Below are 119,891 nucleotides of genomic sequence, written 5' to 3'. Positions count from 1 at the left end.
TACGAATAATGTTACAAATAATGTCAAATAATGTCACTAATAATGTAACAAATAATGTTACAAATAATGTCACAAATAATGTTACAAATATGTCACAAATAATGTTACAAATATGTCACAAATAATGTCACAAATAATGTTACAAATAATGTCACAAATAATGTTACAAATATGTCACAAATAATGTTACAAATATGTCACAAATAATGTTACAAATATGTCACAAATAATGTTACAAATATGTCACAAATAATGTTACAAATAAGTTTACGAATAATGTTACAAATAATGTTACAAATATGTTTCAAATAATGTGCCATGTTTCATGTGTTCTGCTATGTGCAGGAAACAATGCTTCCTATCAATGAAAAGCGTCACAAGTGTAATAATGATAATTAAATGTTCACTTTATATGCCAAATCGTCTCTTAGTCTCCGTTGCAGTTCACACAAACGTTCATACGAACCACATGTGTAACATCTTGAGTAATTTCAGCCACTTGAACTGATATATCTATTTACATGAGTTCATATTTCTTAAAGATTTATTCATAGACTTCAGATTGGTTGGGGCACGGGTGGCCCAGTCGTATAAGGCGCCGCGATTCGCTGTGCAGAGTTGCGTCCCTTGGGCACGCCAGAAACCTCAGATTTTCGGTTCGAACCCCGGTTCGCCCCGATTATGTTTCTAGGTTTGTCAGCACCATATCCGTGCTCGTGGGTTTCACCGAAGTGGTAAACGTCTGAGACCTGCATCACTTGTGTCTCCCACATTAAGCTGACACGCCGTGATACAACTGGAATAACGTTTAAAGCGGCTTTTAACCCAACTCCCTCACTCACTCAGATTGGTTGGTGTTTATTTCACTTGTAATTGTTCGAGGATATCATCAGCTTCTGAAATATATAACGTCCATTTCAGAAAATGATCAGTCTCGTTCAACTGCCGAAATACATGTACATTCCATTGGGCGGGTAAAACAAAACAGTGATGAAAATCATATGAAGAATCACTGAAAACCAATGACACCAGGTATTCGCGAAAAGGGTAAGCATGTCCTGTTGTAACGGTAGCACCCGGCAATCACACATGTTTTACGTTATGCTGGCCGAATGCGTTTTTAACTCAGGGTTGATTGATTTCATCCTTTTGTGCTGTCATCTCACAGGACATTGATTTCATTGTTTCGGTTGGGTTGATACTCTACCCCCGAGGCGATGACAAACATCACACTAGTGTGATCACAATATGGGTGTGTGGTAATTACGGGTATTTGTGACATGAGGAGAAATTGACATGGTCCTGAAAAGTTCATCAGATGAAGAGAAGTGTCTATGAAACTGTAAAGATGAGTTGAAACTGAGCATGTACTTTATATAAGATTTGTATTTCATTTCACCGACAGTAATTGTTCATCAAACCCATAAGTATTTCCGAATTTTCACAAAATCAAACACTCTGAATGATTTTGCCGCATAACAAACAACGTTCCCTATAGTTTTGTCGGTAGACTCTCACACTATTAATGTAGTTGATACACACTGACACCCGTACATGATGTTAATACGCTGCTGCGACGGTTTGGTAGGTATAGGGTATAAGGTATGAGGCAGGCCACCACACTGACAAATATAGGCTGGTTTAGTGTTTTAGTTTAGTGTTTTGATGTATGTCAGCTGTTCTTCCTCAAGCAAATCTTTCAACTGATTTTGTGGTAGTAGGATATTTCCAAATTTGACGCAATATGACAAATATGATTTCCGATGTCATTCCCTATTTTGACTTGTACCATATGTTTCGGTGTTTTTTAGGTGAACAATTGACTTGCCTTGCGTGTGTTTGTAACGGGTGAGACCGGTGGGACAAGGTTCTCTCACCCTTTCGTTAACACCTGGTATCATCGCTATTTGATAGTGATTCATGAACACATGCGAATGATATAGTCGGAATCGTAATTGACTGTGTTTTTGGCAACGATTCCATTTGAATATGGAAAGGGTTTTCTCGTTTTTATGTACAACGGGATCTATGTCGACCGAGCAGTTTCTCATGAGTATCAGTATTCATTCTGAAATTACATAATGTGTGTTTGTTGGTAGCATGTAACTCACGCATGTGGTTTTATAATGTGAACAGTACACAATGACTACTCAGATGCTCATAAAAACCCTTTTGTTTAACAGACATTTCTTATGAATATGGAAAGGAGTTTGTCGCTTGTATTGTATATATCTGAAGAACATTACCCGTTGTGTGTCCATGACCTGATGAAGGGACATGGGGAACCGTCGACAGTTTGTGTAAAGAGAACTGTCAATCTATACATTGTTTGTCTCTGAGAACATCCAGCGTCTAAAAGCCAATGAAATACCTTTTAATTCATAATCATGCCTAATCTAGGATTCGAACTCACGGTCTTTGGGCAATAGTATTCGGGCGATACACCTCTTCACAGGGAATTGGTGGCCAATATGCATTACGAGATTTCTGACGTACAGAACGTGGAAGAAGAACGTCATTCATATGAACCGTTATGTGTTGGTTAGCTGTACTTGGCGTGGGAACAAACGAAGCCTTGTCTTTTACCCATTAGTGTACATGGTAGCCCAATAGAGATCGTTACTATTGACATATCATTAATCAAGACAGATGTTGATTTGCACCACGTTCCTTAAGGGTGATCCTTTGATTGACAGCTGTGCTTCAACACTTCCGCGTTTGTCTATTGATAATTATGTACATACGCTGTATAAATGATGGTATTATGGTTTAAATCGCTTCATGGTTGTAACATCTATTTTCCTTCCAAATAGCAGTGGCATCTGTTGAAATACGTCTCGGCATTTAAAAAGCGAGATTAATAGTTTATCACGAGTGTTAAATTTTGTAAGAATGATTTTATTATCAACATAAATAACACAATTGTGCCGAACATACACAAACCTATATGTGATGAAAGCGATATCACGTTGTGTAACTTGACATTAACATTAAAACCGTGAATATATGAAGCATCAGACAGCGTCAGTGGTCTGGTGGTAGAGCGTTCGCCCGGAGAGCGGAATGTCGGAGGTTCGATACCCGGCCGCGTCATACAAAAGGCGGTAGAAGATGGTATTTGTTGCTACCCTGCTTGGCGCTCGGCATTAATCGACTAAAACAAGGACTGGTCGGCTGTGTTTGAGTTGGGTATTCATGTTAAACTGCGGCATGGTATCTCAGTGGGCTAGTGCGATAAAGTCGGCATTAGTCGGGACTAGTACTAGCAGCCACACACACGAGTCAGTAACTTGTTCAAAGAGAGGATTGTACGAACACTTCACGAGTTCATTCTTCATTCAGTCAAAGTTCTTGTGGCAGTTGGTTCCATAGCTTTACGGAACAAAACTTGTAAGTTCTCTGACCAAATGATTTCAATCTGGTTGCAGAGATTTTAAGCAGAGGTTTATTGTCAGAACGGAGAGATCTGGAATGTGTATTTGCATTGGATTTAGAACATTCATTTGTCTCCAGTTGTTCATTTATATTTTGATTCGTGTTTGCTGTTTAGAGCCAGCAATTCCCAGCTATATGATGGCGGTCTGGACATAATCGAGTCTGTACCAGACAATCCGGTGATTGATATCATGAGCGTCGATCCAGGCAATCGGGATAAGATGACATGCATCAACTAAGTCAGCGAACCTGACCACCCGACCCCGTTAGTCGTCTATTACGACAAACATGGGTTGCTGAAGACCACTGACCATGTATTAGGTTTTCGACTAAAGTCTTAGTACGCCGCAATACTACTTTCAAACCATATCATTCAATATGGAAAAAGAATGCTTGGGTTTCATAGGCGATATGTCGCTAGATGGAGGCTTTCCAGGAAGACGCACGGATGCACTCACTCACATACACACACCTGACAACAGTCTGCTGTTCTAGCAACGAACTCACAAGTGGAGATCACATTCCTTGGAGGTTGAGCACATTTTCTGAGAAGCACAGACTGTGATGAAAATGTTCAGAAAGTGTGTTATTGCGTGAAATGAAATTGCAAATTGATGTTGTCTGCAATGATCCCACTGTAAATCGTAGGACATTCGCAGACATTATATTGTGAGTGGTTGAGAGATTGAGTGACATAACGAATGAGTATATTGTTTATTTGGTAAATAGGCCACAGGCCCTTGTACATTTCATACATAAACAGTTCTATATTTCTGAGAGGCATTACTAATGCTTACAACAAAGTAAGTCGTATAGTCAAAGATTCCTTGACATATGTTGCTAAATTCATAAGGATATGACGAGAATTGCTATCTACTAGTTTCTTATGGGAGTAGATTGTTGGATTTTCATAGCAGTTTTTAACTGTAGTATTTTATCAGAAACATTCTGGATATTACACTCACGCAAACGTTTCTTGAATACTCCCAAAAAGAGATGTATATCACCACTGTTTCTTGGATAGCCATACATCACCAAAACCGAAACTGAAGAGCAAATTATCAAAGACAGTTTCCCCATGTTTTCACACCGGCTTCATCCAACTTTTTCATTAAAAGATATACTATCTAGGATATTTACTATCACCCATACACAAAAGTTTACATCAATATTTAATACATTTAAATTGATAATCTACATACAGTTGTCTTCTTCCACATTCTGCTAAAATACCATAGTTTGAAACATATTTACTTACTCCCAACACATATTTACAGAGATTAGCACAAAACGATTCTAATACTGGGTATTGCTGAAAACACCACACCTCTACACCATACAATATAACAGGCTATATTTTAGTGTCAAGCAGTTCAAATAAAATATTTACAGGCATCAGTGGGAATTTATATCATAACATTGATATGAAACAAAGTTGATTATCAATGTGTCTATACACTTTGACCAGGACAGTCAATTAGAATGCAGAACAACTGGGTAATTGCTGTAAGTACATGTCACTGTTTTTGGAACGTCACTCATAAACTATTTTATATTTCCTTAGTGTACCCCCAGTTCTGAATACCATTACTTTTGTTTTTATCCAAATTAACCTGTAGTCCCCATTTTTCACAAAAGCTGTCAGGAATGTTAACTTTTCTTGGTAGCCCCAAAACACTATCATCAATCAAGCATAAATAAAGTACAATCGAGCATGCTCCTTCCGACAAGATTTCGGGATGCGACACTTGTACAGAAGTTGTTTGATCACGGTTACAACATTCAAGTCCTCAGTAAAGTTTTCAAAACGTTATATGGTAGATATTTGGATAACATCAGCATCAGTGACAACAAGAAATCACCGTTATCAATATCCGCTGCCATGTGGCACATGTTTGTTCATGTAGAAGTGAATATAAACTTAAAAAAAGAGTCCTATAAAGCCTTAAGAAGAGCTTTGCACGTGCACTAGGGTCACTTCATGAAAAAATAATTAAACGTGAAATTAATACATACAAAATAACTTATAGCCCAAATTCTCGAACTCCGTAACTGTTCATGCTCAAAATCTAAAAACATGTAGGAAGGGAAGTAACTCTGGCCAAATATCATTTGCGGGACCAATTTTCTTGACAAGTATCTCTCACATAAGTATAGAAACTTATATTCGTGTAACTTAAGGAGTTTCTGAGAAAACTTGTACCCATTTCACGCAGTTTGCACTTGGTTGAAAAGCATGGAGCAAGGGCTTTAACTTCCAATTTGCGAACTCATTAAAGATCAGTGCGTAAAATTTTATTTCTCTAACTTAAATAGTCTAGAAGAGAATTTGTCCCCTTTGTGAAGCGGACGGAAGGACGGAAATACAGAGGGACGAACGGACGAACTCCGTTTCTGTATCCCCGTCCCACTTCGTGGCGGGGGATAAAAATGATGTCCGATGCAATTCCCTATTTAGATTTCTACCATTTGTTCCCGCGTTATTCAGTTGAAAAATTGACCTTTGTTCGTTCTTGTGACGGATGCCACCGATGGAGCAGGATACGTTCACCTGTTCGCGAGCAATTGGTATCATCCCAATATAACGGTGATTCATGGAAGCATACTCATAATATAGTCAGAATCGAACAATATTAATCGACTCTACTTTTGACAGAAATTTCTTATGAATATGGAAAGGGGTTTGTCACATTTTATTATTAGGCATAAGAATGTGCATCTTTTTACAATGAACTATTATTCTCACTGCACATTTACCATTTATTCCCTATCACCCACACACGCCATCCAGAGACGAAAGAACTAAATCTGACAAACCCTTCCATCGATATTCACTCCCATGCTATGTAAGAATAAATGTTTTGATTTCCCTTCCACAAGTAACAAGAACTGAGTCATGTTTGTTAATGCAGAGACTCAATGGCTGGCTCATACCATCCTGTGATGTGATGACATCGCTGACATATTCCCCTGTCTCGCTTAGTAGTATAATAGCCTCGGCCAGCTGGTCTATAAACATGATATCTCCAGTGTTGGTTGTAAAGATACCAGAAGGCTGATGGAGTGCCATATCTCCGGTAGGGGCGTATCTCCACACGACGTCCCCCTCTGACGTCAAACATGTCACAGACTTCTTCTTCCAATCAGACACGAGTATGTTGCCCTTGGTGTTGACACTCATGTAGGACGGTAAGGTAAACAGTGTCTCCTTGTTGTGTGTAGTGACTGACCTCAGCACGTGTCCCCCCATGTCCAGGATATCAACACCGCCCCAACCACCTGCTGCTAGAGAAGAAGGACTCAGAACAGTGAGACTGTAGTACCCCTTGCTTGTTGTGATGGTTGAGAGCAGCACAAGGTCAGGGGTCACTTCTACTGTTACAATATGACGGGATGCGGGGACAGCAACCATCACATGCTTCTCCTTCAACTGTGTTACACCCCTCGAGAGTCATCCAGGGTGAGTCTACTTTGACATGCTTGATTGTTTCTCGTGAAGAAAGATTTCACACACGTGTTGGTGTAGTCTGTAACAACAATTGTCTGTATGCCATCTACATTAAGTTCTGTGACGCCAGGCATACCAGGTATCCCCTCGTCATCCTCTGAGGTCGCATCAAGTGTGTGGAACAACACTGGTGAACACTTCAGACCAGGTCCATCTCCATATCTGAGGTCAATCTTTCCCAACTGTAGGTCATCTAGGATGTGCTGGACGTTGTCAGTGTCAGGTGTAAACCTGATGTCATCTATTCGCCGTGTGTCTGCTGTGTCTGTGTCCCTGACATCCACCAACTCTACAGCTCCCGACTCCCAGGCCTGATACGCGTCATACAGGTCCATCTGACAGTCCGATATCAAGACCTGGTCAATGAACTCACAATGTTGTTTGTACATCTGCATCTCAATCTCTTGAAGCTTTACATCAGCATGAGTCTGAATGATGTGTTTTTCTGTTATTTCATCTAATTCATCTAACAACTTCTTTTCCTTCTGTCGGATGTACTCTATGGCCTTATTAGCTATAAGATTAACCTGCTCTCTTACTGTCACTTTGTCGTCTTTAATTTTATCTATTTTGAATTTCTTTCTTTCTATTCTATTGCGTTTGCCGTCACATTTTGTCCGTAAGATGTCACTTCGCAAAGCTAACTCCGATTTCATTCTTGCCACTTGTGAATTGATTGTGACGACAGACTCACATTTCCTGTGGTAGACCACACAGCAGGACTGACACAGTGTCTTGTTGCAGTCTTTACAGAGATATTTTACTTGCTCAGCCTTGTGTTCTTGACACATGACCTTTCGTCTCTTCATCACCTTGATATCTCCAGACAGGTCACACGGTTCGTGGTCACGAGATGAGGGACTAGCACGATGCATTTTGACACACCTTTCACAGAGAGTAACTTCACAGTCTGGACACCAGGAGATCGCTTGAGTTGTCTCCCCTAGCTGGTCACATAATGTGCAACATTTAGCACCTGTGTCTGTGAAGGAAAAATCTATTGTACACCTATTTCAATGTAAATACAAACATCTACCATTGCACCTGAAAACGTACATGACACCACATATAATCAGGCCCAATCTGTAATTCGAACTCACTATCATGGGAGTTGGGTGATACAACAAAAGCAGGGAATTGTACGAGTTGGCTAATGTACCCCAACATGCATGACGTACAGAGCGCAGACGTACGTCATTCATATGAACTGATGTATGTTGGTTGGCTGTACTTGTTGTGGGGAACAAACGAAGCCTTTGAGAGGTAGCCATCGTTTTAGAAGGGAGTCCAATAGACATCGTTACTTGGCGTGGGAATAAATTGAGCCTTGTGTAGTAAGTAGTGAGTAAGTACGACAATGACACGATTTATGACATACATCTAACATAGTGACTGTAATTTCATTCGCCAACAAATACATCCATATAACATATGTACACAGAAGCTTAGACACATACGTTGTGGTGGCACTATGAAGTTCCTATCCTTAAAACTGGTCTGAGGTTGTGGGTGTGTCTTACCTTCAGTAGTAGCTCCAGCTTGTGTGTCAATCAGCCCCTGTATAATGATGCTGGGTTTGATCTGCCCCGCCCATTCCTCCACTGGCCGGCTGGGGTCGGGGACCTTGGTATCTTGTCGACAGAAGGCACAGGGGATCGTCTTGGACTGTACAGCATCTGGTATGGTTTGGATGTATTCAGTGACACATTTCCTGCAAAATGTGTGATCACACCTCAGTGTACAGGGGTCTGTGTACAGTTCCTGGCAGATCACACAGGTGAGGAATTCCATCACTTTCTCGGCTGTGACGTCGCCATCTGTAAAACGAAAAAAGGAGGATTGTATGAGATATGGCCCAATCACTTTTTACACTTTCAGGATATCCTTTAGTTGCTATTTAAGCTTGAAATATGAGTATGACAGTGAAAACCTAATACATGTTTACATACATAACTACAGATTGATATTTTGCATAATAGTAAAAAATATGGTGTGAGAGTTTCCAGTAGAAAACCATGAAGGAAGATACACTGTTGCACATAGCTGCTAAGGTAACATTTACATACTGGCACTGTGTATTTAAAATTGATAACCAGTACCTGTACAAGGTAGGTGTACCAACAAGGTATACCTAAATAGTGAAATTAACAGCAGTGTATATTGAGGTATCCCGGTAGAGACGTGTAACGCTGCAGGTTTATACTGTATAATGCTAGTTGACGAATATAATCTGTAACAGCTGTAAAACTAACTCAAAACAGTAAGACAGTTAAACAGTAAGACATAAAGTGTATCAACATACTTTGCGAAATAACCAACTCCCGCCGAGGCACACACCTGCGTCTACCTGCCTCTTCCGCATAACATACAAGGGAGGTAACTGCGAAACCTCAACTTGCGGTGACTGATAAAGTATCAGTGCTGACGACAACGTAGGTCTTTGGATCGAATGAAGGGTGATTGCCATAGGTGGGTGAGATATCGACACATTGCAATATTTAAGAAATAAACGACGAGGGGGAGTTATTTATCGTACAATAAAACACTACAGGGAGAAAAATAAACCACGAGGGACAGCATAGTTTATTCGTGGTTTATTCTCTCTGCACTGTTTCAAGCTCGCTTTTGTCATCAAATGACTTTTATTACTTCAGACCCAGGGCCCTTTGCATACATGTATGTTTGTGTTTGAACGTTTTATAATCATGTAATGTGATTATGGTTGAGGGACGAACACACATATTAATAGTAATCTCGTTAGTCAACTGATAAGATTTGATTAATAATGTTTAGTACGCTTAATCATGCTACCTATTGCAAAAACGTTGTGTGAAAGGACGGGTCTGGATATGTATTTCAATGGTGAAGTATAGGTTAAGTAATTTTCTTATTAAAACAGTTCACCACAATCACTATTGCGGAAAGGAATAGGGTTAAAACACTGTTGAGTGTCTTCAGATTCACTGTCAATAATTCTATATACATCTTGCATCTTATATGATTGGAAGGCGAGCTCGGTATGTTATAAGCTGTCAATTCACTGAAGCATCATCAAGAGATGCACCAGAAACATCAATATTTCACAAAAACAAATACTCGTGCTCGTGAGTTGCACCAAAGTAGTAAATGTGCTAGACCTGCACCCAGCTGAATATATACGTGTATAAGGATATAAGCATCTTTTAAAGTTATGGTATACAAGCTGTATATGTGCATTGTGACTCAGAGTAGAATGATTTCCTTCTTTTGTGTTTGGTGGATGATCTTCACCAAAAGCGATGACATAAATTACACCACTGCGAATTAAGATGGATCTATTATATTTACAGGCATTAGGACATGAGGTGAAATTGACAAGGCCGGTAAAGTTCCCACATCTGCCTGTATCCATGAAGGTATATAGATGAAACCATGAGCTGAACATGTATTTATACCAGATTGGTCCTGCTGTCATTATCGTCGCATTCACGGAAAATTAATGTTCATCAAAGCCAAAGTATTTCCAAATTTCTCGAAAACTAATGGCTGTCCATGTTGTTTCGGTTTTGCCAAACTAATGCTCCCTCAACGTAATAATGGACGTCAATTTACATAACTTATCACTGAAAGAAGTCTTGTTGATTTGGTGTTCATCGGCATTTCAGGGGATCTTCTGTCACGAAAAAAATAAAATTATATTCCTCTCCATCCTGTACCTAGAGACATTGGGTTTAGAAGCACATTAGATTGTACATAATGCATCGTTAAACAAAGTCAAAGTGTGTTTTAGAAAAAAACTTCGTTACTCAGTAGCCTATATTCATCAAGTGAACGAGTGGGTGAGGTGGATTTGACAGCGCTCTAAACACTATTGCAGTTATATCATGATGTGTCAGCTTGATAGTGAAGCAGGTCTTAGACGTTTACCATGGATGAGGTATGGTGTTGACAAACCAAGTTAGATGATCGGAGAGATACATGATGTAAGGACTTCAACTTGTTATTAGTCTACTCTGTTCTCCCTTAACGGTGAGATGAGATGAAATGGGGTTTATCGTCACGTCCAAGATTATTGCACAACATGCACGTATGTGTGTGTGTGTGGCTGCTTGTACTGGTCTGGACTAATGTCGATTTCATAGTGCAATCTCACTGCTGCAGTTTAACATGAACACCCAACTCCAACACTCCCCACTCCACCACAGTCTACTTTCTGAAAGTCGAGCGCCAGGCAGGGTAACAACAAGTACAGTCTTTTCCCATCTTTTGGATCAAACCCCGGACCTTCCGCTCTCTTAACAGTCGCTCTACCACTAGACCATGGAGGCGGTTCTCCCTATTTGACCTCAGCTACCTACTTGTGTATGCCTGTAGAACAGTTCTCGTTGTGTCCATCTGATGAAGTGGTAAATCGATTGGGGGCAGAAAGCGTAGATTGGTATTCGTTTCCTATTAACTGGATTACAGCAGAAGCCCAACACAGCCATTGTGGACACCTTCAACTGTGCCGTAAATACATGTATCCTGTATCGCGGGAACAAATTGACAAAACGTGTAGCCATCCTAACACAGCACTGCAACAGCAATTGATGTACACCAACTATCACATACAAGTGGTTAAGTGATTTCCATGATTCAGAGGGGCGGTAGGATAGCCTAGTGATTAAAGCTTTCTCTCGTCACGCCGAAGACCCGGGTTCGATTGCCGACATGGGTACAATGCGTGAAGCCAATTTCTGGCGTCCCCCGCCATGATATTGCTGGAATATTGCTAAAAGCGGCGTAAAACAATACTCACTAACTTTCTCACTCACTCACTCCATGATTCAGACACATGTACAAGTGGATCTGGTGTTCATTTGAAATCTTTGTGCTATTATCTGTCTACAAGAAAATGAATATATGTATATATATATGAATCAAAACTGACAAACACAACAGCAAATTATTGATAGAAATGTAAACATTTAATACTCATCATATATTTAAAATATGATCTCAACTCTTACATGTAAACATGACCTTCGCATAACAGAAATCCTCTCACAGTATTGATTTAAGCTTCGAAAATGAATTGATAATTGCAAAACATTTTATTGTTACAAGTGATTTTGGCCTTATGCCCAGGAGAAGCTGTTTCCTGGCTCGGAGAAGGAACGCAACTCTTCAAAGTACACAGGAATGCCTCCTACCACTGGGTCAACCGTGTCTACGCTCATTTGTATGTCGTTCAAGTTCCATATGGGGTCACACAGGCCGCCCATATGCAGCTGAGACATAACAATGTGCATCTTAATACATGTTGTCCTTCCCGTCATCCCCTCCCTTTCATCCTTACACATCATCCCGAGATGTGATAACTCAATCCGACAATGCCCTTCATCAATATACATTCACATTCTATGTGAAAATAAATGTCTTGATTTCCCCGCCACCAGTTACAAGAACTGAATCATGTTTGTCAATGCAGAGACTCAATGCCTGGTTGATGCCATCCTGTGATGTGAGGACATCGCTGACATATTCCCCTGTCTCGGTTAGCTGTATAACAGTCCCGGTGAACTGGTCTATAAATATGATATCTCCTGTGCTGGTTGTTAGGATACCAGTAGGCTTTCTGAGTGCCCTATCTCCGGTAGGGGCGTATCTCCACACGACATCCCCATCTGACGTCACACATGTCACGGACTTCTTCCCCCAGTCAGACACGAGTATGTTGCCCTTGGAGTTGACACACATGTACCAGGGGAAGGTAAACAGTGTCTTATTGTTGTGTGTAGTGACTGACCTCAGCACGTGTCCCGCCATGTCCATGATATCAACACAGGTTATACTACCTGCTGCCAGGGATGAAGGACTCAGAACAGAGAGACTGGAGTACTTCTTTCTTGTTCTTATGGTCGAGAGCAGCACCAGGTAAGGGGTCACTTCTACTGTTACAATATGGCGGGATCCAGGGACAGCAACCATCACCTGCTTCTCCTTCAACTGTGTTAGACCACGTGGAGAGTCATCCAGGAGAAGTCTACTTTGACATGCTTGTTTGTTTCTCGTGAATAAAGATTTCACACACGTGTTGGTGTAGTCTGTAACAACAACTGTCTGCATCCCATCTACATAAAGTGCTGTGACACAAAGCATTTTAGGTATCCCCTTGTCATTCACTGAGGTCGCATCAAGTGTGTGGAACAACACTGGTGAACACTTCAGTCCATCTCCATATGTGAAGTCAATTTCTCCCAGCTGTAGGTCATCTAGGATGTGCTGGACGTTGTCAGTGTCAGGTGTAAACCTGATGTCATCTATTCGCCGTGTGTCTGCTGTGTCTGTGTCCCTGACATCCACCAACTCTACAGCTCCCGACTCCCAGGCCTGATAGGAGTCATACAGGTCCATCTCACAGTCCGATACCAAGGCCTGGTCAATGAACTCACAATGTTGTCTGTACATTTGCATCTCAATCTCGTCAAGCTTTACATCAGCATGAGTCTGAATGATGTGTTTTTCTGTTATTTCATCTAATTCATCTAACAGCTTCTTTTCCTTCTGTCGGATGTACTCTTTGGCCTTATGAGCTATCAGATTAACCTGCTCTTTTACTGCCACTTTGTCGTCTTTCATTTTATCTATTTGGAATTGATGTCTCTCTATTTTATTGCGTTTGCCGTCACATTTTGTCCGTAAGATGTCACTTCGCAAAGCTAACTCCGATTTCATTCTTGCCACTTGTGAATTGATTGTGACGACAGACTCACATTTCCTGTGGTAGACCACACAGCAGGACTGACACAGTGACCTGTTGCAGTCTTTACAGATATATTTGACTTGCTCATCCTTGTGTTCTTGACACATGACCTTTCGTCTCTTCATCACCTTGATATCCCCAGACAGGTCACACAGTTCGTGGTCACGAGATGAGGGACTAACCCGATGCATTTTGACACACCTTTCACAGAGAGTAACTCCACAGTCTGGACACCAGGAGATCGCTGGAGTTCTCTCCCCTAGCTGGCCACATAATGTGCAACATTTAGCACCTGTGTCTGTAAAAGAAACAATTGGGCATAATTTGTATGTGAATGTAAATACATGAACATATGAATGTAAATACAAACACCATCATTGCATGTTATTCGTACATGATACTACATACAATCTGGAATTCGAACTCACTTTCACAGAGCTTATCACATCATTCATATAAAATGTAATGTATTGGTTATCACTGTTAGCCATTATTGGTAGTCCAATAGATATCGTTACTTGGCGTAGGGACCCGTGAAGATCCATGGTAGGATAATAGGTCTTCAGGTTCTACTACACCAAATCAGTACCAGTTTGGACAGTGCGGTTTTCAGTGCAGATCGAGAGATATCTGCAGGCTGTGATTGGAGGATATTCTGTAAGATTTTTATGTCTTTCAAATGTACATCCATCCAGTTAGTAAAACTGACCATGTTTTTCTATATTCAGTACTGTCTTTTTCAACATGATGACTTATGCTGAATGTGACCACAGCTATTTTCAAGTAGGTGACATTTGGTGCGAAACTGGGGATGTTGTGTTTAGCTTCCGGTACTCGGAAAAGGAGCTGACTAAGCTAGTCATTTTTTATTTTTTATTGCTGCTCTAAGGCCAAACTGTGCACACACGTACAGGTAATATCTGTTGAATGCTTAGTTATTTAAAAAATAAATATAACGTTACTATAGAAGTCTATGGGAAAACATTTGGTTGTGTGTAACCTTCAGCAACCCATGCTTGTCGTAAGAGGCGACTAAGGGGATCTGGTGGTCATCCCAATTGCGTGGATTGGTGCTCATGATATCACTCACTGGATTATGTGGTACAGACTCGATTAATTACATACCGTCGTCATACAGCTGGAATATTGATGAGTGTGGCGTTAAACAGCAAAAGCAAACCCCAAATTGGGCGTGGGAAAACATGAAGACTTCCATACGCAGTTAGTGATAACAATACCAATAACATGTATCTAACATAGTAACTGTAATTTCATTCTTTAACAAATACATCCATATAACACATGTACACAAAAGCTAAAACAAGTATGATGTTGTTGCATTGTGGAGTTAGCATCCTTAAAACGTATGTTAAATTGCGGGTGTGTCTAACCTTCAAAAATATTTTCTGCTTGTGTGTCAATCAGCCCCTGTATAATGATGATGGGTTTGACCTGCCCCGCCCACTCCTCCCTGGCCTGCTGGGGTCGGGGACCTTGGTATCTTGTCGACAGAAGGCACAGGGGATTGTCTTGGACCGAACAGCATGTGGTCTGGTTTGGATGTAAGCAGTGTATGCCTTTGCATGTGTTTGTGTCGGGTGCCACCAGTGCGGCTCACCTTTTCGCAAACACCTGGTATCATCACTATGTAATGGTGATTCATAAACTCATGCTCATGATATAGTCGGAATCGTACAATCGACTCTGTTTTCGGCAGAGATTCCTTATGTATATGGAAAGGGTTTGGTCGCTTGTATTTACCTTCAGTAGAAGGTCGAGCTTGTGTGTCAATCAGCCCCTGTATAATGATGCTCGGTTTGATCTGCCCCGCCCACTCCTCCACTGGCCGGCTGGGGTGGGGGACCTTGGTATCTTGTCGACAGCAGGGACAGGGGATCGTCTTGGACTGTACAGCATCTGGTCTGGTTTGGATGTATCCTGTGACACATTTCCTGCAGAATGTGTGATCACACCTCAGTGTACAGGGGTCTGTGTACAGTTCCTGGCAGATCACACAGGTGAGGAATTCCGTCACTTTCTCAGCTCGTGACGTCGCCATCTGTAAAACAAAACATGATAATATGAGATCTGGCTGAATCACTTTTTATATTTTCAGGATATCCTTTAGTTGCTCAGCTCGAAATATAACAATGACAATTAAAAGCTAATACGATTTTAGCATTTAACTCTCGATTTATTTGGACACATTTATTTACAGATTAATATTTTGCACCTAAAATAACAGTATAAAACTACTGGAAGTATGGTGTGAGAGTTTCCAATAGAAAACCATGAAGGGAGATACACTGTACACGTATGTACATAGCTGCTGCTGAAACATTTACATACTGGCACTGTGTGTTTAAAATTGATAACCAGTACCTATGCAAGATATGTCAATGCTGGGCAAGGTGGAGAAAATGAAGCTTTTCTTTCTGGGACGACTCTGTAGAGCAGCAGGCACAACCATTATGAAGCCGATTTTCTATCTCAGACTATCCCAGTATGTCACCGCGATCTCACACAGTGCCAGATCCATAACACATGATCTACTGAATGTGGCTAAAATGTATGGATTCTCAGGCGTCTTAGATAAACTAATCAACTCTGGGGAATTTCCATCTAAGAGTGTATGGAAGAGCATGGTACAACGAGCTATTAGTGAGTCTGAAAATATGAATTGGAGAAATACTTTGCAACAACGTCCAGACATGCATAGGTTTAGTGCTATCCACACCCGCCTTGCCCCACATCGTCTCTGGTCTCTGTGTGTATGGTATGATATTGCTTCCCCCCCTGTATATGCTCTTGTAAAGCTCGGCATACTACCTGTAACGTCTGGACTGTGTCTTATCTGTAACTGTGAATGTGATGACATTGTTAAGCACCAATTGCTTTACTGTGATGGCCTAATGAAACAAAGAAATGTGCTTAGTGAGTCTCTATTTGACAATGTTAGCCTTGAAACATATCTCAGACTTGAGGACACGTCTAGTGATGCCGTCAAGATTCTGACATACCTGGGTGCTATTACAGTTGTGGTCCAAGACATGACACTTGACAGCTAGGCAACATTCATGAGTATCGTGGCTAAACATGTCAGCTCATGGAACTTAACATCCATATTGTATTTGTGAAGCTATGTCACACATCATGTAAATATAGTTTCACGCATCACTTCATTACTGCTTACCCAGCTCAATCTGTTGTACTTACATGTATTTTGTCATTGCCGTTGTCAAATAATGTAATGTAATTGTATGTACTACTCTCCAAATCATTGGGGGAAATAAAGAGTATTCATGAAAAGAGAAATTGATAGCAGTGTATATTGTTGTAGAGACTGTAGAGACGGTGTTGCGCTGCTTATATCACATCCAGCCATTATTCCAATTAGAGGAGGCGCCGAAATGGCCATCCAGGTAGTGTATGTATGGACTACATTGTTTCAACAGAACTTCCAATTATTGTTAAAAGCTACATTTTAAATCTTGCCAACACAGTCCAATGTCCCTGAGTAACAGACAATGCTCGCACTGTCACGATACAAGGGAGGTAACTGTGAAGGTTAGTGTCTGGGGCAAAGATACATGCTTTTATTGCGGCAGTATTTCATGAAGGACGAACCACTTCGTTCACCTGAAATAATAAACTAAAATATGTTAGACAGCTGTAAAACTAACTCAAAACAGTAAGACAGTTAAACAGTAAGACATAAAGTGTATCAACATACTTTGCGTCTCAGAATACGAAACAGAATCTCGCTCTACAAGTCCTAAATTCGGTTTTTCTTAGTTTAAAGGGACATGAATAGGCTTGTTCAAAAGACAAAATCAGTATTTTAGAAACACAAACCTTATACCAGCTGATACTATATGCTGCTAGTTGACGTTTAATGCTCCTTTATCATGTGCACTGTCAGCTTCACCTACTATCCTGGGGGTCCTGAAATAACCAACTCCCGCCGAGGCACACACCTGGGTCTACCTGCCTCTTCCGCATAACATACAAGGGAGGTAACTGCGAAACCTCGACTGCGAAACCTTGTCGGTTTCTCTAAGTATAAAGGGTCATGAATGGGCTTTTTCACAAGACAAAATAAGTATTTAAGACACAAACCGTATACAAGTTGATACTGTATATTGCTAGTTGACGAATTTAATAATCCTTTATCATGTACACTGTCAGCTTCAATTTGTTTCCTTGAAGTCTTGAAATAACCAACTCCCGCCGAGGCACACACCTGGGTACTTCCTGCCGCTTCCGCATAACATACAAGGGAGGTAACTACAAAACCTAGACTTGCGGTGATTGATAAAGTATCAGTGCAGACAACAGCGTAGGTCCTTGGATCGAATCAAGAGTGATTGCCATAGGCGGGTGAGATATCAACACACTGCAATATTTAAGAAATAAACGACGAGAGGGAGTTGTTTGTCTACAATAAAACATTACAGGGAGGAAAAAAAATACGAGAAACAGCATAGTTTATTCGTGGTTTATTCTCTCTGCACTGTTTCAAGCTTGCTTTTGTCATCAAATGGCTTTTATTACTTCAGACCCAGGGCCCTTAGCATACATGTATGTTTGTGTTAGAACTTTTTAATAATCATGTAGTGTGATTATGGTTGAGGGACGAACACACAGTTTATAGTAATTCCGTTGGTCAACTGCTAAGAATTGATTAATAATTTTTAGTACGCTTAATCATGCTACCTATTGCAAAAACGTTGTGTGAAAGGACGGGTCTTGATATGTATTTCAACGGTGAAGTACAGGTTAAGTAATTTTCTTATTAAAACAGTTCACAACATTCACTATATCGGAAAGGAATAGGGTTAAAACACTGTTGAGTTTCTTCAGTGTCACTGTCCATATTTCTATATACATCTTGCATGATATATTTTTGGAAGACGAGCTCGGTATGTTATAAGCTGTTTTCAATTCACTGAAGCATAAGCAAGAGATGCACCAGAAATATCAATATTTCACAAAAACAAATACTTGTGCTCGTGAGTTGCACCAAAGTAGTAAATGTGCTAGACCTGCATCCAGCTGAACAGATACGTTTATAGAGATATAAGCATATCCTAATGTTACGGTAGATAAGCTGTATATACGCATTGTGACATAGGGTAGAATGATTTTATTCTTTTGTGTTGGGTGGATGATCTACACCAAAAGCTATGACATAAATTACACCACTGCGAATTAACATGGATCTATTATATTTACAGGCATATAGGACATGAGGTGAAATTGCCAAGGCCGGTGAAGTTCCCACATCTACCTGTATCCATGAAGTCCCGACGTCTACCTGTATCCATCAAGTTCCATTATCTACCTGTATCCATGAAGTTCCATCATCTACCTGTATCCATGAAGTACCCACTTCTACCTGTACCCATGAAGTTCCCACTTCTACCTGTATCCATGAAGTTCCCACATCTACCTGTATCCATGAAGTTCCCACATCTACCTGTATCAATGAAGTTCCATCATCTACCTGTATCCATGAAGTTCCCACATCTACCTGTATCCATGAAGTTCCCACATCTACCTGTATCCATGAAGCTCCATCATCTACCTGTATTCATGAAGTACCCACATCTACCTGTATCAATGAAGTTCCCACATCTACCTGTATCCATGAAGTTCCCACATCTACCTGTATCAATGAAGTTCCATCATCTACCTGTATCCATGAAGTTCCCACATCTACCTGTATCCATGAAGTTCCCACATCTACCTGTATCCATGAAGTTCCCACATCTACCTGTATCCATGAAGTTCCCACATCTACCTGTATCCATGAAGTTCCCACATCTACCTGTATCAATGAAGTTCCCACATCTACCTGTATCCATGAAGCTCCATCATCTACCTGTATCCATGAAGTTCCTACATCTACCTGTATCCATGAAGTTCCCATATCTACCTGTATCCATGAAGTTCCCACATCTACCTGTATCAATGAAGTTCCCACATCTACCTGTATCCATGAAGTTCCCACATCTACCTGTATCAATGAAGTTCCCACATCTACCTGTATCCATGAAGCTCCATCATCTACCTGTATCCATGAAGTACCAACATCTACCTGTATCAATGAAGTTCCCACATCTACCTGTATCCATGAAGTTCCCACATCTACCTGTATAAATGAAGTTCCCACATCTGCCTGTATCCATGAAGTTCCATCATCTACCTGTATCCATGAGGTTCCCACATCTACCTGTATCCATGAAGTACCCACATCTGCCTGTATCCATGAAGTTCCTACATCTACCTGTATCCATGAAGTACCCACATCTACCTGTATCCATGAAGTACCCACATCTACCTGAATCCATGAAGTTCCCACGTCTACCTGTATCAATGAAGTTCCATCATCTACCTGTATCCATGAAGTTCCCACATCTACCTGTATTCATGAAGTACCCACACCTACCTGTATTCATGAAGTTCCATCATCTACCCGTATCCATGAAGTTCCATCATCTACCTGTATCAATGAAGTTCCATCATCTACCTATTCATGAAGTACCCACATCTACCTGTATCCATGAGGTTCCCACATCTACCTGCATCCATGAAATTCCCACATCTACCTGTATCCATGAAGTTCCCACATCTACCTGTATCCATGAAGTACCCACATCTACCTGTATCAATGAAGTTCCAACATCTACCTGTATCCATGAAGTTCCATCATCTACTTGTATCCATGAAGTACCCACATCTACCTGTATCCATGAAGTTCCCACATCTACCTGTATCCATGAAGTACCCACATCCACCTGTATCCATGAATTTCCCACATCTACCTGTATCCATGAAGTTCCCACATCTACCTGTATCAATGAAGTTCCCACATCTACCTGTATCCTTGAAGGTATATAGATGAAACCATTAGTTGAACATGTATTTATACAAGATTGATCCTGCTGTCATTATCGTAGCATTCACGGAAAATTAATATTCATCAAAGCCAAAGTATTTCCAAATTTCTCGAAAACGAATGGCTGTCCATGTTGTTTCGGTTTTGCCGAACTAATGCTCCCTCAACGTAATAATGGACGCCAATATACACGGCTTATCACTGAAAGAAATCTTGTTGGTTTGGCGTTCATTGGCATTTCAGGGGATCTTCTGTCATGAAGAAAATTAAAATTATATTCCTCTCAATCCTGTACGTTGAGTTCGCTCGTCACGCCGAAGACCCGGGTTCGATTCCCGACATGGGTACAATGTGTGAAGCCAATTTCTGGTGTCCCCCGCCGTGATATTGCTGGAATATTGCTCAAAGCGGCGTTAAACCATACTCACTCACTCACTGTACCCAGAGACATTGGGTTCAGAAGCACATCAGATCGTACATTATTCATCGTTAAACAAAGTCAAAGTGTGTTTTAGAACAAACTCCGTTAATCAGTCCCCAATATGCATCAAGTGAACGAGTGGGGGAGGTGGATTTTACAGCGCTCTAAACCCTGTAGCAGTTATATCATGATGTGTCAGCTTGATGTGGGGTGACAACACAAAGTGAAGCAGGTCTTAGACGTTTACCATGGTGCTGACAAACCAAGTTAGATGATTTGAGAGGTGAGGACTTCAACATGTTATTATTCCATTCTGTTCTCCCTAAATGGTGAGATGAGATGAAATGGGGTTTAACGTCGCGTCCAAGATTATTGCACTACACAGCGAAGTGTGTGTGTGAGTGTGTGGCTGCTTGTACTAGTCTGGACTAATGCCGATTTCATAGTGCTATCTCACTGAGGTACCATGCTGCAGTTTAACATGAACACCCCACTCCAACACAGTCTACTGACTCCGAGCCAACTGTCATATCTATAGCCCCTAAAAGTCGAGCGCCAGGCAGGGTAACATCAAGTACCATCTTTTCACGTCTTTTGGTATGACTCGGCCGGGGATCAAACCCTGGACCTTCCGCTCTCTTAACAGTCGCTCTACCACTAGACCACGGAGGCGGTTCTCCCTATTTGACCTCAGCTCCCTACTTTTATATGTCTGAAGAACAGTTCTCGTTTTGTATCCATCTGATGAAGTGGTAAAATCGGTTTGGGGCAGATATCGTAGATTGGTATTCGTTTCCTATTAACTGGATTATAGCAGAAGTCTAACACCGCCATTGTGGACACCTTCAACTGTGCCGTAAATACATGTATCCTGTATCGCGGGAACAAATTGACAAAACGTGTAGCCATCCTAACACAGCACTGCAACAACAAAGGATGTACACCAACTTTCACATACAAGTGGTTAAGTGATTTCCATGATTCAGAGGGGCGGCAGGGTAGCCTAGTGGTTAAAGCCTTCTCTCGTCACGCCGAAGACCCGGGTTCGATTGCCGACATGGGTACAGTGTATGAATTTCTTGTGTCCCCCGCCTTGATATTGCTGGAATATTACTAAAAACGGCGTAAAACCATACTCACGCACTCACTCACTCAATCCATGATTCAGATGCATGTACAAGTGGATCTGTTGTTCATTTGGCAATCACTGTGCTTTTATCTATCTACAAGAACATCTCTCAATATATATGAATCAAAACTGACAAACACAACAGCAAATTATTGATAGAAATGTAAACATTTAATACCTATCATGTATTTAATATATTATCTCAACTCTTACATGTAAACATGACCTTCGATTAACAGAAACCCTCTCACAGTAATGATTTAAGCTTCGAAAATGAATTGATAATTGCAAAACATTAGTGATTAGGGCCTAATGCCCATGAGAAACTGTTTCCTGGCTCGGAGAAGGGACGCAACTCTTCACAGCAAACAGTAATGCCTTCTACCACTTGGTCACCCGTGTCTACTCTTATTCGTATGTCGTTCAAGTTCCATATGGTGTCACGCAGGCCGCCCATATGCAGCTGAGACATAACAATGTGCATCTTAATACATGTTGTCCTTCCCCGTTATCCCCTCCCTTTCATCCTCACACATCATCCCGAGATGTGATAACTCACTCCGACAAAGCCCTTCATCAATATACATTCACATACTATGTGAAAATAAATGTCTTGATATCCCCTCCACCAGTTACAAGAACAGAGTCATGTTTGTCAATGCACAGACTAATTGGCTGATTGATGCCATCCTGTGATGTGAGGACATCGCTGACATATTCCCCTGTCTCGGTTAGCTGTATAATAGTCACGGCGATCTTGTCTACAAACATGATATCTCCTGTGTTGGTTGTTAAGATACCAGTAGGCTTACGGAGAGCCCTATCTCCGGTAGGTGCGTATCTCCACACAACATCCCCATCTGACGTCAAACATGTCACAGACTTCTTGCAGCAGTCAGACACGAGTATGTTGCCCTTGTTGTTGACACACATATAGGCGGGGTAGGCAAACAGTGTCTCGTTGTTGTGTGTAGTGACTGACCTTAGCACGTGTCCTGTCATGTCCAGGATATCAAGACAGTCCCAAGTACCTGCTGCCAGAGATGAAGGACCCAGAACAGCGAGACTGGCGTAACCCTTGCTTGTTGTGATGGTTGAGTTCAGTACCAGGTCCGGGGACACCTTTACTGTTAGAATCTTCCGTGAGCCAGGGACAGCAACTATCACCTCTTTCTCCGTCAAACGTGTTAGGCCAAATGGAGAGTCATCCAGGGGAAGTTTACTTTGAGATGGTTGATCGTTTCTGTTGTAGAAAGATTTCACACACTTGTTGGTGTAGTCCGTAACAACAATTGTCTGTATGCCTTCTACATAAAGTGCTGTGACACCAGGCATTCTAGGTATCCCTTCGTCATCCTCTGAGGTCGCATCAAGTGTGTGGAACAACACTGGTGAACACTTCAGTCCATCTCCATATGTGACGTCAATCTTCCCAAGTTGTAGGTCATCTAGGATGTGCTGGACGTTGTCAGTATCAGGTGTGAACCTGGTGTCATCTATTCTCCGTGTGTCTGCAGTGTCTGTGTCCCTGACATCCCCCAACTCTACAGCCCCCGATTCCCAGGCCTGATACGCGTCATACAGGTCCATCTCACAGTCCGATACCAAGGCCTGGTCAATGAACTCACAATGTTGTTTGTACATCTGCATCTCAATCTCTTCAAGCTTTACATCAACATGAGTCTGAATGACTTGTTTGTCTGTTATTTCATCCAGTTCATCTAACAGCTTTTGTTCCTTCAGCCTGATGTGCTGTAACATTTTATTGGCGTTTAGATTGATTTGTTCTTTAGTGGCCAATTTCTTTTCTTTTATTTGATCTAATCTCAACGTATGTCTCTCTATCCTTTTACCTTTGCCATGATATTTAGTCTGCAAGATATTTCTTTTCAGAGTCAACTCTGACTTCATTCTTTCTACTTGTGAATTGATTGTGACGACAGAGTCACATTTCCTGTGGTAGACCACGCAGCATGACTGACACAGTGACTTGTTACAGTCTTTACAGATATATTTGACTTTCTTGTGCTTGTGCATACATACATTTAACTCATTGATAATATCTTTACATTTAACTCATTGATAATATCTTTGTAAAATTTGGCAGTAACACATTTCAGCAAGAGGTAGGCATGCCCATGGAACCAATTGTTTGCTCAGAAGTTGATCAAGGTTACAACATTCAAGGCCTCAATAAAGCTTTCAAAAGGTGTTGAAAAAGATATGTGGAGGACATTTCGAAATTTGATTTGACTTATGTTGCCATGTTTTTTCATTTGAACAATTAACTTGCCTTTGCATGTGTTTGTGTCTGGTGCCACCTGTGCGGCTCACCTTTTCGCGAACACCTGGTATCATCACTATGTAATTGTGATTCATAAACACATGCTGATGATATAGACGGAATCGTACAATCGACTCTGCTTTTGGCAGAGATTCCTAATGAATATGGAAAGGGTTTTGTCGCTTGTATTTACCTTCAGTAGAAGGTCCAGCTTGTGTGTCAATCAGCCCCTGTATAATGATGCTGGGTTTGATCTGCCCCGCCCACTCCTCCACAGGCCTGCTAGGGTCGGGGACCTTGGTATCTTGTCGACAGCAGGGACAGGGGATCGTCTTGGACTGTACAGCATCTGGTCTCGTTTGGATGTATCCTGTGACACATTTCCTGCAGAATGTGTGATCACACCTCAGTGTACAAGGGTCTGCGTACAGTTCCTGGCAGATCACACAGGTGAGGAATTCCATCACTTTTTCAGCCCGCGACGTCGCCATCTGTAAAACAGGACATGATAGTATGAGATCACTGTCACAATCAAGATCACTCTTCAGGACATCTTTCAGTTAGATGAATAAGTGATGCTTTGTTTTTCGCATTTAATTTTTAAATTTAAGCATGTGAAAGAAAGTTTTTAACGTTATTTCGTATTTAACTGATGATTATATTGGGACACTTTTACTTAATGATTGATATGTTGTACTTAAAATACATTTAGAAACTACTGAATGCTGTGAGAATTTTCAAAATCATACCTTGAAGAAAAATAACTGCAGGTGAAGCATATATCTTACATACTGGCACTGTTGATTTAAAATTGATTACCAATTACGTATGCAACATGAACACAAAGGTAAGGGTACACAAAACAGAGAATTGACATAGGGAATATCACTGTAGTTACCGCAGTAGAGGGCACTTGACAAGGTCAGGCTGGGACTGTATGTAAAGACTTATGTAGGTTTGGCAGTGTCGGCATTGCTTCAAATTATTTCTAACGGCTATATTTTAAAACATACCCACATCGTCCTGTATAAGGGATTATTGATCCATCTCTATGTGCCTGGTTTATATACACGCCCCCTCACTGTCACAGTACAAGGAAGGAAATTGTGTAGGTCAGTGTGTCGGGGTCAAAGTTTAATGTTTTTTTATTTTTTTCAGTATTCATATCGACGAAGGACTTGGTTTACCTGAATTGATACACACAGACTTTTGTAACTAACGTATAACAGCAGAAGTAAGATAAATGTAAGATACAAGGCGTTTCAGGATAGAAAACGCGATCTTTCTCTACAAGTCATACTTTCAGTTTCTCTGACATTAGTTTTAAGTTCCCTGACTGTGTGTGTTCACAACACAAACTCAATATTTACGAAATACAAACCGTATACAAGTTGATTGTGTCTGATGCTAGTAGATGAATAGATACTTCTTCATCATATGGATCCTGTCGGCTTTACTTAGTATCCCGGAAACCTTGAAATAACACCTCCCATCGAGGTACGCAGTTGTGTCTATCTGAATCTTCCGTATGACATACAAGGGAGGCAACTACGAAACCTCGACAAGTGGTGACTGGGCAGAGCTGACGACAGCGTAGTTTCCCGGATCCAATCTAGTATGACGGACATAGCCTGGCGAGATGTCCACACACCTCAAGGTACATACTTATTGTACTTATTATATATAGTGTAGTTGTAAAGTCCTATCGTGTCAAAAACATTTGTTTTAGCACAAGGACATGTGCCGATGTTTTGTCCTATCTTTAAGTATAGAAAGCAAAGTGACTTGTTGGTGAGTGAGCGTTTTGGCCACATGAAGAGCAAATTAAAAAAGAGATGTATATCACCACTGTTCTGGGATAGCCATACATCACCAAAACCGGTACTGAAGAGTAAATTATCAAAGACAGTTTCCCCATGTTTTCACACCGGCTTCATCCAACTTTTTCATTAAAAGATAATACTATCTAGGATATTTACTAAAATCAATACACAAAAGCTAAAATCAATGTTTAACACATTTAAAATGATAATCTACATACAGTTGTCTTCTACTACATTTTGGTAAAATAGCACTTCTAGAAACATATTTACTTACCCCCAACACATATTTACAGAGATTAGCACAAAACGATTCTAATACTGGGTATTGCTGAAAACACCACACCTCTACCCCATACAATATAACAGGCTATATTTTTATGTCAAGTAGTTCAAATAAAATATTTATGGGCATCAGTGGGAATTTATATCATAACATTGATATGAAACAAAGTTGATAATCAATGTGTCTATGCACTTTGACCAGGACAATCGATTAGAATGCAGAACACCTGGGTAATTGCTGTAAGTACATGTCACTGTTTTTGGAACGTCACTCATAAACTATTTTTATAATGCCTTAGTGTACCCCCAGGTCTGAATACGATTACTTCTGTTTTATGCAAATTAACCTGTAGTCCCCATTTTTCACAAAAGCTGTCAGGAATGTTAACTCTTTTTGGTAGCCCCAAAACACTATCATCAATCAAGCATAAATAAAGTACAATCGAGCATGCTCCTTCCGACAAGATTTCGGGATGCGACACTTGAAAAGTTGTTTGATCACGGTTACTACATTCAAGTCTTCAGTAAAGCTTTCAAAACGTTATATGCATAGATATTTGGATAACATCAGCATCAGTGACAACCAGAAATCAACGTTATCAATATCCACTGCCATGTGGCACATGTTTGTTCATGTAGAAGTGAATATAAACTAAAAAAAGAGTCCTATAAAGCCTTAAGAAGAGTTTTGCACGTGCACTAGGGTCACTTTATGAAAAAATAATTAAACGTGAAATTAATACATACAAAATAATTTATAGCACAAATTCTCGAACAAAATCTAAAAACATGTAGCAAGGGAAGTAACTCTGGCCAAATATCATTTACGGGACCACTTTTCTTGACAAGTATCTCTCACATAAGTATGGAAACTTTCACTCGTGTAACTTAAGGAGCTTCTGAGAAAACCCATTTCACGCAGTTTGCACTAGGTTGAAAAGCATGGAGCAAGGGGTTTAACTCATTAAAGATCAGTGCATAAAATTTTATTTCTCTAACTTAAATCGATTAAGAGAGAATTTGTCCCCTTTGTGAAGCGGACGGAAGGACGGAAATACGGAGGAACGGACGGAAGGACGCAAGAACTCCGTTTCCTTATCCCCGTCCTAATTCGTGGCGGGGGATAAAGATAATGTCCGATGCAATGCCCTATTTAGATTTCTACCAGTTCCCGCGTTTTTCAGTTGAAACATTTGACATTTGCTCGTGCTTGTGACGGCTGCCACCGATGTGACACGATTCGCTTATCTGTTCGCGAGCAATTGGTATCATCCCAATAGTAACGGTGATAGATGGAAGCATACTCATGATATAGTCGTAATCGTACACTATTAATCGACTCTACTTTTGACAGAGATTTCTTATGAATATGGAAAGGGGTTTGTCACATTTTATCATTAGACATAAAAATGTGCATCCTTTTACAATGAACTATTATTCTCACTGCACATTTTCACCCTCACACGCCACCCAGAGACGAAAGAACTAAATCTGACGAACCCTCCCATCGATATTCACTCCCATACTATGTAAGGATAAATGTCTTGATTTCCCTTCCACAAGTAACAAGAACTGAGTCATGTTTGTTAATGCAGAGACTCAATGGCTGGCTGATGCCATCCTGTGATGTGATGACATCGCTGACATATTCCCCTGTCTTGCTTAGTAGTATAATAGCCTCGGCCAGCTGGTCTATAAGCATGATATCTCCAGTGTTGGTTGTAAAGATACCAGAAGGTTGATGGTGTGCCCTATCTCCGGTAGACGGGTATCTCCACACGGCGTCCCCATCTGACGTAAAACATGTCACAGACTTCTTCTTCCAATCAGACACGAGTATGTTGCCCTTGGTGTTGACACTCATGTAGGACGGGAAGGCAAACGGTGTCTCCTTGTTGTGTGTAGTGACTGACCTCAGCACGTGTCCCGCCATGTCCATGATATCAACACATGTTATACTACCTGCTGCCAGGGATATGGGACTCAGAACAGAGAGACTGGAGTACTTCTTTCTTGTTGTTATGGTCGAGAGCAACACCAGGTCAGGGGTCACTTTTACTGTTACAATCTGACTGGAGCCAGGGACAGCAACCATCACCTGCTTCTCCTTTAACTGTGTTAGACCACGTGGAGAGTTATCCAGGAGAAGTCTACTTTGACATGCTTGATTGTTTCTCGTAAAGAAAGATTTCACACACTTGTTGGTGTTGTCTGTAACAACAATTGTCTGCATCCCATCTACATTAAGTTCTGTGACGCCAGTGATAAAAGGTATCTCCTTGTCATTCAATGAGGTCGCATCAAGTGTGTGGAACAACACCGGTGAACACTTCAGGCCATTTCCATATGTGACGTCAATCTTCCCCAACTGTAGATCATCTAGGATGTTCCGGACGTTGTCAGTGTCAGGTGTAAACCTGATTTCATCCATTCTCCGTGTGTCTGCTGTGTTTGTGTCCCTGACATCCTCCAACTCTACAGCCCCCGACTCCCAGGCCTGATACGCGTCATACAGGTCCATCTCACAGTTCGATACCAAGGCCTGGTCAATGAACTCACAATGTTGTCTGTACATCTGCATCTCAATCTCGTCAAGCTTTACATCAGCATCGGTCTGAATGATGTGTTTTTCTGTTATTTCATCTAATTCATCTAGCAGCTTCTTTTCCTTCTGTCGGATGTACACTATGGCCTTATGAGCTATCAGATTAACCTGCTCTTTTACTGCCACTTTGTCGTCTTTCATTTTATCTATTTTGAATTGATGTCTCTCTATTCTATTGCGTTTGCCGTCACATTTTGTCCGTAAGATGTCACTTCGCAAAGCTAACTCCGATTTTATTCTTGCCACTTGTGAATTGATTGTGACGACAGACTCACATTTCCTGTGGTAGACCACACAGCAGGACTGACACAGTGGCCTGTTGCAGTCTTTACAGATATATTTGACTTGCTCATCCTTGTGTTCTTGACACATGACCTTTCGTCTCTTCATCACCTTGATATCTCCAGACAGGTCACACAGTACATGATCACGAGATGAGGGACTAGCACGATGCATCTTGACACACCTTTCACAGAGAGTAACTTCACAGTCTGGACACCAGGAGATCGCTGGAGTTGTCTCCCATAGCTGGCCACATAATGTGCAGCATTTAGCACCCGTGTCTGTAAAAGAAACAATTGGGCATAATTTGTACACATATATGAATGTAAATAGAAACACCTTCATCTGGAATTCGAACTCACTATCACAGAGCTTAGAAGTACACCAACCATATAAAATGTAATGTATTGGTTGGGTGTACCTAGCGTGAGGGAACAAACGACGCTTATCAGTGTTAGCCATTATTGGTAGTCCAATAGATATCGTTACTTGGCGTGGGGACCCGTGAAGATCCAGGGTAGCATAATAGGTCTTCAGCAACCCAGGCTTGTCGTAAGAGGTGACTAAGGGGATCTGGTGGTCAGACTTGCTGATTAGCTTGATGCATGTCATTGCATCCCAATTGCGTGGATTGATGCTCATGATATCACTCACTGGATTGTGTGGTACAGACTCGATTTATTACAGACCGACGTCATACAGCTGGAATATTGCTGAGTGTGGCGTTAAACAGCAAAAACAAACCCCCAATTGGGCGTGGGAAAACATGAAGACTTGCGTAGGCAGTTAGTGATGACAATACCAATAACATGTATCTAACATAGTAACTGTATTTTCATTCTTTAACAAATACATCCATATAACACATGTACACAAAAGCTAAAACAAGTATGATGTTGTTGCATTGTGGAGTTCGCAGCCTTAAAACTTATGTTAAATTGCGGGTGTGTCTAACCTTCAAAAATATTTTCTGCTTGTGTGTCAATAAGCCCCTGTATAATGATGCTGGGTTTGACCTGCCCCGCCCACTCCTCCCTGGCCTGCTGGGGTCGGGCACCTTGGTATCTTGTCGACAGAAGACGCAGGGGATTGTCTTGGACCGAACAGCATGTGGTCTGGTTTGGATGTAAGCAGTGTATGCCTTTGCATGTGTTTGTGTCGGGTGCCACCAGTGCGGCTCACCTTTTCGCGAACACCTGGTATCATCACTATGTAATGGTGATTCATAAACTCATGCTCACGATATAGTCAGAATCGTACAATCGACTCTGCTTTTGGCAGAGATTCCTTATGAATATGGAAAGGATTTTGTCGCTTGCATTTACCTTCAGTAGAAGGTCCAGCTTGTGTGTCAATCAGCCCCTGTATAATGATGCTGGGTTTAATCTGCCCCGCCCATTCCTCCACTGGCCGGCTGGGGTCGGGGACCTTGGTATCTTGTCGACAGCAGGGACAGGGGATCGTCTTAGACTGTACAGCATCTCGTCTGATTTGGATGTATCCTGTGACACATTTCCTGCAGAATGTGTGATCACACCTTAGTGTACAGGGGTCTGTGTACAGTTCCTGGCAGATCACACAGGTGAGAAATTCCGTCACTTTCTCAGCTCGTGACGTCGCCATCTGTAAAACAAAACATGACAATATGAGATCTAGCTGAATCACTTTTTACATTTTCAGGAGATCCTTTAGTTGCTCAGCTCGAATTATAACAATGACAATTAAAAGCTAATACGATTTTAGCATTTAACTCTCGATTTATTTGGACACATTTATTTACAGATTAATATTGTACACCTAAAATAACAGTATAAAACTACTGGAAGTATGGTGTGAGAGTTTCCAATAGAAAACCATGAAGGGAGATACAATGTACATGTATGCACATAGCTGCTGCTGAAACATTAACATACTGGCACTGTGTGTTTAAAATTGATAACCAGTACCTATGCAAGATAGGTGTACACACAAAGTGTACCTAAATAGAGAAATTGATAGCAGTGTATATTGTTGTAGAGACGGTAGAGACGGTGTTACACTGCTTATATCACATCCAGCCCATATTCCAATTAGAGGAGGCGCCGAAATGGCCATCCAGGTAGTGTATGTATGGACTACATTGTTTCAACAGAACGTCCAATTATTGTTAAAAGCTACATTTTAAATCTTGCCAACACAGTCCAATGTCCCTGAGTAACAGACAATGCTCGCACTGTCATGATACAAGGGAGGTAACCGTGAAGGTTAGTGTCGTGGGCAAAGATACATGCTTTTATTGCGGCAATATTTCATGAAGGACGAACAACTTCGTTCACCTGAAATAATAAACTATAATGTGTTAGACAGCTGTAAAACTAACTCAAAACAGTAAGACAGTTAAACAGAAAGACATAAAGTGTATGAACATACTTTGTGTCTCAGAATACGAAACAGAATCTCGCTCTACAAGTCCTTTTGTCGGTTTCTCTAAGTATAAAGGGTCATGAATGGGCTTTTTCACAAGACAAAATAAGTATTTAAGACACAAACCGTATACAAGTTGATACTGTATATTGCTAGTTGACGAATTTAATAATCCTTTATCATGTACACTGTCAGCTTCAATTTGTTTCCTTGAAGTCTTGAAATAACCAACTCCCGCCGAGGCACACACCTGGGTACTTCCTGCCTCTTCCGCATAACATACAAGGGAGGTAACTACAAAACCTAGACTTGCGGTGATTGATGAAGTATCAGTGCTGACGACCACGTAGGTCCTTGGATCGAATCAGGGCCGATTGCCATAGGCGGTAGCGATATCGACACATTGCAATATTTAAGAAATAAACGACGAGTCGGTGTTGTTTGTCATACAATAAACACTGCAAGGAGAAAAAATAAACGAGGGATTATGTCGTTTATTCCTGGTTTATTCTCTCTGCACTGTTTCATGCTGGAGATTGTCACCAAATGACTTTTTTCACTTCAGGCCCAGGGCCCTTTGCATACATGTATGTTTGTGTTAGAACGCTTTATAATCCTGTAGTGTGATTAGGGTTGAGGGACGAACACACATATTTATAGTAATTATGTTTGTCAACTGATTAGAATTGATTAATAATTTTAATTCGTTTAATCATGCTCCCTATTGCAAAAAACGTTGTGTGAAAGGACGGGTCTGGATATGTATTTCAACGGTGAAGTACAGGTTAAGTAATTTTCTTATTAAAACAGTTGACCACATTCACTATATCGGAAAGGAATAGTTAAAACACTGTTCGGTTTCTTCAGATTTACTGTCCATATTTCTATATACATCTTGCATCTTATATTATTGGTAGTGGCGCTCGGTATGTTGTGTAAGCAGTTTTCAAATCACTGAAGCATAAACAAGGGCTGCACCTTGTACAGTAAACCTCCTGCATTCAATAATATAATCGGAGGTCTATATATTAATGTGTTTTCTTCCCAAGTTATAGGTCATCTAGGATTTTACAGCGCTCTAATCCCTATTGCAGTTATATCATGATGACTCAGCTTGACGTGGAGTGTAAACACAAAGTGAAACAGGACTTAGACGTTTACCGTGGTGCTGCCAAACAAAGTTAGATGATCTGAAAGGTGAGGACTTCAACATGTTATTAGTCCATTCTGTTCTCCCTAGGGGGCACGGGTGACCCAGTCGTCTAAGGCGCCGCGATTCGCTGTGCAGAGTTGTGTCCCTTGGGCACGCCAGAAACCTATGATTGTGGGTTCGAATCCCGGTTCGCCCCGATTATGTTTCTAGGTTTGTCAGTACCATACCCGTGCTCGTGGGTAAACGTCTGAGACCCGCATCACTTGGGGCTTTCCTCCCACATTAAGCTGACACGCCGTGATATAAATGGAATACTGTTAAAAGCGGCGTTAAACCCAACTCACTCACTCACTCACTGTGCTCCCTAAATGGTGAAATGAGATGAAATGGGGTTAACAGTCGCGTCCACGATCATTGCACTACATAGCGAAGTGCGTGCACGTATGTGTGTGTGTGGCTGCTTGAATGTACTAGTCTGGACTAATGCCGATTTCATAGTGCTATCTCACTGAGGTACCATGCTGCATTTTAACATGAACGCCCCACTCCAACACAGTTTACTGACTCCGAGCTAACTGTCATATCTTTAGCCCCTAAAAGTCGAGCGCCAGGCAGGGTAACATCAAGTATCATCTTTTCACGTCTTTTGGAATGGCTCGGCCGGGGATCAAACCCCGGACCTTCCGCTCTCTTAGCAGTCGCTCTACCACTAGACCACGGAGGCGGTTCTCCCTAATTTTGGCCTCAGCTACCTACTGGTGTATGTCTGAAGAACAGTTCTCGTTTTGTATCCATCTGATGAAGTGGTAAATCGATTTGGGGCAGATGTCGTAGATTAGTATTCGTTTCCTATTACCTGTATTACAGCAGAAGTCCAACACTGCCATTGTGGACACCTTCAACTGTGCCGTAAAAACATGAATCCTGTATCGCGGGAACAAATTGACAATACGTGTAGCCATCCTAACACAGCACTGCAACAACAAAGGATGTACACCAACTTTCACATACAAGTGGTTAAGTGATTTCCATGATTCAGAGGGGCGGTAGGGTAGCCAAGTGGTTAAAGCGTTCTCTCGTTCTCATTCGATTGCCGACATGGGTACAATGTGTGAAGCCAATTTCTGGTGTCCCCCGCCATGATATTGCTGGAATATTGCTAAAAGCAGCGTAAAACCATAGTCACTGACTCACTCACTCACTCCATGATTCAGATGTATGTACAAGAGGATCTGTTGTTCATTTGGCAATCATTGTGCTTTTATCTGTCTACAAGAACATCTCTAAATATATATGAATCAAAACTGACAAACACAACAGCAAATTATTGATAGGAAATGTAAACATTTAATACTCATCATATATTTAATATATTATCTCAACTCTTACATGTAAACATGACCTTCGAATAACAGAACCCCTCTCACAGTAATGATTTACGCTTCGAAAATGAATTAATAATTGCAAAACATTTTATTGTTACAAGTGATTTGGGCCTAATGCACATGAGAAGCTGGGAGAAGGGACGCAACTCTTCACAGCAAATAGTAATGCCACTTGGTCACCCGTGTCTACTCTTATTCGTATGTCGTTCAAGTTCCATATGGGGTCACACAGGCCGCCCATATGCAGCTGAGACTTAACAATGTGCATCTTAATACATGTGTTCCTTCCCCGTCATCCCCTCCCTTTCATCCTCACACATCATCCCGAGATGTGAGAACTCAATCCGACAAAGCCCTTCATCAATATACATTCACATTCTATGTGAAAATAAATGTCTTGATATCCCCTCCACCAGTTACAAGAACAGAGTCATGTTTGTCAATGCACAGACTAATTGGCTGATTGATGCCATCCTGTGATGTGAGGACATCGCTGACACATTCCCCTGTCTCGGTTAGCTGTATAATAGTCACGGCGATCTTGTCTACAAACATGATATCTCCTGTGTTGGTTGTTAAGATACCAGTAGGCTTACGGAGAGCCCTATCTCCGTAAGGGGCGTATCTCCACACGGCATCCCCATCTGACGTCAAACATGTCACAGACTTCTTGCAGCAGTCAGACACGAGTATGTTGCCCTTGTTGTTGACACACATATAGGCGGGGTAGGCAAACAGTGTCTCGTTGTTGTGTGTAGTGATTGACCTCAGCACTTGTCCTGTCATGTCCAGGATATCAAGACAGTCCCAAGTACTTGCTGCCAGAAATGAAGGACCCAGAACAGCGAGACTGGCGTAACCCTTGCTTGTTGTGATGGTTGAGTTCAGTACCAGGTCCGGGGACACCTCTACTGTTAGAATCTTCCGTGAGCCAGGGACAGCAACTATCACCTCTTTCTCCGTCAACCGTGTTAGACCAAATGGAGAGTCATCCAGGGGAAGTCTACTTTGACATGGTTGATCGTTTCTGTTGTAGAAAGATTTCACACACTTGTTGGTGTAGTCTGTAACAACAATTGTCTGTATGCCATCTACATAAAGCTCTGTGACGCCAGGCATACTAGGTATCCCCTCGTCATCCTCTGAGGTCGCATCAAGTGTGTGGAACAACACTGGTGAACACTTCAGTCCATCTCCATATGTGACGTCAATCTTCCCAAGTTGTAGGTCATCTAGGATGTGCTGGACGTTGTCAGTATCAGGTGTAAACCTGATGTCATCTATTCGCCGTGTGTCTGCAGTGTCTGTGTGCCTGACGTCCCCAAACTCAACAGCCCCCGACTCCCAGGCCTGATACGCTTCATACAGGTCCATCTCACAGTCCGATACCAAGGCCTGGTCAATGAACTCACAATGTTGTTTGTACATCTGCATCTCAATCTCTTCAAGCTTTATATCAGCATGAGTCTGAATGACTTGTTTGTCTGTTATTTCATCCAGTTCATCCGACAGCTTTTGTTCCTTCAGCCTGATGTGCTGTATCATTTTATTGGTGTTAAGATGGATTTGTTCTTTATTGGCCAATTTATTGTCTTTAATTTGATCTAATGTCAACGTATGTCTCTCTATCCTTTTACCTTTGCCATTATATTTAGTCTGCAATATATTTCTTTTCAGAGTCACCTCTGACTTCATTTTTTCTACTTGTGAATTGATTGTGACGACAGAGTCACATTTCCTGTGGTAGACCACGCAGCATGACTGACACAGTGACTTGTTACAGTCTTTACAGATATATTTTACTTTCTTGTGTTTGTGCTCTTGACACATGATCTTGCGTCTCTGTTTAACCTTTACCTCTCCAGACAGGTCGCATAGTTCATGGTCACGAGATAAGGGACAAGCACGATGAATCTTGACACATCTTCCACAGAGGTTAACTTCACAGTCCGGACACCAGGAGGTCCCTTGAGTTGTCTCCCCTGGCTGCCCACATAACGTGCAGCACCTGGTAGTAGTGCCTGAGAATGAAAATAAGATCTTTTTGACAACGTGTCCATAAACCTATACATAAAAACATATTGCACAATGACTTTTATATACAATTATATTTTTAAATGCATACATACATTTTCTGGCGCTGCACGTAACTCATTGATAATATCTTTGTAAAATCTGGCGGTTAGACATATCAGCAAGAGGTAGGCATGCCTATGGTACCAATTGTTTGCTCAGAAGTTGATCAAGGTTACAACATTCAAGGCCTCAATAAAGCTTTCAAAAGGTGTTGAAGTAGATATGTGGAGGACATTTCCCAATTTGATTTGACTTATGTTGCCATTTTTTTTTCATTTGAACAATTAACTTGCCTTTGCATGTGTTTGTGTCTGGTGCCATCGGTGCGGCTCACCTTTTCCCGAACACCTGGTATCATCACTATGTAATGGTGATTCATAAACACACGCTGATGATATAGACGGAATCGTAAATCGACTCTGCTTTTGGCAGAGATTCCTTATGAATATGGAAAGGATTTTGTCGCTTGTATTTACCTTCAGTAGAAGGTCCAGCTTGTGTGTCAATCAGCCCCTGTATAATGATGCTGGGTTTGACCTGCTCCGCCCACTCCTCCACTGGTCGGCTGGGATGGGGGACTTTGGTATCTTGTCGACAGCAGGGACAGGGGATCGTCTTGGACTGTACAGCATCTGGTCTCGTTTGGATGTATCCTGTGACACATTTCCTGCAGAATGTGTGATCACACCTCAGTGTACAAGGGTCTGTGTACAGTTCCTGGCAGATCACACAGGTGAGGAATTCCATCACTTTTTCAGCCCACGACGTCGCCATCTGTAAAACAGGACATGATAGTATGAGATCACTGTCACAATCAAGATCACTCTTCCGGACATCTTTCAGTTAGATGAATAAGTGATGCTTTGTTTCTTATTTAATTTTTAAATTTAAGCAGGTAATAGAAAATTTAAAACGTTATTTCGCATTTAACTGATGATTATATTGGGACACTTTGACTTAATGATTGATATGTTGTACTTAAAATACTATTTAGAAACTACTGAATGCTGTGAGAATTTTATATGTTGTACTTAAAATACTATTTAGAAACTACTGAATGCTGTGAGAATATAGAAAGCAGAGTGACTTGTTGGTGAGTGAGCGTTTGGGCCGGATGTGTATGCATCTGATGTATGGTGATCTAAATAATATAAACATGTTATTTAGATATGCATTATAAGCAATGTCAACTATTGGTGATACGGATCATATATGTATTGAACTATTTGTGATCACCTACTTACAGTTTATAAATTGAATAAACGAGTGGACGGACTTGGATTTGTTTGATTGATCACTGATTGATTTCATTCGGTGATTTGTTCAAGTAAGTGAGTTAGAGAGTTGGGTATAACGCTGTCTGCAACAGTATGTAAGTGATGTCATGCCGTTTCAGCCGGACATCTGTTTCAACCTAATTATATCTGTTTTCAAACTTCTACCTTCGTCTTCAAATCATCTGTAATCAGGAGAAAATCCAACACGATACCGTTACTATCGTCATCATTATCTAGTTCAGGAATATAACAAAATAGATCGCCTCAAGGTAATGCTATATTCGTCAACTTTACAGCTCATGAATAATGCATATCTCAAAATGTTTTATCATGCCGAATAATGCATATCTTAAAATATATGACCAATTCATGATTAACCTTTCTGGTCAATTCCCATCAAACAGATAATGTTTAATGCTTCTCCTTTCGATGTCGAATAAACAATAATATGTGCCTTATGTTAACCAAACAATATCCGTATTTCAGTAAAAGCCACTGAATCTCACTATAGGAATGACTATCATGGATATGGGTAAGCCCAGCTCTGGTTCGCGTCAGCTGAACGTCGTTGGCTTTGAGCCTTAATTTGAGGTAATAACTTATTCAATATACACACAAAGTATATAATTGATAATGTGCCGTTTAATACAATGTATGGATCAACAATGTGGGAGTGAGGTGAGTGTTTAGCCGCTTAGAGAAGAGCGAGAGAGTAAAAACGACAGTAAATGAAAGTGTTATATGGGAATAAAACAGCTACCTGGCTCTTGAACACGCCGAACAACAATTGGAGGTACACGGCAAAGCTGTATATCTACAGCATGAACACACCTGATAGAGCCATATTCATGAAGTATCGTCACGGTATGGCTGAAATATTGCCGATGTGACGTAAAGCATAAACTTACTCACTCACCCATGAACAAGTGAAATGGCCATACGAGAAACGTGTTGTCTGATATTGACGTTTCCATTTTTGTTTACCATTATTAAAGAGACAGAAACAAACATTGGCGCGAACGTACATTGTACATTCAGCTGCGCCTGATTTCTAATGTTACCCTTGTATGATATGGGTGTAGCCATGACAGCGAGGTTGTTCAGTCCTGGCAATGGGGATCGCCAGGAGTCGTAAAGGCCTCAATTAGCTAAGCAGGTTTGCACTTATTAACAAGGTATTATCTTTTTGAGAAACCCTATACGGACATTCATCTGGTAGCATTAATTCATACGTATAGTTACGAAAAGGTCTAGCGGTTTCAGGCTCCGTACACTGCCGTGCAGTATTAACTCCCCTTATCGTTTCGGGATTTTGGAGATTATTGTCATCCAGATATCGCGTACAAGTTACATGTAATGTGTGCATATACTCAGGAACGAAAACATTAACCACCGAACAGTATTACATTCCCTTGCCGTGTCAGGATTTGGAGATTGTTTGATCGAGTCCTAATGTGTGATAAACGAAAGATGTTTTTAACATAAACCTGACAGGACAAAAGTTAAGTTCATTTACTATTATGATGTAAATATACCTGAATATGGCGTATGTTCCCAAAACGGAGATTTATAATCAAACAGAATCCGGATCAGGAGATCAGAATGGGGATCGGTGTATCAGTCTCCAGTGTACAATGATTGTGCTAAAATACAGCCAGATGTCAGAATGACTATTAAAGGTTGATGGTTGTGCTGAAACGTCTATGTGTCATCCATGTCAGATTACATTCATGGGTCATCAGATGCTTGTACATGACACCGGTAGTAAGTGATGGCCAGAGGTACAAATTGACAGAAGCCCCTATATACAGATCGACAGCCAAGTATGTAAACGAAACGACAATTCATAAGTGGAAAGTTCAGACAACAAACCTTCTTACATCGTACACTTTTCTCACTGGACAACATTTAATATCAAAACTCTCGCGAGACAATGATGTATATCAATCAACGAAATCAAACGATGACTTATAATCTATTCCGTACTGAACAATCGATCCACATTCATGGTTGTTTCGAATATTGACGAAACACGTGAATACCTTTGTTCACTCGAACACCTCCACTGCTTGTCGTCATGTTAAAAATGCAGCAACAAGAACATTCAAGTGATAACAAGGTTCGCAGGGACTCTCAAGTTGTAGTGAAGTTGATGCATTCGACGACATTGTGAATTGCATATACGTTTTTTTAATACAGTCCATCAACTCCAAACAACTCGCACAGGAAAATCACATGCTGGACATGACATGCACAGACAGGTCATAATGAGAGTACTTGTTTGATGTTCAGACATTCACCCTGTGGTGCTTCCTGTCATACAAAGACTACAAACGTTTCAGTTTACACTATTGTTGAGAAGTGTTTATGCCGTGGCCAGGACAAAATGCCTTGTATCATCAAATCGTCTTTTAGTTACCGTTGCAGTTTATATAAACTTTCATACATTTAACATATTGAGTAATATCATCTCCTATCTATTTACATGTATTTATATTTCTTAAACAATTATGGACAGACTGATATGTGGCTCCAGGTGTTCATGTCACTTGTGCATGTTTGTGACATCAACACGTTCTTAAATATATAACGTCCACGTCAGAGAATAATCAGTCTCGATTATCTGCGGATACTTCCATTGGGTGTAAAAAGCAAAATAGTAACGCCAATTATATGAATGGACCACTGGAAATCAAAAGAATAACTTGGACTTACATATAAAGTGTAGTTCCCAAATTAAATGAGTGAGTAAGTGAATGTGTTTTTATGTGCCACTTTTAGCAGTATGTTAGCCACATTACGGAAGTAGCCACCAGAAAAAAGCCTATGACATTGTTTCGCAGGAATAGACTCAAACCCGGGTCTACGGCGTGGTGAATCAAAGCTTAATCCAGGCTACACCTTATTTGCAGTAGATTTAGAACAATCCTTTGTCTCCATTTGATGGTTTATAGTTTGATTTTGGTATCCTGTTTAGCGCTGCACTCAGCAACATTCCAGCTATATGACGGCGGTCTGTAAATAATCGAGTCTGGACCAGACAATCCAGTGATTGATATCATGAGCAATTGGGATCGATGACATGCATCAACCAAGTCAGCGAGCCTGACCACCCGATCCCGTTAGTCGCCTCTTACGACGAGCATGGAGTGCTGAAGATTATGTTCGACTTAAGTTTTAGTTAGACGCAATTCTATTTTCAAGCCATGTCATTCAATATAAAAAAACAGTGGTTTTCAGAGGCGATGTGCAGCTAGATTGAAGAATACTTTGACGACGCGGGCATGCACGCACATACACGTAGTCATAACTCAACATCAGTCTGTTATTCTAAGAACGAATTTTCTGAGTAGCACAGATCGTGATGAAAATGTTCAGAAAGGGTGTTAGAGTGCGAAATGTAATTACAAATTAAAGTTGTCTGCAATGATTGCTGTAACTCGTAGCACATTCGCAGTTAGAATATTGTGAGTGGTTGAAAGTGAGTGACAGAGAGCGTAAGTGAATGGATGACATTGAGGCCTCTTTTATTGATATTACAGTCATAATATGGAGTGGTACCCTAGGAATACGCTTCACACATTGCACCAATGTTGGGTACGACAAGCATGGTCTCCTTTTACGGCAAGCGTGGGTTGCTGAAGACCTATTCTAGTCCGGATCTTCACGGGTCGATACACATAAGGAAGAGCATCTATAGATGTCAACTTCTTTATTATGAGGAACACAAAGTTTCGGAGTATATGCTGACTCCTTCATCAGGTTACACTGTCAGCCTATTTGTGTAGTTGAAATACACTGGCACCCGTACATGATGTTAATACACCATCGCGATGGTTTGATAGTTAAAATGAAAAATTATGTTTGGTGGATGAGGCTCGCCAATTGTTACCACATACAAATATAGGCTGGTTTAGTGTCATTCCCTATTTTGACCTGTACCATATGCATCCGTGTCGTTTCAGGTGAACAATTGACTTGCCTTGCATGTGTTTGTAACGGGTATATCCCGTGGAACAGGGTACGCTCACCCTTTCGCGAACACCTGGTATCATCGCTACTTGATAGTGATTCATGAACACATGCGAATGATATAGTCGGAATCGTAATTGACTCAGTTTTTGGCAACGATTCCTTTTGAATATGGAAAGGGTTTTCTCGTTTTTTGTGTACAACGGAAGATATATCGACCGAGCAGTTTCTTAAGAGTATCAGTATTCATTCTGAAATGAGATAATGCGTGATTGTTGGTAGCATGCTACTCACGCATGTGGTTATATAATGTGAACAGTACACAATGACTACTCAGATGCTCATAAAACCCTTTTGTTTAACAGACATTTCTTATAAATATGGAAAGGGGTTTGTCGCTGTTATTGTATATATCTGAACATTACCCGTTGTGTGTTCATGCCCTGATGAAGGGACATGGGGAACCGTCGAAAGTTTGTGTAAAGAGAACTGTCAATCCATACATTGCGTGTCTCTGAGAACACCCAGCGTCTAAAAGCCAATGAAATACCTTTTAATTAATAATCAGGTTTAATCGAGGATTCGAACTCACGGTCTTTGGGCTATGGGATGTGGTCGATACACCTCTTCACAGCGAATTGGTGGCCAATATGCATTACGAGATTGCTGACGTACAGAACGTAGAAGAGGTACGTCATTCATATGAACCGTTATGTGTTGGTTAGCTGTACTTGGCATGGGAACAAACGAAGCCTTGTCTTTTACCCATTAGTGTACATGGTAGCCCAATAGAGATCGTTGCTATTGACATCTCATTAACCAAGACAGACGTTGATTTGCACCCCGTTCCTCAAGGGTGATCCTTTGATTGACAGCTGTGCTTCAACACTTCCGCATTTGTCTATTGATAATTATATACATACGCTGTATAAATGATGGTATCCTGGTTTAAATCGCTTCATGGTTGTAACATCTTTTTTCGTTCCAAATACCAGTGGCATATGTATAAATAAGTCTCGGCATTTAAAAGGGAGATTAATAATTTATCACGAGTGATAATTCGTGTAAGAATGAGTTCTATATCCACTAAATAACACAATTTTGCCGAACATACACAAACCTATATGTGATGAAACTCTGTATGTGAATATTATAGAAGCAAATATAGGTATGATGTGTATAGGATCCGTACTTCAAAATGATGTCACGTTGTAACTTCCGTGGTCTAGCTGAAGAGCGTTCGCCCGGAGATCGGAAGGTCCGGGGTTCGATCCCCGGCCGCGTCATACAAAAGGAGTTAGAAGATGGTGCTTGTTGCTACCCTGCCTGGCGCTCGACTGAAACAAGGACGGGTCGGCTCGGAGTCAGTATACTGTGTTTGAGAGGGGTATTAAAACTGCGGCATGGTATCTCAGTGGGCTAGAGCAATAAAGTCGGCATTAGTCGGGACTTGTACAAGCAGCCACACACACGAGTCAGTAACTGGTTCAAGGAGAGGATTGTACGAGCACTTCACGAGATCATTCTTGTGCATGAAAAAAAAAAAACTGGCGACAAAATAATAAAAATAAGAATTAGTACATTTGTATTGCGCCAAATTCTATCCACACGTGGATGCCCATACCGCTACAATAGAGTTAATAAAAAAGTGTGGGAATTGAAAAAGAACAGAGTTGATGTCACCGTTGTATTTATGGAACAGATGTGTTGATGGGATGGGAGACAGTCGAAGTTCTTGTGGCAGTTGGTTCCATAGCGTTACGGAACAAAACTTGTAAGTTCTCTGACCAAATGATTTCAATCTGGTTGCAGGGATTTTAAGCAGACGTTTATTGTCAGAACGGAGAGGTCTGGAAAGTGTATTTGCAATGGGTTTAGAACATTCATTTGTGTTCAGTTGACTATTTATATTTGATTCGTGTTTGCTGTTTAGCAATATTCCAGCTATATAGGCGATATGTCGCTAGATGGAGGCTTTCCAGGACGACGCACGGATGCACTCACATACACACACCTGACAACAGTCTGCTATTCTACCAACGAACTCACAAGTGGAGATCACATTCCTTGGAGGTTGAGCACATTTTCTGAGTAGCAGAGACTGTGATGAAAATGTTCAGAAAGTGTGTTATTACGCGAAATGAAATTGCAAATTGATGCTGTCTGCAATGATCCCGCTGTAAATCGTAGGACATTCGCAGACATTATATTGTGAGTGGTTGAGAGAGTGAGTGACAGAACGAATGAGTATATTGTTTTTATCGGTAACTAGGCCATAGACCCTTGTACATTTCATACATAAACAGTTCCATATTCCTGAGAGGCATTACTAATGCTTACAACAAAGTAAGACCGTATAGTCAAAGATTCCTTGACATATGTTGCTAAATTCATAAGGATATGACGAGAATTGCTATCTACAAGTTTCTTATGGGAGTAGAATGTTGGATTTCCATAGCAGTTTCTTACTGTAGTGTTTTATCAGAAACATTCTGGATATTACACTCACGCAAACGTTTCTTGAATACTCCTAAAAAGAGATGTATATCACCACTGTTCTGGGATAGCCATACATCACCAAAACCGAAACTGAAGAGGAAATATCACAAACAGTTTGCCAATGTTTTCACACCAGCTTCATCCAACTTTTTCATTAAAAGATATACTATCTAGGATATTTACTATCATCAATACACAAACGTTTAAATCAATATTTAATACATTTAAATTGATAATCTACATACAGTTGTCTTCTTCCACATTCTGCTAAAATACCATAACTGGAAACATATTTACTAACTCCAAACACATATTTACAGAGATTAGCACAAAACGATTCTAATACTGGGTATTGCTGAAAACACCACACCTCTACCCCATACAATATAACAGGCTATATTTTAGTGTCAAGCAGTTCAAATAAAATATTTACAGGCATCAGTGGGAATTTATATCATAACATTGATATGAAACAAAGCTGATAATCAATGTGTCTATACACTTTGACCAGGACAGTCGATTAGAAGGCAGAACACCTGGGTAATTGCTGCAAGTACATGTCACTGTTTTTGGAACGTCACTCATAAATCATTTTTATAATGCCTTAGTGTACACCCAGTTCTGAATACCATTACTTCTGTTTTATCCAAATTAACCTGTAGACCCCACTTTTCACAAAAGCTAACTTTGCTTGGTAGCCCCAACACTATCATCAATCAAGCATAAATAAGGTACAAACGAGCATGCTCCTTCCTCAGTAACGTTTTCAAAACGTTATATGGTAGATATTTGGATAACATCAACATCAGTGGCAACAAGAAATCAACGTTATCAATATCCACCGCCATGTGGCACATTAGAATTTGCTTGTAGAAGTGAATATAAACTATAAAAATGAGTCCTATAAAGCCTTAAGAAGAGCTTGGCACGTGCACTAGGGTCACTTTATGAAAAAATAATTAAACGTGAAATAAATACATAAAAAATAACTGTTCATGCTCAAAATCTAAAAACATGTAGCAAGGGAAGTAACTCTGGCCAAATATAATTTACGGGACCACTTTTCTTGACAAGTATCTCTCACATAAGTATAGAAACTTATATTCGTGTAACTTAAGGAGTTTCTGAGAAAACCTGTACCCATTTCACGCAGTTAGCACTAGGTTGAAACACATGGAGCAAGGGCTTTAACTTCCAATTTGCGAACTCGTTAAAGGTCAGTGCGTAAAATTTTATTTCTCTAACTTAAATAGTTTAGGAGAGAATTTGTACCCTTTGTGAAGCGGACGGAAGGACGGAAATACGGAGGAACGGAGGAACGGACGGAAGGACGGATGAACTCCGTTTCTGTATCCCCGTCCTACTTCGTGGCGGGGGATAAAAATGTTGTACGATGCAATTCCCTATTTTGAATTCTACCATATGCTGCCGCGTTTTTCAGTTAAAAAATTATCTTTTCACGTGCTTGTAATGGATGCCACCGATGGGGCAGAATACGCTCACCTTTTCGCGACCACCTGGTATCATCCCAATTTAACGGTGATTCATGGAAGCATACTCATACTATAGTCGGAATCGTACACTATTAATCGACTCTACTTTTGACAGAGATTTCTTATGAATATGGAAAGGGTTTCTTATCATTAGACATAAGAATGTGCATCTCTCTACAATGAACTACTATTCTCATTGCACATTTTCCACTTATTCCCTATCACCCTCACACGCCATCCAGAGACGAAAGAACTAAATCTTACAAACACTTCCATCGATATTCACTCCCAGACTATGTAAGTATAAATGTCTTGATTTCCCATCCACAAGTAACAAGAACTGATTCATGTTTGTTAATGCAGAGACTCAATGGCTTGCAGATGCCATCCTGTGATGTGATGACATCGCTGACATATTCCCCTGTCTCGCTTAGTAGTATAATAGCCTTGGCCAGCCGGTCTATAAGCATGATATCTCCAGTGTTGGCTGTAACGATACCATGAGGTTGATGGAGTGCCCTATCTCCGGTAGGGGCGTATCTCCACACGACATCCCCATCTGACGTCACACATGTCACGGACTTCTTCCCCGAGTCAGACACGAGTATGTTGCCCTTGGATATGACACACATGTACCAGGGGAAGGCAAACAGTGTCACGTTGTTGTGTGTAGTGACTGACCTCAGCACGTGTCCCGCCATGTCCAGGATATCAACACAGGCTAGACCACCTGCTGCAAGAGATGAAGGACTCAGAACAGCGAGACTGTAGTACCCCTTGCTTGTTGTGATGGTCGAGAGCAGCACCAGGTCAGGGGTCACCTCTACTGTTACAATATGGCGGGATACAGGGAGAGCAACCATCACCTGCTTCTCCTTCAACTGTGTTAGACCCAATGGAGAGACATCCAGGGGGAGTCTACTTTGACATGCTTGATTGTTTCTAGTGTAGAAGGATTTCACACACTTGTTGGTGTTGTCTGTAACAACAATTGTCTGCATCCCATCTACATTAAGTTCTGTGACGCCAGTTATAAAAGGTATCTCCTCGTCATTCACTGAGGTCGCATCAAGTGTGTGGAACAACACTGGTGAACACTTCAGGCCATTTCCATATGTGACGTCAATCTTCCCCAACTGTAGATCATCTAGGATGTGCTGGACGTTGTCAGTGTCAGGTGTAAACCTTATGTCATCTATTCGCCGTGTGTCTGCTGTGTCTGTGTCCCTGACATCACCCAACTCTACAGCCCCCGACTCCCAGGCCTGATACGCGTCATACAGGTCCATCTCACAGTCCGATACCAAGGCCTGGTCAATGAACTCACAATGTTGTCTGTACATCTGCATCTCAATCTCCTCAAGCTTTACATCAGCATGAGTCTGAATGATGTGTCTTTCTGTTATTTCATCCAATTCATCTAACAGCTTCTTTTCCTTCTGTCGGATGTACTCTATAACCTTATTAGCTATCAGATTAACCTGCTCTTTTACTGCCAATTTGTAGTCTGTAAATTTATCTATTTTGAATTTATGTCTCTCTATTCTATTGCGTTTGCCATGACATTTTGTCCGTAGGATGTCACTTCGCAAAGCTAACTCCGATTTCATTCTTGCCACTTGTGAATTGATTGTGACGACAGACTCACATTTCCTGTGGTAGACCACACAGCAGGACTGACACAGTGACTTGTTGCAGTCTTTACAGAGATATTCCACTTTCTTATCCTTGTGTTCATGACACATGACCTTTCGTCTTTTCTTCACCTTGATATCTCCAGACAGGTCACATAGTACATGGTCACGAGATGAGGGACTAGCACGATGCATCTTGACACACCTTTCACAGAGAGTAACTTCACAGTCTGGACACCAGGATATCGCTGGAGTTGTCTCCCCTAGCTGGCCACATAATGTGCAACATTTGGCACCTGTGTCTGTGAAAGAAACAATTGAGCATCTATTGTACACCTGTATGAATGTAAATACAAACATCTACCATTGCACTTGAAAACTTACATGACACCACATATAATCAGGCACAATCTGGAATTCGAACTCACTATCATGGGAGTTGGGTGATACAACAATAACAGGGAATTGGAGGAGTCTGCTAATGTGCCTCAACATGCACGACGTACAGAGCGCAAACGTACGTCATTCATATGAACTGAAGTATATTGGTAGGCTGTACTTGGCCTGGGGAACAAACGAATCCTATGAGTGGTAGCCATCGTTCTAGAAGGTAGTCCAATAGACATCGTCACTTGGCGTGGGAAAAAATGGAGCCTTGTGTAGTAAGTAGTGAGTAAGTAAGACAATGACACGATTTATGACATACATCTAACATAGTAGCTGTAATTTCATTCGCCAACAAATACATCCATATAACACATGTACACAGAAGCTTAGACACATGCGTTGTTGTGGCACTATGGAGTTCCTATCCTTAAAACTTGTCTTAGATTGTGGGTGTGTCTTACCTTCAGTAGTATCTCCAGCCTGTGTGTCAATCAGCCCCTGTATAATGATGCTGGGTTTGATCTGCCCCGCCCACTCCTCCACTGGCCGGCTGGGGTGGGGGACCTTGGTATCTTGTCGACAGAAGGCACAGGGGATCGTCTTGGACTGTACAGCATCTTGTCTGGTTTGGATGTATCCCGTGACACATTTCCTGCAGAATGTGTGATCACACCTCAGTGTACAGGGGTCTGTGTACAGTTCCTGGCAGATCACACAGGTGAGGAATTCCGTCACTTTCTCAGCCCGCGACGTCGCCATCTGTAAAAGAAAAATGAGAGTATGAGATTTGGCACAATCACTCTTTACATTTTCAGGAGATCCTTTAGTTGCTTTTTAAGCTTGAAATATAAGTGTGACAGTGAAAAGTTAATACATTTTTAGGATTTAACTTTTTGTTTTATTAGGACACTGTTAAGTACAGAATGACATTTTGCACTAAACATATAACAAATCTACTGAAATATTGTGTGAGAGTTTTCAGTAGAAAACCATGATGGAAGATACACTGTACACGTATGTACATAGCTGCTGATATTTAAAATTGATAACTATTACCTGTTCAAGGTTGGTGTACCCACAAAGTGTACCCAAATAGAGAAATTTACAGCAGTGTATATTGTTGTATCCCGGTAGAGACGTGTTACGCTTGTTATGTTTATGCTTATGCTTATGTCACATTCCAGCCATTATTACCACGGGAGGAGGCGTCAGAAATGGTCATCCTGGTAGTGTATGTATGGATTACTGTAGGAGTGGCAGTGTCGGCATTGCTTCAACAGAACGTCTAATTATTATTAAAGGCTACATTTTAAAACATACCAACACAGTCCTGTTTGAGGGATTATTGATCCACCTCAATGTCACTGAGTAAAGACAATGTTCTCGCTGTCACGGTACAAGGGAGGTAACTGTGAAGATTAGTGTCGGGGTCAAAAACACATGTTTTTATTGCGTCAGTATTTCATGAAGGACGAAGAACTTCGTTTACCTGAATTAATAAACTTAAACATGTCAGGCAGCTGTAAAACTAACTCATTACATTAAAATGTAAGATATAGTGTATCAACATACTTTGCGTCTCAGAATACAAAACGGAATCTTGCTCTACAAGTCCTACTTTCGGTTTCTCTTAGTTTGAAGGGTCATCAATGGGCGTGTTCACAAGACAAAATCAGTATTAAAGAAACAAAAAACCTTATACAAGCTTATACTGTATACCGCTAGTTGACGAATATATAATCCTTTATCGTGTGCACTGTCAGCTCCACTTACTGTCCTGGAAGTCTGTAAATAACCAACTCCCGCCATGGCACACACCTGCGTCTACCTGCCTCTTCCGCATAACATACAAGGGAGATAACTGCGATACCTCGACTTGCGGTGATTGATAAAGTATCAGTGTTGACGACCACGTAGGTCCTTGGATCGAATCAGGGGTGATTGCCATAGGCGGGTGAGATATCAACACATTGCAATATTTAAGAAATAAACGACGAGGGGGAGTTGTTTGTGGTACAATAAACACTGCAGGGAGAAAAACAAACGAGGGATTATGTCGTTTATTCCTGGTTTATTCTATCTGCATTGTTTCATGCTGGAGATTGTCACCAAATGACTTCTTTCACTTCAGGCCCAGGGCCCTTTGCATACATGTATGTTTGTGTTTGAACGTTTTATAATCCTGAAGTGTGATTAGGGTTGAGGGACGAACACATATATTAATAGTAATTCTGTTAGTCAACTGATTAGAATTGATTAATAATTTTAATACGTTTAATCATGCTCCCTATTGCAAAAACGTTGTGTGAAAGGTGGGTCTGGATACGTATTTCAACGGTGAAGTACAGGTTAAGTAATTGCCTTATTAAAACAGTTCACCACAATCACTATTCCGGAAAGGAATAGGGTTAAAACACTGTTGAGTGTCCTCAGATTCACTGTCCTTATTTCTATATACATCTTGCATCTTATATTATTGGTAGTGGAGCTCGCTATGTTATAAGCAGTTTTCAAATCACTGAAGCATAAACAAGGGCTGCACCTTGTATAGTAAACCCCCTGCATTCAATAATATAGTCTGATGTCTATATATTAATGTGTAAGCGTTATTGATCCTTGACCTTCTGCCATGGATGACTAGAAAAGAGATGTTGAAGGTCATGATAAAGGTAATCTTATTGATTAAAACCCGTTTCATGAAACGATCCGAAATGGACTTACCATCACATATGTTACTAAATGCTTCAACACGCCGATAAGTTATGATCGTGCCATTAGATACAATATATACGTATTGTTTATACCATGTTTCATGGCGATCGAGATATGTTTTGTCATATTTTCTTTGCCAGAAATCTTTCGAGTCTCCTTTTTTATTACACTTGCATAAAGTGTCATGGTCAAATGCGGTAGAATAGGTCTTCAGCAACCCATGCTTGCCGTAAAAGGTGACTAAGCTTGCCGTAAGAGGCGACTAACAGGATCGGGTGGTCAGGCTCGCTGACTTGGTTTAAGCATGACATCGATTCAAAGTGCATGGATCGATGCTGATGATATCAGTCACTGGATTGTGTGGTCCAGTCTCGATTATTTACAGACCCCCGTCTGATATATTGCTGAGTGCGGCGTTAAACAACAAACCAACCAGCCAAACAAATCATAGAAATCCTTAAGAATTAATAAAATAACTTAATTATGAAATCATGCACACATGTACGTGTAAAGGGATATAAGTATCTCCCAAAGTTACGGTATACAGGATGTATATGCGCATTGTGACTCAGGGTAGATCGATTTCATTCTTTTGTGTTGGGTGGATGATCCACACCAAAAGCGATGACATACATTACACTACTGCGAATCAACATGGGTCTGTGATAATGACAGGTATACATGACCTGGGGTGAAATTATGAAGGCCGGTGAAGTTCACACATCTACCTGTTTCCATGAAGGTATATAGATGAAACCATGAGCTGAACATGTATTTATACAAGACTGGTCCTTCTGTCTTTATCGTAGCAATCAGGGAAAATTAATATTCATCAGAGCCAAAGTATTTCCAAATTTCTCGAAAACGAATGGCTGTCCATGTTGTTTCGGTTTTGCCAAACTAATGCTCCCTCAAAGTAATAATGGACGTCAATTTACACAGCGTATCACTGAAAGAAGTCTTGTTGGTTTAGTGTTCATCGGCATTTCAGGGGATTTTCTGTCATGAACAAAATTAAAATTATATTCCTCTCCATCCTGTGCCTAGAAACATTGGATTAAGAAGCACATCAGATCGTACATCATGCATCGTTAAACAAAGTCAAAGTGTGTTTTAGAACAAAACTCCGTCCACTATATGCATCAAGTGAACGAGTTGGTGAGGTGGATGGGTGAGGTGGGTGAGGTGGCTCTAAACAATCTCATGATGTGTCAGCTTGATGTGGGGTGTAAACACAAAGTGAAGCAGGTCTAAGACGTTTATAACGTTAGATGATCTGAGAGGTGATGTGAGGACTTCAACTTGTTATTAGTCCATTCTGTTCTCCCTAAATGGTGAGATGAGATGAAATGGGGTTTAACGTCGCGTCACGATTATTGCACTACATAGCGAAGTGTGTGTGTTTGGCTGCTTGTACTAGTCTGGACTTATGTCGATTGATAGTGCTATCTCACTGAGGTACCATGCTGCAGTTTAACATGAACACCCCACTCCAACACAGTTTATTGACTCCGAGTCAACTGTCATATCTTTAGCCCCTTAAAGTCGAGCGCCAGGCAGGATAACATCAAGTACCATCTTTTCACGTCTTTTGGTATGACTCGGCCGGGGATCAAACCCCGGACCTTCCGCTCTCTTAGCAGTCGCTCTACCGCTAGACCACGGAGGCGGATCTTCCTATTTGACCTCAGCTACCTACTTGGGTATGTCTGTAGAACAGTTCTCGTTTTGTATCCATCTGATGAAGTGGTAAATCATTATGGGGCAGATATCGTAGATTGGTATTCGTTTCCTATTGTGGACACCTTCAACTGTGCCGTAAATACATGTATCCTGTATCGCGGGAACAAATTGACAAATCGTGTAGCCATCCTAACACAGCACTGCAACAACAATGGATGTACACCAACTATCACATACAAGTGGTTAAGTGATTTCCATGATTCAGAGGGGCGGTAGGGTAGCCTAGTGGTTAAAGCGTTCTCTCGTCACGCCGCAGACCCGGGTTCGATTGCCGACATGGGTACAATGTGTGAAGCCAATTTCTGGTGTCCCCCGCCTTGATATTGCTGGAATATTGCTAAAAGCGGCGTAAAACCATACTCACTCATTCATTCACTCACTCACTCCATGATTCAGATACATGTACAAGTGGATTTGGTGTACATTTGACAATCTGTATGCTATTATCTGTCTACAAGAACATCTCTAAATATATATGAATCAAAACTAACAAACGCAAATTATTGATAGGAAATGTAAACATTTAATTTTCATCAGATATTTAATATATTATCTCAACTCTTACATGTAAACATGACCTTCGAATAACAGAAACCCTCTCACAGTAATGATTTACGCTTCGAAAATGAATTGATAATTGCAAAACATTAGTGATTAGGGCCTAATGCCCATGGGAAACTGTTTTCTGGCTCGGAGAAGGGACGCAACTCTTCACAGCAAACAGTAATGCCTCCTACCGTTTGGTCACCCGTGTCTACTCTTATTCGTATGTCGTTCAAGTTCCATATGGTGTCACGCAGGCCGCCCATATGCAGCTGAGACATAACAATGTGCATCTTAATACATGTTGTCCTTCCCCGTTATCCCCTCCCTTTCATCCTCACACATCATCCCGAGATGTGAGAACTCAATCCGACAAAGCCCTTCATCGATTTACATTCACATACTATGTGAAGACAAATGTCTTGATTTCCCCTCCACCAGTTACAAGAACAGAGTCATGTTTGTCAATGCACAGACTAATTGGCTGATTGATGCCATCCTTTGATGTGAGGACATCGCTGACATATTCCCCTGTCTCGGTTAGCTGTATAATAGTCGCGGCGATCTTGTCTACAAACATGATATCTCCTGTGTTGGTTGTTAAGATACCAGTAGGCTTACGGAGAGCCCTATCTCCGGTAGGGGCATATCTCCACACAACATCCCCATCTGACGTCAAACATGTGACAGACTTCTTGCAGCAGTCAGACACGAGTATGTTGCCCTTGTTGTTGACACACATATAGGCGGGGTAGGCAAACAGTGTCTCGTTGTTGTGTGTAGTGATTGACCTCAGCACTTGTCCTGTCATGTCCAGGATATCAAGACAGTCCCAAGTACCTGCTGCCAGAGATGAAGGGCCCAGAACAGCGAGACTGGCGTAGCCCTTGCTTGTTGTGATGGTTGAGTTCAGTACCAGGTCCGGGGACACCTCTACTGTTAGGATCTTCCGTGAGCCAGGGACAGCAACTATCACCTCTTTCTCCGTCAACCGTGTTAGGCCAAATGGAGAGTCATCCAGGGGAAGTCTACTTTGAGATGGTTGATCGTTTCTGTTGTAGAAAGATTTCACACACTTGTTGGTGTAGTCTGTAACAACAATTGTCTGTATGCCATCTACATAAAGTGATGTGACACCAGGCATACTAGGTATCCCGTCGTCATCCTCTGAGGTCGCATCAAGTGTGTGGAACAACACTGGTGAACACTTCAGTCCATCTCCATATGTGACGTCAATCTTCCCAAGTTGTAGGTCATCTAGGATGTGTTGGACGTTGTCAGTGTCAGGTGTAAACCTGATTTCATCTATTCTCCGTGTGTCTGTAGTGTCTGTGTCCCTGACGTCCCCCAACTCTACAGCCCCCGACTCCCAGGCCTGATACGCTTCATACAGGTCCATCTCACAGTCCGATACCAAGGCCTGGTCAATGAACTCACAATGTTGTCTGTACATCTGCATCTCAATCTCTTCAAGCTTTACATCAGCATGAGTCTGAATGACTTGTTTGTCTGTTATTTCATCCACTTCATCCAACAGCTTTTGTTCCTTCAGCCTGATGTGCTGTATCATTTTATTGGCGTAAAGATGGATTTGGTCTTTAGTGGCCAATTTATTGTCTTTTATTTGATCTAATTTCAACGTATGTCTCTCTATCCTTTTACCTTTGCCATGATATTTAGTCTGCAAGATATTTCTTTTCAGAGTCAACTCTGACTTCATTTGTTCTACTTGTGAATTGATTGTGACGACAGAGTCACATTTCCTGTGGTAGACCACGCAGCATGACTGACACAGTGACTTGTTACAGTCTTTACAGATATATTTGACTTTCTTGTGCTTGTGCTCTTGACACATGATCTTGCGTCTCTGCTTAACCTTTACCTCCCCAGACAGGTCACATAGTTCATGGTCACGAAATAAGGGACTAGCACGATGAATCTTGACACATCTTCCACAGAGGTTAACTTCACAGTCCGGACACCAGGAGGTCCCTTGAGTTGTCTCCCCTGGCTGCCCACATAACGTGCAGCACCTGGTAGTAGTGTCTGAGAATAAAAATGAAAATGAATGAAAATCTTTTTGACAACGTGAACATACATAAACCTATACATAAAAAAACATATTGCACAATGACTTGTATATATAATTATATTTTTAAATGCATACATACATTTTCTGGCGCTGAACGTAACTCATTGATAATATCTTTGTAAAATTTGGCGGTAAGACATTTCAGCAAGAGGTAGGCATCCCCATGGTACCAATTGTTTGCTCAGAAGTTGTTTGATCAAGGTTACGACATTCAAGGCCTCAATAAAGCTTTCAAAAAGTGTTGCAGTAGATTTGTGGAGGACATTTCCCAATTTGATTTGACTTATGTTGCCATGTTTCATCATTTGAACAATTAACTTGCCTTTGCATGTGTTTGTGTCGAGTGCCACCGGTGCGGCTCACCTTTTCGCGAACACCTGGTATCATCACAATGTAATGGTGATTCAGAAACACATGCTGATGATATGATCGGAATCGTACAATCGACTCTGTTTTTTGCAGAGATTCCTTATGAATATGGAAAGGGTTTTGTCGCTTGTATTTACCTTCAGTAGAAGGTCCAGCTTGTGTGTCAATCAGCCCCTGTATAATGATGCTGGGTTTAATCTGCCCCGCCCACTCCTCCACTGGCCGGCTGGGGTCGGGGACCTTGGTATCTTGTCGACAGCAGGGACAGGGGATCGTCTTAGACTGTACAGCATCTGGCCTGGTTTGGATGTATCCTGTGACACATTTCCTGCAGAATGTGTGATCACACCTCAGTGTACATGGGTCTGTGTACAGTTCCTGGCAGATCACACAGGTAAGGAATTCTATCACTTTTTCAGCCGGCGACGTCGCCATCTGTAAAACAGGACATGATAGTATGAGATCACTGTCACAATCAAGATCACTCTACAGGAAATGTTTCAGTTAGATGAATAAGTGATGTTTGGTTTCTTTATTTAATTTTTAAATTTAAGCATGTGAAAGAAAGTTTAAAACGTTATTTCGCATTCAAGTTATGATTGTATTGGGACACTGTGACTTAATGATTGATATGTTGTACTTAAAATACTATTTAGAAACTACTGAATGCCGTGAGAGTTTCCAAAATCTTACCATTAAGAAAGAAAACTGCAGATGGAGAATATATCTTACATACTGGCACTGTTGATGTAAAATTGATTACCAATTACGTATGCAACATGAACACAAAGGTAAGGGTACACAAAATAGAGAATTGACATCAGGGAATATTACTGTAGTTACCGCAGTAGAGGGCACTTGACATGGTCAGGCTGGGAGTGTATGTAAAGACTTATGTAGGTTTGGCAGTGTCGGCATTGCTTCAACAGAGTATCACATTTTTTCTCAAAGCTACATTTTAAAACATACCCACATCGTCCTGTATGAGGGATTATTGATCCATCTCTACGTGCCTGGTTTATATACACGCCCCCTCACTGTCACAGTACAAGGAAGGAAACTGGGAAGGTCAGTGTGTCGGGGTCAAAGATTAATGTTTTTATTTTTTTCAGTATTCATATCGACGAAGGACTTCGTTTACCTGAATTGATACACACAGACAGTTGTAACGAACGTATAACAGTAGAAGTAAGATAAATGTAAGATACAAGGTGTTTCAGGATACGAAACACGATCTTTCTCTACAAGTCATACTTTCAGTTTCTCTGACATTAGTTATAAGTTCCCTGAATGTGTGTGTTCACCACACAAACTCAATATTTACGAAATACAAACCGTATACAAGTTGATTGTGTCTGATGCTAGTAGATGAATAGATACTTCTTCATCATATGGATCCTGTCGGCTTTACTTAGTATCCCGGAAACCTTGAAATAACACCTCCCATCGAGGTACGCAGTTGTGTCTTTCTGAATCTTCCGTATGACATACAAGGGAGGCAACTACGAAACCTCGACAAGTGGTGATTGGGCAGAGCTGACGACAAAGTTGGTTCCCGGATCCAATCTAGTATGACGGACATAGCCAGGCGAGATGTCCACACACCTCAAGATATAAACTTATTGTACTCATTATATTTAGTGTAGTTGTAAAATCCTATCGTGTCACAAGCATTTGTTTTAGCACAAGGACATATGCCGATGTTTACATGAATTGTCCTTTCTTTGAGTATAGAAAGCAAAGTGACTTGTTGGTTAGGGAGCGTTTGGGCCACATGTGTATGCATCTGATGTATGGTGATCTAAATACTACAAGAAAACATTAATGCAAAGCATCAAAGTTCCCCGCGATATGTGAAGCCTCACAAACGCATAATTATGATGTTACTGAAAGGCATGATGGAGCATAATTATATTAACACAAATAACACAACGCTGTTATGGAACAAAATATTATTTATTTTGAGTATTGGGCAATACAGTTGATACATTTGCGTAGGGTAGGTCTATTTAAAAATAGTGTCTTGTTTAACGCAACACTCTGCAGTATTCCAGCCATATTACGGCGGTCTGTAAATAAAGGCGACTAACGGGATCGGGTGGTCAGGCTCGCTGACTTGTTTGATACATTTCATCGATCCCCATTGCATAGATCGATGCTCATGATGTCAATCACTGGATTGTTTGGTCCAGACCTGATTTTTTTACAGACCGCCGTCATATAGCCGCAATATTGCTGAGTGCGGCGTTAAACAACAAACAAACAAACAAACAAAGATAAGGCCTTTTTGCCACAGCCACAAATGCACATACTCAAAATATTTCACGTAGTACCGGGACTAATCAATAATGGAGATTCCTCGTCTCTTGTTTTACGTTTTTTGGTCAGTTTCTTTTTTGTATTTCTTTCTTTCAAAGAATAGTATTTGTGATCATGATGAGTTGAGTTACTTGATCTTTTTCTGTGTACTGTTTTTTTTATCCAGTGTCAGTAATTGTTGTGGAATGTGGTTTACTTGTAACAATGACTGGTTTGAGTTCATATGATGATAATTGGTTGGTTTGTCGTTTAACGCCGCACTCAGCAATATTCCAGCTATATGGCGGCGTTCTGTAAATAATCGAGTCTGGACAAGACAATCCAGTGCTTAATATCATGAGCATCGATCCGCGCAATGGGGGTCGATGCCACGCATCAACCAAAGCCTGACCACCCGATCCCGTTTGTCGCCACCTACGACGAGCATAGTCGCCTGATATACTGTTAAGATGTAACATAACAATTCAGCCATACTACTAAACAGAAGTAAAACCGCTTGTCCATTCGGATCAATCTGACCCAAACCAATCCGTTGATGAGAGTCAAATAATGCATACGAATCAAAATCCGTAAAAATTGCATTGAAAGTTACTAAAAGTGACGAGGATATCAATATTGGCGGGGGCACGGGTGGCCCAGTCGTCTAAGGCGCCGCGATTCGCTGTGCAGTGTTGCGTCCCTTGAACACCCCAGAAATCTATGATTATAGGTTTGTATCCCAGGTTCGCTCCGATTATGTTTCTAGGTTTGTCAGCACCATACCCGTGCTCGTGGGTTTCACAGAAGCGGTAAACGTCAGATACCTGCATCACTTCGGGCTTTCCTCCCACATTAAGCTGACACGCCGCGATATAACTGGAATGCTGTTAAAAGCGGCGTTAAACCAACTCACTCACTCACTCAATATTGGTTGTTGAAATTATTCTATGAAATTTGTTTTCCCTGCTTCAATATTTTGAGCACCTGTGACGGAGCCATAAAACTGATCTGTTATGTAGACAATATCGCTTGAGGTTGAGGCATTGGCTGCTGGGAGCTGATTATGACCTAAATACCCCTCATAGCCATCGGTGTTAACTATGTGACTGAAGAGATCTGTGCCTTCATCCAACAGATTATCGAGGTCAGTGGAACACGGTACAGACGCAAATAGATTTGAGCCATGGGAAACGAAATATATGAGTGGCCAAAGCTACGGCTGTACATTGAATTCCATTAAATGGTTGAAAAATACTACAGCCTTGATGCAAATTCACCGACACACTACTCCGATTTTGCTTTGACTTTGCGACCAAACGTTTCACATGTGGCTGTGTGCGGTGCACTGATTAACGGGGGAGTGGGTTATTCAAAATACGAAATATAACTATTCAAAATATTTCCAGTGAACATGAGCATCCAAACAATCAAAAGTGTTGTATGTCGAATGAGGAATGGTTTAATAATGTCAGCTAATGACCAGAAACGGTCAGATGCATCAATTAACTACATAAAGACGATTTTGAAGTATCTCTTATTGCTGGAAAAGAAAAGCATCAACATTCAACGCACATGATTTGTATGTTTTGTTTCCGTAAATGCGTGGCTTGAAATTTCAATTAAACCAACATGTCGACATACATGCTACAAAATTAACGTTTCCCGTATACTTCCCCGCCTTTAGGGCAGGGGAGAATAAACATGTTATTTAGATATGCATTATAAGCAATGTTAACTATTGGTGATACGGATCATATATGTATTGAACTATTTGTAATAACCTACTACAGTTTATAATTGAATAAACGTGTGGACGGACTTGGATTTGTTTCCACAGATTGATTTGATTCGGTGATTTGTTCAAGTAAGTGAGTTAGAGAGTTGGGTATAACGCTGTCTGCAACAGTATGTAAGTTATGTCATGCCGTTTCAGCCGGACATCTGTTTCAACCTAATTTTATCTGTTTTCAAACCTCTACCTTCGTCTTCCAATAAACTGTAATCAGTAGAAAATCCAACACGATGCTCTGCTTCATCGATTTTTATTTCATAAACCAAGAATCTGCCTTGAAATGACAACTAATACCTGTCTCTACCGTTACTATCGTCATCATTATCTAGTTCAGGAATATGACAAAATAAATCGCCTCAAGGTAATATATACGTCAACTTTACAGCTCATGAATAATGCATATCTCAAAATGTTTTATCATGCCGAATAATGCATATCTTAAAATATATGACCAATTCATGATTAACCTTTGTGGTCAATTCCAATCAAACAGATAATGTTTAATGGTTCTCCTGTTCGATGTCGAATAAACAATAATATGTGCCTTTATGTTAACCAAACAATATCCGTATTTCAGTAAAAGCCACTGAATCTCACTATAGGAATGCATTGTCACAATAATACCAGCTGTAAAACTATCATGGATATGGGTAAGCCCAGCTCTGGTTCGCGTCAACTCAACGTCACTGGCTTTGAGCCTTAATTTGAGGTAAGAACTTATTCAATATACACACACAGTATATAATTGATAATGTGCCGTTTAGTACAACGTAGGGATCAACAATGTGGGAGTGAGGTGAGTGTTTAGCCGCTTAGAGAAGAGCGAGAGAGTAAAAACGACAGTGAATGAAAATGTTATACGGGAACAATAACAATAATTGAATTTACACGTCAAAACTGTATGATGTATGAACACACATGATAGATCCGTATTCATGAACAAATGAAATGACCATACGAGAAACATCTTGCTTGATATTGGCATTTTCATTTTTGTTTTTCATAATAAAATAGACAGAAACAAACATTGACGCGAACGTACATTGTACATTCAGCTGCGCCTGATTTCTAATGTTACCCTTGTATGATATGGGTACAGCCATGACAGCAAGGTTGATCAATCCACATTAACCACAGAAACGGTATTACAGCCCCTTGCCATTTCAGAAATTTGGGATAGTTACATCAAGACTGATGTTTAAACAAAAACCTGGAAGGACACAAGTTCTATTCATTTACTATTAACCTGAATATGGCATATGTTCCCCAAAACTGAGATTAATAATCAAACAGAATCCGGATCAGGAGATCAGAATGGGGATCGGTGTATCAGTCTCCAGTGTCTATTGATTGTGCTAAAGTACAGCCAGATGTCAGCAAGACTAAAAGTTGAGGGTTGTGCTGACACGTCCATGTGTCATCCATGCCAGATTACATTCATGGGTCATTAGTTGCATGAATAGATGCTTGTACATTACACCTGTAGTCAGTGACGGCCAGAGGTACAAATTGATAGACTCCCTATGTACAGATCCATAAGGGTGGCAGATAGGATTTAGATTTACATCCTACACTTTCCTCCCTGGACAATATTTAATATCAAAACTTTCGCGAGGCTGTGGTGTTTATGAATCAACGAAACAATCGATCCACCTTCGTGGTTGTTTCGAAAACTGACGAAACACGTGTATACCTTTGGTCACAATGTAAGGATGAATGTCTTGATTCCCCCTCCACAGGTAACAAGAAATGGGCCATGTTTGTCAGTGCACAGACCAATGTTGACACACATGATGGCGGGAAAGTGAAACAGTGTTTCATTGTGTGAAGTGACTGATATATTCCTATTCTCCCATGATATAGGCAAATACTTTCTATGCAGATAATACAAGTGACGGGTGTTCATGGAGTACTGCATCCTGCTTACAATTTTCGCGAACACCTGGTGTCGTCATTGATTTTCAGTGTCCCTTCAATTTCCACCATTAGTTTGCCTTTTCCGTCTGATGGTCAGATAATCGAGACCTATATTATCTGGCGTTTAAGTCTTAAATTGATAACGTAGTGGAGATTGTCATGTCTTCTATTACGTCAGGGCCCTTGAATTCATAACGTGTTTGGGATTATCAGTAGGTGTCTTCTATTACTTCAGGGTCCTTGAATAAATAACGTGTTGGAGATTGTCATAAGATGCCTTCTATTACTTCAGGGTCCTTGAATTACTAACGTGTTGGAGATTGTCATAAGATGTCTACTATTACTTAAGGACCCTTGAATTAATAACGTGTTGGAGATTTCATAAGATGTCTTCTATTACTTCAGGGTCCTTGAATTACTAACGTGTTGGAGATTGTCATAAGATACCTTCTATTACTTCAGGGCCCTTGAATAAATAACGAGTTGGAGATTTCATAAGATGTCTTCTATTACTTCAGGGCCCTTGAATTACTAACGTGTTGGAGATTGTCATAAGATGTCTTCTATTACTTAAGGACCCTTGAATTAATAACGTGTTGGAGATTTCATAAGATGTCTTCTATTACTTCAGGGTCCTTGAATTACTAACGTGTTGGAGATTGTCATAAGATACCTTCTATTACTTCAGGGCCCTTGAATAAATAACGTGTTGGAGATTGTCATAAGATGTCTTCTATTACTTAAGGACCCTTGAATTAATAACTTGTTGGAGATTTCATAAGATGTCTTCTATTACTTCAGGGTCCTTGAATTACTAACGTGTTGGAGATTGTCATAAGATACCTTCTATTACTTGAGGGCCCTTGAATAAATAACGTGTTGGAGATTTCATAAGATGTCTTCTATTACTTCAGGGCCCTTGAATCAAATGATTTTTTTTACTTCAGGGTCTTTGAATTAATAACTTGTTGGAGGTTGTCATCAAATGACTTCTATTAATTTCACTGTTCATCATTTATGTACATGGTGAATATTACATTCATTCTCGTTAAATAATATTTTTCTACGAAATGAGTGGAATTCACGACTTTCGTAAAATGGTTATTTAACGGTATATGAGTGTGATATTTTATCCATTACCCACGTGAAATTTGTTTTAATTGTAATACATAACAACTTTCGATTCTTAACACACAAGACTGAAACCCGTTGCAAATCTGGTTGCGCGTGAATATTGTATGCCCAAATATAGGCATTGTTGACATTTCTATGTATACGCATTAACAACATGTTCCTGCTGTTGTGTATGCAAACATGACAGCACCAACGCTCAAGATGTTTTTGTAAAATATGTCTTCAACTTATAGTTATTCAAGCGCATTGTTGTTAGTACGCAGGACAACTGTAAGAAAACCTAAATAGTCAATTAGCGCCGCGCTTCAAATCTCGGACGAACACTGGGTCATTCGTACCGACGGGGTCCCGGCTGTGCTATCAAAATGGTTCAGTTTCCCCGATCAGCTGAATTTATATCCTGTCCGTAACATTTTGGAAGAGAGAAATCAGAGTGTTTGCCAAAGACATTTATGTTTACTGTACCAACCTATGCTGAAGACGTGAAAAGCATCTAGTAGCACTACTGTATGCATAACTATTATATAATGCAAAGCGAAACTGATGCGTGTGACTATCTTCTTTCGTTTAATAAATTGTTTGTTAATGTCTCTCACTTTCGTGGGATTCCTTCAGTTCTGCCTTGTAGTGAATGACGTCTCGCGATTGTTGTTATGAATGAAAAGCAGAAGCAGCAATATGAGACAAAACAAATATAACCAACGACAGGTCAAATAAAACACAACAGCAAACTTCAACCTGCTTGGAATTACATTTATTTAATACCACTTGCAAAATATTACAGTCTGGACTTTTGAAAAGCTAGATTTATACTTGTTATTTGTTTATTACATAGTGTTGAATCATGTTGGAATATCAACTAAATAACACTACAGTCATTGAATACAAGTATATATTTGTGATTTAATATTGATGGGAATACAATAAGAGTTGATGATGCTTACTGAAAGGTGGTATCATGTTGTAACTGTGACATTCACATTACAAACGTCAACATATTTAACAGGTGAAGTATTCTTCATGTCAGTTCCACATTGGAATCCTCGGATCGGGACGAGAATCCTACAAGTGCTACATGAGTTATGAGCTATATGAGTGCTTCTCGTGAGTGCAAAGGATAGACGTACATAGTCTCACTTCGGGAAATAGAATGATGTACGTATTAGAAAGAATATAAACACGTTATACAATCAGGGTTAATGAGGAACGGTAACATGTCTGCGGACACCTTTGGCTAAATACATGTGCAAAACATGAAAAAAGCAATATATTCTCAGGAAATCAAACCTTGAAATGCACTTCTCCTATTCGTATAGAAACTGTATCCCCAATTGGAAAAGAATCCATGAAGTAGTTTTCAAGTTATATGTCGCACAAACGATGAAACAAAAAGCAATTCACAACATGAAAAACATCATATTTACAAAAATACACATATCAACATCAAGATTTTCCACTGCACCTTTTCTCTTAATAGAGAAACCGTTCCCTCATTTTAAAGAGAAACAATGCAATAGTGTTCAAATATAGGTCGCACAAATGTGGAAAAAATAAAAAGCTGTATTTTGTTTCAGAAAATTCAAATATCGAAATCAAACTTCGCATTGTACCTCTATTATAGTCATGAAAAGTGTTTATCAAGTTTGAAAAGAATCTATTTAGTAGATTTCAAGTTATAGATCGCCTCAAAAGGACGGACAGACGCAGGGAAAGACGGCTGGACAGAAGAAGGATGGAATTCCTTGGTATAACTATGTACATAAATACGTATAAAACATACAAATGCGAACTTTTTCCATATTCAAAACTAATCTCGTCTATGAGCAGAATCGATTTACAATTCCGAATATATCAGAAGCATGTGTTTTTGATCCACTGTCGAATACCGATGACACCAGGTGTTCTCAAGAAGGTGAATGTTCCCTGATCCACACTTCCCTGTTTCGTCCGAATATATTGAACAAACAAATAGCCTTGATGAAACACATTTATATGCTGGACGCAGTTATATATGTACATTGTACACAGTCTGGTCATTGATATGAGGCCTATGGAACAGTGAACTCTATAAGTAAGGTTGTCTACAACCAAGATATCTCCTTTTTCGGTGTAGACACCATCCTAAGTTCAGGAGACAAGACAAGGACAGTATACTGTTCACAGATGAGTCGATGGTTCATCAGAACAGCCAAGGCCAACAAACTTTTAGGAAAACGTTTTAGCGTCACAACTCATAGGAGATAACACGTCATTGTTGAAGGCAATTTCAATGGCGTACGTTACCCGGACGACATCGTTCGGGATCATCGAGAATCATGAGGAATCATACCATTGCTGTACTGTCATGGCCGGCTGTTTCTCAAGACCTCTTCCCCATAGAACATGCTTTAGATGAGATAGAACGTACGCCCCTGACAGGACCAGAACCAGCCTGTAATGCTAGCTCCATGGGGGCAATATTTGGTTGACATTTGGAACAATATACCGCAGACTTGATATTTTCAATAAGGTAACATTTAAACCACTTTATATGAACCACAATTACTTTTTACTCCTCGAGGATATGTAAATATGAATTTTGTATTTCAGAAAGTTTCTCACGGTAATGATATAAACTTGCAAAAAGAATTGGTTAGTGCAAGACACCAGTTTATTAATAATGAGTTGAGCGTAATGCCCACGAGAGGCTGTTCAGGATTCGGAAAAGGGACACAACTCTTCACAGCTGACGGAGATGCCTTGGACCAATGGGCCATCCGTGTCTCTTATTTGGATGTCCTTTAAGTTTCATTCTATGTCACGCAGGCCGCCGGTATGCACCTCAGACATAACAATGTGCATCTTATTGCACTTTAGTTATTATTCTCTTTTATTACATTTCCTATTTCCTCCCAATCATCCATACACGCAATCGTGTGATGTGAGAACTAAATCCCATAAACCGCTACATCAATATTCACTCCCATACTATGTTAGGATAAATGTCTTGATTTCCCTTCCACAAGTGACAAGAACTGAGTCATGTTTGTCAATGCAGAGACTCAATGGCTGATTAATACCGTCCTGTGATGTGATGACATCGCTGACATATTCCCCTGTCTCCTTCAGTTGTATCATCGTCTCGGCGTCCTTGTCTACAACCATGATATCTCCTTTTTTGGTGGTAGAGATACCAGCAGGAATACTGAGAGCTTTGCCTCCGGTAGGGGCGTATCTCCACACAACATCCCCCTCTGACGTCACACATGTCACAGACGTCTTCCCCCAGTCAGACACGAGTATGTTGCCCTTGTTGTTGACACACATATAGGCCGGGTAGGTAAACAGTGTCTCACTGTTGTGTGTAGTGACTGACCTGAGCACGTCTCCTGTCATGTCCAGGATATCAACACAGGCGCTACCACCTGCTGCTAGAGATGAAGGACTCAGAACAGCGAGACTGAAGTACCCCTTGCTTGTTGTGATGGTTGAAAGCAACAACAGGTAAGGGGCCACTTCTACTGTTACAATCTGATAGGAGTGAGGAAGAGTAACCATCACTTGGATCTCTGTCAACTTTGTTATACCCCAGGGAGGGGCGTCCAGGGGAAGTCTACTGTGATGTCGATGGTTGTTTCTGGTCCAGAAGGATTTCACACACGTGTTTTCCCAGTCAGTGACTACAACAATTTGTATACCATCTACATAAAGTGTTGTGGTGTCAAACATACCATGGGTCACTTGGTCATCCTCTGTGGCCGCATCAGTTGTGTGGAACAACACTGGTGACCACTGCAGTCCATCTCGATATGTGACATCAATCTCCCACAGCTGTAGGTCATCCAGGATACTGTCAGTGTCAGGTGTAAACCTGACGTCGTCTATTCTCCGTGTGTCTGCTGTGTCTGTGTCCCTGACCCCCAATTCTACAGGCCCCGACTCCCAGGCCTGATACGCGTCATATAGGTCCATCTCACAGTCCGATATCAAGGCCTGGTCAATGAACTCACAATGTTGTCTGTACATTTGCATCTCAATCTCTTCAAGCTTTACATCTGCATGGGTCTGAATGATGTGTCTTTCTGTTATTTCATCCAATTCATCTAACAGCTTCTTTTCTTTCAGCCTGATGTACTCCATGACTTTATTGGCGTTAAGATGAATCTGTTCTTCTAATGCCACTTTATCGTCTTTTATTTGATGTATTTTCAACTTATGTCTCTCTATTCTTTTGCTTTTGCCATGACATTTTGTCCGTAATATATTCCTTCTCATAGCTAACTCCGATTTCATTCTTTCTTCTTGTGAATTGATTGTGACGACAGAGTCACATTTCCTGTGGTAGACCACACAGCATGACTGACACAGTGACTTGTTGCAATCTTTACAGAGATATTCCACTTTCTTATCCTTGTGTTCATGACAAAAGACCTTGTGTCTCTTCTTCACCTTGACCTCTTCAGACAGGTCACACAGTTCATGGTCACAAGATAAGGGACTCGCACGATGCATCTTGACACATCTTTCACACAGAGTAACTTCACAGTCCGGACACCAGGAGGTCCCTGGAGTTGTCTCCCCTAGCTGCCCGCATAACGTGCAGCATTTGGCGTTTGTGTCTGAATATAAAAGACTGTTGTGTGAATATATCATATATGCTTGCATGTACGTAAACAATCTTATTAAGATCTTATAACAAATTTTTTACTCTGTTTTAAGATAGGAGGTCGTGTCGGAAGAATTTTCTATTCAGCTAACTGAAATCAGCATCGAGGCTTCTTAATCTTGTTCTGTTAAATCCCCATTTCCAACTAATATCAAATTGAGATCAGTTTGTGTATTTTCGACTCTACTACTTATGTTCTAAGTACCATGTCCCTTTCGTCCTTTAACAAGTCACATTAAAAAAAAAAGTTATCTGCATTTTCACATTTACCACCATACAAACATTCTGCAGTGTCTTAAATTCCAAGTCTACATAAATCATAATGTAAGTGACTAACTTTATGTCTAAGCTCAGTGTGTATTTTGTTTTTTTTATCAATTATGTCCAAAAGAAAAGTACATGTTTGTATGTTTGGGTTTGGAGATAATTTTGATTTACACAGTAAGTGTTTTAAGATGTCGTGTTGATTTACACATTATTTCATTTAACGCATGCCACAACTTGACAATAGATGGGACAAAGTATAATGTGAAGGTTAAAATCATGGTTGTTGTTATATTTTCCGAATTTCTAAGGGTGTTTGTTATTTGTTAAGCAAACTAACTTAACTAAAATACCTTTAAATAAAGATGGGTCTGTGTTGTGATATGTTTTTAATACAAGAGTTTTCACTTCCGTCCACTTTACCAATTCCGAAATACAATGATGCCCACGATGTATATTTTGGTAGCCCAGAAATTATTTTTGCTGCTGCCAATTGCAGTCCGATTTCTGTATCTCTGAACGAATATAACCGAGGAACTCTATTTATTGTTGTGGATTTTTACACACCCTGCCGTGTTTGAGTGACATCCCATCCAGATCCAAAAGTATAGCTTTGGATAGTAGATCCGTTCTGTGACGGTTTTCTTTGACTGAGGTTAAAAAAATTAGAATGGTAGTTAAGAAATATTTTTGAAAGCTGACGTCTGATTGGCTCAAGGACCTTGCATCCTTCCTTTTGATTGGGTGCTCTGGGTTCACCCGACTCTCTTTTATAGGATGTGTCTTCAGGTATCATATCAGAGTAAAAGATCTGATATTCATGAGTTTCAGAGCTCCATATAAGCCGCGTATTTGTGTGTAATACGCAAAAAATACCATTTTCCCAATAAATCATTGCGTTTCTTATGCATGAACAATTAACATAAAATAATGTATATTTTTCAACCTGCGTACATGTATTTCTCCACAAATGTTTACGTAATGATCGAATGCAAGACACAAGTCTTACTGCAGTGAATAATGCATTGTTTGTTTGTAGTTTAACGCTGCACTCAGCATTATTACAGCTACATGACAGCGGTCTGTAAACAGGCGTGTATGGACGAGACAATCTAGTGATTGACATCAAGATCAACGATCAACGCACTTTGAATACAATGACATGCATTAACCGAGTTACCTGATCCCGTTTGTCGCCTCATACGACAAGCATGGGTGTCTGCAGGTCTACGTCTCGAATTGTTGTTGACCAGACATGTATACCAGTTATACCACATGTATACCACATGTTACACACATTGCGCAGCACACGAACAGGAACAAAGTGGAATCATCAGATATATTTTGCTATATTATAAAAGTATTTATAAACTATTAGGAATATCTAAAACAATCTGTGGCAATAAGATTTCCAAACTTTTAACTGTTTTATATATGCAGAACACTGTTCCAAACTTGTGATATGTCTGCTCGATTACTTTGTTTGTAAATAATTACGTGGATGTTTTTGGAAACTTCTGATTAATGAATTAATGAATTAAATTCATTCATTCATTCATTCTTTCTATTTTCTTTCTTTCATTCATTCATTCTTTCATTCTCAGGAGGTCCTGTGTACATTTCACACTTTCATGACTACACAAGAAAGTAATAAAAACAAAACAAACTGGAATTCTGGAATTATCTTCCTTAAAATGTGGGCGTGTCTTACCGTCAGTAGTATCGCCAGCTTGTGTGTCAATCAGACCCTGTATAATGATGCTGGGTTTGATCTGCCCCGCCCACTCCTTCACTGGCCTGCTTGGGTCGGGGACCTTGGTATCTTGTCGACAGAAAGAACAGGGGATCGTCTTGGACTTTACAGCATCTGGTCTGGTTTGGATGTATGCAGTGACACATTTCCTGCAGAATGTGTGATCACACTTCAGTGTACAGGGGTCTGTGTACAGTTCCTGGCAGATCACACAGGTGAGGAACTCCGTCACTTTCTCATTCCACGACGTCGCCATCTGTAAAACAGGTCATGACGTCGCACAAATAACCTTGTTTGAACAGCTGTTCGTGTCGTTGTATATGTGGTTACGAATTTCTTTGTTGAGACAATCTACAATGATGTCAATGAGTAAACCATATAGCTTGTTTTTCAACGTCGAGAATGAGGTGCATCTGCCCGGAGAGGGACGGCCGTGGGTTCAATCCCTCGCCTCGTCATTACAAAAGATGTTAACAGACGGAACTTGTTGTTACCCTGCCTGGCGCTCGGCATAAATTGGACAAAACAAGTCCGAGTCAGTGTACCGTGCCTGAGTGGGGTATTCGTGTTAAACTGTTGCATGGTATCTCAGAGGGCTAACACCATAAAATCGGCATTAGTCTGGACTTGTACAAGCAGCCTCACAGATACACAGCACGTGTGCACACACACGAGCATGCACATCGCTATATAAATGCAACATTCTTGAATAATTGAATATATATTGACCCTACCATAGTCCTACAGGAATACATTATGCTGCATATCTTGATATCATGTTAAACAAGACGTCTTAGAAACGTGTGTAGATTATACTATTTTGGGGACAACACCTTTTTTTCATTACACCACTGGGGGCACGATTGGCCCAGTTGTCTAAGGCGCCGTGATTCGCTATGCAAAATTGCATCCCTTGGACACGCCAGAAACCTATGATTGTGGGTTCGAGTCCCGGTTCGCCCCGATTATGTTTCTAGGTTTGTCAGCACCATACCCGTGCTCGTTGGTTTCACCGAAGTTGAAGTCTGAGACCTGCATCACTTCAGGCTTTCCTCCCACATTAAGCTGACACGCCGTGATATAACTGGAATACTGTTAAAAGCGGCGTTAAACCCAACTCACTCACTCACTCACTCATTACATCGCTCTTTATAATTAACTCGGGTAACTTCTTGAGGTAAGTGCGGTAATGTAGTCCTGTTATAAATACGCACGTGCTTAGTATTAACAGCTTTGGAATAATTCAAATACAGTTTGGTACAAAATGACTTTATCGACCCCGTCAGCGCAATGGTCAAACCCATAGCCTCTGTCAATATACAAGGGAGGTAACTGTAAACGATTGTATTCGGGACCAAGTCAACATATCTGTATTGCGTGATTTAACATGTATGCCAGACACTTGCAGAACTCATAACAATACAAGAAAGTTATAATGTCAATTCTTTCGCATTTCATTATTGCCCTGGTCCGTACAGCTCCTTATCAGCATAATACTCTCTTCGTGTGACGTATCGATCAGAAATACCTTTGTGTTTACAAAACTAAATCAGTGTTTGAGAAACACATACCTGTAACAGTCGATGCTATCGATGTTCTGGCCATACACTAGTTCATCGTGTGCACTGTGTGCGGTTTACTGTGTGTCTTGGAGGTGTTGAAATAAAGGTATCTCGCCGAGACACACAGCGGTGTCTGTCAGGTCTGCATAATATACAAGGGAGCTAACTGCGACATCTCGACGAGTGGTGATTCATACGCGATCAACGCTCAGGAAAACGAAGGTTCCGGGATCGAAACAAGGATGATTGCTATATCCGCGTGAGATTACAATGAAGAATGTCATCACTTGGATGTTTTGTCGTCATAGTTTTGCATCACAATGAGCGATAGGACGTCATAACACTGCGGTGTAGAACTGACATATGCGAGGCTTGGTAATTTTTTTTAAGGGGTGTCCACTTCATGTTGGCTAGAGAAACAGTTATGTTTGATATCCAAATAAGTATATGATTTGTAAAATAATACAGTGAGTATATGCAGTACTAAAATTTGTTCAAAGGCTATTTTAGTTTCCTTAATTCAGATCGATAATCCACTCAAAATGTTGAACTCAGTCCATGCCACCAAACAGTTCGGTTATTTGTTGTCATAGCAGAATGCAGATAAAAGTACAACTTGCCGCCTTGAAATAAAAAATCAACAAATGAATATAAAAATGCACTGTCAGTACGTACATGTAACTGGTGAGCGTACAAAGTTGCACTCAATGCCCCGGAAGCGAACCCTGACTTGTATATCCTATATATAGTTACCGTTATTGAAAAAAAAACACTTGATACAAAACAACGCCTTCCTCGAAAATAATGCGTGGTCAAAGCCCTTCGAAATATATATCAGCATAGAGCTTATTGGAGGTTTTAATTCCGTAAAACATGGAGTACTGGCAAACAATATCAACTGAAAATAAACAGTCAATCGCTATAAACTTATGTGTAGTTTGAGTACAATGAGTTTGAAATGATGCCAAAGGGCCAACGAGCATGAATCCTCACAAGAAACTTTATGCTACTACCGCTGTTAGAAGCCCATCAATTTGTTATTCAGTAACAGTATTTTGTTTTATTTTGTTCTTAACTCATGTATTGTCAGTTTTCAGTCAGGCTCCTAGCCAATGATCATAGCCTTGTGGTCAGAGCGTTCGCCTGTCACGCCCAACATGGGGACAATGCGAGAAGCTCATTTCTGGTGTCAACCGCCGTGATATCGCTGGAATATTGCTAAAAGCGGCGTTAAATCATACATAGTCATAATATCATTGCAATACATCAGTGAGTGAGTGAGTGAGTTTGGTTTAATGCCGCTTTTAACAGTATTCCAGTCATATCACGGCAGGTTTCAGACGTTTACCGCTTCGGTGAAACCCACGAGCAGGGGTATGGTGCTGACAAACCGAGAAACATAATTGGGGCGATTCGAACCGGGATTCGAACCCACAATCATAGGTTTCTAGCGTGCCTAAGGGACGCAACTCTGCACAGCGAATCGCGGCGCCTTAGACGACTGGGCCACCCGTGCCCCCGCAATACATCAGTGACAAATTAGAACATTGATACTTTACTTTGCCTCCGTCCTACGGACACAATGAACTAGTACTGAATATCATTCATCTTAATGTTCTATAAAAGACAACATCTATTTTATGACAAGTGTAATATTGGGACATAATGAGCTACACTGCTCCTAATCTGCTACGGCGGCAATAGGCAACACAATCACTCGTGTAGAGTTCTCTCCTTTGCCTCTAGATCCGTTGGTCGTCGGTTCGAATCCCTGAGTCTTTCTGATTGTGATCCCGCGTGCTTGTAAGCGCCATTTGACTGTCGCTTGTTTCACCAAAGTATGCAAAGTGCTGTTACCAGTGAGTGTATGCCACAGTGAGATCAAACAGTCAATCTTTATTGTAGTGCTGAAGGGGCCACAGGCCTACGGTACATAGATATTATTTCAGAGCAATAGCTGATACAGACTGGCTTCCTTTACACATTGTCAAGATAAATAAACAACTGTTGAAAGGTTACACTGCTAGCTAGAGAATTGTAAAAGTGATTCTAATTTAAAGATATTGGGATGGACAAAGCGATATTCTGAAATACACACACACACACACACAACACACACACACACACACACACACACACACACACACACACACACACACACACACACACACACACACACACACACACACACACACACACGCGCGCGCACACACACACACACACATATATATATATATATATATATATATACATATATATATATATATATATATATATATATTACTTAATGAGGCTTATGCTGGAGACACGGTAAGAGAATGATATATATATATTCACCCACTACTGCATTCAAATTACATAAGAGACACATTCGTTCTCCTAATACATTCACCCCAGGTCATCTAATTATGTGTCAACACAATTCCCCGGGGCTATATATGAGATATAGTTTCTGACATCTGTCGCAAGCGCTGGCTATTATGACGGCAGTGAACATATATGTTTTATGATGCCATAAGCTAATATATTCGCCTTTAAACAGTTTGTTCAATTGATTTTTTGAAAGTTCATTACAGTTTTTCTAGTCCTATACATGGGAGTTCCCGGTGCTATGTTAAGACATTGTTTCAAACGTTGGACGTTGGTGCACTGACGCGAGGTCACGGTGAATCTCCTTGGACGTCAGAGTTCGGGGTCGTGAGTTTGCAATTATTGTAACATACGGGTCTTTGCTTCTGTTGGATTTATATTATTGTGTGCGTGAGAGCGTGTTGAGATGTGGTGTATATTGGAGGGTAGCCCGAACCAGAAATTATTTAGTCCCTAGTAGATCGTAGCGACATAATGCGTCACATTGTATTTACTCAATCCCTATGTCATGATAAATTCCTTGATGTTTTCATAATCGCTCACAAATATGGAGCCATGATTGTCCGACCAGAGACCCTATGGAGAGCTCAAACCATCCTGTAACGTGAGAACATCCCTGACATACTCCCCCGACTCTGTCAGTTGTATCACCTTGTTGGTGTCCCTGTCTGCAAACAGGATGCCTCCTGTGCCTGTAGTTGAGATACCGTAAGGTCTGAGTGCTCTGTCTCCGGTAGGGGCGTATCTCCACACAACATCCCCCTCTGACGTCACACATGTCACAGACTGCTCCCCCCAGTCAGACACGAGTATGTTCCCCTTGTTGTTGACACACATGTAGTCGGGGTAGGCAAACAGTGTCTCATTGTTGTGTGTAGTGACTGATATCACCACGTGTCCCGCCATGTCCAGGATATCGACACACTCCAAATTACCTGCTGCTAGAGATGAAGGACTCAGAACAGCGAGACTGTAGTACCCCTTGCTTGTTGTGATGGTTGAGAGCAGCACCAGGTCGGGGATCACTTCTACTGTTACAATCTGACTGGAGTCAGGGACAGCAACCATCACCTGGTTCTCCTTCAACTGTGTTACTCCCGATGGAGAGTCATCCAGGGGGAGTCTACTATGACATGGTTGATTGTTTGTAGTGTAGAAAGATTTCACAAACTTGTTTTTGGCGTCAGTGACAACACATGTCTGTATACCATTTACAAGCAGGACTGTGACGTCATGTAGATCAGGTTCCTCCACATCTTCCTCCATCCAGCCGTCAGTCGTGTCAACCATTACCGGATAAGATTTCCGACAGGTTCCAGTCTGGTATGTGACGCCAATCTTCCCAAGTTGTAGGTCATCTAGGATGTGTTGGACGTTGTCAGTGTCAGGTGTAAACCTGATGGCATCTATTCTCCGTGTATCTGCTGTGTTTGTGTCCCTGACATCCCCCAACTCTACAGCCCCCGACTCCCAGGCCTGATACGCGTCGTACAGGTCCATCTCACAATCCGATACCAAGGCCTGGTCAATGAACTCACAATGTTGTCTGTACATCTGCATCTCAATCTCTTCAAGCTTTATAGCTGCGCAAACCTGAGAGATATGAGTATCTGTTTTTGTATCCAATTCATCTAACAGCTTCTTTTCCTTGTGCTTGATGTGTTCGACGAGTCTGTTTGTAGTTGATCTGATGTGTTTTTTTACGGACGCTTTATTGTCTTTTATTTCACTTACTCTTGATTTTTGTTTTTCTATCTTTTTGCTTTTACCAAATAGCTTTTTCTTAAGACCATTGACTTTACGAGATAACCCAAGCTTTATCCTCGTCATCTGAGAGCTGATTGTGACGACAGAGTCACATTTCCTGTGGTAGACCACACAGCATGACTGACACAGTGACTTGATGCAGTCCAGACAAAGATATTCCACTTTCTTATCCTTGTGTTCCTGACACATGACCTTGCGTGTCTTCTTCACCTTGACATCTCCAGGCAGGTCACATAATTCATGGTCACCAGTTGCAGAACTTTCGTGGTGTATTTTGGAACATCTGCCACAGAGGGACTCTTCACAATCAGAACACCAGGCGGTCCCAGGAGTTGTCTCCCCTAGCTTGTCACACAGGCAGCAGTTGTTGTAGGAATCATCACCTGTGGAGGAATATCATTATTAGGTGTGAGTGGGTTATGTATAATTTAACACATACACATATCCATTTACATGTTCAAGTTACAGATTTCAAGGCATGATTGGAAACAGACATAAACTATTTCGATGAAAATGGAATTAGAAACAAAAAAGATGGGTCTGTGGCGGATGTGTTTCACTGTAAGTGTTCATGCTGTCATATGTCATTCAATTGCTGGATAATCTGTTAATGTATAAAAATCACACCTGTCGTTCGTCTCGCAGATTCCTGTGTGTCAATCAGCCCCTGTATAATGATGCTGGGTTTGATCTGCCCCGCCCACTCCTCCACTGGCCGGCTTGGGTCGGGGACCTTGGTATCTTGTCGACAGAAGGCACAGGGGATCGTCTTGGACTGTACAGCATCTGGTCTGGTTTGGATGTATCCTGTGACACATTTCCTGCAGAATGTGTGATCACACCTCAGTGTACAGGGGTCTGTGTACAGTTCCTGGCAGATCACACAGGTGAGGAATTCCATCACTTTCTCGGCCCGTGACGTCGCCATCTGTAAAACTGGAAAAGTTGATAGAAAACCAATGAGAAAAGTATTTTCCGTAAAGTGAACTGTAATTAAAACATGTATGCATACTTGTGATATAAGACCGGTTTGGTTTAGAAATTAATGCGGTTCTAGTTATGTCAAAGTTGTAAAATTGGTCATTTTTTCCTCAATATTTATAAAATAGGTAACTGTGGTAATAGTCTTTATGGTGTAATATTAAGTTGAATGTAAGGTGCTGTGTTCAGTCGGTCTCACATGTGAAGGTCGCAGCTATCTAGACAATTACATAACATTCTTGGAGCATGGTCAGCATCATCTATCTGTACGTGTCTCAGCCTCCATTTCGGTGACCGCTTGCCGCTGATACGTCAACATCATATCAATATTTTCGGACAACTTCATCAATTATTATTCAACTTATGTGGACATCACTTGCTCAAACTTCTTAGAAAAGCCTTAATCCCTATTCTCGGCGCACGAACTCAAATTTTCTTATCAAGCTGATAATTGAACATGCAGTAAATTCGTGACCATTCAAGGTGTCTAGAGTATATATACTGGCTAGCCCCGGGGATACCTCACTGTCGAGAAATCCCCAATAAAGGAGCTGGCCATAGACACTTTGTTTGGTCTCTTTGAAGGTAAGTCATGTTCACTTTACTATTTCTCTAAATTTATAAATTAAATTGTTTTAAAATTTGTATCGTATATGGAGCAATATTATCAGCTGTAAAGGTATTTAATCTTATGTAATGGACCACGTATAAGGGCAAATATATTAAGTGGGTTGTATCTATTAAACGGACTCATCTGTCCAATGTATGTGCGTTAGGTTTAGACAAAACTATCGTTTACGTATTTACTCCACGGTATAGCATATATTGAATATCAAACATGTTCCGAGTCGCAAATAAGGTGTTAAGACTCGGGTGTCGTGGTAGCAAGCTGTGTATTTTATCTGGCTGTTGTTATTTTAGTGTCATTTAGTTAATTTGTATATATGTGAAAACGTCGTGTAAATGAAGACGAACTACCTCACTTTGATGAGACTTTTTATATCATACGAAGTATGTATATTATCTTTTAATGTAAGGATTCTATGATAAACAATACATTGCATGTACGTGTATTACTTGTTCATAAACAGAATCCAGACTGCTTTAAATAATTTAAATAAGATAAGAGTTATTTGATGGAACTAGCCTGGCAGAAAACGTTAATTTCTTTTAGCTAATATATGATGTATTTACATCACACATATTTATGCTAATAGCACAACTAAGCCAGAGCTAAAATCAGTAATAATATCTATGTAATCATTTAGTTAATCTGTTAACGATGTACCAATAAGGTAGGTAACTCTCTTGTACTTACATAGGTATGAGCATAATGCATTTGTAACACAGCTTCAGCAAACATGTCTACATTACGACCAATGCCTAAAAGGTACATGTACCCATATATTATACCATTCAGTAATGTGAATGGACATTTGTTAATGGGCCCGTTAACTCAGTGTATGTGGATGCTATCAGATATAGTTTGTTTGCTGCGGTAGTTTAGATCAATTATAGATATGGCCTTCAAGTATAACATATACCAGCATAGAAAATGATATATGCTCAGAAGTTACAGCCATTACATGTTGTTATTTATATTTTATCTGCGTACATTTGATACCGACACTGGGTGTAACTAGGTTTGTACGTAAATAAGACATACCTTATGGCAGTCCCAGTTAGCAAGGCGTAATCATAATTAGGAGTGGCTGAAAATAAGTGTCACATAAGATTATGTAAGTCTTGTTCATAGGTATTTTTGTAGACTGACTTTAATATTGTTATTTGTAATTGGTTGTTTTATCACGTAGCTTACGCTACGTTTATGTATCATGAAATTTACACTCTTATGTGTAATCCTTGTTTATTGTCACACACTATTGTGATAAATGCTTCTTTTGTGAAAACTGTAAATGTCTACATGACTTGGTACTTAATATCTAAAAATATTTCTTATTTTAAATGTAAACAGACTGTCGAGAAATCCCCAATAAAGGAGCTGGCCATAGACACTTTGTTTGGTTTCTTTGAAGTGGTGCCCGAACCCGAGCTAATTCCCCAAGGCTAATTCTAGATATTGTGACGGTTTGAATACGAAAGTGTCAAACCATCATAGTTATGTATATGCGTCATGGAAAAGTTGTCACCAGCCTTCTAGAAAACAACACAACGCTGATATTAATCAGTTTCAGAAATACAATAAACAAAGAATTATATTTTGTCAACGCTCGACAGTTTACTTTGCTAAGCTAAAAAAAATAATTTGCTGTTGTCACGACTGGTGATAACTTGACGATATGTCATGCATCCATCTGTTTCTATTCCCAGTAGAGTATCATTGATCATGTATTTCTTTCACGGTAAATAGTAAGCGTATTGTACCCTAGTGATATTAAAAGACTTCTTTTCTGCCATGTAAGCACAACTCACAGAACAAAGAGGCAGGGTGAGATGAAGATTATTGCACTTGTATAGCGACGTGCATGCGCGTGCGTGCGTGCGTGCGTGTGTGTGTGGCCTATTGCCGATTTATAGTGCTAGCTCACTGAGATACTATGCCCGCAGTTTAACATGAATACCCCACACAGACACAGTATCCTGACTCCGAGCCGAACAGTCCTTGTTTTAGTCCCTGAAGTACCATCCTTTAACGTCTTTTGGTATGACGCGGCCGAGGATGGAACCCCCGTCCTTCCGCTCTCAGATCGGGCGCTCTACCGCTAGACCAAGGAGGCGGTCAACATGCATTGAGAGGGTGGTGAACATTTGCATGTGGTTGAAGATGGTAACAATCTTCGAAGTCGCCTGTTTGATGTATGTAAAAGAAATCTGTATATTTTACAAATACCAGGTCACTGTTAGCATGTACATTTATACCTTTGTGACATCAACACTGAACATGTCATGGTGTTATCAGAACTTACTCTGCTAAGTATTTCTATTTTCGGTTTCACTTATCCGTGTAGGCTAACATCTAAACAGAACATGACACACATAAGTACATTGAGCGGAACACGTACCCTAAAACATCGGTGTGGTGTTGAATACTCCTTCCTCTGATATTCTATGCCACGACTTGACGACTTGAAGTCCAAGGCGAGAATCCCACCTGCGACAGTTCTCTGTGTAGACATACAACGCCCCCTTACACACAAGGGAGGTAACTCCGCAGCCACTCATGATACGGTCAGTTTGGCAAGCATTTCTGATACATACAGACTGAATCAACAAATACACATTTAAATTCCATATTATATTTTGTTGTTATGCCACGCACATATTGTAGATATCGAACTGACGACTTCATGCTTATGTTCTTTGTTCTATTTTCATTTTTTTTTATTGCGAACGCATAATCTACCCGATGGCCTTAATCCTCAAAGATTAATATTATGTTATGACGCAAAAATGGATTTCTACATCCTGTGGAGTAAGTATGCACTAGTTTTAGGAGACGGAGTTTTTTGTTTTTTTTTAAATTTTTATTCAGTCATATACACAGGATACATAAGCACTCGGAAAGCAATACAGCTTTATGAATACAGGTACTTCTCAAAAGGATATGGTACAGAGGAGGCCTAAGGCATAATCCACATCATGGTACAGATAAAGGCATAGTCCACATCATGGTACAGATGAAGGCATATTTATGTATACAATTAAGAAGATGCGGTATTTATGGTACATCAAATTATGTTGCAAACATCAAGTGAATAAGTTATTTTGCAGTTTGAGTAAACAAAGCCCATTTTCTATTAAAGGCAGAGAAGTCGTTATTTCTACGTGCAATATGATATTCAACATCATAGATAATTCTTATTGTGTTCTCAAAAGCAACAAAGTGAACATTTTCATTCTTAATACACTGAACAAAGATAAATCTTTTAGCAGCTACAATCAAATGGTTAATTAATACATCAGAGGTACCAATGAGGAGCTCGTTGTCAGTTATAAGGATTTTTCTATGCAAGATATGAGTCAAGTAAATACAGAAATCTGACATGACATTCGATATAAACATGAAAAATATTTTCTTTGTGAGTATGACACATAGAACACTCATCGTTAGGAGACGGAGTTTGTTGAAGAAAATAATAAAAAATATCTTCGTGTATAAAATAAACAATTTATCTTTACATTTTGAGGAATTGTGACACGAATTCCACATGTATCTGAAATAAGTGCTGTTCATCTGTTCATCTTGCAACGTCCAATAATACTGTGCATGTCTAGTGTATTGTGTCAAGCGGAAAACCTATTTTATTGTTTCTGTGATTTATACACTGATGGCCAGCCCTTGTCTGTTACCATGACGACATATGCATACATAGCTGCAACATAAAGTAGCAATGAAATGCATGTGGGTGACATCAAGATATCAACAATCTCAAAACTGAAGACCCACAGAGAACATATAAAGACAAACCGAAGCTGCCGTTTCTTCTGCTAGTTATCTGATAACTGCGACATGTTAAGTTTCGCCATGGTACCGGTATATTGGTCCAATGATAGTAAGCTCGTCCATGTATCCACAAGGTGTATATTAACATAAGCAAGTAGCTGTCATACTAAGCGGATGCCACAACCAAACTACTCAACGTTTGAGAAGGATAAGATCCTTCATACTGGTACGAAACTTTATCGCATGTTTGAATGGAGCAGAAAATGCATCAGTCCCGTCGTGATATCGAATTATATTTGTATGAAGCATATAAAAGTATTTAGTCACACTCAGTCTCCACCTGAGTTGAATGAGGGAGTGAGTATAGTTTTACGCCGCTTTTTAGCAATATTCCAGCAATATCACGGCGGGGGACGCCAGAAATTGGCTTCACACATTGTACCCATGTCGGGAATCGAACTTCGGAGTGACGAGCGAATGCTTTAACCACAAGGCTACCCGGCCGCCCACCACCTGAGTTGAGGAATATACATCCTGTATTTCTGTATTGCTATTTGTTTGAAGCTAGCTTTAGCTGTATTACCATGCATAACTTCAGGCTCCCTGTACCAATTCCGAAGGAATCACCGTTTTCTATAACCATAAACAAATTTGGCGCAGAGAATCAGTGAGGATGTAGGGGCAGTGTGTCCATGCAGTCCCACGTATCTCATGCTAATCGTAAGAGACGACCACCTGACCTGGCTGACTTTACGTTATCGTGCCTTGGCTCGTGGGTCATCACTGACTCCGTTGTCCATGAAACTCCCTATTTGAACTTGTACCGTATGGCCACGTTATATATGGAGAGGACAGGAGTAAGAGTATGTTTGTTTGTTTGTTGTTTAACGCCGCACGCAGCAATTTTGCAGCTATATGACGGCGGTCTGTATATAACCGAGTCTGGACCAGACAATCAAGTGATTCATATCATGAGCATCGATCCACGCAATTGGGGTACGATGACACGCATCAACCAAGTCAGAGTTCCTGACCACCCGATCCCGTTAGTCGCCTCCAGCATGAGTTGCTGAAGACCTATATATTCTACCCCGAATCTTCACGGGGCGTAAGAGTATGTAAACGATGAAATGTTTAAAACGTTGATCGTAGTGTACAACACTATTCTGTATACCTCATGTTATGTGTCCCACCAGGAGACAAATCTTAAACAGGAAAGGTGGATGCTACGATATTTCATCCAGCCTTTCATTACATGAGGGGCGGTCGGGTAGCCTAGTGGTTTAAGCGTTCGTTCGTAACGTCGATGATCCGGGTTCGATTCCCGACATGGGTACAATGTGGGGGGCCCATTGCAGGTGTCCCCCGCTGTGATATTGCTGGAGTATGGCTTAAAACCATACTCACTCACTCACTCACTCACTAATTTACATGAAGAAAGTGGTGGTTCGTACTGTTTGGTTCCTGCATAGCTTCTCTTTCACATACAGGAGGGGCCACGGGTGGCCCAGTCGTCTAAGGCGCCGCGAATCGCTGTGCAGAGTTGCATCCCGTGGCACGCCAGAAACCTATGATTGTGGGTTCGAATCCCGGTTCGCCCCGATTATGTTTCTAGGTTTGACAACACCATACCCGTGCTCGTGGGTTTCACCGAAGTGGTAAACGTCTGAGACCTGCATCACTTCGGGCTTTCCTCCCACATTAAGCTGACACGCCGCGATATAACTGGAATACTGTTAAAAGCGGCGTTAAACCCAACTCACTCACTCCCTCACATACAGGAGGACCACAGATCAAGTTGCACACTTTGCCAACATTGATATGCACTTAGAACGGGATGATCTCACAGAGAAATGCTTTGCTCGTTATTTGTCAGTTGACATACCACTTTGCTCCATGTACAGGAAATGACATTTATTTGCTCACACACCTACACGTGCATGTCTTCGAAATACTTAAGACACAAGAGAACAGATACAAATACAATTTGTCACGGATTTTTAGATACAGGATAGGGTACCATAATAACGTTTCCGCCAAGTGTTACAGTTTCATAACGTCAGAAGAAAGCGTTGGATGCCGTCTTTATTACACAAACTTTAAGAGCCATGTCTGTCCAGAAAGAGCCCCAGTGTTGACTTGATATCATCCTGTCTTGGATACAGGATAATATAGGCCAAATGTACGTTCTATTCACATGTAACAGTTTCATAACGTTGCTTTGTCTTCGGTAGGGGCGTATGTCCACATAACGTCACCCTCTGACGTTAGGCATTTTGCTACTCCTTTCCAACAGTCAGACACAAGTATGTTGCCCTTGCTGCTCACGCTGATGTAGTATGGCTAGGTCAGAGGTAACTCATCTCCAGGTCCGCTGACACATCTCAGAGCCTTCCCCTCCATATCTAAGATGTCCACACAGTTAATGGCACCGGCTACCAAAGACGCGGGATTCAGAACAGCAACACTGTAATACGCCTTGCTTGTAACGATCGTTGAAAGCAGATCTAAGTCAGGGGTCACTCCGATTGTCACAATCTGATGAGATCTTGGGATCGTAACGATAACGTGGTTTTCCTTCAAATGTGCCACTCCAAATGGAGAGTTTTTGAGGGATAGTTTGCTGTGGCATGAATTATCCTTCCTGGTGTAGAAGGATTTCACGCTTTTTTCATTCCAGTCAGTCACTACGACTGTTTCAATGTCGTTTACAACAAGAACAGTATTATCACGCAGGTACGGTTCCCGTTCATCAACATCTGTCCGTCCGTCCATCGTCTCATATAACAAACAATAAGAAGGTGGTTTCTGCACATCCTCATATTTGACGTCAATCGTTCCCAGTAGTAGGTCATCTAGGAGTTGCTGGACGTTGTCAGTGTCTGGTGTAAACCTGATGTCATCTATTCTCCGTGTGTCTGCTGTGTCTGTGTCCCTGACATCCCCCAGCTCTACAGCCCCCGACTCCCAGGCCTGATAGGCGTCATACAGGTCCATCTAACAGTCTGATAACAAGGCCTGGTCAATGAACTCATCTGCATCTCGATCTCTTCGTGTTTCAAAACAGCCTGTATGTCATCGGTGATGGTCCTCGTTATGGTATCAAGTTCATCTAACAATTGTTGTTCCTTGAGTTTTATGTTTTTAACAATTGTTTCTGTAATTGCCTGAATGTTTGCATGTATTAACTGATGCGTCTCTGACAGGGATGTTACTTTTAATTCGTGCTTTGATTTCTTTAGTCCTTTTGCTCTGAAGAGCGTTGTGCATGATCTTTCTTTTCAAAGATAATCCAGACTTAAGCAGCGGCAGCTGTGATTTAATCGTGACGACAGATTCACATTTTCTATGGTAAAGAACACTGCACGACTGACAGGACAATCTGCTACAATCCATGAAAAGAAATTTGACTTGTTCATCTGTGTGGTCAGTACACGTTAATTTCCGGTTCCGTTTCATTCTGTGCCTCCAAGAAAGATCGGAAAGCTTATGCTCACGAGAGTCAGGGGATGCACGATGTGTCCGAACGCATCTGTCACATAGCGGAACTTCACAGTCAGGGCACCATAAAGCTGCACGAGTTGTCTCCCCTAGTTCCCAACAAACATAGCAGTGTTGGGAATCCGCAATATCTACAAATAAACATTTTTAATGAATAATAGTCATTATTGCATTCATAATTGGACAAGAGTTGGACAACTTTAATTTTATGTCTAACAAATATTAAACCTTAAAGATAGAGGATAAAGAAAATCTCTGATTCGTGAAATGCTTTTTAAACAATATGGCAACAGTTAAACTGCATAACAGATGAAAATATTATTTCACTTGTTTAGCGTGACATTGTCTTCAGTTCTTTTATCTATTGAACTGAGGAGCTTAAGACCAGTAGGCAGTGTCATACGAACAAATTAACGTATTTCGCCTTCATAATTTGTTTAGGCAAACCACTTTTCATAATCATAAATATATTTTTTAAATATATTTAATACCTGATCTTGTATGCTCAGGTTCATGAATGTCAATCAGCCGCTGTATAATGATGCTGGGTTTGATCTGCCCCGCCCATTCCTCCACAGGCCTGCTAGGGTGGGGGACCTTGGTATCTTGTCGACAGAAAGAACAGGGGATCGTCTTGGACTGTACAGCATCTGGTCTGGTTTGGATATATCCGGTGACACATTTCCTGCAGAATGTGTGATCACACCTCAGTGTACATGGGTCTGCGTACACATTATTGCACATTCCACATGTCAGCAAGTCACTCGGTTTCTCAGCCACAGATCCCGACATCTGGAACACAATAACAGCAATACAGGAGCCCTGAAACACAGTATGATATCAGTGTTTACGACTTAGTATATATCCGTGATAATAACATTACATGTACCCGTGAGTGAGTGAGTGAGTGAGTGAGTGAGTGAGTGAGTGAGCATTTCACGTTGGAGGAAAACCCGAATTAATGTACCCAGTGAGTGAGTGAGTGAGTGAGTGAGTGAGTGAGTGAGCATTTCACGTTAGAGGAAAACCCGAATTAATGTACCCAGTGAGTGAGTGAATAAGTGAGCATTTCTTGTTGGAGGAAAATCCGAATTAATGTACCTAGTGAGTGAGTGAGTGAGTGAGTGAGCATTTCATGTTGGAGGAAACCCCGAATTAATGTAGGCGTCAAACGTTTACCACTTTTCAGCAAGGGTATGATGCTGGCAAAAACTCTTAATCAGGGCGAATGTAGGATTCGAACCCAGTGTCAAAGGATACTCTGAAGAGCGTACTACGGCGCTTTAGACGCCCGGGCCCAAACCACACTCCTGGAGCGTGAGACGTTGATACATATGATGTATAACAACAGATAACACACACAGACACACACGCGCACAGACACACATACGCACAGTCACACACACACACACACACACACACACACACACACACACACACACACACACTCACAAACACTCACAAACACACACACACTCACAAACACACACGTACATACACACACGTACATACATACATACATTGGTGATTCTCAAGATTGGTCACTTTCATGGTCAGTTGAGCAATTCTCACAAAATGACGATTGAGGGGGATTCGAAACACTGTGTGATTACTAAATACATTGATGTATATAAGTTTTCAAGGTTGATTCACGTTTTACGTATTTTAATCATATAAAGAAATGTTCAGTTAATTCCAGATACAGTAAATTGTCTTGTCAGTGGACTGTGACATCAATTTGAGCTTGCATTTTTTCCCGAAGCGTATTGATCAATTTCATAATTCATATTGCACATTTATTATGTTTTAATTTTATCTCGAGCATCAACTAGTGTTACAGTCTAGTCAAGGCATACATATACAAAATTATATGCTTGTAAAAAACCCAGTGGTGTAACAAATCGTATATGGCTGAATTAAAAGAAAATTGAGAAGAAAGTGAATCATCCCTTCTGATCACCTCCTGTGCATGAGGCCAAGTAGACGACATGAAAAGCAGGCAGCAAATTAGTTGAAAAGGATATGTAAGCTTGACTTGCACCATCATTTTGTCTGTTGTCATTGGGGTAACATCTGTCACATGTGCACTGATTCTGATATGTCTGTTTGATTACTTTGTTTGTAAATAATTACGTGGATGTTTTGGGAATCTTCTGATCAATAAATTAATTAATTAAATTCACTCATGCATTCATTCTTTATATTTTCTTTCTTTCATTCTCAAGAGTCCTGTGTACATTTCACTCTTACAAGACTACACAAGAAAGTAATAAAAACAGAACAAATTGCTGTGGAATTCTAGAATTATCATCCTTAAAATGTGGGCGTGTCTTACCTTCAGTAGTATCTCCAGCTTGTGTGTCAATCAGCCCCTGTATTATGATGCTGGGTTTGATTTGCCCCGCCCACTCCTTCACTGGCCTGCTTTGGTCGGGGACCTTGGTATCTTGTCGACAGAAAGAACAGGGGATCGTCTTGGACTGTACAGCATCTGGTCTGGTTTGGATGTATGCAGTGACACATTTCCTGCAGAATGTGTAATCACATCTCAGTGTACAGGGGTCTGTGTACAGTTCCTGGCAGATCACACAGGTGAGGAACTCCGTCACTTTCTCATTCCACGACGTCGCCATCTGTAAAACAGGTCATGACGTCGCACAAATAACCTTGTTTGAACGTTGTATATGTGGTTACGAATGTCTTGGTTGAGACAATCTACAATGATGTCAATGAGTAAACCATATAGCTTGTTTTTCAACGTCGAGAATGACGTGCATCTGCCCGGAGAGTGACGGCCGTGGGTTCAAGCCCTGGCCTTGTCATCACAAAAGATGTTAACAGACGGTACTTGTTGTTACCCTGCCTGGCGCTCGGCATTATGGGACAAAACAAGATAGAGTCAGTATACTGTGTCTGTCTTGGGTATTCCTGTTAAAATGCGGCATGGTACATATATCTCAGAGGGCTAACACCATAAAATCGGCATTAGTCTCGACTAGTACAAGCAGCCTCAAAGATACACAGCACGTGTGCCCACACACAAGAGCATGCACATCGCTATATAAGTGCAACATTCTTGAATAATTGAATATAGATTGACCCTACCATAGTCCTACAGGAATACATTATGCTTCATATCTTGATATCATGTTAAACAAGACGTCTTAGAAATGTGTGTAGATTATACTATTTTGGGGACAACGCCTTTTTTCATTACATTACTAGGGGCACGATTGGCCCAGTCGTCTAAGGCGCCGTGATTCGCAGTGCAGAATTGTATTCCTTGGGCACGCCAGAAACCTATGATTGTGGGTTCGAGTCCCGGTTCGCCCCGATTATGTTTCTAGGTTTGTCAGCACCATACCCGTGCTCGTTGGTTTCACCGAAGTTGAAGTCTGAGACCTGCAACACTTCAGGCTTTCCTCCCACATTAAGTTGACACGCCGTGATATTAAAGCGGCGTTAAACCCAACTCACTCACTAACTCATTACATCACTCTTTATGATTAACTCATGTAACTTCTTGAGGTAAGTGCGGTTGATGTATTCCTGTTATAAATACGATTGTGTTTAGCATTAACAGCTTTGGAATAATTCAGATACAGTGTTGTCCAAAAATGACTTTTATCGACCCATGTCAGCACCATGGTGAAACCCATAGCCTCTGTCAATATACAAGGGAGGTAACTGTAAACGATTGTATTCGGGACCAAGTCAACATATCTGTATTGCGTGATTTAACATGTATGCCAGACACTTGCAGAACTCATAACAATACAAGAAAGTTATAATGTCAATACTTTCGCATTTCATTATTGCCCTGGTTCGTACAGCTCCTTCTTATCAGCATAATACTTTCTTCGTGTGAACTATCGATCAGAAATTCATGTGTGTTTACAAAACTAAATCAGTGTTTGAGAAACACATACCTGTAACAGTCGATGCTATCGATGTTCTGGCCATACACTAGTTCATCGTGTGCACTGTGTGCGGTTTACTGTGTGTCTTGGAGGTGTTGAAATAAAGGTATCCCGCCGAGACACACAGGGTGTCTGCCAGGTCTGCATAATATACAAGGGAGCTAACTGCGACATCTCGACGAGTGGTGATTCATACCTTTCGAAATATAAATCAGCATAGAGCTTATTGGAGGTTTTAATTCCGTAAAACATGGAGTACTTGCAAACAATATCAACTGAAAATAAACAGTTAATCGCTATAAACTTATGTATAGTTTAAGTACAAAGAATTTTAAATGATGCCAAAAAGGCCAACGAGCCAGAATCCTCACAAGAATCTTTATGCTACTACCGCTGTTAGAAGCCCATCAATTTGTTATTCAGTAACAGTATTTTGTTTTATTTTGTTCTTAACTCATGTATTGTCAGTTTTCAGTCAGGCTCCTAGCCAATGACCATAGCCTTGTGGTCAAAGCGTTCGCCTGTCACGCCAAACATGCAGACAATGCGAGAAGCTCATTTCTGGTGTCAACCGCCGTGATATTGCTGGAATATTGCTAAAAGCGGCGTAAAATCATACATAATCATAATATGATTGCAATACATCAGTGACAAATTACAACATTGATACTTTGCTTTGCTTTGCCTCCGTCCTACGGACACAATGAACTAGTACTGAATATCATTCATCTTAGTGTTCTATAAAAGGCAACACCTGTTTTATGACAAATGTAGTATTGGGACATAATGAGCTACACTGCTCCTAATCTACTTCGGCGGCAATGGGCAACACAATCACTCGTGTAGAGTTCTCTCCCTTGCCTCTAGATCCGTTAGTCGTCGGTTCGAATCCGTGAGTCTTTCTGATTGTGATCCCGCGTGCTTGTAAGCGCCATTTCACTGTCTCTTGTTTCACCAAAGTATGCTAATAGCTATTACCAGTAAGTGTATGCCACAGTAGATCAAACAGTCAATCTTTATTGTAGTGCTGAAGGGGCCACAGGCCTACGGTACATAGATATTATTTCAGAGCAATAGCTGATACAGAGTGGCTTCCTATACACATTATGTGTCTCTCTCTCTCACACACACACACACACACACACACACACACACACACACACACACACACACACACACACACACACACACACACACACACACACACACACACACACACACACACACACTCTCTACATTAACCCCAGGTCATCTAATTATATGTCAATAGGACAATTCCCCGGGGCTATATATGAGGTATAGTTTCTGACATCTGTCGCAAGCGCTGGCCATTATGACGGCAGTGAACATATATGCAATATGATGCCATACGCTAATATATTCGCCTTTAAACAGTTTGTTCAATTGATGTTTTGAAAGTTGATTACAGTTTTCCTAGTCCTATACATGGGAGTTCCCGATGTTATGTTTAGACATTGTTTCAAACGTTGGACGTTGGTGCACTGACGCGAGGTCACGGTGTATCTCCTTGGACGTCAGAGTTCGGGGTCGTGAGTTTGCAGTTATTGTAACATACGGGTCTTTGTTTCTGTTGGATTTATATTATTGTGTGCGTCAGAGATGTGGTGTATATTGGAGGGTAACCCGAACCAGAAATTGTTTAGGCCCTAGTAGATCGTAGCGACATAATGCGTCACATTGTATTTACTCAATCCCTATGTCATGATAAATTCCTTGATGTTTTCATAATCGCTCACAAATATGGAGCCATGTTTGTCCGACCAGAGACCTTGTGGAGAGCACACACCATCCTGTGACGTGAGAACATCTCTGACATACTCCCCCGACTCTGTCAGGTGTATCACCTTGTGGGTGTCTACAAGCAGGAAGCCTCCTGTGCCGGTAGTTGTGGTACCACAAGGGAAGCTGAGTGCTCTGTCTCCGGTAGGGGCGTATCTCCACACAACATCCCCCTCTGACGTCAGACATGTCACAGACTTCTTTTCCCAGTCAGACACGAGCATGTTGCCCTTGTTGTTGACACACATGTAGTCGGGGTAGGTAAACAGTGTCTCATTGTTGTGTGTAGTGACTGACGTCAGCACGTGTCCCGCCATGTCCAGGATATCAACACAGTGAATTGCACCTGCTGCTAGAGATGAAGGACTTAGAACAGCGAGACTGTAGTACCCTTTGCTTGTTGTGATGGTTGAGAGCAGCACCAGGCCAGGGGTCACTTCTACTGTTACAATCTGACTGGAGTCAGGGACAGCAACCATCACCTGCTTCTCCTTCAACTGTGTTACTCCCGATGGAGAGTCATCCAGGGGGAGTCTACTATGACATGGTTGATTGTTTGTAGTGTAGAAAGATTTCACACACTTGTTTTTGGCGTCAGTGACAACACATGTCTGTATACCATTTACAAGCAGGACTGTGACGTCATGTAGATCAGGTTCCTCCACATCTCCCTCCACCCTGCCGTCAGTCGTGTCAACCATTACCGGAGAAGATTTCCGACATGATCCAGTCTGGTATGTGACGTCAATCTCCCCCAGCTGTAGGTCATCTAGGATGTGTTGGACGTTGTCAGTGTCAGGTGTGAACCTGATGTCATCTATTCTTCGTGTGTCTGCTGTGTCTGTGTCCATGACATCGCCCAACTCTACAGCCCCCGACTCCCAGGCCTGATACGCGTCATACAGGTTCATCTCACAGTCCGATACCAAGGCCTGGTCAATGAACTCACAATGTTGTCTGTACATCTGCATCTCAATCTCTTCAAGCTTTATAGCTGCGCGAACATGAGAGATATGAGTATCTGTTTTTGCATCCAATTCATCCAACAGCTTCTTTTCCTTGTGCTTGATGTGTTCGACGAGTCTGTTTGTAGTTGATCTGATGTGTTTTTTTACGGACGCTTTATTGTCTTTTATTTCACTTACTCTTGATTTTTGTTTTTCTATCTTTTTGCTTTTACCAAAAAGCTTTTTCTTAAGACCATTGACTTTACGAGATAACCCAAGCTTTATCCCCGTCATCTGAGAGCTGATTGTGACGACAGAGTCACATTTCCTGTGGTAGACCACACAGCATGACTGACACAGTGACTTGTTGCAGTCCAGACAGAGATATTCTACTTTCTTATCCTTGTGTTCCTGACACATGACCTTGCGTGTCTTCTTCACCTTGACCTCTCCAGACAGGTCACATAATTCATGGTCACGAGTTGCAGAACTTTCGTGGTGTATTTTGGAACATCTGCCACAGAGGGACTCTTCACAATCAGAACACCAGGCGGTCCCAGGAGTTGTCTCCCCTAGCTTGTCACACAGGCAGCAGTTGTTGTAGGAATCATCACCTGTGAAGGAATATCATTATTAGGTGTGAGTGGGTTATGTATAATTTAACACATACATATATCCATTTACATGTTCAAGTTACAGATTTGAAGGCATGATTGGAAACAGACATAAACTATTTCGATGAAAATGGAATTAGAAACAAAAAAGATGGGTCTGTGGCGGATGTGTTTCACTGTAAGTGTTCATGCTGTCATATGTCATTCAATTGCTGGATAACCTGTTAATGTATAAAAATCACACCTGTCGTTCGTCTCGCAGTTTCCTGTGTGTCAATCAGCCCCTGTATAATGATGCTGGGTTTGATCTGCCCCGCCCATTCCTCCACTGGCCGGCTGGGGTGGGGGACCTTGGTATCTTGTCGACAGAAGGCACAAGGGATCGTCTTGGACTGTACAGCATCTGGTCTGGTTTGGATGTATCCTGTGACACATTTCCTGCAGAATGTGTGATCACACCTCAGTGTACAGGGGTCTGTGTACAGTTCCTGGCAGATCACACAGGTGAGGAATTCCATCACTTTCTCGGCCCGTGACGTCGCCATCTGTAAAACTGGAAAATTTGATAGAAAACAAATGAGAAAAGTATTTTCCGTAAAGTGAACTGTAATTACAACATGTATGCATACTGGTGATATAAGGCCGGTTTGGTTTAGAAATTAATGCAGTTCTAGTTATGTCAAAGTTGTAAAATTGGTCATTTTTTCCTCAATATTTATAAAATAGGTAACTGTGGTAATAGTCTTTATGGTGTTATATTAAATTGAATGTAAGGTGCTGTATTCAGTCAGTCTCACATGTGAAGGTCGCAGCTATCTAGACAATTACATAACATCCTTGGAGCATGGTCAGCATCATCTATCTGTACGTGTCTCAGCCTCCATTTCGGTGACCGCTTGCCGCTGATACGTCAACATCATATCAATATTTTCGGACAACTTCATCAATTATTATTCAACTTATGTGGACATCACTTGGTCAAACTTCTTAGAAAAGCCCCGGGGGTACCTCACTGTCGAGAAATCCCCAATAAAGGAGCTGGTCATAGACACTTTGTTTGGTCTCTTTGAAGGTAAGTCATGTTCACTTTACTATTTCTCTAAATTTATAAATTAAATTGTTTTATAATTTGTATCGTATATGGAGCAATATTATCAGCTGTAAAGGTATTTAATCTTATGTAATGGACCACGTATAAGGGCAAATATATTAAGTGGGTTGTATCTATTAAACGGACTCATCTGTCCAATGTATGTGCGTTAGGTTTAGACAAAACTATCGTTTACGTATTTACTCCACGGTATAGCATATATTGAATATCAAACATGTTCCGAGTCGCAAATAAGGTGTTAAGACTCGGGTGTCGTGGTAGCAAGCTGTGTATTTTATCTGGGTGTTGTTATTTTAGTGTGATTCAGTTAATTTGTATATATGTGAAAACGTCGTGTAAATGAAACGAACTACCTCACTTTGATGAGACTTTTTATATCACACGAAGTATGTACATGTAAGGATTCTATGATGAACAATACATTGCATGTACGTGTATTACTTGTTCATAAACAGAATCCAGACTGCTTTAAATAACTTAAATAATATAAGAGTTATTTGATTGAACTAGCCTGGCAGAAAACGTTAATTTCTTTTAGCTAATATATGATGTATTTACATCACACAAATTTATGCTAATAGCACAACTAAGCCAGAGCTAAAATCAGTAATAATATCCATGTAATCATTTAGTTAATCTGTTAGCGATGTACAAATATGATAGGTAACTCTCTTGTACTTACATAGGTATGAGCATAATGCATTTGTAACACAGCTTCAGCAAACATGTCTACATTACGAGCAATGTCTAAAATATCCATATATCCATATATTATACCATTCAGTAATGTGAATGGACATTTGTTAATGGGCCCGTTAACTCAGTGTATGTGGATGAATGCTATCAGATATAGTTTGTTTGCTGCGGTAGTTTAGATCAATTATAGATATGGCCTTCAAGTATAACATATACCAGCATAAAAAATGAATGATATATGCTCAGAAGTTACAGCCATTACACGTTGTTATTTATATTAAATCTGCGTACATTTGATACCGACACTGGGTTTAACTAGAATTGTACGTAAATAAGACATACCTTATGGCAGTCCCAGTTAGCAAGGCGTAATCATAATTAGGAGTGGCTGAAAATAAGTGTCACATAAGATTATGTAAGTCTTGTTCGTAGGTATCTTTGTAGACTGACTTTAATATTGTTATTTGTAACTGGTTGTGTTATCACTTAGCTTACCGTACGTTTATGTATCATGAAATTTACACTCTTATGTGTAATCATTGTTTAATGTCACACACTATTGTGATAACTGCTTCTTTTGTGAAAACTGTAAATGTCTACATGACTTTGTACTATATATGTAAAAATATTTCTTATTTTAAATGTAAACAGACTGTCGAGAAATCCCCAATAAAGGAGCTGGCCATAGACACTTTGTTTGGTTTCTTTGATTGGTGCCCGATCCCGAGCTAATTCCCCAAGGCTAATTCTAGATATTGTGACGGTTTGAATACGAAAGTGTCAAACCATCATAGTTATGTATATGCGTCATGGTAAAGTTGTTACCAGCCTTCTAGAAAACAACACAACACTGATATTAATCAGTTTCAGAAATACAATAAACAAAGAATTATATTTTGTAAACGCTCGACAGTTTACTTTGCTAAACTAAAATATTAATTTGCTGTTGTCACGACTGGTGATAACTTGACGATATATCATGCATCCATCTGTTTCTATTCCCAGTAGAGTATCATTGATCATGTATTTCTTGCACGGTAAATAGTAAGCATATTGTACCCTAGTGATATTAAAAGACTTCTTTTCTGCCATGTAAGCACAACTCACAGAACAAAGAGGCAGGGTGAGGTGAAGATTATTGCACTAATAAAGCGACGTGCATGCGCGCGCGCGCGTGTGTGTGTGTGCGGTGTGTGTGTGTGTGTGTGTGTGTGGCTGCTTGTACTAGTCCGGACCTATTGCCGATTGATAGTGCTAGCTCACTGAGATACCATGCCACAGTTTAACATGAATACCCGACTCAGACACAGTATACTGACTGCGAGCCGACCAGTCCTTGTTTTAGCCCTTTTAAGCCGAGCGCCAGACAGGGTAACAACAAGTACCATCCTTTAACGTCTTTTGGTATGACGCGGCCGAGGATCGAACCCCCGACCTTCTGCTCTCAGGTCGGGCGCTCTACCGCTAGACCACAGAGGCGCTCAACATGCATTGAGAGGGTGGTGAGCATTTGCATGTGGTTGAAGATGGTAACAATCTTCGAAGTCGCCTGTTTGATGTATGTAAAAGAAATCTGTATATTTTAGAAATACCAGGTACTGTTAGCATGTACATTTACACCTTTGTGACATCAACACTAAACATGTCATGGTGTTATCAGAACTTACTCTGCTAAGTATTTCTATTTTCGGTTTCACTTTATCGAAATGACATGGAGTTTATCCGTGTAGGCTAACATCTTAACAGAACATGACACACATAAGTGAATTGAGCGGAACACGTACCCTAAAACAGCGGTGAGGTGTTGAATACTACTTCCCCTGATATTCAATGCCACGACTCGATGCGAGAATCCCACCCGCGACAGTTCTCTGTGTTGACATACAACGCCCCCTTACACACAAGGGAGGTCACTCCGCAGCCACTACTGATACGATCACTTTCGAAAGCATTTCTGATATATACAGCCTGAATCAACAAATACACATTTAAAATCCATATTATATTTTTATGTTATGCAACGCACATATTGTAGATATCGAACTGACGACTTGATTCTTATGTTCTTTGGTCTATGTTCAATCGTTTTTTTATTGAGAACGCATAATCTACCCGATGACCTTAATTCTACAAAGATTATTATTATGTGTTGACGTAAAAATGGATTTCTACATCCTGTGGAGTATACATTAGTTTTAGGCTTGTTTAAGAAAATACAAAAACAGTATCCCCGTGAATAAAATAAAAAAATATGTCTTTACATTTTGACGAATTGTGACACGAATTCTACAATATCTGGAATAAGTGCTACTCATCTGATCATCATGCAACGTCCAATAATACTGTGCATGTCTAGTGTATTGTGTCAAGCGGAAAACCTATTTTATTGTTTCAGGGATTTATACACTGATGGCCATGGCCAGCCCTTGTTTTTATCCATGACGACATACATAGCTGCAACATATTGTAGCAATGAAATGCAAGTGGGTGAAATCAAGATATCAACAATCTCAAAACTGAAGACCCACAGAGAACATATAAAGACAAACCGAAGCTGCCGTTTCTTCTGCTAGTTATCTGATAACTGCGATATGTTAAGTTCCACCATGGTACTGGCATATTGGTGCAAAGATAGTAAGCTCGTCCATGTACCCACAAGGTGTATATTAACATGAGCAGGTCGCTGTCATACTATAAGCGTATGCCACAACCATACTACTCAACGTTTGAGAAGGATAAGATGCTTCATACTGGTAGGAAACTTTATCGTATGTTTGAATGTGACAGAAAATGCACCAGTTCCCTCGTGATATCGAATTATATTTGTATGAAAGCATATATAAGTATTTAGTCACACTCAGTCTCCACCTGAGTTGAATATGGGAGTGAGAATAGTTTTACGCCGCTTTTTAGCAATATTCCAGCAATATCACGACGGGGGACACCAGAAATTGGCTTCACACATTGTACGCATGTCGGGAATCGAACTTCGGCGTGACGAGCGAACGCTTTAACCACTAGGCTACCCGACCGCCCCCCACCTGAGTTGAGGAGTATACATCCTGTATTTCTATATTGCTATTTGTTTGAAGCTAACTTTAGCTGTATTACTAAATGCATGGCTTCAGGCTCCCTGTACCAATTCCGAAGGAATCGCCGTTTTCTATAACCATAAACGGGGCGGTCGGGTAGCCTAGTGGTTAAAGCGTTCGTCTCGCCGAAGACCCCGGTTCGATTCCCGACATGGGTACAATGTGTGAAGCCCATTTCTGGTGTCCCCCGCCGTGATATTGCTGGTATATTGCTAAAAGCGGCGTAAAACCACACTCACTCACTCACTATAACCATAAACACATTTGGCGCCGAGACTCAGAAAGGATGTTGGGGCAGTGTGTCAGGCAGTCCCACGTATCTCATGCTAATCGTAAGAAACGACCTGACCTGGCTGACTTTACGTTATCGTGCCCAGCCTCGTGGGTCATCACTGACTCCGTTGTCTGATGAGACTCCCTATTTGAACTTGTACCGTATGGCCACGTTATATATGGAGATGACTTGGGGAGTAAGAATATGTTTGTTTGTTTGTTGTTTAACGCCGCACGCAGCAATATCCCAGCTATATGAGGGCGGTCTGTATATAATCGAGTCTGGACCAGACAATCAAGTGGCTCATTTCATGAGCATCGATCCACGCAATTGGGGTACGATGACATGCATCAACCAAGCCAGTGTTCCTGACCACCCGATCCCGTTAGTCGCCTCTTACGGCAGGCATGAGTTGCTGAAGACCTATATATTCTACCCCGGATCTTCACGGGGCGTAAGAGTATGTAAACGATGAAATGTTTAGACGTTTATCGTAGTGTACAACACTCTTCTGTATACCTCATGGTATGTGTCCCACCAGGAGACAAATCTTAAACAGGAAAGGTGGATGCTACGATATTTCATCCAGCCTTTCATTACATAAGAGGCGGTCGGGTAGCCTAGTGGTTTAAGCGTTCGTTCGTAACGCCGATGATCCGGGTTCGATTCCCGACATGGGTACAATGTGGGGAGCCCATTGCAGGTGTCCCCCGCTGTGATATTTCTGGAGTATTGCTAAAAGCGGCGTAAAACCATACTCACTCACTCACTCACATTTAATTGAAGAAAGTGGTGGTTCGTACTGTTTGGTTCTTGCATAGCTTCTGTTTCACATACAGGAGGGGGCACGGGTGGCCCAGTCGTCTAAGGCGCCGCGATTCGCTGTACAGAGTTGCGTCCCTTGGCACGCCAGAACCCTATGATTGTAGGTTCGAATCCCGGTTCGCCCCGATTATGTTTCTAGGTTTGTCAGCATCATACAGGAAATGACATTTATTTGCTCACATACCTACACGTGCATGTCTTCGAAATACACAAGAGAACAGATACAAATGCAATTTGTCACGGATTTTTAGATACAGGATAGGGTATCATCATAACGTTTCAGCCACGTGTTACAGTTTCATAACGTCAGAATAAAGCGTTGGATGCCGTCTTTATTACACAAACTTTAAGAGCCATGTCTGTCCAGAAAGAGCCCCAGTGTTGACTTGATATCATCCTGTCTTGGATACAGGATAATATAGGCCAAATGTACGTTCTATTCACATGTAACAATTTCATAACGTTAGAATGAAGCGTTTGATGCCGTCTTTATCACACACACATATGGAGCCATGTCTGTCCACAGCGAGACCCAATGGTGACTTGATGTCATCCCGTGTTGTGATTACATCTCGGACAAACCTTCCCTTCTCTGTCAGTTGCACGACCTTGTTCAAACGCCGGTCTGCAAGTAGAACATAACCCGTGCGGGTTGCCACGATGCCACAAGGATCACTGATTGCTTTGTCTTCGGTAGGGGCGTATGTCCACATAACGTCACCCTCTGATGTCAGGCATTTTGCTACTCCTTTCCAACAGTCAGACACAAGTATGTTGCCCTTGCTGCTCACGCTGATGTAGTATGGATAGGTCAGGGGTAACTCATCTCCAGGTCCGCTGACACATCTCAGAGCCTTCCCCTCCATATCTAAGATGTCCACACAGTTAATGGCACCGGCTACTAAAGACGCGGGATTCAGAACAGCAACACTGTAATACGCCTTGCTGGTGTCGATGGTTGAAAGCAGATCTAAGTCAGGGGTCACTCCGATTGTCACAATCTGATGAGATCTTGGGATCGTAACGATAACGTGGTTTTCCTTCAAATATGCCACTCCAAATGGAGAGTTTTTGAGGGATAGTTTGCTGTGGCATGAATGATCCTTCCTGGTGTAGAAGGATTTCACGCTTTTTTCATTCCAGTCGGTCACTACGAGTGTTTCAATGTCGTTTACAACAAGAACAGTATTATCACGCAGGTACGGTTCCCGTTCATCAACATCTGTCCGTCCGTCCATCGTCTCATATAACAAACAATAAGAAGGTGGTTTCTGCACATCCTCATATGTGACGTCAATCGTTCCCAGTAGTAGGTCATCTAGGAGTTGCTGGACGTTGTCAGTGTCTGGTGTAAACCTGATGTCGTCTATTCTCCGTGTGTCTGCTTTGTCTCTGTCTGGACAATCACCAAAGTCAGCAGCTCCGAACTCCCAGGCCTGATACGCGTCATACAGGTCCATCTCACAGTCCGATAACAAGGCCTGGTCAATGAACTCACAATGTTGTCTGTACATCTGCATCTCGATCTCTTCGTGTTTCAAAACAGCCTGTATGTCATCGGTGATGGTCCTCGTTATGGTATCAAGTTCATCTAACAATTGTTGTTCCTTGAGTTTTATGTTTTTAACAATTGTTTCTGTAATTGCCTGAATGTTTGCATGTATTAACTGATGCGTCTCTGACAGGTGTTTCACTTTTAATTCGTGCTTGGATTTCTTAGTCCTTTTGTTCTGCAGAGCGTTGTGCATGATCTTTCTTTTCAAAGATAATCCAGACTTCAGCAGCGGCAGCTGTGATTTAATCGTGAGGACAGATTCACATTTCCGATGGTAAAGAACACTGCACGACTGACAGGACAATTTGCTACAATCCATGCAAAGAAATTTGACTTGTTCATCCGTGTGGTCTGTACACGTTAATTTCCGGTTCCTTTTCATTCTGTGCCTCCAAGAAAGATCGGACAGCTGATGCTCACGAGAGGCAGGGGATGCACGGTGTGTCCGAACGCATCTGTCACAGAGCGGAACGTCACAGTCAGGGCACCATAAAGCTGCACGAGTTGTCTCCCCTAGTTCCCAACAAACATAGCAGTGTTGGGAATCCGCAATATCTACAAATAAACATTTTTAATGAATAATAGTAATTATTGCAATCATAATTGGACAAGAGTTGGACAACTTTAATGTCATGTTTAACAAATATTAAACCTTAAAGATAAAATATAAAGAAAAATCTCTGATTCGTGAAATGCATGTAAAACAATCTGGCAAAAGTTTAACTGCATAACAGATGAAAATATTATTTCACTTGTTTAGCGTGACATTGTCTTCAGTTCTTTTATAAATGGAACTGAGGAGCTTAAGACCAATAAGCAGTGTCATACGAACGTATTTCGCCTTCATAATTTCTTTAGGCAAAGCACTTTTCTTAATCATAAATATATTATTTAAATATATTTAATACCTGATCTTGTATGCTCAGGTTCATGAATGTCAATCAGCCGCTGTATAATGATACTGGGTTTGATCTGCCCCGCCCATTCCTCCAGAGGCCTGCTAGGGTGGGGGACCTTGGTAAACTGACGACAGAAGGCACAGGGGATCGTCTTGGACTGTACAGCATCTGGTCTGGTTTGGATGTATCCTGTGACACATTTCCTGCAGAATGTGTGATCACACCTCAGTGTACAGGGGTCTGTGTACACATTATTGCACATTACACACGTCAGCAAGTCACTCGGTTTCTCAGCCACAGATCCCGACATCTGGAACACAATAACAGCAATACAGGAGCCCTGAAACACAGTATGATATCAGTGTTTACGACTTAGTATATATCCGTGATAATAACATCACATGTATCCAGTGAGTGAGTGAGTGAGTGAGTGAGTGAGTGAGTGAGTGAGTGAGTGAGTGAGCATTTCACGTTGGAGGAAAACCCGAATTTATGTACCCAGTGAGTGAGTGAGTGAGTGAGTGAACACTTCACGTTGGAGGAAAACCCGAATTAATGTACCCAGTGAGTGAGTGAGTGAGTGAGTGAGCATTTCACGTTGGAGGAAACCCCGAATTAATGTAGGCGTCAACCGTTTACCACTTTTCAGCAACGGAATGATGCTGGCAAAAGCTCATAATCAGGGCGAATGTAGGATTCGAACCCAGTGTCAACGGATACTCGGAAGAGCGTACAACGGCGCTTTAGACGCCCGGGCCCCAACCACCCTCCTGGAGCGTGAGATGTTGATACACATGATATATAACAACACATAACACACACACACACACGCGCACAGACACACACGCGCACAGACACACATACGCACAGTCACACACACACACACACACACACACACACACACACGTACACACATACATACATTGGTGATTCTCAAGACTGGTCACTTTCATGGTCAATTGAGCAATTCTCACAAAATGACCATTGAGGGGGATTCGAAACAATATGTGATTACTAAATACATTTATGTATATAAATTTAGAAGATTGATCTCACGTTTTACGTATTTTAATCATATAAAGAAATGTTCAGCTAATTCCAGATACAGTAAATTGTCTTGTCAGTGGACTGTGACATCAGTTTGAGCTTGCATTTTTTCCCGAAGTGTATTGATTAATTTCATAATTCATATTGCACATTTATTATCTTTTAATTTTACCTCGTGCATCACCTAGTGTTACAGTCTAGTCAAGGCATACGTATACAAAATTATATGCTTGTAAAAAACCCAGTGGTGTAACATATCGTAAATGGCTGAAATAAAAGAAAATTGAGAAGAAACTGAATCATCCCTTCTGATCACCTCCTGTGCATGAGGCCAAGTAGACGACATGAAAAGCAGGCAGCAAATTAGTTGAAAAGGATATGTAAGCTTGAAATGCACCATCATTTTGTCTGTTGTCATTATGGTAACATCTGTCACATGTGCACTGATTCAACAGATTTAAATTGGTAGATGCACAGAGATTATTAATTTCTTTTCTCGAGCACATTTTTCTATGCAGCGGGAGTAGTTGTTAGTATATAAATCTATGTATTTTTTGTCATGGTGAGGCTTTTACAAACTGAAATAAGTTCTTTGATACAAACATCATAAATATAATGCAAACGAAAATATACCCTACAAGCCTCCTGTTATTCCAATGACTTAATGCCTTATGTCACTGATATCATGAAATATCTAACATACTCTTTTATGATAGGTAAAAGGTAACTGTCATTTAAATGTGCTTTTCATGTATCACAGAAAATTGATTTTAATTATGTTTTGTAAGAACATTAAAACACCATGAATCATATCTTAAATAAGTGTTACACCAATGACAATTTGACGTCAGTTTGTTTTATATTTACATTAGTTCCATTGTTAAGACAGTTTAGCAATGGGTCTCATGGCAATGTGTTATTCCACGTTTATAAGGTTTATTTGTAGAACTATCGGCAACCAGGCCTATGTCAAATGCAGAGAGATGTGAATAACGACAAGTGTGTCATTGGTGTTACACTCATAGTAGGAAAACTATTCATTTATATTTTTTGCAAATATGCTTTTCAAAATAAGAAATATTCAGTACATTGAAACAATATTAAAACTACCTATATAGTTTAATCAACCCAATTGAGCTTCCGACAAGGACAAACTTGTCTTTGGTGAAACAGCACTGGCAATTGGTATAACACTAACATAAAAAGAACGTTTTAAAAAGGTCTTGTGACGTTAACTTGCATTTATGTTACGACATCCAATTTCCATTGCATGCAAATGACACTAAAATACACCAAGTGACTTTGTAATTAACAAGACTGTGTGTAATAAGAAGTGAAATCAGTGGCATATTTTTCTTGTCATTTGGGTAACGGTTCTGATCAAGAGGTAACACTGGTATCATTGTGTCATTATACTTATCAACAAGTACTAATTTTCAGTATTGACCTTATTAAACATAACTGTACCTAGCATGAAAAATGAATTTAACAATAAGGACTACATGAATTTTGTTATTTGAAATAATGCATAAAGCAGAAACATACTTTTTCTCAAAATATTTAATTCACAAATACTTTGCTTTAGTAGACAAGGCAACCCAAAACTGCTCAACATACAAAGAAAATTGCATTGTGGAAAAATAATTAAAAAACAGCATCAAAATTGTTGCATCACTGATGGATTTTGGTACATTTAAATATGTAAACTGTGGATTTAATTTTTGTCAACGATTTCACAAAGATTTTAAGTCATGTGTGAGGTCTGTTATCTTTTGAAATATTTTAATCAAATGATGACAAGACAAACAGGACCAATTTGAGAATGGCATACATAGATACTGTACATACATAGACCGCCTCCGTGGTCTAGTGGTAGAGCGTCCGCCCGGAGAGCGGAAGGTCCGGGGTTCGATGCCCGACCGCGTCATACCAGAAGACGTTAAAAGATGGTACTTCTTGTTACACTGTCTGTCGCTCGGCATTAAGGGGCTAAAACAAGGACTGGTCGGTTCGGAGTCAGTGGGGTATTCATGTTAAACTGCGGCATGGTATCTCAGTGAGCTAGCACTATCAGTCAGGACTAGTACAAGCAGCCATACAAAACACACACACGTGCATGCACGTCGCTATATAAGTGCAATAATCTTCCCATTTCACCTCACCTGTACATACATACAAACATACATACATACGGGTGTGCGTGCATCGTTGCAATATCATAATAGCGACCGATTACAGAGAGATTTTAACACAAAATCAGCAAACATATCTACCCGAATCAATATTCTTATTTTTAACTTTAATTTATAAAGTATACAGTTGTATAGCATTGTCAAACATATTTACTGATTCCTTTTTCGTGATCAGTGAGTGAGTGAGTGAGTTGGGTTTAACGCCGCTTTTAACATTATTCCAGTTATATCACGGCGTGTCAGCTTAATGTGGGAGGAAAGCTCGAAGTGATGCAGGTCTCAGACGTTTACAACTTCGGTGAAAACGGGTATGGTGCTGACAAACCTAGAAACATAATCGGGGAAAACCGGGATTCGAACCCACAATCATAGGTTTCCGGCGTGCCCAAGGGACGCAACTCTGCACAGCGAATCGCGGCGCCTTAGACGACAGGGCCACCCGTGCCCCCTTGCGTGATCAATATTTATGTATTCGTAGTAAACAGACGCAATGACCCGAATTACATGAACTCTGAGATAATCAGCTTTCCAGGATCTAGCACACTACGAAACTCATTGCGACACTCCTTGACCTTTTCCTGTTAGTTTGGGCTTATCTCAAGGTCCGATGATCAGGGAAACCTACAGATCTCATTTCAGTAGAAACCTGACGCCTCGGGTCATGACCTGTATTGTCCTCATTCGCGATCTTGTGTGAGGGAGGTGTACAACCTGGCGATCATGTGAACAGCCGACGCCCAAGGCTGTGTACTGTTGACTGATCACATGTCGATAACCAACTATCATGACATTTCCTCATTTCGTCACACACTGAGACGCGTGCTAAGAACTTTATCGATTAGTAATCCTACTCACTATCTGTGAATGTGTCTGTGTTTAATATCTTCCCTTCTTGTTCAGTTGTTGTGACACTCGGAGACACTTCCTTGTGTTATGTACTTGAACGAGGTTTACACATTGTACAGTACATACCTTGACGTATATCACGGGTGATGTCTGTTTCTCACATGAATGTCATCGTCCTTATAAAACTCGCACCAGCTTGACTCTAATTGATCGACACAGCTAGCAAAGAATGTATACACCAGGTGCGTTGTCGCGAATTGGGAAAAGGGAGGTAACTGTGAAAGGCTTTGGCGAGTCGCAATACCCACTTGGTCAGAGACGAGCCTGGCTTTTCAGCTGTTCATTGTCGCTGACAGCACACACGCTCAGAGGTCGGTTTATTTATAGAAATACATTGACGACACACATAAACTGTGTGCAGAATATTTTTGGATTTAGAGCTCACTTGAACAACAGCTCACAGCTCGCCTGCATTCATTCCTCACCACTCGCCCCTTTCCGTAACCTGTTTGTTTGTTTGTTTGTTGTTTAACGCCGCACTCAGCAATATTCCAGCTATATGACGGCGGTCTGTAAATAATCGAGCCTGGACCAGACAATCCAGTGATTGATATCATGAGCATCGATCCACGCAATTGGTATCGATGTCATGCACCAACCAAGTCAGCGAGCCTGACCACCCGATCCCGTTAGTCGCCTTTTACGACAAGCATAAAGTGCAAGAATTGGTAACGAATGGCCTGCATTGTTTAATCTAAAGGGTTTTTCTCAACGATTAATTATAAAAAAATAAATTATTGTATACAATATTTATCAAAATTTGGATCAATGTATCCGTAAACAAAGTAACATTTAAATTCAATCGATATAGCTAACGCCTGATACCAGCACCATGTAAAACAAACAACCTTCCTGACATGCATTTGAGAGTTTTGTAATGATATATCGACACACAAAGCTTGAAAGGGGTCGTTGGGTAGCCTAGGGTAGCCAGGGTTAACTAAAGCTGACAATTCTGATTCGTATACCCCAAATGTGTACAATGTGTAAAGGGGGGCACGGGTGACCTTGTCGTCTAAGGCGCCGCGATTTGTGTGCTGAGTTGCGTCCCTTGGGCACGCCAGAAACCTATGATTGTGGGTTCGAATCCCGGTTCGCCCCGATTATGTTTCTAGGTTTTGTCAGCACCATACCCGTGCTCGTTGGTTTCACCGAAGTGGTAAATGTCTGAGACCTGCATCACTTCGGGCTTTCCTCCCACATTAAGCTGACACGCCGTGATATAATTGGAATAATGTTAAAACCGGTGTTAAACCCAAGTCACTCACTCACTCACTCAATCAATGTGTAAAGTCAATTTTTCCCGTACTCCGTCATAATATTTCTGGAATATTGCTCATTGATGTGATAATCTCACAACCTCTTTAACTCAAGGCGGAGTTCAAAATTAACACATGGCCGTGTTAAGGCATGTCGCATGTGCTTTAGTATACTTGGTGTCGATATACGTCTGTGATGGTGACTCGGTGATGAAAATTCATGTCGTACATCTTCCGTTGGGTAATTATTAACTATTCAATGTTGCAATTTATCCTTTTTTAGGTACATACAATAATATCGATCGGTTGTGAAATTTTAATGACTCATAATCAGTTTGAAATGAAATACAATTTCATAACAGCGACGAAAATGCTTCGATATAAGAAAGTAAACACATGACAATTGGATTTGACATAAACAAATGTAATGGTTACAAGTCTAAAACACTTATGTTGTGAGATACGCAATAATATGATGCATGTAATATCGCATTTTATACCTGTATCAAATGCATCACCATCGAATAACCATTTCTTGTTTGTTTTATTTTTAGCCACCATTAGGCATGAGGGTGAGGTGAGTTTTTGTTTTACGCCGCTTTTAGCACTATTCTAGCGATATCAAGGCGGGGGACACCAGAAATGGGCTTCACACATTGTACCCATGTCGGGAATCGAACCCGGGTCTTCGGCGTGACGAGCGAACGCTTTAACCACTGGGCTACCCGACTGCCCCCCATATAATGCATGAGTGAATACATTCTTTTGTCGGGAAGTAGCATGCAACTAACACAAATACAAGAAATAGTTATATACAACAGTTGTGTATATCAAACATCGAGACCGCCTCTGTGGTCTAGTGGTAGAGCGTCCGCCCGGAGAGCGGAAGGTCCGGGGTTCGATCCCCGGCCGCGTCATACCAAAAGACGTTAAAAGGTGGTACTTGTTGTTACCCTGTCTGGCGCTCGGCATTAAGGGGCTAAAACAAGGACTGGTCGGCTCGGAGCCAGTATACTGTGTCTGAGTGGGGTATTCATGTTAAACTGCGGCATGGTATCTCAGTGAGCTAGCACTATAAATCGGCATCAGCCCTGACTAGTACAAGCAGCCACACAAACACACACACGTACATGCACGTCGTCGCTATATAAGTGCAATAATCTTGGACGCGACGTTTAACCCCAATTCACCTCACCTCACCTATCAAACATCGAAGTACATGGTGAATCTTTACATGCACATAATTCAAACTTCACATGGTACAACTAGAACTAGCCTTCCCAACAATCTATTGCTGATTGTAAGTGGTGACTAAACTAAATCCTATGGTCAGGATCCTTGACTTGGCGGAGGCACGGTAGGCCCATAGCCAAAGTCGCCGTAATTTGCTGTGCACATTTGCGTCCTTTGGGCACTCCAGAAACCTATGATAGTCGGTTCGTATCCCGGTTCCCGTGCTCGTGGGTTTCACCAAAGTGGAAAACGTCTAAGACCTGCATCACCTCGGGTTTTCCCCCACATTAAGCTGACACACGATGATATAGCTGGAATACTGTTTAAAGCGACATTAAACCCAACTCACTCACACAGTTCTTGACTTGACTGAACATCCGTCATGTAATGCCGAGGGCCTGGGCGGGGCTCATTCTTTCAGCCCGTTGTTTTCCTGCCAACATTTACAGGTCACAAACAAAACACCCGCATGAACATAATTGATTAAACCTGCTCATAGTGACTCGTATAGCCAATTCAAGCAAACGTCAAGTACATATATATCGTGGCGTTGTCATCTATTTCTTACATATATATAATACACTGTATAATTCCACAAATTAAACTCATAAAGTTAACACACAAGAGCATACTAAACTCCAATCATTGTTACATGTATCACGGCGTAATCATATATTGATATAAAATCTATATACTGCATTGTATATACACTATAATATTTCACAAATGTACAAAGGTAACATTCAAGAGTATAAACAAATCTAATCACTGACAAGAGGTTCCCCAATATAAGGTACATACTTATATAGCACCTTTTCACAAAGGAAATTCCAAAGTACGCTTAATAGTTGTTACACTTAGCTGAATATGCTACAACTGTGACTCAGTGCATGGTCTGGTTGACTTTGTTTCCCATGACATTTTGAGGATATTAGATGATTTCCGCTTCTGTGTGTGCCTGCTATATCTGCACGTGCACTCAATAAACAATAATGTAAATAGTACCATATCCGTTCCATTATTCCTTGAGGGAATCAATGAGTCTTCTCCAGAACATGTCTTTCTGCCCTTCCAATGGATATTCTAAATAAGAATCCGATTGTATATGATACAATATTTCAACTGGAATTTTGTTTGTCGGAATGTGCTCCATCATCACAATCAGCAACACATCCCTACCTGTAGACACACTCTCCATGTGAGCCATCAGAAGCTCATGGACACACCAGTGGCTCTTTAAGAACTCTCTTGACAAGATAACCAGCGTTCGTTTGCTGGTTTTGACAGCTTTGATGATGTTATGAGCTATAGGACGGCCAGGGGTGAAGTCCCTTTGATGGAAGTTCAGTCTCATGTCTGACTCATCCTCTAGCTTCACCAGGAGCTCATTGACAACAAAATCACGGTCTTCTTCTGCGAAGGAAACAAAGGCATCGAACACAAACTCATGGCTTGATGGGCCCTCTGTACTGTATCTGTGTCTTGCTGCATAGTATACATATCTTAACTTCCAACGAAATCTATACAGAAGTGAACACGCTAACAAACCGAGACAAACAAATGCAACTGACGAGATACCAATAAAGAACCCGGAATAATTATAGCATGATATCTCTAGTTCTCTCAAAACTTCCTCAAGATTATCAAGTTTCACAGTTTGATCGTCCTCATGAACACAGTCATACTCTGAAAGGTTTCCAAATGATATTTTCCCGTTTAAAGTTGATGTTTTCATCCAAGATAGAAACAGCAGGTTATGGCACGTACAGGCAATAGGGTTCTGAGATAAGTCCACTGTTATATTATGGTCATTCGAGATTTCATCAAGGTTTGCGCGGAAGCTTTGCGCTAACCATTGTATTTGATTCTTTGAACATCGTAGAAGTTGGAGGTTTTTCATATGAGTGATGTCAAATGACAAATTTTCAATGCTATTCCTCGAAAGGTCTAGCTTGGTCAATGATGATAAATCCGTAAAGACTCTAGTTGACAATTTAGTTATGAAGTTTTCTGACATAATCAATATCTGAAGTTGATCCAAGTGGCTGAATATGTTCCCATTTGTTCCTTTGGCTAAAACAACCCCCAAGAGATTACGTGAAATGTCAAGATATTTTAGATTTTGAAACGACTGAAAGAAAACCGAACTGACATCATTTGCAATGTTTCTTGAAATGTCTAAATGTTCAAGTTTTTCAAATCCAGAAATACTGCCGATCCATTTTGTGAAAAGATTCCTTGAAATATCAATTTTTTTAATGCTATTGTTGCTTACACTAACATTGAGGATGTGGGCATAAATTTGTGAAGATGTAAACGTTACTTTCGTTAGGTTGTGGGGTATACTGATTTTGGCGGCATTATGTTGGGCCTCAGATGAATATTGCGATGAATGTTCATCAGGCGCATATACATAATCTAACATTTTACAACCATCACATGGTGCCATTTGCATAAGCTCCGATGTGTGTGGAAATGGCATAATCGGGCTGTATGGGCCACCTAAGTGAACCTCTTCTAACCCTGTTAAAGATGCAATAGACCCGATGTAAGTATTATATTGAAACCTGTTTCCCCTCATAAATACCCTTTTAAGTGACTTCGGAAAGAATGTAAGGGCAGTGGCATTGAAAATAATCACGCTGTTGTTCTCCGCGTGCAGTTCAGTAAGACTGGTGTTTTGGAGATTTTTGCAAAATTTATCGTCAATTTTAACACAAAGGGCATATGATGGAACTACTTCATTAATAATTAATTTCTCAAGTGACGGAGATATCCCTTGTGTTGCATTTGTGACACCTTCAAACCGTAGGTAATAGTTTTTCGAAAGATCTAAAATCTTAACTTTCCGTTGGAGAGCAAATGCCCCTTGCTCAACTGAATTTACGTTGCATTTGACTACCTCGATATGGTCAAGAAATAGTAAGTATCTAAATGTAGCATTACTTATAGAGTTAATGTTGCACGCGTTACTGCTACTACTTACTGTTAGTCTTTTAAGATTTCTTAGTTTGGAAAACCCCTTACCAAATATCTGATTTCTCAGACCATCAATCCACAACCATTTGAGAGATTCAAGCTTCTCTATTGCTTCAACTGGGTACTTTGTTATATCATCAGGTGAATCCATATTGTTATCATTGATTTTCAAGATGACTAGATGTGTCAGATTTTGAAACACGGACGATGGAAATGTTGTTTTTGTGTATCTTAGGTTATTTTGTCTTAAATCTAAAATCTTTAAATAAGTGAGGTTTTTAAAAGTCGTTTCCTTGAGTTTGCCCAAATTGTTTCCACAAAATCGCAACACACTCGTCAAATGTGGGATCGATGAAGGGATTTCTGTCAAGTTGTTATTCATACAATCTGCTGTAATGTTTCCATTCACAGAAAAACACTTGCAAGGTCGGCAGTCAAGAGACTCCAAAACCACACCCGGAGAAGCAAACATTGTAATCAATATCATCAACACCTTGGTCAATAGATCCATGATTGAACCAGTGTTAAGTTTCAATTGAAATATTTGCTAATAATCGTCAGCATGTTAGAGAAGAAACTGGACAACTGAAAAGAAAGAAAAAGAGGTGATTAATGTTAATGTAAATAACCACATTTGACGATTCCACTTTAAATTAACAAAAGATTAATTATTCAAAATGTTTGTTTACAGGTCAAATGTTAAAAAATATTAATAGGCATCCGCTCCCTGGAAGCATGAACAATGTATATATTTAATATCTCATAATGTTTAGGTTTATAGGCATATACTCCAAACATAACGACACAAGTTAGCTAAGTAACTACAATATCAAATGCATTTTTGGAATAGTTGCAATTACCAGAATCAGAAAGGTGAGGTGAAAGTGGGGTTAACGTTCAAAATAACTGCACTTTTATCGTGATGTGCATACATGCTGTGCATTGCGCCTTGTACTAGCCCTCACTAACCCACTAACATTATACTGCACTAATCAGTCGTTGTTTTATCCCATTAATGCCGAGCGCCAGGCAGGAAAACAAAAACTACCATATTTTATCTTGTTTGGCATGACACGGTCATGTGACCTACTTTCCGCTTTCACGGCAGACATTTCCCATGTCAAAAGGGAGACGAGAAAATGTGAGAATACTTCTCAACTAACAATTAACTTCAGACAGGTTATTTCCAAAAGTATCGAAATGTACACGTGAGTGTCCATAACCACAGCATTGCAACAGAGGATCATCAACAGATCCCACTTTGCGCGCTCTATTTATCAGCAGCCTTTAAAAGGATCACACAACCGTCCGTCGTCGGCTGGCAACAAGAATTGGACTATCGGGGTGGCACGACTTATTTTGGGTTAAATATGGGGCGATTCAAGATTCAGCCTTGGGTTTTCTGCTTTCAGTCTCGAAATTCTGTCCATAAGTAACATTCCATAAATAATATGTGTTCGTTGAACCATCACAAACAACTGATGATTGCAACAAACGAAAATATGCATCATGCATATCAAGGCTGGGATGACAGCTAACCGTGTTAATTTAAATAAAAGCAAAGCTGAATGCTTCACTATAGGATCAAATGTGCATCTGGACTTTCTGCCAAAAGAGGCAATTATGAAGTTTCTGCCTGAGTGAAGGGGGCACAGGTGGCCCAGTCGTCTAAGGCGCCGTCATTCGCTGTGTAGAGTTGGGTCCTTTGGGCACGCCAGGAACCTATGATCGTGGGTTCGAATCCCAGTTCGCCCCGATTATGTTTCTAGGTTTGCAAGCACTAGACCCGTGCTCGTTGGTTTCATCGAAGTGGTAAACGTCTGAAACCCGCATCACGTCGGGCTTTCCTCCCACATTAGGCTGACAAGCCACGATTTAACTTGAATACTGTTGAAAACGGCGTCAAAACACACCTCACTCGCTCACTCACTGTTTCTGTGAGACTCCTTGGAGTTATCTTTCAATCAAGCATTTCACTTGAAGAATGCGTCAGCAAATCAATCTTGAAATCTTGCTTCGTTCACATTCGCATAATCAAAAAAATCCGTTGCATGCTGGACAGGCAGACAACCAAACCTCTCAAAACGAGATCACAATTTATTCACTCTTTATCAACATTTCTGGGTCACTGCTGACCAACAGCAATTCGTTGTGAATCACAAAATCCGTCACACTGAACATATCTCACCCGTTTCACAATCCCTTCACTGGCGCAGACTACTATTTGTGGCACATACGTCTATACTTGATGATAAAGCATAAGATTATCTCTGAAACTCACACTGTGGAGTCTGCTGGCTCAGCCGAGCACCAGAACCATAACGGGACACATTTCCTAGGAGAGAAGCCTCAACTAAATGGCAATCGCGTCACTTGCATCTTTCAAGAGAGCACACACGACACAACTCTTCAATAATGCTTTCTGCTTGAAAGTTATATCATCGCATTTAACTCTAATGCACATCGGTTGACGTGTGGACACAGGGTGCCATGATCACCTTGTTTCGTACCCCCCCCCCCCCCCCCCCCCCCTTTCTGTGTACATATTGCACACATTGTTAGCGCAATTGAGTACCAAACGATATAAAAATCAATTAATATCATTATCATATGCATTGCACGATGGTAGCTAATGTGTTCAAACATACAATACGTATACAAAATCGGGATATTAGCAAAGACAGAAAGTGGCTTGGATATATTCTTTTCAGACTACCTCTATTCAGCAGCAATGTCGGTCGAATGATTCCATTGTTATCATTAATAAAATAAAAGGTGGTATTCCCCAGTATTCCGGCCTCAGTAGAAAGTGTTTTTTGCTCAACCTTTTATTTCCATTGATATTGTTTTAAAAATAAAGATTCGAGTACATCCATATACAAATTGTGGAATATCACATACATACACATTTACAAACTACATATGTATATATTTCAAATAATACTTTTATAAGAAAAACAAAAAATACAATACAATAATATCACCAGTAATGCTTTTCCCTTGTATTCAAAAAGTTTCTTTATTTATTCGATATATAATAAGATTTCTGTACATACACTCACAATTCACAAACCAACAAGATGCGACACTGCGTCATAGTATTGGTATTTGGATTTCTGATTTGTAGCCAGAAGTCGCTTCTCTCTTTCAAGAGCGTGTTCCAAATTCCGATACCGCTTCTTTTTTGGCGGTTCACCCCTAGCATAAAATCTTGAGATGCCCCCCTAATCCCCCTATTGTTTGACCAATTAGTACGCCTGGGCGATTTTACTACTAAGACAAAAGGTGCCGGACAAGTAGGATGCCCCCGTATGAACCGCAACTGTACTTCCGGAGAGGAAGGTTTTAATGCATGTAAAGGTTGAGCAAAACTTACCAATGACACGTTTTTTGGGTCTATTTGTGATCCAAATGAATAGTTGTTCTGCTGCCACAGCGACACACGCTGCTAGGGTGGACATCGTATGTTGGTGCTAGTAATCCTCTCACGTTAAGTATCAAGTTCAGACAGGTGCAAGCCAATCAAAAGTCAGCACGCCATCTATAACAACGCATTGTACTTCCTTATCGTTATTTTACCTGGTCGATTTAAATTTTAGATGGACAGATTAAACTTCTCTGTCATCGAGATATATTTCCTCCAACTAACGATTGCTAGATAACAAGCTTATAAGGAAACCCTGTGCGTTTGTTCAATAGATTATTGTAGAACGCCTTGTCGATAGTTAGACTCTTACAGAGACAAGTTATAGTTATCCATGTTACACCGGCGTATGTTATACTCGCAATGCATGTCATCGTGCCCCAGTTGCGAAGATCGATGCTCATGATTTCAGTCACTGGGTTGTCTGATCCAGACGCGAATATTTACAGCCCGCCGTCATATAGCGGACAACAAACAAACAAACCCGTAGCTGTGTGTTTAAAACGCTAGCATTGACGCAGTGGTAATAATTATGCATTATGCAGCATTTAGCTACAAACCATTGTTGTAATGTTTAGTGACCGAATACAAGTTTGGATGCAGTATTGCGGAAAATTCGATTTTACTCTGCGTTTTGTAAAATGTCATTGCATCAGTTCTTCCACTGATAAATCACCAATACATATGTACATTTATATAAGGTATCCACATATACGGTACCCGTCAACGCTCCATGTCCGACATGTGAAACGGGAAAATTGGAAATAAGATTTAAAAAATGATATTTACAGTGATGGATATATCTGTGATATTGTTACGCAGTCAGTAGCCTCAGATTGCTTTTGATTGAACATATCAACTCAAGTCCAAAATTCTTGAGTGTGCGAAAGCAACAGGATGGCCAGGAATACCACGAGTAAATAACTATTGAAGCAGCATCGGGACAAAGCAATGTCATTGTATGCACACCAGAATATTCGCGACCAGCTCCGGTGACTGAAATCATTTGCGCAATGCGCCTGATTGGCTTACTGTCAACATTCGTCAGGCACCTTTGAATGAACCCTCCGTTCCAACAATAGACATTGTAGACCAGACATTGCAAATGAACGTCTCCATTAATATTGTTATCCTTAAATTACCTGCAGTTGTCACTGATGATCCACAAATTGGGCTCACAAAATGAAATCCCTGATGTTAGCCTCGAAGATTTTGAGTTTCCTTTCGATTCTGACCCCTCTTCTGTCAATGATCTTTCTGATGATCCGTTGTATATTTTGTCATTTAATGATCAAAGCTGTGATTTACCGATTGAGAAACGGAGGCCAATTAAATAATGTAACCAATCATTTCCACAGAATGACTTTGATATGTAAATGACATTATTTTTGTTAAAAGTCAAAACATCAAAAATCAATTTGGAAAAAACGGAAAACAAATTGTAGGACAACAAAAGAAACAAATCTCAATCAAATTCCTGATTCTCCGAAAGCAAAGTTAAACATTTAAACAGAAAGGAAGAGAAAGTGAGACAAGAAAAAATAATTTTATAAAACAAAATAAGTTTTTTAAAACTGAAGCTGAAGTTTTAAAGGCAATTAAATGCAACCAATGCCATTGGTGTAAAAGGACCCACCATGGAGTCCATTGAAAGATTTCGGAAACAGTTGTGGTCTATACCCAGCAACTGTTACCTCGAGGAACCATGGGTAGAGGATTACAAAGATATTGTACATGACAAAAAAAAGGTCACCATTGATGTGTTTAATTTCACCTGATTGCCTGAAAAATGGAATAAAAAAAAGTCCAAGTCTAATACGGCGCCAGGTGGCCAAACACCGGCACTTCACTGTTTAAATTCTCTTTTGGATACAGGGGATGTTCTGCTTTGGTTGTGAAAAGGTTGAACAATACTTCTCCAAAAGAAAGGTGATTGACTGATCCCAAAACCTTTCGCCCTATTACTGTCTTGTCTGAACACTCAAATAAAATATGTACAGGGTGTCTTACATATCCTGTGCTTCCAATGATATTTACATGGAGCATAAAAGAGCCGAAAAGGGATGTTGCGGTTGTTAGGATCAAGTGTTAATTACAAAATGGTCTTTGAAGAGGCTAAAACTTACCTCTGTAACCTCTCAATGTGTTGGATAGACTACAGAGAAGCTTATGATTCTGTACCCCATGAATGGTCTTTAAAGTCACTGGACTCCCTGAGCACAGATCCTCAACAACTCTTACTCACCTCCTATATATGATGACCTTGAACTTCTTGGCGAAGGGTAAATCAAACCGAAAAAACAGATTCTCCATTTCGAGTCCTTTTCTAATAATATTGACATAAATGCAACATTCTTCATCTGAAACCTGGAAAGGTAGAAGAGAGAGGATCGGTCAGCTTACTTTGGAGAGTAGTTGTTGACCATAAGTACATACTTAGAGATTCCGCGACCGGTAAAGACAAACTCAAGAATACCCATATCGAATACTAACTTCGGATAGAATGCAAATGTAAACTAAAGAAAATATGGAGTTGAGAGCTGAACGCTCGCAATAAAGTCAAAGCCACAAATTCTTATGCTGTACACGTCCTTTCGTATTCTCAATCGCTTATATACTAAACAACAAAAGTTCCTGTGACATTGAATAAGATTTAATGCAAAGTTATGTTTTTTACCAAATCTGAAACAATTTCGGTTTGCAACAGACAAAAGACTCCTGTAAGTGTTCAAACGGTATCATTTGTCATACTGACTTTAGAAAATGCGTGATTTAATATAAAAAAAACATGAACACACCAAAATGTCAATTTACAAATCAATAACCTGTGTGTCCACCTCTAGTTGCGATGCAAGCAACACATCTTCGTCTCATTGAATTGGGGGCGGTCGGGTAGCCTAGTGGTTAAAGCGTTCGCTCATCCCGCCGGTGACCCGGGTTCGATTCCCGACATGGGTACAATGTGTGAAGCCCTTTTCGGGTGTCCCCCGCCGTGACATTGCTGGAATATTGCTAAAAGCGGCGTAAAACCATACTCACTCACTCACTCTCATGGAATGGAATGGACCAGGCGTCGCACAAAGTCCTGTGGGATATCTGTCCATATCTGCTGGAGCATGTTTCGAAATTCCTGGAGTGTCTGTGGAACAAGTGGTTGACGTCATAGGCGCCGATCCATCTCGTCCCACATGTGCTTGATTGGTGAGAGATCAGGGGAGCGAGCCGGCCAGGGGGTGACATTTATGTTGTTTTGTTGAAGAGAATCCTGAACAAGTCGAGCAATATGAGGCCGGGCGTTGTCATGTTGAAAGGTAACGCCTGGGCCATGACGACGCAAAAACGGTAGAACAATCTCGTAGAATGATCTCGTCGCGGTAGCGCTGTCCATTGAGATTTCCCTCTACCACTATCAAACGGCTCCTCTGTCTTGCTGTAATCCTACCCATACCATAACGCTGCCGCCCCCGAACCGATCTTCTTCAATGACACAATGATTGACGTAACGTTCACCTCGACGTCGGTTCATTCGAATCCGCGGAGGTGAAAACGAGACTCGTCAGTGAATAGAACTTGTCCCCACTGCATGGCCGTCCAGCGTAGACGCTGTCTGCACCACTGAAGACGTGCTTGCCGGTGGTTTCCTGTCAAAATGGGACGTCTGGCTGGTCTTCTGGCGACAGTCCCTGCACATCTGAGGCGGCGACGTACGGTTTGTGAAGATATTCGCCGAAGGCCAGGGATGCTTCTTGCAGTCACTGTTGCTGGCTGGAATCGATTTCTTAGGTGTGTTGTTTGAGTCCAGTTATCTTGTTGATTAGATTATTGGTTACTCGTGGCCTGCCACTCCGAATATAGTCGCTGACTGCATTCGTCTGTTGCCAACGTTGCCATAAACACCAAATGGTGTTTCTGTGGACGCTAAATTGTCTTGCAACATCACGTTGACTCGATCCTGCTTCAAGCATACCAATGGCTCGCAGACGCTCATTTTCGGACAAGCGTGGCATTTCGTAATGTTGAATAATTGGGTAATTTTGTTGTTTTTCTGAGTGGTTGTTGTCAGCACGATGCTAAACAATGCATGTGGAATCCCGTTAACGCACATGTTTTTTATGCCCATTCTTGGGTAATGAAATGCATGGGGCTTGCATAAAAGTCAACTTTTGCATGGAATGCATGCTTTTCTGTAGCAGTTGATTCCATACATGTACTACAATATTGAAAACCAAACTTTACTTGTTTTAAAAAAACACTAAAATATTGGTGTCACAGAAACTTTTGTTGTTGAGTATTTTTCTCCAGTTGATCGCGAGTACCAGACACTATACAATGTTGACGACGAGGTACTCGCAGCAGATCAAATGGAAAAAAATCAGCAATCTTATCAAATTGATCAATATTTTATAAAACCTGTTAATAGAAAGTGCTGGCCATTTAACACACAATACGTAATTTTTCAGGACATTCCCCAAGTCCAGTAAACAAGTAAATATTCTTTTGCGAAAACGGAGAAAGATTTTATTTCGCTCAACTATCACCTAGTTTTCTTTTAACTGCGGTACACCTTGTGGAGAATGGACTTCTACTGGGTCATGGTGGGTTGTTTCCAATGCCACATTTTGCATGTGTAGGTCAGGGGCCAAAATTATCCGGCTGTGTTACATTGTGAAAAGAATAAGGGATCCAGATCGACGTATTCGTATTAATTGTATGAGCCACACGGAGTCGGCAAACACTTCCTCCTATCTTTAAATGAGATGTCAATCGTCCCAGTAGGACTTTCAGCGTCTGGTGTAAACCTGATGTCATCTATTCGGCGTGTTTCTGTTGTGTCTGTGTCACTGACATCCCCCAACTCTTCAGCTCCCGACATCTCACAGTCCGATACCAATGCCTGGTCAATGAACTCACAGTGTTGTCTGTACATCTGCATCTCAATCTCTTCAAGCTTTGTGTCAGCATGGGTACCAATCACGTTTTTGAACATTTCTTGCTTTGGTTGTTCACATATATACAGTTGCGTTTCAACAATTGCTGATACCTGCCATGCAAAGGCTTCCAGGATGTCAGTCAGCACCTGTAGTATTATCCTGCTGGGTGTGATGATGATTGAAGTTGATAAATATAGCCGAAAGCGAGGGTGTCACCTTTCCAAAACCTGAACCTGTTTTACGTTTCCGTCTTCGAGTCTCTTTTTAAAGTTCACTTTATTGTTTTGTTTGTTTGTTGTTTAACGCCGCACTCAGCAATACGCCAGCTTTATGACGGCGGTCTGTGAATAATCGAGTCTGAACCAGAAAATCCAGTGATTGACATCATGAACATCGATCCACGCAATTTGGATCGATGACATGCATCAACTAAGTCAGTGAGCCTGACCACCCGATCCCGTTAATCGCCTCTTACGACAAGCATAGTCGGCTTTTACGGCAAGTATGGGTTGCTGAAGACCTATTCTATCCCGGATCTTCACGGGTCTAAGTTCACTTTAGATGAAATAAAGCATATGCGCTCGGTGGTAAGTGATTAAGGAAGTGATAGTATATAGTTTATAGAATCATTACCAGCCAGACGGAGATGTAGATGTGTGTTGTAAATCCATCAGTAGCCCTCAGCAGTTACATACAGGAGCTGACCGCCTCCGTGGTCTTGTGGTAGAGCGTCAGCCCGGAGAGCGGAAGGTCCGGGGTTCGATCCCCGGCCGCGTCATACCAAAAGACGTTAAAAGATGGTACTTGTTGTTACCCTGTCTGGCGCTCGGCATTAAGGGGCTAAAACAAGGACTGGTCGGCTCGGAGTCAGTATACTGTGTCTGAGTGGGGTATTCATGTTAAACTGCGGCATGGTATCTCAGTGAGCTAGCACTAAAAATCGGCATCAGTCCGGACTAGTACAAGCTGCCACACACACACACATACACGTGCATGCACGTCGCTATATAAGTGCAATAATCTTGGACGCGACGTTAAACTCAATTTCACCTCACCTCACATACAGGAGCTCATGACAAACGACGGCTGAAAGGGTTCACGGTTATCGCAACTACCCAGCGCACTATTGCATACCGATTTTGTTTCATAACTGTATCCAGGGAGGTAACCAATACCAATAATGCTTTGCTTGAAATGAAACACAAGTGGTAAATGAATCCGATCTGTAGTTTATTGTTCACAATGTGCACCAAGCACACTTAACGCTATGACAGACCTACCATAGAGACTTACGATATTTTTTAACATGTGTATCACGTGAAATTGTGCCAATGTTCATGATCATTGTGGGGAAGGATAGGTTTCCGGAATTCCATACTCGCAATCTAAAGAGAATCGGATTGGCAGACTCGATGAAATGGCTGCTTGCTTGTTATGAAGTGCTTCTCAGGCTTCCTGATACTGATATGCAAGGATCGTTGAACAGGCTGTCGTGACAGAGCGCAAAATACGCAAAATGTTACAAATTTCTTCTTCAGGGTTTATATCACATAAGAGCATATTACACCGCCTAATAGGATCACTCCCCTCATCCAGCTATAACTTCTGCAACAAATAACAAGACAGTGTGTAAGATATGCTGACAAATGAAGGAACTCGAAATTCAACATATCTTTGAGGTAATGCAAATGTTTATAAGTCATGCAAAGAGATTTTGGTAACACTTTAAAGTTAATATACTAGTCTCTCTTTTGTCTGTTGTACATTTGTTTTGTTATCTATACACTTATTTTCTTTACTGTTTTCCCTGTACATGTGTATATGATTTACTGTACAAGCTTTTGTAAATACCATGGAGAGGGACTTCTAAGTTGGATAACTTGTTCCCAATCCATTTCAATCTGAATAAAATATGTTTAAACTAAATTAAGGAACACAATAAATGTGTTAAACGTAAAATCAGATTCTGTCTCTTCAGAAGGCCCATTCATTTCATGCTGGTTTTCTCCAAATCGTAACGACTCTTCTTTTCTCGGGTCGTTCTCCATGGAGCGTACCCATGGTGTGCTTCTGTTTGGTAGCATGTACCAAGGTATGCTCATGGCGTCCGTCTCATTCTGTGATGGCAATGTACAGTTCGGTTTCTAATCTGGAACCAGGAATAGCCTCTCGTCTGATTTCTGCGAATAATATCAAACATCCCTGTGATTAACTTTAAGATTATTCCTCACTGGTTGCATACATTACCTACATACAAGTGACTGCCTTTGGCTCAGTGAGTAAAGTACAATTATGCTATTATGACTGTTGTTGTTCCTCATTGCATATATGACGTTCCCTATCAAACCTAATTATTTGGATCAGGATCTATGAATGGTTAAACTTGACGTTAAAGATATATTTATCAATTCTTTTGATGGGTTGTTTCGGAAACGTCGCCAAAATCTGGGAATCATGCATGTCATTTCCTACTGCACATTTGATCATGTGTAAAATGAATACGACATCACCACGATAAACCTGAACCATTTCCAGAGTTGGTAAATATATATCAAACACGCCAATATCGGGTTAGAGTTGTTTTTAGTTGTGACTGGTCAATGCGTAGTTTAGCACTCAGCATTATTCCAGCTACATTTATATGACGGCGGTCTGTAAATAATCGA

At 40.8% G+C, this 119,891-nt stretch overlaps 8 protein-coding genes and 1 pseudogene across 22 annotated transcripts; all 9 read right to left on the bottom strand.

Moving 5' to 3' along the window:
* Positions 1 to 6,277: 6,277 nt before the first annotated feature.
* Positions 6,278 to 11,409, bottom strand: LOC124127978 (E3 ubiquitin-protein ligase Midline-1-like). The gene is made up of 4 exons (XM_048392952.1): positions 11,388 to 11,409; positions 8,464 to 8,760; positions 6,994 to 7,925; positions 6,278 to 6,865 (listed from the first exon to the last, which is right to left on the bottom strand). Exons 1-4 carry the CDS (start codon positions 11,407 to 11,409, stop codon positions 6,278 to 6,280), a joined length of 1,839 nt encoding a protein of 612 aa, XP_048248909.1.
* Positions 11,410 to 11,874: 465 nt separating this feature from the next.
* Positions 11,875 to 17,949, bottom strand: LOC124132505 (tripartite motif-containing protein 3-like). Of its 4 annotated transcripts, XM_046496444.2 has the most exons (4): positions 17,523 to 17,755; positions 17,163 to 17,306; positions 15,429 to 15,726; positions 11,875 to 13,965 (listed from the first exon to the last, which is right to left on the bottom strand). In XM_046496444.2, exons 3-4 carry the CDS (start codon positions 15,724 to 15,726, stop codon positions 12,323 to 12,325), a joined length of 1,941 nt encoding a protein of 646 aa, XP_046352400.2. In that variant the 5' UTR covers positions 17,163 to 17,306; positions 17,523 to 17,755; the 3' UTR covers positions 11,875 to 12,322. The 4 variants fall into 4 exon arrangements, with proteins under 4 accessions (XP_046352400.2, XP_048248548.1, XP_046352399.2 ...); XM_048392591.1 differs by lacking the exons at positions 17,163 to 17,306; positions 17,523 to 17,755 and adding an exon at positions 17,787 to 17,949; XM_046496443.2 differs by lacking the exon at positions 17,163 to 17,306 and having other exon boundaries at positions 17,523 to 17,754.
* Positions 17,950 to 22,348: 4,399 nt separating this feature from the next.
* LOC124132508 lies at positions 22,349 to 24,146 on the bottom strand. The gene has a single exon (XM_046496449.2). The coding sequence runs from the start codon at positions 24,027 to 24,029 to the stop codon at positions 22,713 to 22,715; it is 1,317 nt and encodes a 438-aa protein (XP_046352405.2). The 5' UTR covers positions 24,030 to 24,146; the 3' UTR covers positions 22,349 to 22,712.
* Positions 24,147 to 27,350: 3,204 nt separating this feature from the next.
* On the bottom strand, positions 27,351 to 64,722 carry LOC124132506 (annotated as a pseudogene).
* On the bottom strand, positions 34,625 to 37,297 carry LOC125378014 (tripartite motif-containing protein 2-like). Its single transcript, XM_048392592.1, has 2 exons — positions 36,888 to 37,297; positions 34,625 to 36,356 (listed from the first exon to the last, which is right to left on the bottom strand). Exons 1-2 carry the CDS (start codon positions 37,183 to 37,185, stop codon positions 34,714 to 34,716), a joined length of 1,941 nt encoding a protein of 646 aa, XP_048248549.1. The 5' UTR covers positions 37,186 to 37,297; the 3' UTR covers positions 34,625 to 34,713.
* On the bottom strand, positions 64,152 to 87,637 carry LOC124127979 (tripartite motif-containing protein 2-like). Of its 8 annotated transcripts, none has more exons than XM_048392580.1 (6): positions 87,451 to 87,637; positions 85,857 to 86,162; positions 83,345 to 83,652; positions 83,062 to 83,262; positions 73,803 to 74,427; positions 64,152 to 65,677 (listed from the first exon to the last, which is right to left on the bottom strand). In XM_048392580.1, the coding sequence occupies exons 1-6, from the start codon at positions 87,482 to 87,484 to the stop codon at positions 65,241 to 65,243; spliced, it is 1,911 nt and encodes a 636-aa protein (XP_048248537.1). In that variant the 5' UTR covers positions 87,485 to 87,637; the 3' UTR covers positions 64,152 to 65,240. The 8 variants fall into 8 exon arrangements, with proteins under 8 accessions (XP_048248537.1, XP_048248539.1, XP_048248538.1 ...); XM_048392582.1 differs by having other exon boundaries at positions 85,857 to 86,154; XM_048392581.1 differs by lacking the exon at positions 87,451 to 87,637 and adding an exon at positions 84,013 to 84,313 and having other exon boundaries at positions 85,857 to 85,940.
* LOC124132516 (E3 ubiquitin-protein ligase Midline-1-like) lies at positions 81,920 to 103,624 on the bottom strand. 4 transcript variants are annotated; one of them, XM_048392586.1, is made up of 4 exons: positions 103,466 to 103,624; positions 99,264 to 99,594; positions 97,255 to 98,910; positions 81,920 to 82,227 (listed from the first exon to the last, which is right to left on the bottom strand). In XM_048392586.1, exons 2-3 carry the CDS (start codon positions 99,562 to 99,564, stop codon positions 97,256 to 97,258), a joined length of 1,956 nt encoding a protein of 651 aa, XP_048248543.1. In that variant the 5' UTR covers positions 99,565 to 99,594; positions 103,466 to 103,624; the 3' UTR covers positions 81,920 to 82,227; position 97,255. The 4 variants fall into 4 exon arrangements, with proteins under 4 accessions (XP_048248543.1, XP_046352414.2, XP_046352413.2 ...); XM_046496458.2 differs by lacking the exon at positions 81,920 to 82,227 and having other exon boundaries at positions 96,957 to 98,910; positions 99,264 to 99,572; XM_046496457.2 differs by lacking the exon at positions 81,920 to 82,227 and having other exon boundaries at positions 96,957 to 98,910; positions 99,264 to 99,564.
* On the bottom strand, positions 88,864 to 94,505 carry LOC124132512 (E3 ubiquitin-protein ligase TRIM56-like). Of its 2 annotated transcripts, XM_048392589.1 has the most exons (4): positions 94,394 to 94,501; positions 92,952 to 92,997; positions 91,047 to 91,355; positions 88,864 to 90,802 (listed from the first exon to the last, which is right to left on the bottom strand). In XM_048392589.1, the coding sequence occupies exons 3-4, from the start codon at positions 91,345 to 91,347 to the stop codon at positions 89,157 to 89,159; spliced, it is 1,947 nt and encodes a 648-aa protein (XP_048248546.1). In that variant the 5' UTR covers positions 91,348 to 91,355; positions 92,952 to 92,997; positions 94,394 to 94,501; the 3' UTR covers positions 88,864 to 89,156. The 2 variants fall into 2 exon arrangements, with proteins under 2 accessions (XP_048248546.1, XP_048248547.1); XM_048392590.1 differs by lacking the exon at positions 92,952 to 92,997 and having other exon boundaries at positions 94,394 to 94,505.
* Positions 103,625 to 105,746: 2,122 nt separating the features above from the next.
* LOC124132517 (toll-like receptor 4) lies at positions 105,747 to 112,347 on the bottom strand. The gene is made up of 2 exons (XM_046496459.2): positions 112,247 to 112,347; positions 105,747 to 109,455 (listed from the first exon to the last, which is right to left on the bottom strand). Exon 2 carries the CDS (start codon positions 109,379 to 109,381, stop codon positions 106,910 to 106,912), a length of 2,472 nt encoding a protein of 823 aa, XP_046352415.2. The 5' UTR covers positions 109,382 to 109,455; positions 112,247 to 112,347; the 3' UTR covers positions 105,747 to 106,909.
* Between the last annotated feature and the right edge of the window lie 7,544 nt (positions 112,348 to 119,891).

Source organism: Haliotis rufescens, unplaced genomic scaffold (assembly GCF_023055435.1).
Source record: "Haliotis rufescens isolate VD_foot unplaced genomic scaffold, xgHalRufe1.0.p SCAF_11, whole genome shotgun sequence".
NCBI classification, from domain to species: domain Eukaryota; kingdom Metazoa; phylum Mollusca; class Gastropoda; order Lepetellida; family Haliotidae; genus Haliotis; species Haliotis rufescens.
Note: the sequence above shows the minus strand (reverse complement) of the source record. Positions and strands in the feature narration are given on the sequence as shown.

Excerpts from the sequence above, each read along its gene's own strand:
- LOC125378014 (XM_048392592.1), bottom strand. The coding sequence starts at position 37,185 with ATGGCGACGTCGTGGGCTGAAAAAGTGATGGAATTCCTCACCTGTGTG. Across the intron at positions 36,357-36,887 it reads AGCTGGACCTTCTACTGAAG|GCACTACTACCAGGTGCTGC; the intron begins GTAAATACAAGC and ends TTTCATTCTCAG.
- LOC124132512 (XM_048392590.1), bottom strand. The coding sequence starts at position 91,347 with ATGGCGACGTCACGGGCCGAGAAAGTGATGGAATTCCTCACCTGTGTG. Across the intron at positions 90,803-91,046 it reads AACTGCGAGACGAACGACAG|GTGATGATTCCTACAACAAC; the intron begins GTGTGATTTTTA and ends ATTCCTTCACAG.
- LOC124127978 (XM_048392952.1), bottom strand. The coding sequence starts at position 11,409 with ATGGCTGTGTTGGGCTTCTGCT. Across the intron at positions 7,926-8,463 it reads AGCTGGAGCTACTACTGAAG|ACACAGGTGCTAAATGTTGC; the intron begins GTAAGACACACC and ends TTTCCTTCACAG. Across the intron at positions 6,866-6,993 it reads CTGGCGTCACAGAACTTAAT|TTGAAGGAGAAGCATGTGAT; the intron begins GTAGATGGCATA and ends GGTGTAACACAG.
- LOC124132516 (XM_048392586.1), bottom strand. The coding sequence starts at position 99,564 with ATGTCGGGATCTGTGGCTGAGAAACCGAGTGACTTGCTGACGTGTGTA. Across the intron at positions 98,911-99,263 it reads ACCTGAGCATACAAGATCAG|ATATTGCGGATTCCCAACAC; the intron begins GTATTAAATATA and ends GTTTATTTGTAG.
- LOC124127979 (XM_048392575.1), bottom strand. The coding sequence starts at position 87,484 with ATGGCCAGAACATCGATAGCATCGACTGTTACAG. Across the intron at positions 75,018-75,261 it reads ATCTGCGAGACGAACGACAG|GTGATGATTCCTACAACAAC; the intron begins GTGTGATTTTTA and ends ATTCCTCCACAG. Across the intron at positions 65,678-73,802 it reads TCCTTCATCTCTAGCAGCAG|GTGGTAGCGCCTGTGTTGAT; the intron begins GTAATTTGGAGT and ends CTCTAGCAGCAG.
- LOC124132517 (XM_046496459.2), bottom strand. The coding sequence starts at position 109,381 with ATGGATCTATTGACCAAGGTGTTGATGATATTGATTACAATGTTTGCT.
- LOC124132508 (XM_046496449.2), bottom strand. The coding sequence starts at position 24,029 with ATGAAGTCAGAGTTGACTCTGAAAAGAAATATCTTGCAGACTAAATAT.
- LOC124132505 (XM_048392591.1), bottom strand. The coding sequence starts at position 15,726 with ATGGCGACGTCACGAGCTGAGAAAGTGACGGAATTCCTCACCTGTGTG. Across the intron at positions 13,966-15,428 it reads AGCTCGACCTTCTACTGAAG|ACACAGGTGCTAAATGTTGC; the intron begins GTAAATACAAGC and ends TTTCTTTTACAG.